The sequence below is a fragment of the Hyaena hyaena genome, unplaced genomic scaffold (assembly GCF_003009895.1).
Source record: "Hyaena hyaena isolate Hyena2069 unplaced genomic scaffold, ASM300989v1 scaffold_401, whole genome shotgun sequence".
Lineage (NCBI taxonomy): Eukaryota > Metazoa > Chordata > Mammalia > Carnivora > Hyaenidae > Hyaena > Hyaena hyaena.
The window spans coordinates 89,938-234,116 of NW_024081030.1; the positions used below are offsets into that span (position 1 = coordinate 89,938).

Sequence of the window (144,179 nt, forward strand, 5' to 3'; positions counted from 1 at the left end):
TCCATGAGAAAAGTGCCAACCAGGTGCAAGGCAGTGAATGGCCCCAGATGAGTCATATGAACCACTGGTCATAACCAACCATCTAAACGGAACTCCCCAGATGAACTTTTAACTTTAGAAGTACTTTAAAAGTATAGGTAAGTTACTACTACATTTTAATATGTTTGCAGGCTAAAGAATAGATTTTTCGAAGACCACTGAAAATTAGCATCCCCCTCACCCACCTTGCACCTCAAGGCACTAGTGGATTTAGCAGAAAGCACAGCACAGCTGGGGGGCAGCGAGGGCAGCCAAGCCTGAAACATGGAGCTGAAAAACAGCCCTGAAAGCTATTCCTCTACCGGCCTTCCCTGAGGGCAGATGCCTAAGGAGTCTCACAAGTAGTCACTCCTACATCCCTGACGTCAAAGTGGTCACCATGGCCTGCGTCAACGTGAGAAACGACTGAAAGGTTGACGGTAGACATGCCTGCAGGGGGGCTGATTCAGTGTCAGAGTGGGGAAGAGAGAGGCCATGGACTCTAAAGAAAATGCCACGTAAATGATGCATGCAAACTGACAAGAGTCTTGTTTCTATGTGATCCGATATTTGAAAATATGCAAATAGCCCTTTATGGATTTTGCTATGGATTTCTACTTGGACTCCATGGTTTCTTTTGAGGGTTTTATGTCTAAAACCATCTGCCTCCCTCTCTCTCTTTCTCACACACTCACCACACACACACACACACACACACACACACACCTCTAATTTCTGCTTTTATCAGTCATGTATAGCCCCAAATGCTATAGAGAAACTACATAGAAAAATCACAGGGAAGAAGACTGTAAGGCTGCAGACATAAATAGGATCTCTACAAAGGGACCATCAGAAATCTCTAACAAAAAGGAATCTTAAAACAATTATTTTCAAAGGCTGTCATTGCTTTAAAAATGAAATTGATAACATAGAATGTCTACTTTGATTTGTCTTTGATGCTTTATTCTGAAACTAGATGAAGGAGCAGTTGTTTTTGAGGTGTTACTGGTATTGATCAGAACTGCTGGGATTTCTATTTTGATTAAGTTATATTTCATTGTCTCATTCCTAGTCTCTTTCTCCCTGAAATAATCTTCATATCTATTACTGCAATTTTAACAAATGAATAACTAAACTCATGTATCTGTGCTTAATGATTATTTAATTAAGAATGAAAACCATTTTTTTCAAATGAAGAGAAAGTTCAGAATTTGCCGAAACATTGTACTTCTATTTTTAAAATCAAGGGGCGCCTGGGTGGCTCAGTTGGTTGGGCGTCCACCTTCAGCTCAGGTCACGATCTCGCGGTTTGTGAGTTTAAACCCCACATCAGGCTCTGAGCTGTCAACACAGAGCCTGAAGCCTGCTTCTGATTCTGTGTCTCCCTCTCTGCTCCTCCCCTGCTCACACTCTGTCTCTCAAAAATGAATAAACATTTAAAAGGGCTTATGTGTACATGGATGCAATAAAACTCATGTGCACCAAAGTGGAATGATGACTTTGGTGCCAGACAGTCTTTGCTCAAATCCTGTCTTCTGTTACCAGTTACGTGGCATTGGGCAAGATGTAAAGTCTCTCTGAACCTCAGTCCTTATTCATAAAAAGGGATTAATAATGACTACTTAACATGGTCATCTTAGAAATTTAGTGAAGTCATGTATGTTACGGTGCCTGGCACGGAGCAGGTGCTCCAAAAAAGGATAGTAGTTGTTATTTCGTGGATCGAAGTCCCAGCTCTTGCATTAATTTGCTCTGTAATTCTAAGCAAGTCTTTTTACTCCTAAGTGTAGGATGTAGAGATGGAACTGGATAGTCCCTACATCCTTTGCAGGATTAAACTCTGTTTCTAATACACTATGGGTTTGTAGATTAGGCACTATCAAGAGGGACCAGGCAATCTGAATAGATGCAAAGGTGAGATCTGGGACTTGAACCGCAGCCACATTTCTTAAACGTCTGTCGCTAGGCATTATTCTGAGCCTTTTCCAGGTCCTAACACATTTACTCTGACAATTCTATGACTAAGACGCTATCCTTCTCCCCTCTTACAGATGAAGAAACCGAGGCACAGAGCGGTTACATGCCTTGTCCCAAGTCACACAGTGAGGAAGTTGTAGAACCAGGATTCAAACTGAGACAGGCTGCTGAACTCCTATTTGTCTTAACCGTTGTGCTTTGCAGCTCTTCCAAGGGCATTGGCTTATTGACAACCAAAATCACAAGTAATCTCAGCACTTACTCATCTTTACTTTTCTTTCCTGGGCCTGGGGCAGACCCTCGTTGTATGTTTGCTGGAGGATTATGGTTCTATGAAAGCCTGGAACTGTATCTACCTTCTAGCAAGTGCCTCGTGCTATGTGCCTGCTTTATTCCTACTAATAAACGTTTGAAGTCAGACAGATGTGGTTTCAGTCCACACACCTGTATTAATTATTTGATTTTGGCAACATTACTTAACCTCCCCAAGCCTCATTTCCACATCTGTAATGGTAAATGGGAATGTTAATACCGATAACTAACACACAAATGTGAGAATTAGGAGAGTTAATACACGTCATTTACTAACTGCACGCAGGAAGCACTCACTAAATCGGATCAGCATCAGCTCTGACCTTGGGGCAGACTTCAGGTAGAGCCACTGAGCTATAAGGAAAGGCTACTTCCTGCCCCCCACCCCTAATTCTGAGTCTCAGAGTCAGATTCCCTGCCCCAGATGCCCAGAAACTGTCACAGATGCAGCCAAGCACGCAGTCTGGGGTGCAGGCTGCTGTAGAATCCAGGGGCTTGAGGGTCTCATCAGCTGAGAGTGCGTCCCACCCTTCTGCCTCCACCCTTTACAGCCTAGAAAGGAAGGTCAAGGAGCTGTCTGCTATCACTGGGCTCTAACTGTAAATTCCAGCCACAGTTTGATGCCACCCTTTCATTCTACTTGCGAACATTCTTCTTCAAAAGTTCTATCTTTCTGAATAACATGATTAAAAAAAAAAAAGCAGAACCTTCAAGTCTTTGGCCTGAGTTTTCCATTTTGTGTCCAGCTTCTTTTTCTTCCTCCTCCTCTTTTGTTTATTAATAGCTTCCCTTCTGTGTAACATCATGCATTTGCAGGTGTTAAAAAAGATATTGATGGAGCGCCTGGGTGGCTCAGTCGGTTAAGCGTTGGACTTCAGCTCAGGTCACGATCTCGTGGTCAGTGAGTTCTAGCCCCACAAAAGGCTTTGTGCTGACAACTCAGAGTCTGGAACCTGCTTTGGATTCTGTGTCTCCCTCTCTCTCTGCTCCTCTCCCAATCGTGCTCTGTCTCTGTCTCTCAAAAATGAATAACATTTTTAAAAAATTAAAAAGAAAAAAAGATATTGTTAGAGGTCTGGTAATTATTCCGAAGTTGAATATAGCCAGAGAAAAGACATGACTGAGTGGCAGATCCCCCAGGAGCAGAGCACTCTCGCCCAGGATCTCACGTGGAAGCTTCCAATGTGCCATTTGTGTCCCAGCGCCTTTGAATAGACTCTTGGTTCCCTCAGTCTTAGATCTTCTCTTCCTGTTCTTTATTTTTAAGACTTCATTTCTTTAGCTTAAGGTTCATAGCAAATGGAGGGGAAGGTACAGAGATGTCCCACATATACCCTGTCCCCACACATACGCAGCCTTCCCATTGTCAACTTCCCCCACCAGAGTGGCAAATTTGATAAGCCTACACTGACACACCATCATCACCCAAGGCCCACAGTTTCCACTGGGGTTCACTCACCTAAGAGTGAACCCCATGGTTCATTCCATGGGTTTGAACAAATGTATAATAACATGTATCCATCCACCGTATGGCATCATACAGAGTATCTTCACTGTCCCCCAAATCCTCTGTGCTCTGCCTATTCACCACCTCATCCCAACTCCTGACAACTAGTGATCTTTTTACACTCTCCATTTTTTTTTTGCCAGAATTTCATATAATTGGGATCATACAGGATATAACCTTTTCAGATTGGCCTCTTTCACTTAGTAATATGCATTTAAACTTCTTGGTCTTTTCATGGGTTTGTAGCTCATTTCTTTTTAGTGCGGAATAGCATCAATTGTCTGGATGTACTAGTTTATTTATCAACTCACCTACGGAAGGCCATGTTACTTTCAAGTTTTGGCAATTGTGGATAAAGCTGCTATGATCATCCATGTGCAAGTTTTTGTGTGGACATGTTTTTAACTCCTTTCAGTAAATACCAAGGGGCACGACTGCTGGATTGTATGGTGAGAATATGGTTTAGTTTTGTAAGAAACCACCACACTGTCTCATGAGGTGACTGGTACGGTTTGCATTCCTACTGGCAAATGAATGAAAGTTCCTGCGCTCTACGTCCTTGCCAGAATTGGTGTCAGTGAACCAGATATGGGCTGTTGTCATAGGTGTGTAGTAGTATCTCATTGCCTTAATGTGAATTTTCCTTAGGACATGATATAGACCATCTTTTCATTTGCTTATTTGTCATCTACACACCTTCCTGAAGAATCTATTCAGGTCTTTGGCCCATTTTCTAATAAAGCTATTTATTCTGTCATTGTCAAATTCTAAGAGTTCTTTGTATATTTTGGAGAACAGACCTTCACCAAATGTGTCTTTCATCATTTTCTTCCAGTCTTGGCTTGTCTTCCCATTCTCTGGGCATTGTCTCCAGAAGAAGTTTTGTGATTTCAATCAAGTCCAGCTCATCGATTCTTTCTTTGGATCGTGACTTTGATGTTGTAACTAAAAAGCCATCACCACACCCAAAGCCATCTCAATTTTCTCCCATATTATCTTCTAAGAGTTTTATAGTTTTATATTTTACATTTAGTTGTGTGATCTATTTTGAGTTAATTTTCGTGAAGGATATAATCTGTCTAGATTTTTTTTTTCTTTTTGCATGTGGGTGTCCAGCTTTTCTAGGACCGTTTGTTGAAAAGACTCTCTTTGTTCCACTTTATTGCTTTTGCTCCTTTGTCAAAGATCACTTGACTATATTTAGGGGGATGTATTTCTGGGCTCTGTATTCTGTTCGCATCATGGATTTGTCTATTCTTGGACCAATACCACACTGTCCTGATTGCTGCAGCTTTGCAGAAAGCTTTGAAGTCAGGTAGTGTTAGTCTTTGAACTTTGTTCTTCTTCAGTATTGTGTGTTTACCTTTTGTCACTTGTTGATATTTGCACTGATTGTGCGAAAGTCATGGTAGGTAAAATTGTATCTTAGTATGATCAAGGTAGCAGCACCAAGCTATTCTTATACTCATCATATTCATTACTGCCTCCACATAAGTACTTTTTTCATCTACCCATTTCACTTAGAAATTATCCTTGAGGAAGCAGTAAAAATGATGAACTGTTAAATACTGACGCTTTAGGAGATATCTTCTTTTCATGTTCTGAGTGCTGGAATGAGAATTGGCGCTGCTGCTGCGTGCTGACTAGGAAGGGTGTCAGTTTCAAGAAAAAAGCACTCATGTGATTGTATGAATTGCAAAGGGAACTCATTACTTCCCATAGAAGACTATTTTCGCTTGAGAGAATAATTGACAGGAAAACTATGGTTACTGAGACTGAAGTATTTGGCAGACATTGTCACAAAAACAAAGTGAGCTTGTCACCTCAAGGAAAACAACTGACAGTATTTGTTGCCAATGATAAAATTTGAGCTTTCAAGCTGATGACGACATCAGAAGCAATATTAATAAAATTCGTTATCATATGATGAAAGATGTCAACATTTTGGTAATTTGCATAACTCAGTGAGATAGATCAATATCTTATTCCTGGGGCACCTGAGTGGCTCAGTGAGTTTAGCGTCCAACTTCCACTCAGGTCATAATCTCTCAGTCCATGAGTTCAAGCCCTGAGTCACGGTCTGTGCTGACAGCAGCTCAGAGCCTGGGACCTGCCTCAAATTCTGTGTCTCCGTCTCTCTCTGCCCTTGCCCTGCTCATGCTCTGTCTCTCCGTCTCTCAAAACTAAATAAACATTAAAAACAAATTTTATCTTATTCCTTCTTATTCCTAAAAGTGGAAGCTGGGTATAAGCACTCAGAAGTCTTGGTTTGAATCTAGGGCCTGCCATTTACTTGCTACTACAGCTCCATGGTACTGTAAAAAATGAGTTTCCTCTGTTTTCTCATCTGTAAAAAGGATATAATACCGACCTCATAGAGTTGCATAAGGACTGAAGAAATCATATATAACAATAAATATTAATGTATACTGATAAGGATATATAGAATGATATTTTAAAAGTGCTTGGCACATGGTAAATATTGTACAAGTGTTTGCTATTATTATGATTATTACCACTATCTTCATCATCATTTTAAATTTTTTTTTAATGCTTATTTATTTTTGAGACAGAGAGAGACAGAGCATGAGCAGGGGAGTGAGGGAGACACAGGATCAGAAGCAGGCTCCAGGCTCTGAGCTGTCAGCACAGAGCCCGACATGGGGCTCGAACCCACGGACTGAGATCATGACCTGAGCCGAAGTCGGACACTGAACCGACTGAGCCACCCAGGCGCCCCTCTTCATCATCATTTTAGGTGGAAGGACCCTGACATCACTATTCTCTAGAGCATAAGATTTCAGGGCAAAGGCTCTGGTAATAAGTATTTCTGGGTTCAGATCCTGGCACCACTTACTTGTTAGTGATCTTGGACAAGTGATTTAATAATATAGTGACATCTCATGTGATTCTTATCAGAAATAAATGAGATCATGCATGTGAAATGCTTAGCTCAGGACATAATACATTAGGTTAACTCATTTGGAATAGTAATAGGAATTCAAAAAATATCTCTTAAATTGCATAAAATCATATCACAATGTGATGATATTAAAGCTTTCAGAAGGCTTTACAGGTTTTTGTGATACTTTCAAGAAATGAGATTGGTAAACCAGCTCTTTCAAAACAAACAAACAAACAAACACAGAAGCTCTGAGTTATAACATCACCTAACTTCTGTGGTACAAATACTCCCACCATTACCAATTTCAAGCTACCAAAATGAGAGACCACTGAATGCAGAACTGGGCAAAAATTCTCACGACTGTCGCCTGCAAGCTGGTAGGAGCCAGCTCCAGCACACCACTACTTTAAAGCATACTTTGAAAAGATATCAAGGTTTGAAAAGATAACACTTCCTGTGAGAATCCTATTCACCAGGAAGTTACACAAGAGCAGAAAAGCCTAAGGAAACTGAGTTTCTGGGGACTTTGGAAATCTCTTGACTTCTCACTAAATCCCTTAGAACTTGACCCATTCATGGCACTGATGGAAACAATACAACTCTCTATGGAGTTTTAATAGTTGCAAAGGATATTGTGACAAGGAATTAAAACTTAAAATTAAAAACTTAGTCTAAGATGTAATTTAATCTGAAAATACAGGTTTTGCATGATTTCATTTAGTACAGAATAAAACTTTCCTTCCAGTATATTCTGTCCAACTATGAAATTTATTTAAAATTGTTTAGAAAGGAGTAAGCCAACTTAAAAAATAAGAAAGCCAAAAGACTGCTGGGCAGTTAACATACTCTGGTTCCAAAGTGGAGGAAAAGTGAGGCAAGGTTACATAGTGAAAATAGAGAAAGCAAGATAAAGGGAAATCACCCATGACAATCTGTCATATTAGCCACTAAGCATTTCAACATCTGCAACTGAAAAGTCACAGAAGTCAAAAATAAAAACAAAAAAGACTCCTAGGACCACAGACTGCCTGATGTTATTAGAGTATTTAGCCCTCTGTCCATTTCATGTAAAAAATAAATTAAGTATAAATAAGGAGGTGAGGGAGCTGATGTGTACTCAGGTGTGCTGACAGGTATGTACTCAGAAAGGGCATGAGAAGAGGGCTGGACGGCTTTCCTCTCCCACCCTTCCTACACAAAGCTCTCCTCCATGTTGCTGCAGAGTAAGAAAGAGTCCACAAGCCGGGGCTGGACCAGTTGCTGGAAGTCGGAGTCTTGGAGGCCTTCGGGGCAGACCCCAGCCAGTCTACGCAGAGCAGCCTGGGGAGAAACAGAAGAAATGACAGAGGTCACACCAGGCTCTGCTCAGCTGCATGTATTTCCTTCAACAGCCCTGGGAAGTACATTTTGGGAAGTGGCTCATTTGTCAGTCAATTTGAGCTAATCATCACCTTGATCACTTGACACCTTAGTGATATAGTCCTTTTGGTCACCTGGTCACTACAGTAACCTTATCACTCGGTCATCTGATGTCATTGGTACCTTGGTCATTATGGTAGGTGTCATCTAAAAGCCTTCATGATCTTAATAATGAAGATTGGGGGCGCCTGGGTGGCTCAGTCGGTTGAGCGTCCGACTTCGGCTCAGGTCATGATCTCGCGGTTCGTGGGTTCGAGCCCCACGTCGGGCTCTGTGCTGACAGCTAGCTCAGAGCCTGGAGCCTGTTTCAGATTCTGTATCTCCCTCTCTCTCTGACCCTCCCCTGCTTGTGCTGTCTCTCTCTGTCTCTCTCAGAAATTAGTAAAACATTTTTTAAAAAATAATGAAGATTGAAGTTCATAGTGAAGTTCAAGATTTGTTCATGCTAGTGACTGTAACCACAAGAAGCACCAGTGGAATTATTATTTTATATTAATATAATTATTATATTATAATTATATTAATTATAATAATTATATTAATTATTATATATTATATTATATATTATATATTATAATTATATATTATATATTATATATTATAATATAATTATCCTTGCTTCCAGGTCCCTAGAGTAACCTGAGACTAGCGCGGGCTATTTATTTACCCATAAATTTAGCAAAGTTCTGACAACGCATCATGGGATGGGGAAGTGGGAAAAGAGAGAGGAAGGAAGGTCATAGAGCTGCAGGAGATGGAGAGTCTGACACCAAGGTGGAGATGAGCAGGAGAAGTGGGGGCAGAATGTACACCACTGCCCAGTCCCCCCTACACGGGGCATTTCACTCTTCCCTGAGTGCACTATCCTGTTTTATGTCTGTGTGCCCTTGCTCAGCTCTTCACCATGACACAAAGTCCTTCTACCCTCCTCCACTCTTTTCTAGCCAGCAGGTGCATTGATCCTGCGGGGCCTGGCCCACCATCATCTCTTCTGTGAAACCTTCCCAGATTCCTTAAAACAGAGGCAGCCCCTCCTTCCTCTGTGCACCCACAGCCCCTGGGCTGACCTCAACCGTCTCACCTTTGGCTGCACCTGGCGTGTAAGTGTTTGTCTCCCATACTAGACTCTGAGCTCCTCAAAGATAGAGACTCTTTTATTTTTCTCTGTATCTATAGCAGGTAGAACAAGGTTTGGCACAGGACTCAATAAATGTTTGTTAAAAGAAAACTCAAATGAAGTGCTTTAAAATACGAGTTCTATCACTAGAGCAACCTGAAACTGTAAAGGTAGCTTGTGCACCGAGCTAGACCTCTTTACCAGTCAGCCGAGGTAGTGTGTACTAAGAGCTCAATACGTATGAATACCTTCCTTCTTCTTATACCTGAACACAGCAAGGTGAGAGCATAAGGGTGCCTTTCCCCTGGGAAACAAAAAGAGGAGACTATCTGGATGGCAGAAGAAACTAAATGAATGAATGAATGAATGGATGGATGGATGAATCAATGAATCAATAAATAAATGGAATACCAACTGCATATCTACACATAGTATTTCATTTAATCCATCCAGGATACTACAAGGTAAGTGTCATGATCTTTAGTTTGAAAATAAGGAGACAAAGGCTCAGTGAGGGAAAGGGGCCTTCCCGAGATCACACAGCAATCCCCCTCCAGGACCCGCATACTCATACACACAGGCAGGATGCTGCAAGTCCAGGACACTGGCTTATTACATTGAGGACAAGGCAGGCAGAGAGCTTATTATATACATTTATTGCTGAGAAATCACCAAGCTGGTGAAAAGAGAAGAAGGCTTACATTGGCTGTTGGATAAACGGGTGCTGCCATGTCTAAGCTGGGTCAAGAAAAAGGGACATGTGTCTCTATGCAAGTAAGAAGGGTCTGGAACCTAGTGATAAGTAGACTAAAGGAGTCTGTCCCGAACTCGTGTGTCCCACCTCTCATTGATCAGGTTCCCCCTAAAGACTAAAGAGGTTGAAGGGTGCTTGGGTGGCTCAGTCAGTTAAGCATCTGATTCTTGATTTCAGCTCATGTCATGATCTCACAGTTCATGGGTTCGAGTCCTGCACTGGTTCCAGGCTAACAGCACAAAGCCTGCTTACGATTCTCTCTCTGCCCCTCCCTACTCCTATTCTCTCTGTCTCTCTCTGCCTCTCTCTCTCCTAAAATAAATAAATAAACTTAAAACAAAAATAAAGAGGCTGAACTCCATAGCATTTTCTGATTCCTCTTGGCTCCAACTGGAGAACAAACTCCATTAGTATAAAAAAGGAATAAAAATGGACACAGATCTTCAGGAGAGAAGGCTATGAGCCACTGATGTATGTAACCTCATCAGGGGTTAAAATAAAGCAAGAGAGAGGAAGGGACAAAGAAAGATGAAGAAATGGGGAGAAAACAGACTCACGAGGAGAGAGAATGAGGTAGAAGAAGAAAATAGAGAGGCAGAGAAAGAGAGACAACAGAGAAATGGAACAAAAAGGAAGAGTCAAAACAGAGAGACAGAGATGAACTGGTGAAAGAAAAGAGATCAAGCACGAGAGGGAAATGGAGAGAGAGAGAAATGGAGACAAAGAAAAAGAGGGAGCACCCGGGGGTGGGGGATGGGGATCAAAGGAGGGGCCACAAAGGGAGGTGGGGGCAGGAGTTGGAGAAGACTGAGGAGATAAAAGAAGGTGAGAAAGAGAAAGAAGGAAAGATGGGGAAAAAACCCCGAGAAAGGAGACAGCTTTTAGAGGAGAGAAAAGCAAAACATAAAATGAGAGAGGAGAGAAAAAAGGGAGAAGAGGGAGAGAGGGAGAGGAAAAGAGGAGATGAGCTAGAAATAGACCTGAGAAAACACCAAGGCAAATAGACACCCTCATCTTCCCAGGGTTCCCAGAAAGACTGCAGGACAGGAACCCAAACCAACCCCGAGCGCCCCCTACTTAGCGTCCTGGGGCTCAAGGACTTTCGCCCTTCTGAGGCCTTTCTCTGCACTTCTGCTTCCCTCAGAGGGTTAACAGCCAATCATCCCAGGATCTCATTCCCAGACAGTCTGAAAACACCCAAGCATTAAACAAGCCCAGCAGCCCACTGACAGCCGTCTCATTAAGGAAAAATCAATTCTGTTTGCAAGAGGCAATCTGCACTGCCACTTTCCCAGATGTGGGACACGATAATTGAAATGTCCTCCCTCCACCTGAAGAGAGATTTTGAAGCCAGGAAGAAGGCCTTGGGGAAGGCAGGAGAGGTAGTCTCTGACTCCATCTGCCAGGCCAGGCTTCTAGTGGCCCTCATCTCAGTAGCCAGGGGACCACACTCCAATGTGGAGCCCCTTCTGGGAGCCAAACCAAGAACAGCCACCAATTCTGGGGCCCAGGGGTGGGGTGAAAAAGCTACCAGTCCTTCAGGCAGGCAGGAAACAGTCAACAAACCCAATGTCCTATGGAGATACTAAGACCTGGGAAAGGGGCCCAGCCCTATGAAGGTTCCAGACTAGAGGGAAAGAAATACAAATACCTGCCATGAGCCGAGGTAGCAAGACCAGGGCCCTTAGACATGGGGTAGAAAACGTGGCAGGAAACGAGATGATCTGGCCAAGAAGTCAAGATCTTCAGCATTAGGCCTGTGTTTGAATTCCAAGAGCCTCCCCTTGGAACACCAGGTAACACAACCTATCTCCTACTGAAGAAAAACAACAAAATCCAGACCAGCAGGCCCAGGTGCATGCTGTCTTTGAGCCATAGACAACCCCCAGGACACTCTATAGAGGAGAGGGATTTGGGTCCGAGATTGCAGAGGCTGCTGGCAAAGCTGTAGCATGGGCATCTGCTGAGGACAAGCAAGGGCCATGGCACATGTCATGGTGGCTCACAGCACTCTGGCCTAGACAAGCTGATCAGGGCCTGTAGCCCCCAGGGGTACTGGAGCCAGACAGTAGGCCCTAGATGGTGGAGAATCACGGAAGGGCTGATCGTGTCAGTGTCATGATTGTAAAATTAGGATTAGCCCAGCAACCACATGGAGGGTGGGTTAGGGAGGGAGGGGCTCTCTTCAGCATCCAACGACCCATCCTCGGGGAGAAATGTAATCCCTTTTCCACTAGAAAGTCCTGCAAGTGATGGGTGATGGTAGCCAAGCCCTTCTGTGTGTTTTACTTCAAACGAATAACAAAAATAGAAAAGGAATTGTGACAAGCCCACATATATGAATGGAGCTTTATGGCTTCCCACCATTGCCTCAGGGCCTTGTAGTGCTGGGCACCTGTGGGCTGCCCGAGTGTGCAGATAATGGTAGTTGGGACCAATGACTGTGTTTGCCTGGCATTAACCGTCTCCACTTGACTCACTAAGTCAGACAGAATTAAGAAGGCCTGTGAACTTGGAGGAAAAAATTACATCATTATGCTTATTAACTTCTCCTTCAGTTATGAATGCAGCAACCCACCACGAAGTCTCAGCAATTCCTATGACTGGTGGACCAGTAAAAATCACACATCCTTTTATATCCCACTACACTTGTTGGAGGTACCTTCAGATATCATTTATGCTCATTGCTAGTCAAGGTTACAATACTCATTACACCTACTGCTCTTATTTAATGTGTTGATTAAAAGTACATATATTAATATACCATGTATATAAATACTCTAATAATTATTTTAATAGAATTAGTTTTCTTCTTAATTCTACATATTTTGGGATATGCATTTAAAACATTATTCTTAGGAGGGAAACAGAAGCTTTGCCAGATTGCCAAAGGCACAAAAATGTTAAGGGTGTTCTGCCTGTACCAGAATCAAAGCCGCATGAGAGCAGAGATGTTTGTCCTTATTTTGCCCCACAGCTGAATCTTCATGGCTTAGAAGCATGCATGGCACATAGAATCACTTGGTAAATATTTACTGAATAAGGTTTAGAAGCACTTAATGACCCACCTAATGTCACACAGCTCATTAATGGCAAAACCAAGACAGGTGTGTCTGACTGTAATGCCCTGCTGTCTCTATGACCATATGATGCCCATCAGGAGCTCCCAGAAAAGAGAAGAGCTTAGTCCAAAAAATGATGGGGAGAGGAGGGGGTTTTCTGTGAAACATCTTGAAGGGCCTTCAGATCCATTACTTTCCCCTTGCGAATGTTCTTTGAGGACCGACCAAGAATCTGGCACTCCCTTCTGAGAGTCCAACAGCCTGTTTATACAACGGCTCCCCTGCTCCTCCGTGCTCCCAACTGGAAGAGCTCTGCTTTGGGATTCAGCGGAGCCCCAGCAGGGAGGAATGCAGAGACAAAGCACGCATTCCCATCCGGTACGGTTCATTCTTTCATGGTGGACACAAGCAGCAAGGAGCCGTTGGGTGAGGACCTCCTGAGACGCCCTTGCTGGGTTCAGGATGAAGACCCTGGTGAATAGCTCTCTCTGTCCTGTTCTACCACCACCATCAGTTCTACTCCACAAAGGTCAGGGGAGCTAGAAAGCTGGGAGAGCAAAGGGGCTCTGTCCGAGAGCAACGAGGGCTTTCCTCAACGTCCCCTTTGGAACAGGCAGGAGACACCCATCCCCTAGTTCCCATTCAAGTGCACACCATGGCATTACCGACACCACCTAGCCTTCTGTCCACCAGCCACGCTGGTCTTCATCTGCTGTTAAGACTCCTCAGAAACTCAAAGGTTTACGGTTACTAAAAGCATAGGTGGGGGTTCCCCAAGTCCCCATCTTTCACATATATGACTTCATATAATTTTCTTCACAGCTTTATGAATGAAGTGAAACACTGTTAGCACCATTTTAAAGAGAAAAGTTGGCTGCAGAGACGTCTCATGGCTTACTCAGGCCAACCAAGGTATCGCCGCTTCTCCTGGCCCCTGGTCTGCAACCCCAAAGCCCAGGGAGGGAGTAGGGGAATACAAGGAACTCACCAGGCAGGCCACAAGCACGGCATCACTGCTGTTCCTCTCAGAGGGTGATCTGCAGAGCTCGATGAGCCGGGACATACCTGCGTGAGACACACAGGAATGTCATGCCCAGGATGCGGAAGGGCCTGGCCAGGCCGGACCCAGAGGTGCCTCCCTTCCCTCACATGGCCCTCTGCATGGGGCACTGTGGAGGCAGCCAGGACCCCACCAGCTCACCAACTGGCCAGGGAAAGGGAGCTGAATCTACCTGGAGGAGCTTGTGGTGGAGACCTTCTGTCCCCTTGGGTGTAAACAGACCCTGGTCAGGGCCAGCCATAGACCCTGAGCTTAGTAAAACCGCAACAGAATGTAACTTCCTATGTAAGTACTTCTGATTTTTCCAGAACTATATTTCGTGTTTACATCATTATTAGTGGGACTTCCCAATACCGTTTTTTCCCCAATTGCCTATTTCAGTAGGAAATTATAATGTGGCTTAAATTACAGAAAACTACAGATTGAGAAGGCTGATGGTTCCTAGTTCCTTACAGAGGAAAAGAAAATAAACATCTTTGCTTTTCAATGTAAATTGTATTTCAATGCAAATTGACAAACTCTGAAAAACAAAAACAAAACAAAAAGCTAACTTTTTTTTAACACCTTAAAAGGTGTTAATAAAAGGTGTACAGACACATTCTGTAGGTTCATCTTCTACAAAGTCTTTCTCGAGCCAGAACCCAGGGCCACCTCTTGCCATTTGCTTGGCATCAGCAGGACGGGTGACAGTACCATGGCTTATCTCATGCCTCTGCCTGGAGCACCCTTTCTCAACCATCACATTGGAATAATGCTTCAAACCACAGCTGAAGACTCACCTCTTGCTAAAACATTCTTCGACCCACCCAGGTAAATGTGAGCTACCTCCGCTGTGGGCCAAACGTGCCATGGACATGCTTTGAACTTTGCTTTATGGTATTCAAGTGCACCTTTTTCTTTCCATATCTGCCACCCTGCCAGGTCATAAACCCCTGTGGTCAGGACGATGTTATAGTCAATGGGATATACCTAGCGCTCGGAACAGAGTCTAACACAGAGTAAGTACTCTGAGAATATGAGTTGGGGAAATGTGACTAATTGAATGAATAATTCAATGAATGAATGAATTAACAGTGAATAAATCAAGTAATGAATGAGTTAATAAATGAACTAAAGGATGAATTAATGAGTGAACAGATGAATGAGCAGGTAAATAAACAAATGAGGAAGTGAGTAACTGAATGAGTGGATGAATGAGGAAAGGAACAAGAGAATGAAAGAATAGGGTCCTTAGCAGGAAGTCTGCATGCGAATCGCTTTTTTATCCAATGTTAGCCTCTCTAGGCCCCTCTCCTCTCTAGCTTCAGCCCCAGCTTACAAGCTAGATGAGGGGCTACACCCTGGGCCCCTGTCACAGCATTTTCTGGCACCCCGAGAGTGAGAGCACAGCTCACCTCAGCCCCACCTTTGCTCTGAGCCATCTGTCGCTGCCACCATGAAATCAGGGGTGCCGCCATCCCCAAGCCCGCCTCCCCACCCTTGCCACGGCCAGCACTTACAGCTCAGCCGCACGGCTTCCCGTGCCACAGCTGGGTCTCGGCTGAGACGGGCCAGGGTCACGGCAGCCTTCTGCTGGACTCGCTCACAAGCCGCCACCTCGGCAGGGGTTCCAGACCTTGGCTTCTCGGACAGCATGCCCATGATAAGCTGGACCCCTGGGTGGGAGATAATGAACAGTTGGTGCCTGCCCCAGCAAGGTGCTTTCCGCCCCCGGGCCCAGCGACATGGATGGCTGCAAAAGCTTAAGACTTAGGGGGTCACAACCACAGGAAGGAAGCTGGACAAGGCCATTTCTACTCCATCTGCCCTGAAGATATCTGATGCCATGTACTGAGTCACTATGCTTAGAACGAACACCGCGAGGTCCCTTTTGCTTTTTTAAATGCTATTTCTGAGCTTTTATTACACCTGTGATGCTGCACTAAATGTCCAATAAATGCATGATTCCCTAATAGTCTCCCAATAGACTCATGAACTAGGTACTAATGTAATTCACTCTGAGGCCCAGAGAGAAATGAAGTCTCTTTTCCAGGGTCCCAGAGTTAGTAGTTGGAGGGGCTGGTATCAGAAGCTCAGGTGACCTGATTATTCTTCCTCACTCCTTCACCTCTGGTGCAGCTGTATCTGAGATCGGTCCGGAGGTGATAAGTCCCCCGTGGGGGGTGACCCAAATATAGGCTGGATAAGCAATAGATCAAGCACTAGAGGAGGGTGGGGAGTTAGATTGAGAGACTTAGGCCTGGACTTGGTCAGCTGAGAAGCCTTACCACCCTCTCCTGAAACCAGATCTATCTTCTGATTGTCCCACGAACCCAAACCCGCATTCACTCCCATTTCCATGGCTTTGTCACCTAATTCTTCTGCATGGCATGTCCTTTTCCCTCGCATGCTCCATCTAACTAATTCCCATCCTGCAGGTTGTAGTAAAAGTCCATCTTCTACGGGAGGTGTTTCCTTACTGCCCCATGTCACAGCCCCTTCCCTGCACCCAGTGGCATATGCCAGCTTAGAACTCAAACCAGACATGGCCCACAGATGTATTTTGCTTTGTTTTATTGCTCCACAGAGTGTCTTAATTTTGTTTTTAATTTTGCTTTTAGGAAAATTGGGAGATTTCCATAAAAATCCAGATTGTCAGCTTCCAAAAACTTACCTCCTGACCTGACATTGGGTCCATATTTCTGCATGACAACAATTTGCTGAAGCTTATTATAAGCTTGCTACTTTACATGAGATTGGTCCAGTCCCTGCTGAGCCTACATCATCCATTTATATTACTTGTCTGGGTCCATAGGCATCTATTTGTAACCTCTGCCTTAGACTGTGGATCCAGGGGGTCTTTAAAGATCTAGCACTACCCTTCCTTCCCCTCCATTCACAGAAGAGCACCTGAGGTCTGGAGAGAGAAAGTAATTTCCCAAGTTCACACAGAAGTTGGTTCCAGTCGAGGACCTCAGCCACATGCCTCTCTTAATCTTACTTGAACCAGATGTAATTTCTAACTCTCCTGGATCTCAATGCATAGGGGCTATAAGTTACTTAGGTGTGGCCCTGAGACTATTTCAGTCCTAAGGAGGGGCCATTTCCCTACCTGGTGAGCTTTGTAAGTGACCCATTTCTCCTTCTTACAGGCTCAAGGGACCCAGAAGGCCTACCTTTCGCCCCTAATACCTCTGCCACCACACACTCTAACCTTAGTGCAAGGTGCTTCTCTTCCAAATTCTCTCCCAGACCACTGAATGGAACATAGTCTTCAGGCTCCCTATGCCCACAATGTTCCTAAGACAAGGTCGTGATCATGAATGTCCTGACGTTTGTATGTTATGGTCCGTGGGCACGTAAGAGGAGACACCAAAATGACAAATTTGGGAAGAGCCACAAGCTTAGGAAATTTTACTAACTCCTGGTTAAGGTTCCAACAAAGAAGCCATTTCCCCACCACCCACTTCACACCGGGAACCTGACAAAGAATCAAACAGTTTCTCATATAATTTCAGGTAAGCTCCAGGGGGTAAGGATGTGTACCCATTTCCTGCATGGAAACATCTAAAGTATCTAGAATAGTGCTTTGCTCAAATCATTGTTGAATAAATATCAAATGAATGGATATGAAGGTATTTACATGAAAATCTTACAAATGTATAAAACCCAAGTTTCCTTTAAATACATACTCTGTAAGTCTTAGCTAGAAAAAGACAGGATGCTATGACATTGGGGCTGCCTAGGAAAATCCAGACTGTGTTCCCTAAGTTCTGGCCAGGCTCAATGCCAGAACAGTTGCCTAAGAGTTGGGGGCTACAACTTCAGAGACCAGCCCTCAACACCATGTTCCCTCCCGAACATTCTCTCCAGCTCAGCCCCAGCCCCCGAGGGAGAGGCCAAAGAGGGATACTGCTGTCAGTGGACTGATAGGCAAGGGCTTGGGCTGCCCTGGCCTGCTTCCTGGTGTAGAGATGACAGCGGTCAGGGTGTCTGACTTGCCAATATGGCCTCCTTCATGCAGCCCCCCCCCCCACCAACACTCACACACAGTTCAGGGCAGAACAGAGACAAAATCACCAGGCTTCAGGGCAAGGCACGTGAGAGTCTCATGCACCCTGGTAAGAGGACTGCCTTTCAAAGTCCAGTCCTCACAACAGTGCTTGCTCAGTCCAACCCAGGGTCTCACTCAGCTCCAGGGGGCCCTGGCTGGGTCACCAGCACTGCTGATCCCTCCAGCTCTGCCCCACTTTGTACACTGTCTCCTCATCAAATGCTCTTCAGCTGAGCTCCGTTGAGACTGATCTGCATCGAAAGAGCAGATGCACTTAGCGCAGAGCCCATTCTGTGTCAGATACTCTTCTGACAAGCTTTAATATTAATCTTCATGTTATCCTATGAGGTAGGTACACTTCCATTTTGCAGAAGGAAATGCAGAGGTCATACAGCTAGTAAGTTACAGGGCCAGGATTCAAACCCGGTGTCTCCAGTTTTCACAGTCTCAACCACTACACCATCCTCCCTCTGCTGCATTATTTATTCATCGATTTCACATCTTTTCATGTTATCACTTTTGCCGAGTTGGGCTCTCCTCCCCGGACAAAGTCAGAGATGTCTTTATCTCTGTGTTCATTTGCTCAGCACAGTGCCAGGCATGTAGGTCTCTAACTGCTGTCTGAATGAGCCAGCCAGTAGCCCTTTGTAAACCATAAAACCCTCTATAGAGGCCACATCTTCCAATCCCAAACCCACAGGCCTCTGGAGACCCGCTGCTGCTGACCACTTGAACTTAAGGAGGCTCTGAGTGCAGAAGGAGCAGGCCATGAGTGATATGCCTCAGCCTCTCAGCCTCGGCTGGCTCAGTAAAGTTTTTTATTATTAGCTCAATCACATAAAATTAACACAAAATGATGTCTTTCAATTACTAATAGGGTGATGGGGGATGGGGAATGTGTGTGTTTGTTCAAACAGCGGGGCAACCTGGGAGAAGGCAGTTTAACAAGAGCAGAAACAGCTGGCCCCAGGCTCTCAGCTCACTCGTCCTCATTAGCGTCTCTGGTTTCCAACCGGTTGCTAATTGCTCCCTTATTTCCCAGTCACAGGAAGCCCTCACCACTCTTTGCTCCCAGCTGCAAGGCAGCAGACCCGCCCAGACTATGCAGGTCCGCTTCCTGGTCAACGAAACCTGGCCCACCTCACCTGGACTTTGTGACCCGCCTCTGCACCAGGTTGGGGGGGTGGGGGGAATAGGTGGGGTAGTGATGCTCTCAGATGAGGGGTCCGGGGGTCAGGCTTGCTCTGACCTGCTCTCCCATCCCCACCCTCCTCAGCCACTTCAGCTAAGTCAGGCCAAATCCAACGTGATAGGAATGACTTAAAAGTCGAAACTTGAACTTGAACTTAAGGAAGCTCTTTGCATCCCCTGGCAGGAATAGATTTTTAGTTTTTGGATCATAATGAAATAGCTGTCTTCTCTTCACCACCTAGTTTAATTAGCAACTGTGAACCCCTCACCTTGGGTCTACTTTACCCCCTTCCCTGATGCTGTATTTTCTGCATGCCACTATCATCATGCAATATTCTCTATCTTCTTGTTCACTGCCTGTCTCCCACTAGAATTAAAGTCCATCAAAAGCAAGCAAACATTACAGATTGGCTGTACACACACACACATGCTCATGTAATTGTGGAGACACACCTGCACACATGTACATACTTATACACACAGGCCTTCACATAACACAAAGGCACATGGTCCTGTATAGCCACATAACCCATGCAACGTGCACACTGCCAGAAAGACATACCATTCTCCTGAATGATGTCGGAGGCACACTGCTCCAGGACAGACATGTTTGCCAAGATGGTCACAATCTGGAAAAGAGAGTTGAGAATCTGAGAAAATGGGCATACCCTAGCCAAGCGGGGTTCTCTACAGACAGCTGAGCTACACAGTTTCCTTTAGCCTGTGATTATTCACCATCCACATGACCCATCCTTCCATGCTATTATCTTCCGTCCTCATGGGCTCCTGCCTCCCAGATGTATTTCCCCAGTGATTGGTTTCCCCCACTCATCCACCAGCATGTGGCCCTGAGATGCCCCCACCAAGGGCCCTAGGACCCCACTGGAGAAAACAGTGTCACCTGAGTAAAGATGGGGGCCCCATCACCTTTCTTCAGGGTACCTCTAGCCCCAGATCCTGAAATGCAGATAGAACTGCCAGACTCCTGGCCAGCCTCTCCCCTGAATTGAGTTTTTGGCTCATCTTAGTGTCTCGTTCTGATAGTGAACCCCACCTACTTTTAATCTGAAATCAATGTACATAAAGGTCAAGTTAGAGGGCATGAGTAAGATCAAAGGGCAGCATTACACCCTAAATGTCAGGTATTGTATGGAATCTGGTAAGAAAGTTCTTGCTCAGCTGGCTTTATAAATCTGTCTTCTATAAACCTTGCCTGTTGGTCATCCCTGGAGAGTTCTGACTGTAGTAAAGAGATGCTGTCACCAGGTGGAGAGAGTGAGCCTTGGTTACAACAGCATGGGCTGGGCCGCCGATAGCCCACCCCACCCTGATTCCTTGGCAGAGTCAATGTTGTAGAGAGAAGTCACTGCAAAAAACTGGATTAAGGAATGGACCCTCATGGGACTGCTTACAGATCTCAGACTGTAAGGTGCCAAAACACCACTGGAAGATGTGTTTCAATGATCTATTAACTCAGATACCACCCAAGACACTGCTCCTGATGTAAATGGCAAAATGAAATGCACCCACTTCCACAGAAGCAAAGAGCACTCTCGAGTGGTAATTAAAATAAATAATAAAATAAAATGGAAAACACTTCTCACTAGTGCAGTTCTCTCTCTCTGTTTCAAAAGGATTCTTCAAAGCTTGTGGCACATTGTAACTGAAGGCTGTGCCCCCATCTCTGAGACAGCAGCTGACAGTTTACTGAGGACAGTTCAGGCAGCTTAAATTCTGGAACTGGATAATGCGTAGTAATGTGACGTTTAACAAGAAAGAGTATTATCTAGATTTTAATTCATGCAATGTTGGCATATTATTCTACATAATCAATGCATATAATAAATCTCTTCTTTGAAACAGAAAGGGAAAAGTCTGCCATATTAATAGAAATTCTATCTACCCCCATCCCCACTTAAACACATGTTGAAAAGGGACATGTGTTCTTAGGTGCTGTGGCAGATCCCCGTGTGTCAGGCCCTGGTGGCTCTGACCTGCTCAGGGGCTTGGCCGGGGAGCCACGTCTGGGATGGGCTGCCAAGGAAGGGACTGGAGACTCTACCCCAGGAGCTTTAGCTCAAAGGCAACTCTGCCCCAGCAGATGTTTTATGAAGGGAGTGAGGGAGGGCTAATCCTGAGAAGCTCTTTTTCCTCCCCTTTTAAGATTGAGTGTGTGGACTACGGGGAGGGAGTTAGAAGGAAAATGTGGGTTGAAGATGTGTTTAAAAAAAATAGCAAGTTGGGGTGCTTTGGTGGCTCAGTCAGTTAAGCATCCGACTTCGGCTCAGGTCATGATCTCACGGTTTGTGGGTTTGAGCCCCACGTCGGGCTTTGTGCTGACAGCTCAGAGCCTGAAGCCGGCTTCGGATTCTGTGTCTCCCTCTCTCTCTGTCCCTCCCCACTCACACACTCTCTCTCTCAAAAATGAAAAAACAAATGGCAGGTTTCCCAAGAAGCATAACGTCTTATGAGGAAGGACACATAAGGCCAAGTCCGTGTCAGACTGCAGTTCACCTGGCTTCACCAGTAGCAGGGGACACAACCTCTGTCCCACCACACAAAGCCACTACATGCCAACCGTTACCAGCCAGGGAGATGAATAAAGATGCTTCCTGGACATACAGATCCAAAAGGGAAGGGAGGATGGGGCGCCTGGGTGGCTTAGTCGGTTAAGCGTCCGACTTTCGCTTAGGTCATGATCTCGCGGTTCGTGGGTTCGAGCCCCGCGTCGGGCTCTGTGCTGACTGCCAGCTCAGAGCCTGGAGCCTGTTTCAGTCTGTGACTCCCTCTCTCTCTGACCCTCCCCTGCTCACGCTGTCTCTCTCTCTGTCTCCTAGAAATAAATAAACATTAAAAAACAAAACAAAAACAAAAACAAAAGGGAAGGGAGGGAGGAAGGAAGGAAGGGCAAAAGGAAAAAGGAAAAGGAAATCTTTGCCTGCAGCATTAGGTTCATTGCATGGAAATCATTAACTGTGTCTCAGGCATAGGTAAGTTCTTTGTGTCAGACTAATTTAGATCCTGTTAATGAAAATTACTTCCTCTTTGCAGAGCCTGTACCCCATGTGGTTTTCTGAGGTTCAGATGAAGTATTCAATTAAGCACAATTTGAATAAATGCCAATTATTCCCTGCTTTGAGTTCCCCTTCTGAATCAGCCTTCTATGCGCCATGATGTTGAGGAAGGGGGGGATCAAGATCTCTCCTTGAAGTCAAGCCCAGGGATGGGATTTTAGGGACAACTGGTTTACCTTGCCAGATACATGATAACGATGCTGTCGGGGAAAAAGAATGCAAGAACCAGGGCAGTTTTCCCCTGGCCCAGGCTAATTCAATACTGTCTGATGATTTTCAATTAATTTCTACTCCTCCTGAGTGAAAGGACACTATTCCCTCTGCAGTTATTTGGTGAATACAGAGGCTATCGGCCTCAAGGGAGGCCCTAGGGGAGAGGCAGTGCAACACAGTGGATATGTTCACCTTTGTTCCAAATACTGGCTCTGTCATTTATCTTCCAAATGATCTTGGCTATCAGTTATTTAACCTTTCCTTGGCTGATGAAGGTATATTAGTTTCCTATTGTTGCTATAACAAATTACCAGACCTAGTGGCTTAAAATGACACAATTTTACCTGGCAATTCTGGAGCTCAGAAGCCCAAAATGGGTCTCATGGAGCTAAAACCAAGGTGCCTACAGGGCTGCATTCCTTCTCGAGGCTCTCGGGCAGAATCTACGTCCTTGCCTTTTCCAGCTTCTAGATGCTACTCCCATTATTTGGCTCTCGGTAAGCCACTCTGACCTCTGCTTCCTTAGTCATAGCTCATTTTCTGGCTCTGATCCTCCTGCCTCATTGTATAAGAACCCTTGTGGTTACATTAGGTTACCCACATCAGTAATCCAGGGTAATATTCCTACATCAAGATCCTTAACTTTAATCAAATCTGCAAAGTCCCTTAAGCCATGTAAGGTAGAATGTTCACAGGTTTCGGGGATTAAGATGTGGACAGCTTTGAAGGGGGGGGTGTCACTATTTGGCTTACAACAGGAGATGCATATATAAGATAATTCATAAGAATGTTAATTTTTTTAATATTTACTTTTGAGAGAGAGACAGAGACAGAGCACGAGCAGGAGAGGGACAGAGAGAGAGAGAGAGAGAGAGAGATACAGAATCTGAAGCAGAATCCAGGCCCTGAACTGTCAGTACAGAGCCCAATGCGGGGCTCAAACCCATGAACCATGAGATCATAACCTGAGCCAAAGTCGGATGTTCACCTGACTGAGCCACCCAGGCGCCCCTAGATAAGTCATAAGAATGTTGGGAGCATTAAGTGACTTAATGTTTCGTCAAGCACCCAGAACATATGTTACATAAAATGAGTATAACTTTCCTCTGGGAAACAGAGTATGAAAATATCCAGATCTGGAAAGATTATGTCGAGGAGTAGTAACCAACGCAATACCAACTACTGGCAAATGTGCTGTTAATGGGGGGATCATTCCTGAAGGGAGGCAGATCCCAGAGCAGAAGGAGCCCTTGCCAGCAGGAAGCCAGAAACAACCCCTGTGCTCATTACCATTCTGGCATTTTGAAATCATTTTTCCTTTGGCCTCCCAGAGACTGACCACCTTAGGAAAACTGAGATGAATAGCAAATTGGCCAGAATAGCTGGGGACCTCCCGTGTCATTGACTCAAGAAGAAATGCCCCATGTAATAAGAAGTTGGCAAAGCCTTTTTATGTCAGCACACACACAGGGAGAGAAAAAGGTTTACTCTGTGCTGGCCCAGGGCAGATGCTCCTCGAACCCTTGTCTGAAACTGATCCCAAGGCATGGGCCAGGCTTGTCCCACACCCTCAGCAATGTCTGCCTGTGATCACACTCTGACTCTAGCTCTGTCCCTTTTATTTTGTATATCATAAACTAGCATTTTCTCTCCTGTAAACCATAAGGACCATACATTATAAAAAATCAAGTGAGGGTTATCCTGCAAAGAAGCAGGTGCACTCATGTGATAAAACTTACAACACAGAAAATCTAAGATGCATTTAATGAAAACTTATGATTGCTTTTCTGCTGTGCGGTAATTAGGACAAAAAGGCCAACATTTCATATGACTGTAATTAGAATTACTCTTTAATTGCTGGGTGGAATATTCAGAGGTCTACCATCACTGTGTTAACTCTCTAAAAGCTATAGCAACAATGTCAAGAGCAGCCAAGACCAGCCAGCAAAATCCCTTTCAGCCTCTAGGGGGAGCCCGGTGCATCTCCCTGTCCTCACATCTTCCCTCCATATCGTTTTTTCTACCAAAGAGCAGAAAGAGTCAAGACAAGGACATTAGTTGAAGAACGAAGGGTTCTGAGAGGGGAAGGACGTGGTCTTTTTGCCCAGGGAGGCCACACAGTCCAAGGGAAGGTGCAGCCCTCTGCTTCTCTTCTCCCTACTAAGCCTCTTGCTCCACGTGACAGGTGTGGTCAGGGGCCTGGGTGAATGAGAGCTGGGCAAGCAGGGACCCACGAGGGTGCCTGCCTCATCCTGGGACAAGCACACTGCTCCCACTCTCGGGCACTCGGATCTTTGAGGCCTGGCCTGCCCTCCTCGCTCCCAAAGATGCAAGACAGGAGGGCTGGGATTTGCACTCAGGAGAGACAGCCACCAAAGGCCATAAAACTGCCTTAGCTATAGGTCTCAAGCTGCTGGTGAACTAGGTCAGGGGACTGTCCCTGGGGGTTGCATCGAGCTGGGGTGTGTGCCTCGCAGGATCAGAGAACACGTAAATCCCAAACCAGGTGCTCTGTGTTTAGTGTTCCCTAGGTTCTGTAGGAGGGGCTGCTGGGGCAGATCGGGACTGGGTGTTGGTTTCCTCCCAGCCTCTCCAGATAGGTATATATTCATTCATATATATCCAGATACAAATAAACATATCCTTTAAGTGGCTTACAGTCTGTATCAACATCCCCCCCCCACCCCCCATACGCACACCACATACACACACGCAACTTGCATATACCCACACACAGACTGGAACAACACATGCACTGACTCACACCACACTACACTTACCACTACCACATTACCTCCATTGTCGGCCCTGCCATCCTTCCCCAAAGCTGGCATTCCCTGCCTCAGACCCATCCCAGTTCCTGGTTCTATCACACACCCCCGCCACATTCATCACTGAGTATCTACTTTCATTCTAACTATTTTATGAGCATTATGCCATCTAGTCATCATACTGACATGGAGAGGGAGGAAATAGATGATCCCCATTACACAAATGAGGAAACTTGTGGTTCAGAGAGGTTAAGTGATTTGTCTAAGGTCACACAGCTAGGAAATGGCAGAGCCAGGACTTGAACTCAGGTCTCAATGAACCCAAAGCCTGTGTTGTTTCCAATACGTCATACGTGTCACATAGGTATACAAAAGGCTTTTACATACACAGGGCTTTTGCGATGTGAGTCAAAATTGTAATCCCTAGTGACTGGCATTTCTGATAATGGACTCCTGATGATTATATTTATGGTGAGTTTTTAGGCATACTACAAAATCTGGACATTCTAAAACACCCAGCAGACAATGTGTCTTCATGGGGAGTATTTACCAGGACCCTCCACCTCTATGAAAGCAATTCAGTTTTGAAGGCCATAAAAAGTCATGCTCCGTGAAAGTTTCTGTGGTGGCCTAGACAAGATGACTGAGTCTCTGTCACCCTAGGTCTCACTGCCTTAAGGGCAGGGCAGAGATGAGGCAGCCCCTTTCTCACACCCCAGGCCATGGCTGTAGCTGGATTCCCTGGGCAGCATGCGCCCTAAAAATTACTTCCTGGGAATGAAAACTCCGGCCACACAGCTGTCTGGTGAGGCAGGGAGTTCTAGATGCATAGTCACATCCAGCACCCCTAGATTAGCAGGCGGGGATGAAAGAGCACAGATCCAAGGTTGCCCTCACTGCTATCCACACCCTCAATGGTGGGTGCGAGACAGGTATGGCCATCAAGGCTCTTGTTAGACAAATTAAGGGAATTCAGCTTGCTGGGGTGACAGAGGGGTTCTCACTTAGATGTTCATGTGGAGGTGGACAAAATATAGATCCAAGACCCAGAGGCTCTGCACAGCACTGGCGTCATTGGCAGATGCATTACCGGAAGCCTCACAGGCATTTAATTTCCTAAGTGTTTCAGGGGGCGGTGAGCACTTCAGAGCCTAATTCATCTTCGTTGTCTTCATTACAGAGAGCTCTCTGATCGCTTTAATCCTCCCCCTGCCACTGGAAAGAGCCATTTGTTTCTTTAATGGGTGCGCTTTCACTCGCTAAGTGGTTGCTCTGAGTCACGACAGAAGGTGGGCAGAAGGTGAAGCTGTCCTGAGGATGGGGTGTGGGGGGAGATGGTTCGTGCCTAGCCCAGACTCAGGGGGAGGGGGGGAGGAGGGGGAGGTAGGACCAGGGAGAGGGAGGGAGGAATGGGGTGATGAGGTGGGGGTAGGGGGAATGGAGTATGGCAGGAAAACTCGGGACTCCAGATTCAGAAAGAATTGCCACCTGCATGGAGCTTGTCCATGGTCTCTCCCCACCCTGGGCCCCTCCTTCCTTCTGAGGAATCAGCGAGATTCTAGGAGGGGAGCCAGTCACTCCTCATAATAAAAAAGGGGTCTCTGCACATAGAGCTTCAGGATGCCTGAGCTGGAAGAGACCATGCCCATTTTAGAGGTAAGGAAACTCCCATCCGGAGGTTCCCCATTCAGGACTGTGTGCCACACATTCAAGGCCAATAATAATAATACTGACACTTGCTTCCATTTATTTGAGTTTCTAAGTACCAGGGACTCTACCAGGAGTTTGCATTCATTAGTTTAATTTAATTTAAATAAATTAATTAAATGATTAATAACTAATTAACAAATAATTTAAAATTAATTAGGAATTGAAATTAGTTTAATTTCATTCTTATTTCAACTTAGTGAAGTATATAGTATTCAACCCCATACACAGATGAGTAAAGTGAGGCTCAGTGTGAATTGCCCAAAGTTACATGATTATAATATAGCAAAGAAGCTTCTATTTTTTCCCATCGAAGGAATAAACTACATGAAATAACTGGAAAGGAATAAATGTCACTAGGGAAAAGTCAACACTCCATTGTGAGACATGGCCTGTAGGAAAAGGAGGCAATTCTAGAGAGCCATCAGGGAAGGCTTTCCAGAAGTTTCTGGGGTAGAAGTTGGACCAGGAATAGGAGAAACAGAGACTGCAGCTAAGAGGCAGGCAGGGATGATCTGGGTTGGCGACAGGAGCATCATCTAACTTAGAGCTCAGGCACCTCGTGGAATTTATAGAGGCCTAAAATCCACCTGATCCACCACCCCCGCCCCTTCGTAGGGAAAAGGGAGGCTGAGTCTGGTAGAGGAGGGACAGGATGGAATTCTATAATCTCAGAGCTCAAGGCTCTGAAAAACCCCTTCATTCAATGTTTTCAAACACAGGTAGCAATGAAACCCCTTTTCTCCAAACAAAACTGTATGTGGAGCCCAAATCTACAAAAACATCAAGACTGATAGGGGAGCTGAGGCTCTGAATCAAGGCTCAGCTCCCAGCCCTGCTTTTATGGAGGCAGAGAAGGGAAGAAACTCTCTGCAGGGTACAGTGACAGACAGGCAGCGGTAAGTCTGGGACAGAGAATTTTAGAGGAGGTCCAGGGACCTTCCCACGGTGTCTCTGACTTCTGGGACACACCACTGTGGGTGGGGACAGAGGAAGGCCCTGCAGCGGTCGGGATGGAGAAGCGACTCATGAAGATGCTCCAAGGGCAATGAGGTATGTTGAGAACATTGTCCTTTGCCTAGAATGTGACTAACAGGACTGACTGTGTGCGGCCAGGCACATTGTCTCCCTCTCCCCCATAATCTTCGCCCTGGCCTCCTAACCTCTGTCTTCATGGCTACAGGCCCTGTGCCTGATCCTCCCCGCCCCCCCCCCCCCCCCCCCCCCCCCCCCGAGCCTCTCACCTGATCCCGGGTGTAAGGTGTGTCCACTCTCTGCTTGTCGCTGCAAGCTTCCAGGAGGACACGGATGGCGTTCAGCTGCAGAAGCATCTCGCAGGCCATCGTGTCAAAGAAGGTGATGTTGGCAAGGGCCGCAGAAGCCAGCAGGAAGACTTCCCCAGATGACGCCTCTTGGCACAGTTCTGGATAGTGAAGAGGGAGAAAGCAGCCTCACTGCCAAGTGCCTTCATACCAGTTACCTCCTTTGATTCCTACAATTGCTCTGGGAGAAAGTCTGGGCAGGTGTTAAGAGACACCCATTTTACAGATGAGGAGAGTAATTCCTGAAGAAGGAAATTTATCTGTCTGTGTAAGTGGCAGAGCTGGGATTTGAATCCTGGTGTATGACCTGCATTTACTCTGTTTCCCAGCAAGTATTTACGGTGTGAACACTATGTGTCAGGCACTTCTGGTGTCTTGGGATGGTCTGGTGAACAACACGGAGCAGGTCTTTGCCCCTGCTAGGTTTACATCCTAGTAGTGGGTGAGAGAAAATAAGCTTTTAAAAGAAATTAATAAAATTATTACAAATTCTAACGCGAGGGAGAAAATAAACAAGTGCTAAGACCGAGAAGAACCAGAGGCCCAAGGGGGTGCATAAGGAAAGTCTTCCTAAAGGATGTGAGAGCTGAGACTGTAAGGGGAAAATGGGGCAATCAGGAGAATACCCGGGGAAGAACATATTCTAGGCCAAAGACAGCAGCATGTACAATGGCCCTGAGGCAGAAAAGAGCTGGTAGTCCAGCATTGTGTCTCCAGCAATGTACGTTAGACTGCTCCTGAATTTGCCTTAAGAAAGGAGCTGAAGTTAAAAACATAAGGACTCCACCTTTCCAGCTGCCATCAGCAGAGCTTCAGGGCTTCTTTGGATCCCAGAATAAGGGCCACATGGCTGTGGAAAAGTCTTACACCAAGCCCCTGAATGCCAGGCTCTGTCTTTCTGATCCTAGTGGCCATAACCCAGACTTGACCATAACTCATCCTCCTGATGAGTCTGATGGGTCTTTAAAGAGGAGAGACTCTTCCCCAGGCCCCATTACCCTCCACTGTTTCACACATTCCCCCCATGGGCTCTACCTGGCCCAGAAGAGACTCCTGCCTCAGGACGATGTGTGAAAGGGCACAGTGGCACTAGCCACACATCCTGGTGGATCTAACTTCTGACCCTCAGCTCCAACTTGACCATCAGTCAAGGTGCTTCCTGGGTCCAGGTCCTCTCCTACTGATAACACACCTATGAAAACACAGGAAGACAAACCACCCATCAGGAAAATACCCTCAGGGGAGAACGTTTGGGAGGAAGGGCTGAGCTACATTGAATCCTGATCCCTAATTCTGGCTTCCAAACAAAGAATCTGTACATCCAGGTTCTAAAATTGAAGCTGGCACCCCTTGGCCCTTTGAGTGAATGCAGTCCTGGCCCCTACCTAAAAAGGGAAGGAAAACAGTATGACTTGAGCCACCTGCAATGTGCCCCGCTCTGCCCCCCTACATTCTGAGCACCCTCACGGCAGAAAATTGCCGCCTCTGTTTGCAGATGTAGAAGCCAAGGCTCAAGGAAACTATGAGTAGCAGCAAGACTCCCATTTACTGAGATTACTCTGTGCAAGGCACTGCTGTATATTTCTGACTTCATGCAGTCATTCCGTCCTCCCAACCACCCAATTTTCTATCGCAATTTTATAGCTGAAGAGTTAAGGATTCCAATATTAAGCCATTTTCCCAAAGTCATGGAAATGAGATTATTGGTATTGTCATGGCCTAGAGTCAAGTCCAGGTCTGCCTGATCCCAGTACCCATTCCTTCTGTGTCCCAGGCTGCCTCTTGACCCTGGGCCTCTTTGACTTTTTCCCGGTGATGTCCCTGCAGAGTTGGGTTTCAGTCCTGCCAGAGGGGCAAGGTCTGTCCCTGGGCAGCACTGTGTCCCTCAGCCCAGGTGTGACCAACAAAGCAACTCAGAGTCTTGATCTAATCACCCAGGGCAGAGCCACAGAGTCACCCAGGAGTTAAGAATTCTACAATTGCTCTTTTCCAATGACTGCCACATCCTCTAAGTTTTGGGACCACTCGAGACAGCCAACCTCTTCCAGGCCACCTCCCTATACTCAAAGTTTGGAGTGAGATGACAGGACTCCCTGGCCCACTTTGCTGTAAAGATTTCTTCTAGATCCAAACACCCACACTAATTCTTATACAGTCACGGCTGCCACCAACGCAGCAATTATTAACACAACCATCTAAGTGCCTTTTAATTTGGGTGCACAATTATTTAAACTACAGTCTGAGTCACCTGGGATGCGTAAGACTGTAAATTGAGGATTCCAGTGACTCATTTATAAATGTTTCCAGGGAATAGCAAGAAATTGGAGGGCTATTTCTCACCAAAGAGCAGAGCCCTGGCATCCTGCCCAGAAGACATATCCTATCTGCTGACTCTCCGAGAAAACTCCACAATGCATCTTCATTGGGTGAAATAAATAGGCAGGATCCCCTTCTCCAGGGAGAAACCTAACTTGGGCAAAGAAGTAGGAATAGAGATATGGCAATAGTGATATTTAGTTTAGACTATGTAGGCTTTGGTGTTTTTATTTGTGGGTATTTTGGCAATCGTTTATACATTGGGAGATTTTCTATAAAACTTAGGATTTTTGTCTTATCTTTAAAAATTGGCCTTTCCTACATGGCAACAATTAATAGGAATGTATCAGTGACCTCTCCCCCTCTCCCCGTCCTCAGTGCCCATGCTTTTCAGTTCCATACACGATTCAAATTTTCTTATTTTCTTCTTTCATCTGGCCCACTTCAACTCATTTAGGATTCCCACTTGGGTCCAGAGGATGGCTGACTATGAGAAAAATGAATCCTAATACTGTTATGTTTCCTCAAGAAGTTTCCTCAACCTCCCTGGGCCTAGGTTTCTTCTACTATCAAGTAAGCTTTTACCTTTACTGACTCTTGAGTTCCCTTCCAGCCAAGACTTTCAATAATTGGCTTCTGTGTTTTCTCAACTTTGAATAAATGTGGATATTGGCAAATTTTTTTTTTTACCCCAGCCTGGCCCGTGGGTGCCACTGCTCCAGTGACTAGAATCAGCCATAAAGTCAGCTTGACTGAGGACCGTTAGGTTCAAAGTGCTCATAGATCTTAAAATTCTAGAGCTAGAAAGACTCAAGAGAAATGGCTCCAACCCCACATAGGAAAATTGTGAGGTGGTAGCATCTCACACAGGGCCTGCACAGGACTGTTGGACAATAGCTACTTGGTGTGTGGATGAATGGAAAGACCGAAAAAAATCCACACCTGAATATTCTGACACCAAACCAAGTCTGTGCTGCCCCTAAATTTGTGCTGTTCCAAATTTTCCCAGCCCTGGTGTGATGATTCCAAGAGTGAACCCTAAATTTTCTGACGAGACAAACTTTCATTCAATTTCAATACGACATGGCTCTGAAAGCCGTGGTAGAAATAAGGATAGAAGTAGAAACACACATCCTACGAAAGGAAGGGTGTGGTTTGCAAAACAAGTTTCCCGAGGATTTGACCCAGACAAATCCCACTTTATGCCATTTTGCAAAGGAAAGTTGGAGGAAGAGAGTATTCTAGTTCTCAGTCTATGATTCTCCAACCAGGAGGATGTGAGTCTGAATAGGAGAACCTATAAGAGTCAGAGCTCTCAAGGCCTCGTGATGTGGGATCAGGGTGGGGGGCTGCAGGTGGCGGGCTGGGGTGTGCCAGTGCCTTCAGAGAGGCTCTTTGCCTCGCCATTGCTGCCACATTTATTGGGTGCAACAGGTCTGAGACTTTAGGAACAAAGCCCATCAGAGTCTCTCTGGCCAAGGATCTGAACCCCCAAATTCAAGGCCCTACGCTTCTCCATGGGGCTTGTCCTGGTCTCCAATCTGAAAGGCCAGTTAATCCCAATGTGACCTCAACTCAGGGAGCTTTTCAGAAGGCTGTATGCATTTTAATAGGAACTTTGACAACAGAGCTCTTTAGATCCTGACGATGACACAGTAACAGTGGGATTTCAGCTAGCGTGACATCAATTCAGGAGCTACGTGGGGTGCAGAGAGTGTGGGCGTGGGGGGGCAGGAAGGCCTCATTGGCCTCTCTTGAAGACAACTGTGACAAGTCCCACTCACACAGCAGGCCCCTCCCGCCCAGGGTGACTCACTGACTAGAGCAGTCACGATTTCTTCCATGCTCTCCAGAAAGCTGCTGAGGTGCTGAGTAAAGGGCAAGTGTGGGGAGGTGACCTGGGCAACCACAGCCGCAGCCTCAGCCCGTGTGGCCTCTGAGTGGCTGTCATCGGTCAGGATGTCGGCCAGGCACAGAACGCCGTCCACCTGCAGAAGAAGAGAGGACACGTCCCCATGTCTCCTGGGAGAGAGCAGCACTGCTCATGACAATAAAGAGACAGACGCAAACCCCTTTCAGGGTCCAGCTCTGGACACCCAGAACAAGCCAGGACTGTGTGTGGAGCCAGGGGCAACCTGGTGGCAAGGCTCTCAGAATGACCCCAAGTCCAGCTTCTAAAGAACTATCCTTTGGCTCCAGCAGAGATCAGTGACCTCCCATGGGCTTCTTAGAGAGCAGGCATCAAGCCAAGTGCCCAGGGGCAAGGCCCTGACCATCTACCACAGCAAAATACAGTAGAAAGACCAGTCACCTAATACTCCCACATCCCCAAGCTCCAACCCCAGATCCCTCTTACTTGTACTGTGTGACTTGGCATTAGTTGCTTAACCTCTCTGAGATTCTGTGTCCTCCATTCACAAACAGGGTGCTAGGGAGGTGATGACACAGGCGATGCAGATCCAGGAAAGATGCTTGTTAAATGTTGCCTCCTTCCTCCCTTCCCTGGGTCAGTACTAGGTGAGATCAACATCCTTCTCCCATCCTGTCCTCCACCACCTTCCCCCCCTACGAAGAGGGCTGCTTCCATAGAGGTTTGCTCTCTCTGCCCAACCAGAGAGGAAAGAACCTGGGCATGGTGGGATGGGGATGCCAGAGAAAGACTTCAGCTTCCCAGCTCTGGCCCGATCAGACTTCATCTTGCCTCAGTGACATCTTCTGCTTAGCGCGTGCTCACCACGTGCCAGCCAGCCCGCCAAGTGCAACGCATGTACCACTTAGTCCTTGTAATAACTCTCTGAGGCCAGTATCGTTAGTATCTCCATTGCACAGAGGAAGAAACTGAGGCACAGAAAGGTTCCTTAACTTGCCCCAGATCAGAAACTTTAAAGGTAGTTGGTTTAGAATTTGAACCCAAATCGTCTAGCCTCAAAGCCCATGGTTTTTATCAGGACATCATACCGTCTCCTGAGTGGCAACGCAACTCAGACCCTCCACCTCCAGCCCGGGTCAGTAGATGAGGCCTTCTAGAGAAAGGCTGGAATCGGTGGGTGGGTAGTAACTTATCAGGGTTAGCTCGGCAGGGCTCCTGCAGTCCCGTAGAGGCCCCAGGACACCAGCCTGCCTGAGGATCCTGTCACCAAGCACCAAGATGTCCTTCCCCTGTTAGGAGTCGGGGGTAGGGATGAGACCAGGGAAGAGCCAGGGAGAGATGAAGGGAGGATGCGCCTGTGCTGATGCTCCCCATACCCGCCAGAGGCCCAGGGCTCCTGTCCCTAAATCCTCACTTCCTGCCACTCAGCTTAAGTGGGTCTCCAGAGGTCAGTGTTTCCTTTGACAAATTACCACCACGGAGTTCTGGGCCTCCCTTAAATGGCTCTCGGGAGCTGTAAGGTCCATTAGCTGTAAAAGCCCTTGGCAATCTGGGACTCAAATGAGACAAATGTGGGAGCAGGAGCTGGGGGAGCTGTCCGCAGTAAAACTCAACCTATGTACCTAATGACAAAGAACAAACAGCAGCCAGGTGGCTGCTGGCAGGCCTGGAATCATGCTGGGTGTCTGACTAACAGGCCTTCAGAGATGGGCCTCACTTGGGCCCAGGGAAGGGAAAGGGGCTGCCCTGGGCCTGAAAACAGGAAGCAGCCCTATTGCCAACCTAACAAACCACTTAAACCTGTCTGGCCTTTATCCCTTTCCCCTCCCAGCACTAATCAAGGTTATAGCTGCAGGTCTCAAGTATCTGGTCTCCTCAATCTGACCTTGGATACAAATGGAGTTGCATCCCCAAACCCAGTTGAGAATCTGGTCAAACCCAGACCTGACCCAAACCTAGTCCCCAGCACACATGGAGATGGGCCAATCTGAACACACTAGAGAGGCCAAGGAGTTAATGGTCTCCAAGGGCTTGTGCCATCAAGGCCTAGACACCGGACCTGCTTCCCAACCCAGGATGCTCCTCAGAAAACCCACTGAGTATGATCTTCCTGAGTACCTACTGGGTGCCAAGCAGAAGTGAGCTAGGGCAGGGTGTTTCCTGCAATGGGGCAGGTGACTCATCCGCAAATAACCATTTTACAATGTGATTTCCAATAAGGATACCCTACGGGGAGCCACACTGGCTTAATGTCCACACTCTAGCCGGGGGAGGTGGCCCTTGGAGCTCATGCCCAAATACATCTGGTAACACCATAGCATTTATCACACTGTTCCTCCAAGTGGGGTCTGTGGAACAGGTGCACTAAATCCACTAGGGGTTTCTTCAATGCACATTCCTGGGACCCCCTCGACCTATTCAATCGGACTCTAGGGAAACCTGGAATCTGCTTTTTAATAAAGTATAAGATGACTTTATGCACCAACAATTTGGAGCAGCTCCACTGTGATGTGATTCTCTCTCCCTTGTCTGTCTCCCCTGTTCCCCTGGACGCTCTGTAAGCCTGGGTACCACACACAGCTTGTTCGCTTTGGCTGCTCCAGGCCTCACACAGAGTAGGCTTTGTGGGTAAGAAATGCAAGTGAGTAAAACTTGACTCAAGACTTGAAGACACACTTTAGAGGAGTAAAGGAAGAGGAATGGCATTGCAGATGGAGGAGATGTTGTGGACAAAGACCACTACCAGAAAGAGCAGCTCCAGAGAAACCGTCAACTTGGGAATATGGATTCCACAGATTCCGAACCCAGGAAAGTAACCCTGACCTAGCCTGATTCCTCTTCTGTCCTTAGGTTCCCGAAGAAGAGTATCTGTGTCATCCTATCTATGTAACTGTCCACAGCTCTGTTTTCCTTCTAATTTATTTTATACACTTCAGATCTCTTTTGGTATCTTGTTAATTAGGAAATACGTCATCCCTTGAAAAGAGAAGACGTGTGTGTTGTGTGTATTACAAATTTATGAAGTATAAAAAATAATGAAATGAATAACTATACATGTATATGTCTAATATCCAGAAAGTCTAATATTAGGCATGAAATAACACCAGAAAGACCCTGTATGCAGTTATTGATCTCCTACCTCTGCTCTTCACTGTTGGATGGGCCACTACCCTGAATTTTGTGCTTATTACTCCCTGATTTATTGCATGTGTACATTTAGTTTTACAAGGTTTTGAAGTTGACACAAGTGGTATCAGACTGTGTATAACAATTTGGATTTTCCACAGTCAGCATTATGTTTGGGAAACTCCTTCCTGTTGGTCTATGTGGCTAAGGTCCATTTATTTCACTGCTGTGTGGTATTTCATTGTATAAATTGACTGTAATTCATTTATGTATTTTCCTGTCGATGGTAGTTTGAGCCATTTCCCAGTTTTTTCTATAATGTACAGTGCCTCTATAAATATTCTTCCAAGTGTCTTCTGGAGTATATGTACCAGATTCTCCAGGAATCTCAAATGAGGAGTGGAATTACTCATTCATAGGATCCGCACATCTTTAATTTTACTGATATTGCCAAATTGTTTAGCAGAACAGCTATAGCAGTTTATAGCCTTACCAGTAATGTATAAACTCAACTCCATATTCTTGTCAACATTTGGTACTGTCGGATTCTAAAATTTTGCAGTTTGGTGAGTATATAGAATTTTCATTTTAATATGCATGTCTTCGCTTTTTATAATAAAGCTAAGTCTTTTCATGTTTTCATTTTACTTTGATTAGGTTTGGTTTTGATTTTGGTTTTTGCCATTTGGATTTTCTCTATTAATTGCCTGTTCATGTGTTTTGCTCACTTTTCTATTTGGTGGATTATCACATGGGTCAATTTCCTGGGCTTTTGGCTAATGACCTGCCACTTAGCCTGTTGTCAACAAGATACCACTAGCCCAAGTTGATTTCCATGTGCATCATTATCTCAGCAGCCCCAACCCAACCAGCTCATCACAGTGGGAGGCCCTTAAAGGGACCACTCCACTGGGCTTCAGGCTTCCCAGCACCTGAACCATTTTCTATAGCATCCAAACATGAACAGGCTCTGGAATTACACCTCCCTGGGTCTGAATCCCATTTCTGCATCTTACTAGCTGCACACTTTTTATATTTACTTAGAGCCTTTCTTTATAAGTGGGGGTAAAAATACCACTCTCAGAGGATATTGGAAGTTAATGGAGAAATGCATGTACAATCCCACCCCATCCCCATCTGATGGTTGCAGCCATCTCTAGATCTGGGGCCCTGAGTCCTACTCACCTTTTTGTAGGCTCTCAGAGACTGAGACACCACTGGGTACCTCAGCCCTTTGGGTTGGGGCCCACAGGTTTCCCCACTTGTTTGGACACCTCAGCTCATGCAGCCCAGAACTAGGACTTTTAAAAGGGGAGTGACTCCTATTTCAATTCCTGACCAACACCAATAAGATGAATAACTATAATCCCTTATAAGAGAACAGAGAGAAACGTAGTATAATTCTGCATCTCTGATAGCTCATCAGACATTAACTGTGCACCTATCTTGTGATGGACTGAACTAGGCACTGGTACAAAAATGAGTCAGGAGGAAACAAGAGATGGAAAAATGAAGACAGACACATAGAGAAATTAAAGGAGATAGGGAGAGAGATCACATGCTTAAAAAGGATTTGGAGACTTGTCTGCTACAGAGCCCAGCCTCCCAGTCCCTCTCTGATTTGGCCTTTACAACATCTCTCCCTGCTGGGAACTCTCTCCATCTTGGTGCTCTCTCCTGCCTCTGACTCTGTGATACCCCATTTGGGGGGCTCATCTCCTCCCTAGTGAAATACCATGTATTTAGTCTCTCCTTCGTATCCACCTAAGATAGCTTACCCCAGTTTCCCTGTCAGCCCCCTTTGTACCATCACAGTCAATAGTACCCAAGACAAGTAGCCTCAGTGACTCACTATGATGACCCCTAAACCTGGCTTCCCAGTCCTGACCTTCTTTCCTGATACCCATATCTACATTTGCAATCTGCTACTGGATCTCTTAATGTTTAACTCCAAAACTAACTTGCCTAAATATTCCACAGGCCCCTCACACCCCATTCACCTAAAGCCTGAATGAACATCTTCCATGCCTTCCCTCCCCACTTCCTTCCCAGACCCAGATGAGAAGTCACCTCATCTGTGAACATGCACCTGCCTCCCCCAGACAGAGTGTCTCTGTCCTCCCAGCTGCCACACCACTCTGGTCCGACCACCACAAGAGCACTTACTGTGTCAGGTTGTCCTCGTAGGGTATTATGTCCACTCTACACTAAATTTGAGCTGCTTTGGGAAGCTCCTGTATTGAATCGTTCCTGGTCCCCAGCACCCAGCTGAGGCCCAACACATGGCAGTTAATATAGTAGGCTGAATTATGGGGGGACAGAGGTCTGGGGAGGGAAAGAGATCACCAAGGCCATGAAGAATGTTAATACTAGAGCCAGGACTCCCACCTTGGTCTCCCTATTCTTTGCCCTGGGCTCCTCTGGGCAGCCTTTGGGAACGGCAGTGAAGGATGGAGCTGGTGAGAGGGTCAGGTTGATGGGGGCTGCTTAGCTTAGCTCCTATGGTGGGCCCAGGAGTGTCCCAGCCTGAAGCCAGCTTCCTCAAACACTGGTCCCATTTCTGGAAAGTCTCCATTCTCAAACCACCCACTTCCCATCCCCGGATATAAACTTAATGATGCCAGGAGAACAATCTAATCAAAGCACTTTCACATCTCTCAAGAAACTGCTGGTGGAAGCACTTCTATGTAATTAGCTTTTTACATGGAATGGGATGGGCCTAGGCCCAAGGCCAAGCTTTCCTCGTGGGAAAGCATGCAAGTTGCAATGAGGATGCAAGTGGCCTGGTCATCACCTGGGCAACAGGGTGGATGCACCTGGGGTCTGGATACAGAGGGAGCTGGTGAAGGCCGAGATTCTCCCTGAGGTGAGGGTGAAGGAACATGAGATCAATGAAGCTGGGGGACCCAAAATACACAGTAAACATCACACCAGATTTATGAGCAATGTTCTCCTATTGATTACTGGAAAAGCATCATTATGGCTTTTATGCAAATATCTAAGGGACACTGGCTAGTACATAAAGACCCATCATACTGGTGCTGGGCTGCTATTTTCCAGTTCTTTTTTACATGTTTAGGTTTTAGGGAAAGGCAGAAGAGTTGGTCACTGGGTTGTAAGAGTTAAACAGAATCATGAAAATGCTGTGGTAACTCAGTCACAGGAGAGGGACCATGACCTAAAGACCCCCAAATTTCCTCCTTCAACCTTTCTATCAACTCAGATGCCTACAGTTTTATGGGAAAAAAAGAGAGAGAGAGAGAGAGACAAGTGGGTACCACAGAGCAGCTGGAATCCCATTCATGGGGCCAGGCAGGCCCAATCTATTTGCCCAGGATATAGTCAGAGAGAAAATTCAATCAAAGAGAAGGAAGCAAGTTTCCTACCTAAGGAAGCAAAGACAAGTGTGGGGCAAGGGAGGGTCAGGGGGAAGCATCAGGTGGAATAAATGAATCCATCGGTCAGAAGCAAGATTGAATACAGGATGTAAACCAGATCAGGACAAGATCCAACACAGAATTTGTGAATAAGGTAAGAGGTTAAAGGCTTGCTTTCTAACATGAGGTATTTGTTTTAAGCAGTGCTGGTAGAGCTGACAGCTCAAGAGAAAGCTACAGAAATTAAAACAGGCCTCCAGGAGGATAATATCCTCCTCCCCCCAAACTAGCATATCCCAGACACCACTCAACCTCCTTAGCTATTTCACACAAGAATCTTGGATTAAAAACTAAGTGTCAAAATGGATAAAACAAATCTGAATATGTAATAGGGAATGGGACAATGGATGAAAGGGGTTATATAACCAGTCTGGCAAGTGAGTGAGGTAGAGAGAGGTGGCTTATTGCGCTGGAGAAAAATCAGGGATTAAATCACTTTATTTTATTGACAAATAAAAAATAATTTTCCTGTCAAGTCGATGATTTTCTTTAGAGCAGACTGTCAATCAGATGCTCTGAAGGCATTTGGGGGTAGAAGGAGTAGAGTTTGCAAGAAGGTACCAAAAGGTAAGAACAAGTTCACTTCCCTTTGGGTGAGAGTGAGCAAGCCTGTGCTGATGTAAAAAAAAAAAAAAAAAGTCAAGTTTTCGGCAAAGCACTACTGGGCACAGCTGGGTTGGGAATAGTACCAAAAGTGCGTCTAGATCAGTGGTTCTTAGCCTCTCAGAGGATTAGGATCATCTGGGAAAGTTTTAAAATACTCATGCCTGTGCTTTACCACCAGAAAATCTGACTTAATTAACCTGGGGTAGAGTCTTGGTATCAATATTTTTAAAGACTCTTAAGTTCCAATGGGAATCCTTAGTTAAGCATCACTGTTCCAGAAGTAACTGTGATAGAGTAGAAGCTGCACAATCTTAGAAGAAAGTCTGGCTTCACAATTCAGTGGTACTCCTTGCTGACTTGGTGAAACGAGGTCACTCACCTTCTCTAAGCCTATTATCTAATCCTAAGTTGACAATGATATATCACAGTTAATAATAAAATCATGAAATATTGAAAGAATTCCCCCAAATCAGTAACAAGACAGATATCCATTATCCACACTCCTATTTCACATTTTACAATGGCTGTAGCCAATGCAATAAGACATGAAAAAGAAAAGGTAAAATGATCAAAAAAGAGGAAGCAGAACCTTCACGGATCACATGATTGTATACATGTGTACACAATCCAAATCTGTATAAAATCCAAAAGAATCCAGACACCAGTATATTCAAAATTGCATTTTCTATGTATCAGCAACAATTAGAAAATAATAATTTTTAAATAACTCTTAATTAGCATAAAAATATACCCAGAAATAACTCTAAAAAAATATGTGCAAGATGTTGACACTGAAAAGTCAATATATTGCTGAGAGAAATTAAAAGCAATCTGCATAAATAGACGTATGCTACATTTATTGACTGGAACACCCTATACTGTTCGGGATGTCAATTATCCCAACATTTATTTATAAATTTAAAGACATCCCAATCAAAACCTTAGCAGGTGTTTCTATGTAAATTAACAAGTGTATTCTTAAATGTACATAGAATGGCAAAGAGCTTAGGATTACCAAGATAATCTTAAAGAAAAACAAATTTGGAGAGTTTATACTACCAAATATCAAAATTTATTATAGACGACAGTGACTCAGACAGTGTCATATTGGCACAAGAATGGACAAAAAGACTAATGGAACAGAAAAGAACTCCAGAAACAGACTCATGCGTATGTCATCATTTTACCTACAACAAAGGCATCACTTTAATTAAGTGGTGAAAAGATGGTCTTTTTGATAAATGCTATTGGCTCAATTAGATATCATATGAAAAACACTGAACCTTGAATATCATTAAAATATTTGAAATAGATCATAGATCTAACTGTGGAATGTAAAATAATACAGCTCCTGGTAGAAAATATAGCCTATCTTCATGATTTGGGGGAAAACAAAGATATGTTAAATGAATGCAAGAAGCACCAACTACAAAAAGAATAGATCAGTAAACTAGACTTTAAGCTAAGCTAAGCATTTCTATTCATCAGAAGACACCATTAAGAAAATGAAAAAGCAACCCACAGGCTGAGAATAGATATTCTCAATACATATACTTGACAAAGGATTCATATGTACATTTTTCCAAGTTTATAATTCAATAACAAAAAGCCAAAGAAGTCATTTTTTTTTTAATGGGCAAATGTCTCAGACAGACATTTCACGGAAGAAGATAACCAAATGGTCACTTAGGATGTGGAAAAATGCTCAAAATCATTGCTCATCGGGAGACTGAAAATCAGAACCATCACGGAGATCACTCTATGCCTGAGCAGAGCACAATCAGGCATTTCACGTCCAGCTATCACAAGGTTGCAAACTACTCCAGACTTCTGAAGCAGCCCAGAGGAGAATGAAACGCTCCTTTGGAAACTGTGTCCCATCTTCCCTCCCTCCCTCATGCTTCCTAAGTCTCTTCCTCTTTCTCATCCCCTTTCTCTCTCCCTGTATCTCTCTGTCTCTGCCTGGGACTAGAGGCCCCATTGCTTGCTGGCAGGGACCGAGGACACTCGGTCAGGTTCTGCCTCTGTGGACTGAGAGCAGACCTGTTGTCAGTGCTTGGGCTGTTCCAGAAGGTGGGCCCTCCCTAGTCAAATCTGCCCCAAACCTCCACCTCTGTAGTCCCCTCAGCCTCCTCACTGTGTCCCCTCCCCAGCAACTTCCTTTCCCCTGCTCACCTCCAGACTAGCACCTGTCCCACTTCAGAAGCCAGAGGGTAAGCAGTGCTGGTGACGCAGTCCCCACCTCTGTGCCTGGCCCAGCGCTCTGAGGAACCCTGGCTTCTCTGTAGGACAGCTTCCCTTCTCTCCAACATTAGCATCACATTTACCTCCGACCTCTTATTTAATGGCTGCTCTCACCAGAGTGCTTGTGGTGCAGCCTACGAGATGCACTTTGACCAGCATTTTACCTTGCCGAGTTTGCTGCTCCTCAGCCCGCCACAGACATGCACATGACCACAGGCTTCCACAGGGGAGAGAGGTACCCAGCTCCCTTCTGACATCCCCTAGAGGAATGCCGCCCCCTCAACACAACCCCAAGGAGGAGGCACCAGAATTCCTAGCCCAGACAGCTCAGCACTTCTGACTTCTGTTCATCACATCTGTGTCCCAGAATTACTTCATATGTCCCACAGCACCATCAGAACACACGCCTCCCTCCACCAAATGAGAAGATCGAGGTTCCCAGGGATTAGAAAACTTCCTTGTGGGTCCCCGGCAAACCAGTGGCAAAGGAAGGGCTGGCCCCAGGTTGTTGCCACTAACCACCAACTTGGAGACAGGGTCTGCTTGGGGACCTAAGAACTCGGGCTCGGGGCCATAGGAGTGAGAGGAAGGGGATGGCAAGCTGGGACAAGTTATTAGGGACAGATGGTATAAAGGGGCCTCAGGGCATTCTGTCCTTACTGAAAAGACACTTACAATGTCTGCACTCCCTGCACCCACCCCATACCTGGGCATGAAGCTCCTCACAGAGGCCATGCCAGGCTGTAGCTGAGTGAAGTCACGTGACCTGCATTCTGGCCTCAGCCCTGCTGCCAGCAATGGAAATGTGGGGTGGCACATCACTGGGTTGTGACAGTAAGTGGGCCTCTACACTCTCTTCTGCAACGAGGAAGAATGCACCAGAACACTTTCAACAGAACTGATCCAGTCGTGCAGCAAGCACTGTTCACCTGGGTGTGCGAGCCACTTCCCTGATGGGCTAAGGGGCGGGTGATAGAGTGTCTGCTGGTTGGAAGCTTAGACAGAGCTCTGAGGCCAGGAACATGCTCCAGGAGCAGCACCGAGTACAGTGCAAGCACCAAGAGGGAGGAGAGGTAGGGAAGGCCATCCAGAGAAGGGCACTTGGGCAATTTCAGCAAGTGCGGGTGAGATGCCGTCCCAGGCCACCCCAGCCTAGGCAGGTGCTGCAAGGTGAGGAAGGCCTGAAGACGTTCAGTGAAGGACTCTGGCAGGAAAGGTGAAAAACTTGCATTCATAGCACATGGACTCATTTTGTCCTCACAGCCTGCAAGGCATGGATTATCACTCCACTTTACATACGGTGAGACCAGGGCTCAGAGGGGGTGCATGGTCAACACACACTAAATGCTGAAACCGGGTGTGGAAGCCAGGTTTGCTTACCAAGGGGACAATGTGCCAGAGGCAGTTTGCTCACAGGACACCTCTGTGCCAGGCTGAGGGGCTTGGGGTCCAGTAAGAACTAGGGGCACTTTGGAAGGGTTCTGGAAGTCAGAAACATGCTAGATTACAAGATGTATCCACATCGTCCTGCTAGAAGAAGCTAGGTTGGTAGGAAGAAGATCCTGTTGCCTTGAATTTGCAAATCTTCCTCCCCCATTCTCTTCTCTCCCCCCACCCCTCCACACACACACAAGATACACTGTCCCTGATCGGTGGTTCCCAGCCCTGAGCCCACCAGCCTTAGCTCCGGAAGAGAGCCTGGGGCAGTGTGACAGGGTGCAACTGCCGCTCTTATCCACCAGGGGCCGCTGCTGCATAGCACATGGGGACCTAGGAGTCCACATCAGAGAGGAGCCTACTCTGAGCAGCACTTAGTTCAGGCTGCCAGGGGTCTCCATGCCTTCTCCAAACTCAGGTTGTGCCTTGCGCACGGGGTGAGGCTCCCCAAGGCAGCAGGGCCTTCTTTCAGTCTGAACCATACTGGCCCGTAATTCCAGCCTGAACTCCTTAAGTGGGGTGGGGGGCTGCAGGGAGGTGGGGCAGTGTGCCTCATTTTGTTCTTGTCTCTCTACATCCTGGCCTCTTACAAGTCCCCTCACCCCTGCTCCCAAGGCAGAGGGACAAGCTTAGGGGACTCAGAGCTCAGGGAAGTAGATGAACCACACTCTCTCTAGACAGCCCCCTTGCAGGGATGAGGAAGGTGACCATGGCAGTCTCCCCTCCTGTCTGCCTGTCAGTCACAGCACAGACAGCAGACCTGGGACCCTGGGGTTCTCTGCACAGTCCCAACCCACTCCCAACTCAGTCGGAGGCCTGACCTGGGGGCTTGAGGGGTGGGGGAAGCTGATAAGCCTGGGTGGGTTGAGCCCCAGGTGGAGAGGCATCTGGGATCTCCATTCAGAAGCGTTCTCTTACCCCCCACCCCCAGCAGCTACTGGTAGGTAAAGAAGAGGCTGAAAATCAAATTAAGCAAAGATTTCTTTCCCCACTCTCTCCACCCAACCTCACTGACATATTAGAACTGACTCCATCAAAATAGGGTAGTGCCTTGCCCTGGGGTCCTCACACTATGCCCTTTTCAGCTAATTAGGGTGTGGAGGAGAGGCTGACAGGAACCCATAGCTGGGAGCAAAAGAATGGGATTCTCAGCCCAGGCTCTGCCTCTCCACCATCTCTATGCCTTCCAGCCTCAACTTTCCCCCTCTGTGCAATGGGCATGACCATCTCTCCCTGCCTTCCTTACATAGCCATTTTGAAATTCAAATGAGTAAAAGAAAAGAAAAACTGCCAACTTTTTTGGCAAATATTACCTATTTATGACCATCTGCAACCCTGCAGTGAACAAACAATGGAAAGAAAGTCCTATGAGTGTCCTGCAGCAGGCGTGGCAGAATTTTTCAGTCAGCCCCCTTGCACCCGCTCCCTCCTGCCGAGGGTCTCTGGGATTTCAGTAGCTGGATCCAGCATCCCGAGACCCAGCTCAGACCTTCTGATGTCATGGCACCTCAATCCCAAGAAGCTGCCCCAGGAAACAGTGGAGGGGGAGGGAGCTACATGGGGACAGATAGCAGTTTACCCATCCCTCGCTACTGATGATTTTCTTCTTGGACTTGATATTGCGCCCTTGTCCCCTCTCCACCGCTCATCTTTAATTTCTCTCCAACTTTAATTTCTCCATCGATTTTCATTAAACTCTCCCTTTGGCTCCAGCACAGGGTGAACTCCTTATTTGAAAAAATGAAACAAGGGGGGAGGGGTGGGAATAAAAAGAAACTCTTTTGAAAGCAAGATTATGTCTGGTCTCAAGGTTGGAGGAAGCAATTACCAGAACTGTCTTGGAGGTTATCTGAGGCTGTCTTAGCATTGAGCTTTGAGTGCCCGCTTCCACCCCTTATGGCCCTAGACCCAAAGGTCCCTACCCCTCAGATTCCCAGTCTCTCTCTAGTCCCCAGCCCCCTCCAACCCCATCCTGGCCACTGGCCCTGTCCAGCCCCAGTGCCTGCACCAACAGTGTCCTGACCATCCCTCCAGCCACTCAGAGCATCTGCCAGGACTCTCGTAAAATCCCCAGAACTCAGCCTCTTTGGGGGCAGGGTTTCCCCGGATCAAACTGAAATGGGAGAGACAAATGGGCAGGGAGGAGGGAAGGGAAGCAAACACAGGCGAGAGCTCGCTCCCTCGTGCAGGCAGCTCAGGGCGCCATGCCCTCATTGTTGCATCGCCCCATCATGGCAGCGCCCCCATGGTATAAAGAGGGAAGCAAGGTTCAGAGGGGAGTGACTGGCTCCCCAGCCTGCTGTCAGCCTCCCCAAGCCCTACGGTCCTCCCCCTTGGTAAGCCAGTCCACCTTCCCTGCTGAGTCCTCCAGGAAGGCTGCCTTGACCAGTCCAGGCAGGCTGGGTCATTTGGCCACCCAGTCTGAGGCGGGTCCATCTGCTCTTATTGGGGTGTGTATGGCCCTGAGGCCTTCACTCCCTCCTGGACCCTTGTTTTCTTTCTCCAGTCTTCTCCAAGGTGGGGTTCAGAGAACACTGTCTCTTCTTCTGGGCCCCACAAATCACTGAACATGGAGCTTCTGACTTAACAGCCCCACCACCAACTGGCCAGCTGTGGAGTCCCTCTGCCTTTGCCGAGACCACTTTCCCTTGGCCTCCCTGGGAGCTCCTCCTTAGCCCTCTGAGCCCAGCTCCATGGCCTCCTTATGGCTGCCCTCACCAGCATCTCACACAGAGGGGTGCCATGGGCCTGTGGCCTCTGACAGCCATGGGACAGCCCTTTCCACTGTCTGAATCCCTGAGCTTCTCCCCAGCCACCCTCAGTGGGAGACAGGGCACATAGCTGTTTGTCTCTCCTCACAAAGAGGAGATGGAACAGAGATGGGAACGAGGGCCCAGCACAGAGATGGGAAGGAGGGGTGATTATCTGCTAGGGACACAGCGGGGAGCAGGACAGACTTCCCGAAACATGATGGTTTAGGGGAAACACGATGCTGGGGATGCTGTGGCCGGGATGAACTAGACCTCTGATGCCTCAGATACCTCTGGAGAGGGCTTTGCTGTGTTTTGACATCTCGCCCCTCCAGCCCTGCCCAGGTCTGCGCCCTGCTCAGGCCAACACCCATGGCCTGGCACCCTGGAGGCCATCCCCCTGCCGTTCCCACCTCAGACGGGCCAACTCTTCTCAAGGCAGCACACCTTATAAAGAACACACTTCAAAACCAGCCAGACTTGCTTCTAAAGCTCTACATTTATGAGCAGAGGGGACACAGTTCCTGAATCTCAGGTTCCTCATCTGTAAAATGGAAAAGATGTGAGGGCTCGAGCTCCAGCCTCACGCAGCTTCTCTATGCTGCGCACGCAGCAGCGACTTTGACCACGTTAGCCCCTCCTCCTGCCACGTCAGCGCTCTCCTGTCCACCAGAGGGTAATCTTCCTCAGGCCACTGGTTTTCTAAACCCCAGCAATGAGCATCGCACCAGCCATAATCATAATAGCCATCTGTCAGTGCCTGTCTATCTTCCTCCGACAGTGCTAGGAAGTAGCTTTCATCATGCTCATTTAACTGAGGAGACCGTACCTCTGGGAAGGTGGTTAATTCCTCAGAGAAATGTAGCTCAAGCTCATAGGTGGAGAAGCCTGGGTTCCAAAACAGGAGAGCCTGACTATCAAAGGCTGTGCTTTCCCCACTGCGCTGGGCTGTTTCTTGGCAGATGTGCCCTGAGGGAGTGGATGAGTAGCATGACATGTGGGCGATGGACTGAGTGAATGAATGAGTGAGTGAATGGATGACCGGATGAGAGAAGGAATGAGGAAGCGGATGCCTCAGTGACTCCACAGAGTGAATGAATGAATCCACGATTGAACTAGGACCACACGAAATCCCCAAGCTGGGCAGAGCTTGGGCATCACGTGGCAGGGTGTCTGGTGCCCTGTCTAGACCCACACTTCTGACACGGGGTCTGTGCATGATTTACTGGACCTCTTCAGGGTTGGAGGGAAGTGGGGGGTGGGGGGAGCCGCATGACAAAGATGAATTTCACCAAATCCAGCACATGTCTCACTGCCAATTAATTAGGTGGGCCTCCATGAGGAGCTCAGGCCAATAAATCAGCAGAAGGCTGAGACTCTAACATTATCTGACTAGTGCGTGAATTGGGCCTCGTGAGGTGGCTGGCAAGAGCCCCGGGCACCCTGCTCCCAATCCTGTCTTTGCCTCACCTGTCACACTGGGGTTTCTGCGATCCAGCCTGTCTCTGGGCTTCTCCAGCCTCCACCCTACACACTCACAGTGGCTGACCTCACGGAGCCTCCGAGGCCAGCGCTCAGCAGCCCAAACCACACAGTGGGGCAGGTGCAGGCAGGACCTGGGGGAGGGGGCATGCCAGGGCCCCTGTGAGAGCCCCCGGCCCTTCCTGGGTCTAGAACTTCTCACAACTTTGGAAGCAGTATGATAGGAGGAAAAGAATATGGACACTGGCCTCAGAAAGTCAAATTCGAGTCCTGGGTCTGCATAATGGTTCACAGCGCAGGCTGGCTCTGGCTGGGCAGAACTGCGATTACAAGTACGAGGCTGCTAGACCATTGAGTAGCTGAGTGCTCCTGCGCGAGGTGCTTCGCTTCTCCAAGTCTGCCATCCTGCTATAAACGAGGATAATCACAGCACCAAAGGACGAACCATCACATGACACAATGAAAGGGGGTGCTGAGCAAAGTGCCCGCCCAGAGCAAGGATTTGATGCATGCTAGCTATTGTCACGATGTGCTCATTACCTGTTAGGACAGGGCTCAATAAACGTTTTCTGCCGAGGGCCAGATAGTCAATGCTTTTGTCTTTGTGGGCCGTGTGGTCTCTTGCAACTATTCAGTTCTGCTGCTGTGGCACAAAAGTAGACAGTCGACGGCTAAGCGAATGACCATGCCAGTTCCACTAAAATTTATGGGTCAAAAAATGTGAATTTGAATTTCACATAATTTTCATGTGACACAAAATGTTATTCTTCTGGGTTTTTTTTTTTTTAACTCTTTAAAAACAGAAGAAGAAACCATTCCGAGCTCACGGCTGTCTCAAAACAGGCCACAGGCCACGACTTGCCACCCCCCTGCACTAGAATGTCGGCTCCACAAGGACAGGGGGTGTTGCCTGTGCTGTTCACTGCTAAACTCCCAGCAGCACTTAAAACAGTACCTGGAAAAGAGCAGTAGGTAAATATTTGCTAAACGAATGAATTCTAAGCTGTGTAATTCTGTGCGAAAAGTCATTTCCGCTCTCCAGGCCTCAGTTTCCTCATCTGTGCAAAGAGGTAGCTTGCACACTCAGGCAAGCATCGAATGTAATTAGGAGGCCCGTGGAGCCTCAAGGGCGGTGTAGTTGCTGTTCAGACCACCAGGGGGCTCTTCTCAGGCTGACCTCCCTCCCTCTCTGCCTGGCACAGAGGTGTTCCAGGAATGTCTTGTGCATTGAAAGTAAGCTGTCCTGGAAGAGGGGAGTGCCCCAGTTAGGACCACTTTGTCCTGTGCCAGTTGGGGGTGGGGGTGCTTAGCACATTGGCCAGGAGCAGCGAGGTGACCCTGGGCTTAGCTGCAGGGCCTTTGAGGCACTGTGACAGTATATATTTAACCAGGGAGGAGGTGAGGTAGATTGGCCGTTAGACTCAGGGAGAGGGTCCAAATTCTGGCTCTAGAATGTATTTTGTGATTTTAGACAAGTCACCTAAAGTGCCTGAGACTCAGTTTCCTTGCCTTTAAGATGGAGACATAATGAGAGCTCACCTCACAGGGTTCTAGTGAGTTAAGAAGGGATGTGTGTTGGGGGCTAGATCATCAGAGGACAGGGCAGACCCTGCAAAGATGCATTCATGCCTTCTAGCTTTGGAGCAGCAGCACGAAGATGGAAGGAAAAATCTCCAGACTTCCCAGCTGCACAGGTTTTTATCTCTAAACAAAAAAGCCCTGCTGTTTTTCTTCCCTGGATTAAAAATTCCCTGCTGCTCTGCAAACTCTCTGAAGCCAAGAAATCCACGACTTTTGGAAGACTGGTGATTCCAATCCCTTCTATTTTCTCCTCCTGTTCTTCCCACTGACAAGCAGGAAAAGAAGATGAAAAACAAAACCAGTCTGGCCATGTTTCTACTATCCAAGGAAGAAGATTTGATGGGAGAAGAGATTATTCAGCATAGAAACCCAGAGATGCCCAGTGCATTTACTTCATGGGGTCTGTCTTTTGTCATGGCCCCCTCTCCCGTACAAAGGCTTCCATCCCTGTAGGAAGGGGACGCTCTGCCCAGAGGGCTGGCTCTAGCTCTTCCACCATCTTGCTCTGTGACCTCAGATAAATTACTCCCCCATTTTGATCCAGTCTTCTCATCTGTAAAATGAGCCAAGTCCCCATCCATCCTCCATCCTCAGTTAAAAGCATCTCTAAGGCCATGATCCTACGACACTGTCCCATAACCTGAGCAGATTTGGAAAGAGGCAGGTGGAAAGTGAGATGACCATCTGACTAGGAGTCCAAACCGAAGTGAAGAAGCTGGGGGTAGGATGGGGATTTTCTGGGAGCTGGGACAGAGGAAGGGGGACATTTTGCTTGCCCTGACCCCATACAGACCAGACCCAAGGTCCCCAGCCCAGAGGGGACCACAACTATCACCAGGATATTCCTGGCCTTTGTACCTCTCTTCCATAAAAATATCCAGTATCTTTCCTTGAAACTTGGTTGAGAAATCTCCAAACGTGAGCCCCAGCCCCCTACCCTCCTGGCTAAAGTCCCTGAGGGTCCATCTGCAGGCTCAGACCCTCTCAGGCCTGGGTGGTGGAAGAGCAACCTCAGCCCTACAACCTGGAGAGAGTGAGGCGGTGGAGGGGGGGGTGGTAGCTGGAATTAGTCACATCACCCTAGTTTGGTACCTGGGTCTACCAGATCACTACCTTCCCTCTGGCCCCACCCATCCCATGCCATGATGACCCAACATACACTTGGACTTAAGCTTCGGTTTCCCTGACCCAATCCCTCTGCTTGGCTGAGCCCCACCTGCTTGCCCAGGCCAATGCCCGTCCTTCTCCTGCCCAATCTCCCCCAGAGAGCGGGGTCCTCCTCCTTCCACTGGGGTCCTGTCATGAGTGCAGGACAACAGCCCTGAGCTTTGACACCACTCCGCACCCCACCTGCCTGCCTCCTGCCGTGTTCTACCCACTGGACTGTTGGCCTCTCCACACAGGAGTGCCCCTCTGGGCCCTGCCCTTCCTGGCCAAACTCCTTAATCCCTTTCCTCCTCATCAACTCCCATAGCCAAAATCCCAGCGGCCCCATTGGAGTGATGCCTGGGAAAGACAGGTTCTCAGGGGAAGGAGCCCAGGTGGCCACCAGGTCTGTCGGGCCCCACCCGCTACCCACGTGACTCCGGGACCTCGAGCCCCAGCCAGCCAGCCAGCTAGCTGTTCTCTTACCTTCTCCAGCTGGTGGACACCCTCTTCCACACAGCAGATGGAGGCGAGCGTGCGGAGCGCCTGGGGGTACAAGCACCGGAAACTATCCTGCCGGCAGACCTTGAAGAGGGCTACGACCCCTCCCTCCTGCCAAGAAAAAGAAAATGTCGCATGACCTCCCTGGGGTTGACTCAAGAATGATTGGCATCTCTCACTCAGCTGATATGCTTTCGGGTCTTTAGGACAGCAGAACAGGCCATCCCAAAACATCACTTTGCCGTAAAGATTATTTTGAGCTGAAGGCAATTGAGAAGAAGCAGGTATCAGAGGTCTCTGCCTTCCTCCTATTTGTCAGAAGGGGGACATAAATTTACAGAGATATCCCCCTTCCCCTGTCTACTAGGAAGGATAAAAGTGAATCACCAGAGATAACTTTAGACCCTTACAGCCTGGAGATGGCGTCACGGGAATCCTCCTAACAAATTTTACCTACCATCCTTCATCTATCATCAGTTTTCCATAGCTTTGCCTTCCTACAGTTTGCCACCCTTAGAGACTCAAAGTTCTTTTCAGGTTTCCTGTTCTTTGTTTCTTTAGTTCTCTAAAAATGTATTGTTCTCTTGCTAAGAGGCTATATAAGTTCAAGTTCTAACCAAGCCTCTGAGTCACTCATCTCTGAGTGTTCCCGTGTGTAATGGTGATGCATATGCTAATAAACTTGTGCTTGTTTTTCTCTTGTTAATCTGTCTTTTGTCAGCCCGATTTATAGGGCACCAGCCAGAGAACTTAAGAAGATGGTAGAAAAAAAGAATCCTTCCTCCCCTAAACTATACACACGTACACGTGCACGCGCGCACACATACACACACACGTGCGCGTACACACACATGCACGTGCACACACACACTTCCACGCTCAAATGCATACTGCAGTGAAATGCTACCTCCAAAAGCAATGTCACCCTTGATGGTCGAAACTGGAAGAAGGACTGTCCAAATACTTCCGGGGCTATGGTGCCAGGGGCTAGTGCAGATGTATTTGTGAGGGCCAGCCTCAACACCACTCAACACTGTTCCCATCTACCTGGCAACTCCCTCTCAGCAGCCTGCCACAGAACAAGGCTGGAGTCCTCGGAGATAGGTTCTAGAAGCAAGTCTGAGGCAGGTGGAGGGAACTGAAACCCAGATGCCCCGTGCTGGTTCTCGCTCTGCCAGCAAACACCATTACTTCTCAGATCCTTCCAACCACCACGGCAGGCACTCAAAAAAGGACTTTTATTTTTGTCAGTACTAGAATTTACTCTCATTTTGTGAGGGGGGAAAAAAAAAAGCAAGCCAGATGGGTGAACTCATTCACTCAAATCTACATCAACCATGTTTTTCCTTCTTTACTCTAGTTTGTAAAAGAAAAAAGAAAAAAAAAAGAAAACCTTCAGCAACGATCACCCTAGCTGAGTGTGAGTGCGTACTTGTTTTGTGACAGCTGGGCTTGGAGAAACACCTTTAACTCATGGAGACTTCACCGCAGTCTGGGAGGACTTCTGGGAAGAATCCAGGGGTGAGGTGAGGCACTCATCCTAACTGACCATGTTTATTCTGTAGAAATCACTGGAGCCACCATGGCTCTCAGGTCCCAAAGCAGACTCACCGGGGTGCCCAGCAGACCAGTGGCAACACCACCAGTGGAGGAGAAGCTGGACACCCCCCATCTGGCTTGGCCCCGTTTCCTCCCTCCCCCTTCCCTGAAGGCTGCAAGGGTGTCTGCAGATGGCAAGAATAAAGAATTTGTGAAGACTGATCTGAACTTGGTCCTGAGGGCACTCGCCTTTAACCTCACCACCCCAGCTCTAACTAAATCTTTGCACTCTATTCTCCAAACTGGAAAAGAAAAAAAAAAAAAAAAAAGTAAGAAGGTGAGTCCAGCAAACTTTCATTCCCTGTCTGATTTTTGAGAACTCTTTCAACAAAAATTGTCAAGCACCAGGCACTGTTTCATGTTCTGGGGACGCAGCTGTGACTGATGGCACAGATACTGAATGAACAACTAGAAGAAGCCACAGTAATGACCCCTAGGGCCCAGCACAGACTCGCTGCAACAAGTCCTCCCGAATCTTCCCTCCCCAGCAGCCCACAAAGATCGGCCCGGCAGCCCTCTTCATGCTAAGAGTTTTGCTACTTATCACTGCAGGGACCAAGATGAGTTCCCAATTTCTAACATTTGACAATCAGTTGAGAGCGTTCCTTAACTTCCATGTTCCTACTTCCTGTTGGGGTAGTTCCTTTGGTGGGAAAGAGGCATATTATATATAGCTGATAAATTCATCCATGCAGCCAAAAACTATTCATGGTGTCTTGTACGTCAGGTGCTGTGCTAAGCACTGAGCAACACAGCCTCGGTCCATATTGAAGCCACTCCCTGGCAGCCAAGGAGTCATGGGACAGCAGGTAATTTTTAAAGCAGGAAGAAATCTGGGTAGGGGTGTGGTGAAAAGAGGGGGTACAGGGGTACAGGAACACAGAACAGGAACTCCTAACATCACGTGAGAGGGGGCTGTGGAAGGGTCAAAGAGAAGCACTCTGGTAGTAAGTGCACATCACTACTCTAATGAAGATATACTCTAGTGCGGGACAAGACACTTACCCCCTCTGATTCCCTGCTCCACAGTCCTTTATCCCTGTCTTCCTACTTTCTCATGGTCTCTGAGACATCTGATGGGGGTTCCACATAAAGACCTCACTCAGAGAGTCACTGAAGTGAAATTGAATTACTCTTTAAGGTGCGAAGAAAAGAAACAGGAGTCCTGAGGTCTCCCCAGCCAGCCTTGCTGATTCTTATTGACCTCTCTCCAGATATAAATTATTTATACATGCATGTGTGCTTATATATGTAGGTGCGTTTAAAGATGTATGTTTATATTTTTGTGTGTGTATTTATATTTAATCATATATAGTATAAATATATTTTATGTATGATGACAGAGATGATAAGTGATGATAGATAGATACGATAGATAGATGGATAGGTAAGTAAGTATTTACATTAGGAACAGACAACAAAGAAATGGTACCAGAGAATGCCAGACTGAAAGCCAGGATCAATGTGGCAGCCTTCCTTTGGCCGGGGAGGCACCGAACTCAGCATAACTATATTTAAGCCTCGGTACCCATTTGCATTGGGTTCTCATTACATCGTTTGCCAAGCCTGTGAAAAATAGCTTTCTTTGCATTTTTAGCTGCTGGGAAAGCTAAAGGGAAGAAATGTTGAATCCACACTGCGGGGATTCTGGCTCAAATCCTGACTTAACTGCTGGTTAACTTTGGCTAAAAACAGGGTCACGGCAGCTACACAACCAAGCTGTTGGGTGAACAGCTGAGTTCATGTATGTGAAAGGGCCTAGCACCCAGGTTTGGACAGCCAGCTGAGGGTCAGTCTACGGAAAGCTTCCTGGTTAGAAGAATGTCTCAAACCTTCATAAAAGGAATCCCAAGGGTTGGAATACCTAGAAGGGAGAGGATGAAGGAGGCTCCAGAGGAAGGGAGATGGAATAGTTGTGTGGACCACGCTGAAGTCCCCTCAAGGACCCAAGAGCAGCACCCATCTTAGAGTAGAGCTGAGAGAACTGTACTGAGCTAGCAGAATTACACTGCTGGCTAGAGCTTGTTTAATTTTATAGAAAGCTATGGGCTCAAAGCCAAAGTGTATAATGGTATCTATTATTCAGACAGACTTGGGATAAGTTGTCAAAAAGCTGAGGAGGCCACTTGTGGGGTGTAGGCTAGTGGTGGGGGAAGGAATAGAGGAGCAGGGTAATTTTGACAAAGTGCAGGGGAGTTTGCTCTGCTCTGCACTCAGGAAGGGATGGGGCTTACCACTACCACCACAGGGAGGGCTGGGCTTCTTCCTTGGCCTGCAAAGAAACCCAAGAGGCTGAGAGCACAGACTTCAGACAGACAAAGGGCCCAAAGACAGACCACACTGAGCCCCGAGGAGGTGAGTGGGGCAGGCCACTTCGAGGCCCAGGTTTGTCCCAAATTTGTCACAGTGTTGGGCACCCTCCCTGAGCATCGACAGTGAGGATGCTACGTAGAGTGCACCAGGGACTCTCAGCTCCTGTGTCACTGTCAGGACTAGAACCCCAGACACAGTGACTCCACTGGAGGAACCAGTCTCCCCCTCTTCCAGGCTGGGAAGATGGGAGCCATCACTGAACCTTCTCTTTGCTTCAGCCTTCTGTCTATACTCTCCCAAGGACTGGAGACACAAGAATATTGAGATTAAGACTCTGGAGGCAGAAGATCTGGTTAAAATCTCCGCTCTGCACTTTAATGAGCATGACCTCAGACAAGTTATTTACCTTCTCTCTGATCTTCTGTTCCTTCATCTCAAAAATGGGAATTATAATTACAACACATCATAAGATCCCTGAGAGGATCAGAAGAGATAACGAATAAAAAGCTTAGCACAGGGCTTGGAGAGAAGAAAGGATGCGGCAAATAAAGAAGGTTGTGGAAGGGGGGAGGGAGAGAAGGGCAGGGGAAGGGAGAGGAGGAGGAGGAGGAGGAGGAGAAAGAGGAAGAGGGCTGCTAAGAGGTCATTCAGAATAGTAAGCGAAAGCACAGCCTTTGCTGCCAAGCAGGCAATTTGAAATTCCAGCTCCCTCACTTACTGGCTCTGTGACTTTTAAAGCTCCCTAGTGATTCTAACATGCATCAAGGTTGAGAATTTCTGAGTCAATCTTTGGCCCAAGAATCTGAAGGGCCAGGATGGAACCAGAAGTCACCACTGTGGGCTTTGGGATCATGAGCTTTGAAGTAAAGAAACTTGGGCTCTGCTTCTGACTCCACTCTTGATCAGTTGTCTGAACTTGAGTAAGTCCCTTAAGCCGTTTCTTCAATTATGGATGAGGACAACATGATACCTGCTTCCTAGGATGGTTTTGTGATTTAAAGCTATTAAATAATGTCCAAATGGCATTAAGCACCACGAACAGCAAGACAACAACACTGGAATGTTAACTATTACAGTTACATGCAATTTACTTCTTCCCTAAGCAGGGTTGACAAGCATTTAGCCTCCTCTTCCAGATTTCTTTAAGGGCTTAGGTGGGTGATTCTGAGAGTGGCCGTGCCTCCTAACTACCTGTAGGGCTCATTGAAATGTAGATTCCCAGGTCTTATCCCAGGACTTCAGTAAATTTAGGTGGGGCAAAAGTATCTGTGTTTTCCAAAATCCCATGAGGGACTGTGATGCAGAGGCAAGACAAGGGACCACTGAACCGGACCATCTTCCTGTGAGTGGCATCACACATCTCCTGAAAGACAGAACTGTGCATCCAATTAGATCACTAGTTCTGTCTCCATGGCAATGTCATTTCTCAAGTTAAAAAAAAAAATCGTAAAAATAAAATAGAAGACCCTGGTGAGAGCCTAGGGTTATCAATTGCCTGTATTTACGCTAAGTGTTTGTACACCAAGTGTAGGGCAAATTAACCATGAAGCTGGTGACTTAGAACTCCCATTGTAATTGACGAAAACCACTGTTACCCTCAATTTTGTCTTCTCCTCATGTAGCACTGCAGTGACCTCAGGTATTTGGGGGACTTATCAAGAACCTAGGTTGGGGGATAAGTTTTGTTTGAGTTTGGTGAGACATGTAAGGATGAGAAAGGAGGGTTGATATACCTAACAGACACCACATGAAGAGGATTATAGAGATGAGGCTCTGGGGGCACCGCATTTTTCTCAAGAGGGAACAGAAGTCAGAGGGCCTACCCACTATTGAAGATGGAGACAGCAAGGCCCTAACAGGGGAGGTGACTCTTCCCAAGATCACACAGCAAACAACCTCTAGGGCCAGGGCAGACGTCCCGAGCCAGCTCTTCCCACCAAACTAGCTCCCCCCAACTCTTCCCAAGCCTGTCACTTTGGCCGCTCACCATGAAGCTCACCTTGGCGATGATGCGGCACAAAGGAGCCCCCTCCTGGGTCAGGCTGAACAGGTTCCCGGTGGTGGATTCCGTGGTGTAGATATTGTCTGAGGCATTGATTTTTCTCACGAGCGCCTAAGAGAACAAAGTCTGATGGTTACTCACATCATCTATCCTCCACTGATCTTCCTTAATGGAACACCAGTGGATCCACGCTCCTAAAAGCCCCTAGAAGCTATAATCCTGCCATGTCCACAGTCCCACGATGGGGGTGAGGAGGTCCTAGCTTTGGGAGAGACAGGAGTCTGTATGAGGTCTGAACTACACTTCAGAAATATGGGATAATTTCAAACCCCTGGGGCATGGACAACAAATGTGTCCTATTCTGATAGACCAGAAAATCAGCTCTCAGCACTGATGGTCTCCGGGCTTCCAGTGAGGACAGAAACCATCAGTTAAATGCAACCATCAAGTTGAAAACCAAGGGGCTGCCACAGCTCTGGCCAAAGGATTGGTTTGTTTTGGGTGACTGATGGCCAACGGCAAACTCCAGCTGGGTAACGGGTTCAGGGATTGAGACGAGAGAAGTAGCCTCCAAAAAACAAAACCAAACTAAAAAGAGAGTAGTCCACTACTTCTACACCTCCCAAGCTACTGCTTGGGGGGACATTTGCATTGTGTGTATAGCCAGGCCAAAACGGCCACCCTGGGAGTCCTGTCAAAGAGCAGGTAACTCGGGGAGTGTCACCCTGCTCCAGGCTGAGGGAGCTAAGGCTCGTGGTAAGAAGACTAGAAATGACTGAACCTAGGACCCAGAGAGAGCCAGGAAGAAAAGCAAATGGAAAATTCATCAACAAATGAGACATAAAGATTAGTTTAGCTTATTTCTGGGAAAAAGCTTTTTCACGTATCTTGAAACTACTTCATAATCAGCCATTTGCTTTGAAGCATATGATTCATTGATTATAAATGATTCCTACCTGCTAATTAATTCTAGTTGCTGGAGTTTCTCCTGGGAAATGTGGAGATAGTGATTCAGAAGAGTTGCCCTGCGGGGGGGGGGGGGGGGGGGGGGGGGGGGGGGGGGGAGGGAAGGGCTTCATGCAACAAAGTAACACCTCCAGAGCTGGGGGATCTGAGCAGCCGCTCAGGCACTGTCAGATGCTATGTTATTTTAAAATATTAAAATGTATTTGTTTTTTAATTAAACCTAGTGTTATGGAACACACACACACACAAACACACACACACATAAAAGAAAATGAGATCTGAGTTCTAGTGCCAGGTTGCCTTTTTTTAACACATTATGTTGATGAGAAAGTATGCCTGAGGTGGAAAGCAGGGACTCTGGAGTCAAACTGCCTGGGTGCAAATCCTGACTCTGCCATTGTCTCCATGTGCCCCAGAGAAAGAAACTTAGCCCTTTTGGGCTTCAGTTTTCTCCTGTATAAAACCAGGTGGAAATAGCATGGTCTGTCTCTTAAGGTGGCTGTACCCATTTCATTTCTTTTTCTTAAATAGGCTATTGTCAAGTTGGTTTCCATACAACACCCAGTGCTCATCCCAACAAGTGCCCTGCTCCATGCCCATCACCCCCCTTCCCCTCTCCCCCACCTCCATCAGCCCTCAGTTTGTTCTCAGCATTCAAGAGTCTCTCATGGTTTGCCTCCCTCCCTCTCCCCAACTATTTTTCCCCTTCTCCTCCCATCATGGTCCTCCTTTAAGTTCCTCCTAATCCACCTATATGTGCACACATACAGTACCTGTCCTTCTCTGCCTGACTTATTTCACTCAGCATAACACCCTCAAGTTCCATCCATGTTGCTACAAATGATGCATAGGGGCACATATACCCCAATGTGCATAGCAGCACTCTCAACAATGGCCAAAACATGGAAAGAGCTTAAGTGTCCATCAAGAATGGATCAAGAAGATGTGGTTTATCTATACAATGGAATACCACATGGCAATGAGAAAGAATGAAATCTGTACCCATTTCTTAAGGTAGCCAATACATAGGGGTGCCTGGGTGACTCAGTTGGTTGAGTGTCCGACTTCAGCTCAGGTCATGATTTCATGGTTTGTGAGTTCGATCCCCAGGTCAGGCTCTGTGCTTACAGCTCAGAACCTGGAGCCTACTTTGGATTCTGTGTCTCCCTCTCTCTCTGCCCCTAGCCCACTGATGTTCTGTCTCTCTCTCTCTCTCTGTCTCTAAAAAATAAACATTAAAAAAAATTTTAATAGAAAAAGGTAGCCAATATATAAACAAAGAACTTCTAAAGATACTCAGCACATGGAAGCAAAATAAAATTGTCAGCAGTTATCATGGACAATTGAGAAAAAACACTCTATGCCTCAGTTTCTCCATCTGTAAAATGATTAAAATTAAGTGAGTTTAAGGTTCAAGGCAAATGACTCTCTTTTTCTCTTCTTTATTCAAACTTGTAGAATACTTCACACATATAATATGCTAATTCTCTACAGATAGCAGTCTAAGATTAAGTGCGTATTTAATCAAGCAACATGAAATGTAAAAATTATTCCCTAAGACTTGATAGATACCTCTTGTAAGACGTTCAACAAAAGGTAAAAGTAATAACCAAGATTTGTTACTGCAAATCTCTGTAATGAACGTCCTTCTTAGAATACTCCCCCATCATACTGTAAGCACTTACATAAGTGACATTAATGCTCACATGAAAATGCCGATTTCATATACCGGGGGCTTATACCTAAATCCTAATTACTCAGTGTTCCTGATTAGTGTTTGCACTTCAAGAAAATTAGCATGACTTTAAACAATTCAACCCAATGTCTTTTGCAATCATCTGCTAACACTAGACCATTTACGCCTGAGAATAATTTCTTGCTAATGTCTCTACGCACGTATACCGTAATTACGCCTCAGATTATCTCGGTGAATCATCTCTCTGACAATGAAAAGTTGTAATCATCCTTTTCATAAAGATAAATTTGGAAAAATTTGAGATCAAAGGCTCCACTGACATCGTCACAGTATGTCAGAGATGAAGGACCTTCAGCAAGTCATGTCCAACCCTCACTTCACTTGAGGAAACAGAGACACAAGAAATCTGACCAAGGTCAAGCATGTGATACGTGGTAGAGTTAGTTGGACCTTAACTCCTGTGAATCCGACGTCCTGTTTTCCAAGCTCAGTGAATCCATCTCCTTCAAAGCCAGAAGGACCTCACCGGAACCAGCAAAGATAGAAGTCTCGGGACAAGGAGAATATCTGGCCTCATTAGCTCTCTCACCAGGTTGGAAAGCGGTTCTCCATCCTGGATCCCATTAGCATCTGCAACCCTCTGTCCTGTGGGAGCCAGACCTCCTGCTGCAGGGGGCAGAGTTGACTGAGAGCTGTAGCTGCTGTCCCTCTGGATCGACCTCTGTGTCCTTCTGGAGACCATACCTCCCTGGGCCACTCCCAGCTGTGACAGAGCAGAGCAGGGGCACTACAGCGGCCTTGGCCATTAGAGGGACTCCTTTGGCCTGAAAGTTCTACATCTCTTCTTACTCAAGTCTTCCTTCCACTTTTTATTTCTGTGTTCGGACCTGCAACGTGGCTTTCCACGCTTGCCCCCACTTCCTCCCTTTCATCCTTCACAGGCATCTATCACATCCTATCTTGGTGTCAGCTTCAAACTAACAAGCTCTAAAATCAAGATTTTTTTTTTCAGGAAATCAAGGGGGAACTGAAGATGTGTCAAAAGTATGCTTCACCCTGTATCATAAGAAGAGTGGCAGAAAAGAGACAAAATAATAGAGCAAAGATTGATGAGCCTGAATGACAGAAATCGTTTTTTAAAGACAGACTAGGCAGAGAAGAAAAAAAAAACAAAAAACCTACCACCAACACACACACACACACACACACACACACACACACACACACACACAGAATCTTGGAGACCAGGAAGAAGGGATAAAGAAGGGTTAAAGAATGTACACAATCTATCTTCTCTAAATAAGGAACTCAAAAAGGAAAAAATATTTTTAATTGTTTCTCAGTTAGAGTGACTGCAGCCCCGTGAAATTGATCAGGAGAGGTGAATTCTCATACATCAGCCTGGAATAAGTTCCTCGGAGGGAGCCAGGAAAATACCGTGATGCCTCTATGTAAAGCTTCAGATAGAGAATCCATAGTTGGACATAGTTAGGGCAGCCCAGCCATGCAAAGGAATGACATAACTGTGGGCTGATATGACAGGGTGTGGCAGATTAAACATGGCCATAAATTCTTTGCCTCTCCTCCTGTAGAGATGTGAGCTCTAATTCCCCCCTGCCACCACCACCTTTTAAATCTGGGCTGGCCTGCATGACTTCCTTCACCAATAAAAGCCAGCACTTGGTGGAAGTAATGTTCTAGGATGTCCAAGGCTAGATCATAGGAAACCTTGAAGCTGCCACCCAGGCTTCTTGGAACATTCTTTTCAGAGTCCTGAGTTGCCAAGTTTTGTATCTCTGAGACTGACATGCTGGAGAAACCATGTGTAGGATCCCTGATCGATAATCTCAGCAGACACCAGCTTTCCAGCCATCTCCCCCAAGGCACAATACATGTGATGCAGTTTTCTAAGACTTTCCAAACCATCTGCCACCAACTAACACCAAGTGACCTCTGTTGATGCCATATGGAACAGAAGAATTACTCAGCCAGGCTCTGCCCACATTCTTGGCCCTTCAGATTATAAGATATAATAAAAATCATTGTTATTTAGGTTGTCATACACTCACAGAGTTCTGGAAAACAGGAAAGGACTACAGAGAACAGCGTGAAATATCTAAAAGATTACCAGATAAACTTCTAGGTAAAACGTTTGAAAATGCAAATATAGTATTGCCTATGTCCTAAGAGAATGTATTGGAGAAATGCATGGAGCAGTCCCCTGAGTAAAGGCACAGAAAGACGGGACATACTAAAGAGGAGATAGACAAAATAATAACTGAATACAGGCTTGGATTAGCTATTGTTCTGATAGGAAACTATCTCCTAGGTAGGAATATACATTGTGGGGAGGAAAATGTGGATAAGATCTCTTAGAATTGGAGGTGTGGGGGGCAAATACAGACCTTAATTGGTTTAATTTCTCTCAATAAGGGAAATCCCAAAATCTAGAAGCGTTTTCCTGAAAAACAAAAGAATGGGCAAGAAAGGAAAGAAAGTCAAAGTGGTAAAGTTGCTCAAACCCAGCAACTAGTGCTCATGCTATGAGTTACATAAGGAAAGATACCAGCACAGGAAGCAGGGTAAATGGTCAGAAATTCAGTTCAGTTTCCCTGAAAGGAGCGGGGGATAAGCAAAAGGAAAGAGAATACTGGAGGCGTAGGTCATTAGCGCAAAAAAAAAAAAAAAAGATGTAGAGAAAGAAATGCTACTCAAGACTAACATACTCAAAAGGTATGGAAAGACTGTGTCCTGAGAAGCGCATGTCAGAAGGACAGGTCCTCTCTAAGCATATAAGGGTCCAGACTTCAGAAGCATCCTTAGAAGACAGAGGTCTTATGACCTAAGCAATTCTCCAGCAGGAAGCAGGAACAACAGCCAACATGACATAGAACTAGAGTGCCTGTGTATTCTAGGGCAGTCTTTCTTTTCTTATTTAGCCCTAAAGGAATTTTGAAAAATATATGACCCCTCGCACATTTTCAATTTGGCAGGGAAATTTTTTCACCGTAAGTTTCAAGAACAAAGTTGGAAAGGGTGTTATTTCCAGCAGATTGTAGAGATGGACAAAAAATAAAAGCATTACATCATTCTTTTAGACATACTCAATGGACTTGAAATACCAATGCAACTTGATACCATCATCATCATCATCCACTTAAAAACGTATGAATCATCTCCTTCTTTAATATTGTGAACATTTCACATCTTTTCTTTTCATCCTTAAATGTATGTTCCCATTCTAATCCCCCCTCAGAATTTTATCTTCATATAATTCATTTGAGTTTCAAAGTGTTTTATTGATCACCCTTGTCATATTTATCACCGAAATTTGAAATGTCACTTTATTTCCTGTGACTATAAGGCTCTAAGTATTTAAAAATACTCTCTTCGGGGTTCAGTTACTGTTGTGATTATTGCCAGTACAGTTGGTCAAAAAAAAATAGATTACTAATTTTTATACATAATTATAAATAATAAAGATTAAAATTTTATTATAAAAATAGGTCTTAATGAGATAAATGAGGCTTTGTATCCTTTTTAGGCTTCCTCATTAACTCATATAGACATGATTGAATATTGACTTAATGTATATTTTTATTTAGTTTAGTTTAGTTAAGCATATCTATTTTGAGAGAGAGAGAGAGAAAGAGAGTGAGCAGGGAAGGGCAGAGAGAGAGAGAGAGAGAGAGAGAGAGAGAGAGAATTCCAAGGAGGTTCCTTGCTGTCAGCATGGAGCCCAGTGCTTTCAGAGCTCAAACTCATGAACCACGAGATCACGACCTGAGCCGAATTCAAGGGTCAGATGCTTAACTGACTAAGACACCCAGGTGCCCTAATGCCTATTTTTAGATGTAAACCTGAAAAATTTTGTTTCCATAAATCCATAGAGACAAATGGGAGGAGTTTTTATAGCCAAGTTGCTTGACCCTTTGAGCACACTGTGAATTATGCAATCACATGGTGATCCATCATCAAACACTATTTTTAATGATCTCCCAGCTGCTAACTTCTCTCAACTGGTAGAAGAGAAGAATCAGAAACCACTTGACTTGCAAAAACAGTGTTACCCAATCATTAGACTTGCTCATTCACTATCTCAATTTCTGGGAAGAATTCCAAAAGTCCTTTACCAAGACTTATCAAATAATTATTAATTATAGCCATTGCTCTTTCACTTGGAATACCTTGGGTTATCCAAATGATGCAGAAGGGATTAGGAAAATCAAAATATTATTAATTTCTTTGCCAATACAATCTTTAGTAAAATATTTGTGTGTTTCAAATATGTTTTATCAAAACCTTGAGTCTACAGCTTTTGCTTATTGAATTTATGGAAAACGCCCACCATCTAACCTAATTGGCAAAGATAGTTCTTTCAGTCAAACCAATCAGCCACAGCAACTTTTCTCAATATAGAACTGATTTCACTTTTAATTACAAAGTGGTTTTTTTTTTAATTTTTTTTAACCTTTATTTATTTTTGAGAGACAGAGAGATAGAATGTGAGCAGGGGAGGGGCAGAGAGAGAGAGGGAGACACAGAAACTAAAACAGGCTCCAGGCTCTGAGCTGTCAGCACAGAGCCCTACGCGGGACTCGAACCCATGAACCATGAGATCATGACTTGAGCTGAAGTTGGACGTTTAACCGACTGAGCCACTCAGGCACCCCAAAAGTGTTTTGATATGTTTCTAGAAATGCTAAAAGACACTGACAAATAATTACAGAACTCATTCTCCAAGGGAAAATGCTGAAAACTGCCAATATTAAAAAAATATAGAGCTAAAACAAAATTTGATTTATTTGTACATGTTTACTAAACTTTTAATAATGCACAGTAACAGGCAGATAACACTGCAAATTAATTATAAATCTAGGAATGTGAAAAAAGGCATTGTACTCTTTCAGTACAATGAAAACAAATTTTCAGAAATTTGGTGTTCATTGTAAGGAATAATTCAAATTTGAGAATAAAAATATCAGAAATCATTTGATTATTTTTAGTAGCTCTCATGATCAGACTTCCTTACATATTTAAATAAGGAAAAAGGTATTTACTGCTTAAATCTAATTAGTCCAGCAGCTAGCAATTAATTTTATCTTTTGCTAACAAGAAGTAGAAATTAGTATAAATATTTCATAAAATATGTTGACAAAATAGGTTTTTACTGCTTTCTTAAATAATGTACTCCAAATCTGGGGAAAAAAATCATGTAAAACTTGTGTCTGTGGATTTTATTCAATAAATCCTGCAAAATTTGGTCATTCTCAAAACTATTCCAGTTACATTTAAAAGAATCATTATCATTAACCTTTAGAATCTCTGGGTCTTCAAAGATATTTTTCTTTGCTATGAATGACATAACCTAGGGTTGACTATGAGATATAGTTGAAGGGAATTGCTTGCATTTAACTACGTGCCCCCCCAAAAGCCATTTTGAGTGTTTGAAAAGTTCTCTCTTTACTTTGTTGAGGAAAACGTCCCTCAAGAGCCATGCACAATTTGGGAGTAAATTGAGATGGAAGAAATATGATAAACTGAAATCTTTCAACACCAGCCCTCCAACACACACACACATGCACACACACTACCATTCTATTATATATCTTCACATGGGCAAACACAATTTCTGGGGTGTGTAGGTGGTCCAGCTGGTTAAGCATGCGACTCTTGGTTTTGGCCCAGGTCATGATTTTGCAGCTCATGGGACTGAGCCCTGCATCAACCTGTGCGCTGACAGTGTGGAGCCTGCTTAGGATTCTCTCTCTTTCCCGCTCTCTCTGGCCCTCCCTTGCTCTCTCTCTCTCTCTCTCTCTCTCTCTCTTCTCAAAATAAATACATGAACTTTAAAATAACACACACACACACAATTTCTAATGCTTTTCTCAATAGAAATATGTAAAAATAATAGCACAGAAATAATTCATGGAGGTCTATGGGTCTGTGGTTCAGGAATGAAGATTTCTTCTTTGATCTCCCCAATTCTACCACCACTCCAAAGTTTTACATAGGACAATGCACTATAAGATTTGGGATGGGTGGGAGTATGGCCTTCTTTTGGAAAGTAATAGAAGGGATGTTAAAAACTGTGTATTATTGAGAGAATCATTTTTAGGAAAGATAAAAATTGGAGAGCAGAGCTAGAAATTCATTTCATTAAAAGTATATGTGCTTGTGTTTCTCCTAGAAAATCTTTGGGAGCCTAGAGAATGCAATGTCTTTGAAGTGGTTTGAAGACCTCTAGCCAAAGTCACTTCAAGCAGCCCAAATCAATGTAGCCTGGGGTGGCAGAAACAGTGTTTGGGGAAAGCTAGAAATTAAGAAATGTTGAAAATGCTGGATGGGAACGTGTGCAAACCAAGCAAGTCGTTGGAAAGGGATTATAAATGCCTGACTAGAAGAAGCAGCAAACGTATCAAATGCCCTCCTATGAAAAAGGAGACATTTTTCTCCTACATATGGTAAACATTGTGCCACAGTTAACCTCTGGTGGATGCTCTCTCCCAGGGAATGTGTGACCACAAAGCCCTGTGGACAATGGACACCTGAAATAAATGGACATCCTACCAAGGATGCCATCAAGATGGTGTCTGTTCTCCACCCTCTTCTGTTCAACTGCAGGTGAGTTAAGGCCTTCAGCAACCCTAAGACAGGGTCAAAGCATGAAATGTTGCCTGCAATTCTTGCCTAACAGATTGAGGATTGGCCAGTTTTAACTTTCTGTGAGTGCAGGGGTAATGTTGTGATACTCTTGTGTATCCAAGGTACTAACCATACTTTCAAGTATGGTTGGGAAAGACCAGTTCAAACTGAGAAGCCTAGAAGGAACCCCTCCCATAGCTGAAGAGACAGCCTGGCTGTAGCTTCCAAGGTAACATGACCCCATTCACACCGGGATGAGACCCTTCTCACTAAGAGGAGCAGAAGAAGAAAACTAGAGAGAATTCTATTAACCTAAGTATTTGGGACTTGGAATTTTTCCTACAGGTAAAAGGACTTGGGTTTTTTCCCCCCTTTAACTTTATTTTCTCCCGGAGAACTTAATAATGAAACAGACTATTTCTCTAAATTTTGTTCATCTTTATATTTCTCATCTGGAAAGTATGGATTATCTTTATGTCACCATTTAGGTGCATTGAAGCCTCTGATGAGCTATATTGGACAATATAAATGAAAAAAATTGGAGAGTGGGAAAGAGAACAGGAAAGTAACTTTTGAGCTTTAGTTATAAAACCTCCTTAGAGATAATTTATTAAATGTAACATCATGAGTCATTTCCAAGCCTTCTGGGAGCAGAGTCTAAATGTCCAACTGTGATTCCAGAAGGATCTGCAAAGAGGTAGGGGTTGTTATTTGGAGGAATGGCTTCATGAAGGTGGGAAGGAACTTCCCCACTGGGAGCTGATCTCCTCCCCCAAGGGGCTCAGCCACACTCTTGCCTGACCACAGCCCCCAACAGAGAAGGTCAATAACACAATAGGGCAAGAACTGACAGTACTTGGTCCCCACTCCTACTGTCCTCTGTGTAGGGATTTCCGTAACATGCCTCTCATGGCTTCACTCCCTACCTCCTGTGTCATCCTCTTGAGAGGATATGGATGAGTTCCTGAGTTTGGAAGAAGGAACTAAGTATGCTCAGCTTAGCACCTGTCTCTCTTCTCTCAGGGAGTGCCCTTCAGGTCTGAGCTCTGTCACAAGATAGGTGCTTGTCCCTCAGGTGAGGCCTGAGGCTGACCACCTGGGCCTAGAACAGGGAGTGGAAGTTTAGCTGTGAGATAAAGTTTTAACTAGTTTGCTTAGCCACAGAGCCAAAGCTACATTCCCTAATCAGTTTTATTAGAATAAAAGTGCTATTTTAAACTAAAATCAAAAGTAATTGATGGAATGAAAAGATAAATGAATATAACATCTACCCACATGAAGCTGAGTCAAGGACTCAAAGGTACAGGTGAGAGTCAATTTATTCAATACAGAGTCCCTTAAAAGTCATTTTAAAGTAAATCAATTTTTATAAGTTAAGTTTTCTCTTACCTCCCACATAGCTAATCCTTTATTCCCAGATAGATTAATCATCAATGTTCATTAATTTCCTATTGGTGGCTCCTGACATTTAAGCCTTCAATTTTTCCATACCCGCCAAGTAGTTAAATTATCTTAATAAACAATTCACTAGGTGACTGGGGGCGGGCTCTTTTAGCAAAGCATGCTGTGAGCTTCTCTTGAGGGAGAGCAAGTCTTTCATGAAAAACAGGTGACTTAGTCAGAAGAATGTCACTGATTACTCATGGGCTGTCTCATTTAATCTTCACAACAAGTCACTTAGAAGTAGAGAAATGAAGTAACTTGCCGAAGTTACTTGGCATATCCAGTAAGTAGCACTGTCAGGATCTCAATCTTGGCATGCCTCCAAACCCCACACTCAGTCCACTACCCCACAACACCTACATTCACAGAGATCCGTATGACCAAGACTGGAAGAAGTCTTGCAAGTCACTCGTCTACTGCTGATGTCCTCCAGGGCATGACTTGTCTGTCTCGGGGATGGGGAGTTCCTAAGGTAGCCCCTTCCATTGCAGGGCAGAGCTATTATTCCCCAGCTCCATTTTACGTAGAATGTCCTATAGGTTTGGCCTGCTGGCCTGAGGCCCTTTTTCCTTTCAGGTCCCCAAAACACAGAACTGTGGAGGTAGCAGAGTGTCCAGCCTCAGATTTAAAATCCTTTTCTCCTCCAACTATTTCCCACACACCTTGATCTTCAGCCTTTCCCCCTTCCCTTTAGGAGTCTCCTCTGAGCACCATCATTACCAGTGATACAAGTGGGGTCTGGAAATGGACATAACATTCCAGGCTGGAGTAGACCAGTGCAGAGTCATGTGCTAGGTTATCACTGCACTCATTGTAAGCACTGTTCTACCAGGTATTATTTTTGTGTGTGGTGGGGGTGGGGGCTGGAAAGAGCACCGCGCCTCTGCTCCAGAGCTTCCATAGTACAAACAATGTTTTTACCAAATTGCATTTCCTGAAATGCCAGCATCCCAGAATAAGTGAACAGGTGCTTTAAGAATAAAAAGGATCTGTTGTGACCACAGAAGTTTGGAATATACTGTTTAATAGTCATTCTTTAACAAATCCTTATTGAGTGCCTACTGTATGAGAGGTACTATTCTAGCCACTAGATGCATATCCATGAATTAAACAAAGCTAAATCCCTGTCTATGGAAGCTACAGATCAGAAAAGAAATACTATGAATGTGTGAGGACCTTTTAGAAGATTTTCTCAATGTAAGGACATAGGCTTAATTCCCTTTATGTCAAGATACCCCCAATATACAATCCTGCTGTAATTATTAACATCCTCGGGAACCGTACTGGGTCACAAATATAGGAAACACACCCTTACACCACTGAATTCAAATCACCTTGCCTTCAGCCAATGTATCTCCTTATGTCACTACTGTCCTGTATGGAAGCATTCTAATGTAAAAAGAAGCTAATGATCAGCCAAAAAATATTGTAAGCACAGCAAACCCACTCCATAGGAGGGCACAGTGGACACCATGGAGCATACTAGGAGGAAAAGGGGCTTATCAGGAAGCTAATAAATATGCACAGGAATGCAGGACAGATGAGGGGAGGGAAGCCAGTGAGGGACCAAATTCTCAGAGAGGAGCAGCTGATGGGACTCAGCTCTCAGGCGAAGCATCAGTAACCCAGGTAGTCAGACCTGGGGATGTACAGGCTTTAGCCAAGGAAGCAAAAGGACCAGATTAGGAATTCCACTGCAAACAAGATGAGGATGAGGGAAAAACCAGAATGGACCAGCACCCCCAGGGAATCAGCTACATAGTGCACAAGGCCCAGGCTCCTGCCAGCCCAGGGAGCTTCCCCCAGAATTCTGACACGAGACTACAAAAAAGACACCCTCGCCCTTTGCCTTCTGGTAGAATGACTACTTCCAAACCCAGCTGGCTACCTTTCACAATCAAACATAACTCTTCGATGTTAGCCCTTTCCATTGAATCTGGTACTTCCAGGCAAAATGGCACAAAAGTAGCAAAAAAAAAAAAAAAAAAAAAATCATTGTAGGCACCTGTAGCCCTGCTCGAAAATTCCTCCAGGCTCCCCACTACTACCTCCTATATCCTTGCTCATCACTCCCTTGATGTTTTCACCCACTTTGGCCCCACGTTCCCATGTTCCACAGGGTCCCTCTGGAACTTGAGAACTCAGTTTGGAATGCCGGCCCAGCTTGTGCCGCCACCCACCCCTACACTTGACAGTCAGCATTTGTACATCAAGTTCAAGCACCAGCCCCCAGCCCCAGCTTTCCCCTCATCCCAGGCTCCTTGGACAGAGTGGCCTCTGCAGACTCTCTGGGTTGGGAGGGTGAGAATGCCTGGGGCCAGCTTCTCTGACTGGCAGGTGAGCCAGGTCGGAAGAACCTGTACCCTGTGCAAAATGAGCCAGACACAGAGGAAAGACAAAAGGGAAGCCTCTGGGCTCCGCAGAGAGGCTGAGTTTAGAGAGAAGCTGATGTGGGAAGGGACTTGGTATTTGTGGAAGGCGTTTATTTGGTGGTGGGAAAAGAATGGCAAATATGTAACACAATATTTCTGGAACTATAAATAACATGTAAATACCTTTCATAATGAAAACCGTATGCAATCTGCTTTCCTGGGAGGCTTTTACAATAGGAAAAGGCGAGAGAGGGAAATAACATATATTTAACTCACGCTATGTGCTAAGCTCTTACCATATGTCATTTGCTTAATCCTCTCCTTTCACTTCTGGGGGAGGTTTTCACTTTATACATGAAGGAAATGAGGCCTTTTAGAGGTTCAGGAACTTGACCAAGGGCTTGTTGTGAACCACAGTTTGAAAGCAGATCTGTCTGATTCCAAAGCCCTTGTTCGTTCTAGAATCAGGCAGGAGGCTGACTAAAGGCAGGGGCTGGACTATCTGACCTTTCCAGATTCTTTTCTATTGCCAGGACTTCCAGAATTGGCTCATTCCTTACAGGTGCCCCAAGTCTTTCAGGACAGGATGGATCCATTGCATGTACTGCGGGCAATAACCACACGAGGAAGATTTAAGGTGGTAGGAACAATACTCTAAGTTGGGAAATGTCAGCTTCTGCCATGGCCTTGCTGTGTGACCTTAGGTAAGTCTCTTCCCTCTCTGGGTGCCAGTTTTCACATCTGGAGAATGCAGACTGGGGCTAACTTGGGAAGCCTCAAGCTCTGACAGTCCTGTCTGCTAGGTGCTGGAGTTCCCTTTGGCGATCTGAGGAGGGTATCTCCCAAGACAGGCACTTCAGAAAGGACCCAGTGCCTCAGCCCGCCCCCGCTCCCACCTCAGGAGGCTACACAAGTGCCCCTCCCTGCAGCCCAGCCTGTACTGACCTGTACCTCCCGGGTCAGGGCCAGCTCCAGCAGCTGGCCAAAGTGCTGGCCCAGTGTGCTCAAGGTCTCACTCACACAGGCCTTCATCGACTTCAGGACATGCTCATTCTCAACCTGGAGGCACCTGGGGAAAAGAAACCATGGAGTGGGCCACCGGAAGGGGCAGGTACTCAGCCCAGAGCCATGGCGGAAGCATGGCCTGCTGGTAGTGCGAGTAACCTAGGAAGAAGTCATCTGCTCCAGGGGAGCCAGAGATGGAATATTCCATAGCTGCCTTGTCCTCTGGCCTCGTTGTGTTCAGAGAAGTGCCAGCCGAAAATGGGAGCTAACAGTCCATGTCCCTAGGAAGAAAGGCCATCAGAAAGTGATCAAATCCATACCTTTGGGCTTCTCCCTGAGAGAAGTGAGTCCAGCACTCACTTTCAAAGTGTATAGCAATACCCGTGACCTTCAAACAAATGGCCATCTAGGGGCACCTTGGTGGCTCAGTTGGTTGAGCATCCTACTCTTGGTTTCAGCTCAGGTCATGATCCCAGGGTCATGGGATGGAGCCTGTGTCCAGCTCCGAGTTGAGCATTGTGCCTGCTTGGGATTCTCTCTTTCTCTCCTGCCCTTTGCTCCTCTTCCCTTCTTGTGCTTTCTCTCTCTCTAAAATTAAAAAAACAAACAGGGGCGCCTGGGTGGCTCAGTCGGTTAAGCGTCCGACTTCGGCTCAGGTCATGATCTCACAGCTTGTGGGTTTGAGCCCCGCATTGGGCTCTGTGCTGATATCTCAGAGCCTGGAGCCTTCTTCAGATTCTGTGTCTCCCTCTCTCTCTGCCCCTCTCCCACTCGCACTCTGTCTCTCTGTCTCTCGAAAATAAACAAACATTTAAAAAAATTTTTTAAATAAGGATAAAAATTAAATTAAATTAAAAAACAAACAAAACAAACAAACAAAAAAAAAAAAACCAAAGAAAAGGAATGGCTGTCTACAATGACTGTCTACAGAAAGGAACCTTAAATTTTTTCTCTCCAGGCAGGAAGAACATAGAGTAGATCAGGTTTAAATTTACCCCTATGGCCTGAGAATGTTCCACTGGAAGGGCAAGGACCCCCTGAGGGCCTCAGGGATGCCAAGCCCTGTTTCTCTTGCAGGGCACGGGGGTTGGAAAAAGTAAGGAAGAATGTAAACAGAAACCTGGGTGTGTATACATGTGAGGCTAAGTGCCTATATGTTCTGAGTATAGGCCCATATATGTTTATGTGTGTGAGATATAGAGAAGAGAGTATGAGTGTATTTCTGTGAACTCATGAGTGTGTGTTTATATACCTGTGTATTGGCAGGTACGTGTCTGTGAAATCCTTGTCTGTGTGTATGTGAGTATAGGGTGTGAAAGTCTGCTTTCACCTTGCCTTGACTTTGGGGACGGAGTGGGGGGCTTCCCAAAGCTATGGGAAACCCTTTTCTTTCTTTTCTTCTTCTTCTTCTTCTTCTTCTTCTTCTTCTTCTTCTTCTTCTTCTTCTTCTTCTTCTTCTTCCTTCTTCCTTCTTCCTTCTTCCTTCTTCCTTCTTCTTTCTTCCTTCTTCCTTCTTCCTTCTTCTTCTTCTTTTTTTTTAACCAGCCCTCAATAATCCTCTTACTACCTATGCCTGGGCCTATCTCCTCTTTTACATTCCCCTTGGACCTGAAAAGGGGCAGAAAATCCCAAGGGAGTCTTTCAAGGTTGCTGATGAAAATTAGCGAAAGGAAATTTGCAGACCACCACCAGCCCTTACTGCTTTCACTCTCCCTCTGGAAGAAGATGCCAGCCCCTTCCCCTGCTTGAAGGCAGGCTATCCAGTCTTACCCAGCATCCAGATTTACCTCTCTGTGACTGCTGAGAGCTCTGAGCATTTCTCCATTAGCAGCTTCTCAATCTGTAGGAAAAATAGATCAAATTTACTCAATTCAACAAGCATTGGGTCAGGATCAACTACTACATGGGACCTTCTGGGGCATAAAGATGGTGAATCAAATCATCTGATTTTGGAAATAGGCACATAAACTATAACAGTGCTGTATGGATGGCAAAAGACACCGTCATCAACTACTCTGAGAGCTCAAAAAAGAAAAACAAGCACTTAGTTATGCTGGGGGAATCTAAGAAGCTTCAGAGGGAAAGGGGCATTTGAGCTGGGCTTCAAAGGATAAATAGAAGTTTACGATCTGTGAGGTGGGGACAAGGAAAAGGGTAAAGCACTAAGATGGGAAGTGAATGCCAGAGGGGGATTTTCAGTGGTTCACTATAGGCTTGGAAAAGAAGATTCCAAATCAGAGGCTTTGGAATCAGAAAGACCTGGACTGAATTCTGGTTACGTCATTTACTGCATAACTTTGGGCAAATTACTTAGGATTTCTTGAGTTTGTTTCCTTTATAAAGTGAGGACAGTAATACTACTAATATTTTTCATCAACTGTTTTAATGCATTAGTCCTCACAACAGACCTATGAAAAAAGCACTATTATTATACTCATGAGGGTGACGGAACTGGGACACAGAGAAGGTATGTAACTTGCCAAGGTCACCCAGTGGAGCTGATATTTGAACCCAGACAGTCTGACATTCTGGTGGGTATACTGAACCACTGCATGGCTTCTCACAGTGGTTATGTCTGCTTCTCATGTCGCACAGGTTAAATGAGATGTGTGTGAAAACACCTAGCTCGATGCCTAGTACATGGTAGGTACTCAGGAAAGGTCCTCACTCTCTTCCCTGATTTTTGGAAGAGGAAGGAGGTCCTGGAGCAGAAAAAGTTCAAATGTCACACATTTCACATCCACTCCTCTAAAAGGTATCTCCCTTCTCAGCGCCTGCACATGCCCCCCCGCCCCCACCAGCCCCCAGGGCGACTGACCTGGCCCATCTCCTGTGAGGAGCTCCTGCTGATGGCACTGTACTCACTGACCATGGAGCGGGCATGGCAAGTCAGACGCACACTCATGCTGTGGACACGTGCCCAGCGGTCCTGGGCCAGCTTCTGTGCGATCCTGCGCAGCTCAGTGCTGATGACCCAGCCCCTCTTGAGAAGTAGCTGCAGCGGGTCTCCAGGGCCGGGGCCGCCTGCCAGGATGAGGTCACTCTGTGCATCTTCCTCCAGGCTGATGGGCTTTGCCTGCAGGACGCACATGCACTCACACTCGGTCATGAGCTTCAGGTCCTCCATCCAGCGCTGGACCGAGTCCGCTGGCATCAGGTGCAGCCTGCAGCCGGGGAACAGGGCCATGATGGCTATCAACACTCCACGGTTTCCAGAGTTTCCATTTCCGGCCATCTGATGTTTACTAAACACCTACTATATGCTCATCACTGTTTCTTTTGTTCACTTACTTTAACCCTCTTGTTTTCCATTATCTCCAATTTGCAGATAATAAGACTGAGGCACAGGAGTTTTGGAAGCAGATGACCAGACAAACAACAGGCAATGAAGTCTGGCACAGTAGCAAGTGATATTTACAATAAGAAGAAAACGGAGAGACAAATGGACGGCTCAGTCAGTTAAGCATCTGACTCTTGATTTCAACTCCGATCATTATCTCTTGATCTGTGAGTTCGAGACCCACATCAGGCTCTGAGGAGACTGCTTGGGATTCTCTTTCTCCCTCTCCTCTCTCTGCCCTTCCCCTGCTCTCTCTCTCTCTTTGTCTCTCTCTTTCAAAATAAATAAACCCAAAAAAGAAGAAGAAAATGGAAATGGCCTAAATATCAACTACTGGTTATGTTGTTATGTAAGCTATGGTACAGCTACATGGCCGTCTACACAGCGTGTACTTATTTAAAATAATGCTTTCAAAGAGTGCTCCAAAACTAACATGATTAGAAAGGGGATAGAGAAGCTGGGCAAATATACGATCATTGTGCTCCAGAGATAGAGAACTAAAGCAACCTGACTGAAGAACTTGTAAGAGGCAAGAAAGAACTAGTCACTCACTCACTGATGCATTCACTCTGTAAACACTACAGCGGACAGCTATTATTTCTGTCCCTCTAGCATCCCTCCTCCTCCTTCTGTCAATAACAAAGGCAAGTTACACTGCTGCCTCTTGATGAGACAGCCTGGGCTTCAGCTGTTCCTTCCTCCCAAACACAGGGGTTGCGAGGCCGCTGAGTCACAGCACCTGGCACCAGCACGTGGCACAGAGGAAGCGTGGGTGCCAGGCCGGGAAGCGCTCTGGACCCCTCAGGTGGGACACACTCACACCCCCTTCCTTCAGGCCTAGAATCAAAAGGACCAAGAAGAGCTAGGAAGGGAGAAAAAGAGAATCAGTGCCACCAAATGCCTCGGGCCTGGGCCCTTCCCGGGAGGCCTGATTCGATCCCAAACTCACATTTTTGTCACCTCCTCCACCCCCATCTCACATGGAGGTACCCTCCACTCTTGTTAAGATCTTTAAGAATTAGAAAGAAAGTGGGATTTCAGAAGCTGTGTTAATTAAAATCCTAGTTGATTTATCGCTTGGCTGGTAAGAGGAATGGAATGACAAAACTATTGATTTCTCTAGTCTCTGCATTATTTGTGCCTATGAGGGTCTGTGTTATGGATATGAACTCATTTGGGTGTCTGTCTATATTATCTGTATGCCAGTGTCTGGGTGTCTGGCTTGGAGCTTGTATATCTCTACCTGCGCAAATAGTCAGCTGATTGTGTTTACAAGCCTTGCATCAGATAAACTCGATGACTAAGAACAGCAGGGATGGGGCTTGAGCGTGGGCTGCATTTAATGACTCAATTCCAAAGAAGAAAAGTACAGAAAAGGGACTGAGGAAAAGTACCTTTGCAGTGGAGAACTCTGACGCATCACCACCCTACTCAAGTGATCAAAACGCACCTGCTGACCAGCGTGTTGACAGCATGTGCTTCCGACATGACGTGATGAGAAAGGCTCCTTCTCCCCAAATGCATAACCTTAGTCTCGTCATGGGAAAGGTGTCAGGGACCGACTGAGGAACATTTTACAAAGTACCTGACCAGTACTCCTCAAAACTGTCAGCGTCATCACCAACAAGGAAACACTGAGAAACTGTCATAGAGTAGAGGAGACAAAGGAGATGTGATGACAAACTCTAACAGGGCATCCTGGATGGGATCCTGAAACAGAAAAGCACCTTCGTGGAAAACTAGTGAAAGCCATATAAAGTCTGGGGTTTAGTTAACAGTCACAGACCAACAATGGTTCTTCCGTTGTGATAAACGTACCAGTGTTCGCAGAAGGTGTTAACAATCAGGGGGACTGGGTGCGGGATGTACAGGAACAGTCTGAACTATCTGCAACTTTCTGTAAATCTAAAACTATTTAAACATTTTTATATTTCTTTTTTTAAATAAAAAAATGATGCTTGGGGAGAAATGTGGACTCCAGCTGACAGGCCTAAAGGTTCCTTATTTCATTCCCCGCAGGAAGAAGTGCATTACTATTGCTTCTTCCCCAACCAGAAGCACAGGCTGAGACTGGCTGTCTCTCTGGCTTTGTGTCATGAGCCTCATGGGAAGGGGACCTAGAGAAGCCAAGCTCCATTGGAGTGGACAGGGAGGTGGAACCTGGTCAAGGAGCCAGGAATGAAAAGCTCCCTCAAAGAAGCTGGAAGTGGAAGGAAATAGGGTCCCCAATTGGGCTAGGGGATGAAAGCTGTACTCAGGAGAAAGGAACATGGCAAGCCTAGTGGGCTGTCTTCCATTTGGTCCTATGATCTGCTCTAGAGCCCACCAGTGGGTGCATCTCAGGCAGGCCTCCAGGACCCGCATCCTCTGTGCTTAGCTACCTCAGGGACACTCGCTCTGGCGGAGTCAGGCCCTCAGATGTCCCCTGGTGATCTGGCTCCCTCCTTAGCTGCCTGAATAGGCTTTGAACCAGAGCTTCCTCAGGACGGAACAGACTACTATGTAAGAGCCTTGAGCATAAGAAAAGCTTCCACAGACCAACAAGGCTTGCACATTAACATGTGGAGGGCATAAAGAGCTGGCCCTGTCGCTCATAATCTGTGGGCTGAAGGCAAGTTGCTGCTGCTTGTTTTTCCTTTTTCTGAAATTTTTATTGAAATAACATTACATAAAGGTGAACAAATTATAATATCAGGATGCAGTTTGATGAATTTTCATAAGGTCAACACACTCATGTGTCCAGGAAGCAGATGAGAAAAATTACCAACATCTCTGTAGTCTCCCTTGCGCCCCCTGCTGGTCACCCTCAAGCAGGAAAACTGGTATCCTGACTTTTTTTTTTTTTAATTTTTAACAAAGTACATTAATCTTTTCAGTACATTTCTTAACGTCTCTGACCCTCAATTTCTTTATCTGTAAAAGTATAATAATAAAATCTTCCACACAAGGTAGATGAAGGAATTAAATTAAACGGTGAGCGTGAAGGACTTAGGATCTCACATAAAGAAATGTTCAAAAATGTTAGTTCTCTTTGCTGCCCTTCCCCCCACATAACACTTGAGCAACTACAGTAATTACTGTAATAGTGGCTAGAATATATTGAGTACATTCCACATGCTGAACACTGTGCTAAGTGCTTTACATGGATTGTTTAATTTACTCCTCAAGACAAGTGTCTGAGCAAGTATTATTATTTCCCCCATTTCCAGATGAGGAAACTGAGATGCAAAGAAGTAAAATCACCCAGGTGGAAAGTATGTAACATTGAGACAGAAACCTTATCTCTATCACTCCAGAGTCTGTGTTAAACTTAACCTCTTTGCTTTACTGCTTCCCACTCTGGATATGCATGAAAACAAAAACAAAAACAAACACACACCAAAAATAAAGGAAGAAGAAGAAGTCGACATAGAGCAGCAGAGAGCAAGATGAGACAGCCTTCACACTGGGAGACAAGAAGGACAATTTTCCCAAGCAAGGACTTCTGGGACTACTTATGAGCAACAGGAAGATAAAAGGGAGCTGTCAGCCGCTAACTCTGCCTAAAGCTCCGGGGTAGAGGGTGGACCGGGACCCTGGGCCCCAGAGATGCAATTGCTGCTTTCAGGCCAAACCTACTCCTGCCTGTCCCACCGTGGGATCCTCCTTCCAGGGTGACAGCCACAGAGATGAGGACAAACAGGGGTGCCTTTGGGGAAAGCAGAATCTGCTTTTCTTTAAGAATGAGCTTAAAATAACTTCTATTTCTAGAGATTGTTTAAACAGATACCTCCCCTTTCTCCCCCAAGGAGCAAACAAACATACTGGGAAGAATAAACTGAGAAGATTAGTCAACCCATGGATCCCTGCCTCCTCTTAACCTCGTCCAGTGACTGGGCCTCGGGCCCCATCAAGCAGGCCCCTTAGGTCCAGGGCCAACTCCAATAGGGCTGGGAGGACATCAAAAGGGTTTTAACCCCCTAGCAGGTCGAGGGGAGAGTGGGCTGGCTGCTCAAGGCAAGTATATGCCTCCCACCCAGCCTGACTTTACCCAGTATGCTTTGTACCCAAGCTATCCAAATTATAACCGAATCGTTGGGGTTGTAATAGAATTGTGTTTGGAAAAAAAAAATTTTTTTTTAATTTTAAAAAATATATAGAATTGTATGAAAAACAGTTCAGAAGGCAGAGGAAAAGGGAAAGTAAATAAAAACCACCAGTAATAATAATTAGTATTTATTGGATCCTTAGAGTACCCCCAAGGGTTGTGCAATTATCATGCATTGTTTTATTCTCACAATAACTTAAGTGTACTTTTTCCTTGTCTCCACTTTACAGATGAAAACACAGAGGCACTGGGGCGCCTGGGTGGCTTAGTCGGTTAAGCATCTGACTTTCGCTTAGGTCATGATCTCACGGTTTGTGAGTTCGGGCCCCGCGTCGGGCTCTGTGCTGACTGCCAGCTCAGAGCCTGGAGCCTGTTTCAGTCTGTGACTCCCTCTCTCTCTGACCCTCCCCTGCTCACGCTGTCTCTCTCTCTCCTAGAAATAAATAAAAATATTTAAAAAAAAAAAAGAAAAGAAAACACAGAGGCACAGAAGACTTACATGACTTAAGAGAGCCGGAGCTCCCTGCAGGCAACCTGAATCTAAAGAGTATCTACCTACTGGCTACACTCTACAGTTTCTCCCCCGGTCTCTCTCTCCCACCAACTTTGAGATGTCCTCAAAGGCAGGCATTGACTTAGCTCAGCATCACCAGCACTCAGCACAAGGCCTGACACATAGTATGGATCAATAAATATTTAACTGATCAAGTAAACTAGAAACTGCCTAGGAAACATGGAGTGTAAGCCTTGGCACACCAGCTGGAAACATTTCCTGAACTTACTGGGGTGTTATAAGAGGAGCATGAGTGCTCTGTGCTCTGGCCTGGAATGTAGAAATGCCTGAACTCACCCAGTCCTCTGTTCTGGACTACATTTCAGGAGATATGGGTTCTATCTTTGGCTGGGATGTCAGACAAAGCATAGGTGAGTTCCCCGCAATGAGGTACAGTTTAAGAGTTGGGGAAGTACGTTCCACAAAAGACACCATGATAAAAATTTTTCTTTTAATTTTTTTAAGTTTATTTCTTTATTTTGAGATAGAGAGAGTGCACGAGCACAAGCAGGGGAGGGACAGAGAGAAGGAGACAACATCCCAGGCAGGCTCTGTGCCATCAGTGCAGTGCCCGATGCGAGTCTCAAACTCACGAACCATGAGATCACGACCTGAGCTGAAAGCAAAAGTCGGTTGCTTAACAGACTAAGCCACCCAAAAACAAAAGTTTTTGTTTTAAATAGAAATACTTGAGGGGCGCCTGGGTGGTTCTGTTGGTTAAGTGTCTGACTTTTGATTTTTGCTCAGGTCATGATCTCATGGTCTGTGAGATCAAGCCACGTACTCTCAAGGATGGAGCCTTTTGGGGATTCTCTCTTTCCCTCTCTCTCTGTCCTCCCCCAGCTCACTCTCTCTTTCTCTCTCTCTCTCTCTCTCTCTCTCTCTCTCAAAATAAAGAAATAAACTTGAAAAGAAAAAAAGAAATAAGAGAAAAGGAAATACTTGAAGCAGGTGTCAATAAAATCAGAGAAACCTTCCGTACGAGCCATTTTACAAACATTCCAATATTCTACTGAGCAGTGCTCTGGTTGCATAAAGCATGGGCCCTTAATGACCACTGTCCCAAGTCTCAGAACTTCTAGGCAAATGGTAAGGTGTGACTATCTACACTCAAGCCCTGGGGGAGTGGCTGAAGGGAGCTCCTCGCTCCTACAGGAAGTGCCTGTCCCCATATAACACCAGTAACAAACAAAATAGCCTCACCCCAATTCAATAAGGCTTAAAACACTAAGTATTAACTGCTCCACCTGATTCATTGAAATGCTACTGATGTTGACCATGTGCCAGGCTTTGTGCTGGCGATCCCTGCCCTTAAGACACTCACACCATCTAAGAGGAGAGACAGACATAAATAAATATAACCCAAGCACATTCTCATCCCAACACCATCTCAAGCATTTCCAGGCATCCCCACTGTTCATCTCCTACACAGGTGGCCCTTGAACAAGCCAAATTTGGACTACACGGGTCCACTTAAGTGTGGATTTTTTTTTTATAATACAGTACTGTAATGTATTTGCTCTTCCTTATAATTTTCTTAATAACATTTTATTTTCTCTACTTTATTGTAAGAATATAGTATATGATAAATATAACCTACAAATTATGTGTTGATCAACTTTATGTTATCAGTAAGTCTTCCAGTCAATTAAGCTATTAACAGTTAAGTTTTGGAGGGGTCCAAAGTTACATGCAGATTTTCAACTGTGGTGGTGGGGGGAGGGTGTCGGTGCCCCACACCCCCGCATTGTTCAAAAGTCAACTATAGATTCTCCCCAATATCTACCATCTTTTCTTCCCTTAGCACCCTTACACTGAGTATTACCCTAACTGTCAGGTCTTGCCAGGCCCACCCAGCATGGCTACCTTTCCTTCTGGACACCATCATGCTGTCTGACTCCACTAGACATCTCAGGCTGCTCCAGCCACCATTTAGTCTCTTACTGCTGCATCTTCTGGATACCATTGTGCCACCATCAGCACCAGGCATGCCACTGGGTCTTCTAAGCATCATGTAGCTTCTGTTTGGTAGCACTGTTCCCATGAGAGTGTGAACTCTGGAGCTGGATTGCCTGGATTAAATCCCAGAGCATCCCAGAGCGGGTCACTAGTTACCTGCATAGCTTTGGGCAAGTTACATAACCTCTCTGTGCTTCAGTTTCCTCAATGGTGGAAAGGAGATGATAATAGCACCTTGCCCTGAGGCTTTCTGTGATTATTAAGTGAAATGGATATATATGTGCAAATATATGTATGTATATTTGCTAAGAATAATGTCTGACAGGAGGTATCATATGTGTTAGTTCTTATTAGAGCAGTTTCAATGAAAGCAGCTATATAATCAGAACTTAATTAGTTAAAAATAGAGAAATAAGGAAAATTCTGGGAAGATGGCAGTAGTGACAGCAGTTTTTAAGTTTTTTTAACGTTTATTTTTGAGAGACACAGCATGAGTGGGGGAGCGGCAGAGAGAGAGGAAGATACAAAATCTGAAGCAGGCTTGGGGCTCGAACCTACGCACCATGAGATCATGACCTGAGCCAAAGTCAGACACTTAACCGAATGAGGCACCCAGGCGCCCCATGACAGCAGTTTTTAAATCTAAATCTCCACATGAAAAGTTGACAGAACAACAAAGATAACAAAACCAAAACCCTTTGGATCAAAACTAGATGATAAAATATCCCCACAAAGCTCAAAAGACAAGCAGGCAGGGACCAAACACTAACAGCTGCAAGACCTGCTCAGGGTCATCCGTACAAGAGGAGCAAGGAGGACCCAGGAAGATAGTGTTTGATGCATATGAGGGCCAAGAGTCGCCAGGATATTTATTGGAAAGCACAGCATGACAGAAGAGTGGCTGAAACCGGAAAGGGATCTCCCTCTCCAATAGCAAGTGAGTAAAAGGCACCTAATAGGAACTCTCAAAACTAACCCAACAGGAATCTCTTCTACAACAACGTGCCATATTAAGAAGAAACTTCTGGAGGCAAAATCAAAATTGAGCAGGACAGGGGCCTCAGAGACAAAGGCAAGAGATGTTCACTCAGATCCGTGTAGGAGGTGGAAGCAGAGCTAGGAACTCTGGGAAAGCAGAGCACCCTACTTTGAACCTTACACAGAAACAGAAGAAAATGGAGCTCTATGAATTTAGAACAGTTTTCCTGAACCCCGCCTCCCTCAAAAAGTTCTTGCAAACTCATTTCACATAAAAATGAGCAACACAAAAATTATTCAGGTCTCATCCCATGCATGGTCATTTTAGAAAGAGACGAAATAACAAAATTATCCCTACAATTAGAAAATGCCAGGAAAATGTACTCACAAAACAGAAGGAAACTAAAATGTGTATACGATTTGAAAATGAGCTTAACATTTTAAAAAATGATATAAGATGTGAAAGAGAAGCATGAAACCTCAGCTATCTTAACTAAGAAAATAATTAGAAATAAAAAGAAAATGCCATTTTAGAAACAAAGACGATACAAGATGAAAACATGAGATAATGCCTTATGAAAATCAAACGCACAAAAGGAAAGAATGTTTTAAATTAAAAGAAAAGACAGAAATTAAAAGGATTTGTGAGAATGTGGCAAATATTAAAGAGAGGCAGATAAGATCCAATACACATATAATAAGAGTTCCTTTGGAAGGAACCCAAAACACAGCATCAAAATACATGTGAGAAGCTATAAACTAGGAAAACATTCCTGCGGAAAAAAATATTCTTTGAACTACATATTGAAAGGGCATACTCCAGCTTTGCGCAGTGGCAGTAGCATAGCCAATGAGGTTTATCCGAGGCGCGATTATTGCTAATTGAAAGGGCATACTCCATACATGGAAAGAAACATATAACACATATTCTACTAAGATTACTGGACTTTTAAGAAGAAAGAAAGGAAATGCTTTGTGCATCTCGAAATAAGTGCATGTTACTTGTAAGGGACAGGTTATGTTATCATCAGAATTTTGGGTGTGAAAGTGATGCTTTATACCAGAAATTAAGTAGAGGGACATATTTTAAAAATGCAGAAAAAAAAATGTGAGCCTTTACATTCCGCAAAAGTATGAGGTGAGAAGGAAGCAATGCTAACAGTGATGCTGGAGGACAATCGTTCCCAATCGCCCTTGAACTTGAAGGCTAGATCCTGATTCACACAGATGATGAATGAGCATGGACAAAGTAGAGCCCCAGAGTCTTCACTTCGGCCACAAAATGGAGAGGCCAAACAAGTCCAGAAGACAGTTGCATTTGAGGCATGTTGAGTTTAGTGAGCCCATTTCTTCTTTGGTGTCCAGTCCCTTTCTCCAGACTGTCCTTCTGTAGCCCTTCATTCCAGAAACATCCAGGCACTCCCAGCATCTGTGCAGGATATGTGGCCCAGACACTCACACAAATCCCAACATGAGTGATCACTCAATAGATAATTTCCTTAGTCTCCACTGTGTGCAGGAACTGTTCTAGCTGCTTGGGACACACGCGTGAGCAACACAAACAGATATATCTGCCTCTCCCCCTAGAGCAGGGGGGAACAAATACAATAATAATAAATACAAGTGAGAACGTATATGGTATGTTAAAAGCAGATAATTTCTATCGGAGTTAGAGTAAGTACGGATGAGGGGTGCCTGAGTGGCTCAGTCGGTTGAGTGTCTGACTTCAGCTCAGGGCATGATCTCATGGTTTGTGGGTTCAAGCCCCACATCGGGCTCTGTGCTGACAGCTCAGAGCCTGGAGCCTGCTTCAGATTCTGTGTCTCCTTCTCTCTTTGTCCCTCCCCCCCTCACGCTCTGTCTCTCTGTCACTCTCTCTCTCCCTCTCTCTCTCAAAAATAAACATTTTTTTAAAAAATTTTTTAAAGAGTAAGTATGGATAAGATAGTTCGTGTGGGAGTCAGGGAAGTTAGTGCCATTTTAAACAAGTGGTCAGGCTCACTGAGAAAGTAAGATGTGAGCAAAAGCCTCAAGGTGGTGAGAGAACCAGGCTCACTGAAGTATGGGTACTGAGCAATCCAGGCAAAGGGCTCAGGCAGTGCAAATTCCCTCCTTGGGAGCATGCCTGGTTTGTCTGAGAAACAGCAGGGAGATGAATGTGGTTAGAGCAAGAGTAAGATTAGGAAGATGTGAGCCTTGGAAGCTACCGGGAGCACCCAGGCTTCTTTCACTCCTTCCTGAACACTGAAGGAATCTTGTCACCACATGTCAGCTGGGTCCACCAAGCCCCTATGCCTCTCTCCAACCCAACCCGGAAGGCTCTCTCACTAAGGGCTTTGTAAAAACAACACATAAATTCATTTAACCTACCCTCTGCTATGCAGTGAATTGTAAACTGTTTACTAAACAGTTAATTTAAGTGTAATTATTTATGCAACAAACTATAAATAATTTACAGTGTGGTTAGGGTATTAACTTCCAACCCCTCCTCACTAAGGCCCTGGTGAAGCCCCAGCCACTTGGGACTCAGGGAAATGTTGCTTCTCTGATCTTGTTCAAATCTCCCAATGGTTTCACTGTCCTGCTTCTGATCCGGACTGAATCCCACACTGAGCTGCTTTTGCTATCTGGGCATCGGCACCCTGCAACGCTCCATCTGCAACTGCTCCAAGTTCACGTTGAAGGAATCGGCAGGCTCACAGAAGTCCTATTCCCAACTTGCAGCTGACCCACCTGGGCAACGTGAGAACGAGGAAGGAGGCTTTCTCTCCCTACAGTGGACTCTGTGAAATGCCTCTTGCATCCACCTATTATGCTGGGGCTGGTCTCTTCCCCTGTACGATCTTTTGTGCTCTCTGCCATGTTCTGCGTGGACCCTCTGTTCCAAGCTGTAGCACTGGGAAGAGTTTTCAGACTGTTTTCCAGAAATCCCCACTTTCACTGTCCATCCTTACCCACTTTGATATATGTCCTCCACAGCATTTTCTGTTCATTAAACTGTCCAGTATAACATGGTAAGAGAGTTGGTCCTACATTTCAGATACTTCCAGGAGTATGGGTTAGGGGAAATGGGGTCCACCAATGTACCCCGACGCTAATAACTAGGAGTAATTTGTGAAGGGGGCATGGATGATGTCACTATAGGCACTTTGCTCCATCCATTTCTCCAGGTTGTGGCCTTCCATCAATCTATTGGAGGGTTTGAAGGCAGGGAAGAGATCTGACCACTCTAAATAAATCAACTAAAAAAAAAAAATCTAGCATAGTTCCAAATGTGCTGTAAAGAAAACTTTGTTGAGTACCTTGTGTGAGCCGAGTACATATCAAGTGCTTGCACATACAATCTGTGTCTTGTATTCTCAGCAATAGTATTTAATACCCCACTTCACAGAGGAGGGGAAACTGAGGCTCAGATTAATTCCTACAGCTTGTCAATGGCAGAGCCTCAACTTTCCTCCAGGCCTCCTAACTCCAAAGCCCGTGCCGTCACCACTTCCCAGTCCGTCCGGTACCCCAGTGGGGTGCGTTGTTGTTTCTGTTTCAGAAAGCCAAGGAACATGAATTTGGCTCCAGGTAACTGTTTCCAATTCAATAAGCCAATATGTTCATTTGACAGCTGCCCACTCCTGATGAGTCAGAGCCCATCTTGCTAACTCTGTTGAATGCAGGCATTTTAGATGTCCCCCAGGGGATGGGGGGGGGGGGGGCTGCTAATTAACATTCCCTGGCCTTTCATTAACTAAAGAATGACTCATTTCTCAACAACCTCTTAAAAGGACACACGTGTGTATAGGCATTGCCAGTGTACCCAGGGGAGCCAGTTATGACGGTACTAACAGCAAGAACACCTCGTGAGACGCCGTCACCCAGGGCCTCATAGCTGTGTACCCTTGCACATGACATTTGCCTGCTTGGAGCCACAGTTCCCTGGCCTGCTTTCCCCTCATTCCCAACCACTGTCCCAGCCACAATGAGTTAGTTCTTTCACTCCCTCTGCTGTGACCTCCAGCAGCCCAGCCTTTGCATACGCTGGCCCCTCACTCCCCATCTCCTCTTCACCTTGGTGATGCCTCCACAACCTTAAAATCTGCCTAAATGTCTCTGCTGAAGTAGGTTTCTCTGACTCCTTAGTTGAGCTTATGTCCCACATGTCTGTTGCACCCTGTCTTTCCCCCATTGTGACTCAGGTCTCAACTGTTTCAGTGCTGAATTAATACTAATAATTAACCATCCACCAGACTACAAGGGCAGGGCTTCTGTCTGTCATGTGCTCCCTACATGTCACCCCGAGCAGTGGACCGGATACGCTGAGGATGGGATGCTCGGCATATGTGTGTGTCACTGAACTAAGCAGGAAATGGGAGGAACATTATCCAGTACCACTGTGCTGCCTCACTGGCTTGTTGTGAGGGTCAAGATGAAACCTGTAATCATTACCACCAAGCTTTACTGAGGCTGGGCTTCGTGCCATCTCTTATGTGGATGGCTTCAGGTGGATTATCTTATTTATTTCCCGTAATGCACCGAGGAGGGGATTCTTACTGTCTTATTTTTACAGTTGAAGAAACCCATTCTTGGAGAGGGAAAGTGAACCCTGCAACATCACCCCGCTTGTAAGTGGCGGAGCTTGGCTCTGACCCAGCCCATCACACGCCAGACCCCACATGCTTAAGTGCTACTTTAGACTCTAGCAGAGGCCATGCCCTGTCCAAATGGCACATTTAGCACTGTCGGGTAATAATTATACATGCATTCTCACACAGAGGAGCTCAGCTTTAGTCTGCCCTCAGCCTTCGCAGCTATAACACAGGACCTGATGTGTAGACTGAAAAGGGTTGAGCTTTGTCTTTCCCTTTATGTTCTCTTCCTCTAAGAAGAGTCTTTTCATCCGCCAAAGTGGGGATCGTTTAGGAGAATTCACAGATGGAATGTGTCAATTGCCATCCTGGTACCTCTGATAGTGCTTGGAAATGCCGGTGACAGTAGAAAATCACTACTAGAGGGTTTCCAAGAGCCAGTCTACACTATGGGCAAGCATCCATAGACTCAACAACCTCCAGACCCCACCACTAGGACTCCTCTCCTCCACCACACCCTTGCTCCAACCTCCAAGAGCTCCAACCTCGGGCTCTGACCAACGTTCTCTATTCCCAGTTGTGGGCAGACTGAGAGGACCAAAGATCCTTCACTCAGGCTGCACTGGCAGGGCTGCTCTCCTAACGCACCCCTAGAGGCAGAGGCCAGAAGCTGCCAGTCCTACTGAGTCCTACACCCAGCGCGTGGTGGGGCCAAGCCTGGGGCCCTGATATCCCAGCATTTTCTGTGTACCTGCTCACCAGCCTGTCTTAGGAGCTGAGGACAAAGCCAACCAGGAGAAAATTCCAGCACTCACGGAGCTCAGCTAGGACCCTGAGCAGGCAAGAAAGTACCAGGAATCCATGCTAGTAGTCATTTCAATGGGAACCAATGTACAACGAGGCAGGCAGTGTTGTAAGCCCTCTGCAGGTATTATCTTTTTTAATCCTCCCCACGAACCAGAGAGAGAAAACTATTATCGTCCCCTTTCAGAGACGGGCAGACTTCTGTCAGGAGAGGTCACATGGTGGTAAGTGGGGAAGCCATTACCCAGACCCAGTCGCTAGAGTTTAGAGTCTCTGCTCTTAACAACTAAACACCGCAGTGCCATCACGAAGCCATCAAGAAGCTGTGAGCAGGACAGCCGAGGACCGCAGGAGACAGAGGGCCTGACTTGGCCTGGGAATATGTACACAAAGGAAGTGACATTTGCCCTGGTTCTTAGAGAAGAGGAGCTGGCCAGGATGACAAGGGCAAAGAGACCTCCACGCAAGTGTGGAAAAGCCTAGAGGCATAAAAATAGAGACAGGACAAGGAGTTTCACTGGATTCAAGCATGGGGCCGGGCGGGGGACTCTCTGAGGGAGTGGCCAGGAAGGGCCTAAAGGGAGACGCAGGCCAGGAGATCCAAGACCCTGATTTGATTAGGAATTGGGGTTTAATCCTAAAGATAATATGCAGCCACTGAAAACACTGTAGAGCAGGGCAGTGACATAACTGTGCAGAGAGTCAGTAGAAAATTGGATAGGAGCAAGGTCAACTACGAGACAGAAGGCTGACCTACCAGGAGACGGTGGGTATAAAACAGCGAGAAGATGGAAGCCTGAACTTGGCAGTGACACAGGAGAGAAAGAAGTGGGTGGTTTGGGAGGGAGAAGAGAGGATGTGAGGGTGAAGGAGGGAAGGTAACGCGGGCTCCTGGGTGTCAGGCCTGGGTGACCCGTGCTGCCCTGGCTGAGACAGAAAACCCACTGAGCGAAGAGCTAGTTCTCATTTTGTTTGGTTTTAGGGGAGGATGACAAGTGGGGCACACAAGGCCACAGCTGATGTTGGGGGTAGGCCCTACAGAGAGGTCCATCAAAGAGGCCCCAAGCTTTCCTAGGGAGGAGACTAGGCCCGGTGAACCCAGCCAGGCCCCGCCACAAGCCGGTCCACTCCCAGCCTCGGCCACTGTGCCGCCACATAATGAGCTCCTCTTCTCAATTTTAGAGTCTAGGGACTGCAGCTCATTAAGGTTTGGCCTGTGTTAGAGCCGAGCATCCCATAATTGCATAGCTTGCCTGACTCTCTGTCATTAGCTCTCTGGTTCCCTGGGCTCCACCTCCCCTACTGGATTTGCTGCTTGACCCCAACACAGAACATCTGGCTAAACAAGGCAGTTCTCGCTGCGTGGTGGGGACAGCCTGCTGTCCCTGAACCTTGGAGCTCCAGGGGTCAACCGTCCTCGGCCGTGAACCTCGAGCTGCCATTCCCCTGTGCATGAAATCTTTCCTTTACAAGTGCAGATGGCTGATCTGATTACTCACACAGAGGAAGGGAATTGAAAATTAAGGTCAAAGCAGATGGACTGGCAATGAGTCACATTCCCTTCATGGTGGAAAACCGCTGCCGTCAGGACGTGTTAGGGGCTCTGGCCAAGGAGCCTGAGGGGCTGGGGGCCAGGACTGGGGTTGGGTTTTCTCGGTCTCCATGGTGAACTGGATTCTGAGCCTGAGGCTGTCAAGATTGCCCCCATGTGTGGGGAGCGGAGAGGGCATCCCAGACAGTGAATGGGGCTCCTGGGTGCCGCCCAGTTCTCATCGGAGTCTCTGAGAGAAACAGATACCTACTCCCTGAGTAATCCTCTTACTCTCCGATGGCAGCTTTCCTGGACATCTGGAAGAAGGTGACCAAGACCTAAAATCTGGGTTTTCTGCAGTCTGGCAGATTCCAGACACAAAGCCAGATGTAACCACAATCATCTCTACATACCAGGGTACTGGTAGGATGATTTTTTTTTAAGCTGGAATTATCCAGGGTGGAAGTGGAACAGGGGAAGGGAACAGCATAGTCTTGTATCAAGAAATTGCCAGTATGAAAACAATGGGACCCTTAAAGTATCTCTGAAGTCAGAGGGATTTAACTACCCACACAGAAAGCGGGGAGGCTTATCAACAATAGAGCACCCTCAATGTACCAACCACTCTCTCCTTCAGCCCTTAGTAGCACTCCGATGGCTGGAGATTACCATCCCCGATTTATGGATGTAGAAACAGGCTTAGAAGCATTACATAACTTGTCTAAGACCTCACTGCTAATAATGATAATAAAGCTAACACTGATCAAGTGTTTATTACATTCTGGGCACTGTGCTAAGGGCCTGCTTCCATCTTGATTGTTTACTTAACCTTCAAAATAATCCCATGAGGTCCACATAACTGAGATTTGGGAGGTTAAGTGACTTGTCCAAGGTTACGCCGTGGATAAGTAGAAATAGGAATCTAGACAATCTGAGACCAGAGTCTTGCTCTTAACAAGTATGCTATGCTCTTTGATGTCTTCAAACCCTCAAATGCACAGCCAGGACCATCTCTGCTATGATAGACAGCCCTTATGTGACATATCGATGCCTTTTTAAAGCTTATAATCATTTAAAGACTATAGCATGTCTGGTCATTTTTCAAACCTTTGTCACGTTTCTTTCTGGGAGAGAATTGAGTGTGTGTTGTTTACATTCAGAACGGAACCCCTGGCCCAGTGTGGCCCCATCATCACATCTCTGACAGGATTGCACCAGAAATACTTCCAGAGCAGGGAAGCCAGGGAGACATGCACACGGGGTGGGGAGTGACCCTCTCAAGACTTTCAGCTGCAGAGAGGTCCCCTCCCATCCCTCCTTGCCCTGCCTCTGCTTTTGTCTCAGATTTCCCCCTTCATTCATAGAAGCCCATCACTGGGGAAAGGTAACCGTGACTCACCCTTCAGATGCCAAAGTGAACAATTTTTTCCAGCTCATCAGACCCACACCATGGCCCCCAGATGCTGGTACCAGTTTCTCATCCCCAGCTAATCCTACTGGCCTGGCATCTGCTGTTCCCCAAAACCCCGGGGGTAGGGGGTGTGGGTGGGTTGATAGTTTATGGAGATCTATGCCTCCACTCTGGTTGGCTCATTTTTAATCTCTTTCCAGTTAGAATGGAACTCTATTTCTTCAAAATCTGGAATTTGGATTTCCCTGCCCTACTCTATTCTACCTGCTATGTGGAGAGTTCTGTGCTAAAGAACACTTTTCTATGCCAAGAACACTTGGTAATGACCTCCAAACTTTAGTGACCCCAATGTGCCAGGCACTAGGCTGGGTGCTGGTGTTACAGGGGTTGATGAGAGGAGAATGCCCAAGAGGGCAGGACCTTCTCTTGCACAGTGACACATTCCCTGCCCCCGGTACAATGCCTGGCACATCAAAGGCACCATAAGGATTTACTGAATGAGTAAATGAATGGCCATAAAGAAGCAATTATGGTTCATCGGGCTACACATGGCATTTTGAGGTCAGCAGAAAGAATTGTGGGACCAGAGAGAAGGAAGGCTTAGTCCAAGCTATGATATCTGACAAAGCTCCCCTTCGAGTGTCCCAGGAGGGGAAGCAGAGTTGGAAGATAATAGGGTTTCTGACAGAAGAGACAGCATGCACAAAGGAGTGGAGGCATGGAGCCACATGCTGGGAAAATGGCAAGTTCTAAGTGTAATCCGGAGGAGTGGAGGTGGAATCAAAAACAAGGAGTTCAAATTATTCAAATACTGGAGTTCTGGGATTCATGGATTTATCTGTATTACATCCCATCAAAGCAGGGCCCCCTCTTCCCCCTATAGAACATTTCTCCTGGATATACCAAGAACTTCCATAAAACCCTAATGGGGTACACCCTCAGATGCCAGAAGGGGTTCCCAAGCTAGGATGCCTTGCAGTGTTCATCCTGGCTTCAAGGCAAACACTAGACCTTTATGTGCATTTCACAGGAAGGAATGAGAAGACCTTGTTTTGGTCAGTGGAATTGCTTTCCCAGCCCTAGGCTCTGAAGTGTGACATTTTTGTCCAGAAGTGTGACATTTTTGTCCAGAAAAGGGAACAGACTCTCCAAAACTCATTCACAAACTCCTAGAAGATTAGAGCTGGAAAGGCCCCTAGGGAAACTTTTGCCTACCTCCTTATCCTCAGATGAAGAAACTAAAGCTCAGAGAGGGAGAAAGATTGTCCAAGGACACACAGCAGTTTAGTATAGAGCCAGGACTGGGAGGGAGAGAAGGAAGGAAGGAAGGAAGGAAGGAAGGAAGGAAGGAAGGAAGGAAGGGAGAAAGGAAGGAAGGAAGGGAGGAAGGAAATGAGGGAGGAAGGGAGGGAGGGAAGGAAGAAGGAAGGAAGGAAGGGGAAAAAGGGAAGGAGGGCAGCCTCTGGTTTCTAGTCTATGTTCCTCACTGTACTGGGTTCTCTTGCAAAAGATTTAATGATGAACTTACGGACTTTTTTTCCAGTAAACATAAAACCAAAGACTAAATATATTTCTGAATTACTTTTCTTTAGAAGAAAAAAATTGTCTTTCCAGCTCCCTGACTCCATCAAACAATTAAATCTTTGGCTTGCACTCAGAAAGAAGATTCAAATTAATCAAGCTAAAACTAGCTTACTCTTCTCCTCCAAGCAGCAACTTTCTACCAAAAAGAATGAAAAGAGTTTGCTGGAGACCAGAGTGTCTTGAGGAGAGAAACAAAATCCAAGCTATTTAATTCATTTCTCACAGTCACCTGAGGCTCCTCAGCCATTTACCATTCGTTCATCAAACATTTATTAAACATTTATTCATTCAACAACCACTTATTGAGCTCCTACTGTGTATATTCTAATCACAGGAGCACAAATATGAATCAGAAATTATTCTGGCCCTTGGGACATTTATCATTGAGAAAGGTAATGACATTTGCTTAAATCATCACCCCACAACCCAGCACCTGGCCCAAAGTAAACTCTTAGTCCAAAATAAATCTCATTTGAATGAGTGAATGAATGAAGCTGGTCTACCACTGATCACTGTCATGAGAATTCCACTGGGGCTAGGACACAGCGATTCTAGAAAGAGCGTAAGGAACAGCTCAGAAAAGGCAGGACTCCACAAATAGGTGGGTAGGGGCCTGAAGAGTTTTTTGACAGCTCCATTCCCTTCTCTGGGCCTCAGTTTCCCCATCTTATGGGGATGACACAGATGAGCTCTAGGAAGGAGTAACATTCGATGCTTCTATGATCCCAGTTCCCGATACTGAATGGGAATTTAAACCCAATCTTACACCCTAAAAATAACTATTGAATCACTGTCCCTCTGCCTTCTCAAGGTCACGCCTGTGTTTCTGTGGATTTCTCTTGGGAGATGAGAGAAGTGAGGGAATTTGAGTCTAACTGTGATCGGCTTTCCTTTCTGTTTAAACAACAGAAAAATATCCAATTATCCCATTGACAATTACAGTCTGCACATTTCACCGCAGGCACAGAAAACAGGCCAGCAGCAGAAAACAAGCCACAGACCAGGGGTGCACACATGTAACCCATTATCTGCTTGGAGACAGGCTGGCCTGTGGTGGCCTCCAGTGGCTCAGAAGCTGGACGCTCCTTGCCAGCAGGCCAGGGGCTAATGCCTGCCATTAGCTGCAGCCACACCCATACTGGCTCATCTCAGACTCTGGGCTGAACGGAAACCAGGTGAGAAAGTGGTTCACCAACAGTGAGAGGAGGTCCCAGACAAAAGACCCGAGTTGTATACTTGCCACACACCCAGGCCTGACCAGGTCAAGGGATGAATCAGTGAGCTCCATGAGGGAAGGGAACATCCCCAGTTCGGTCACCAACATGTCCTGAAGCACGCAAGCATCGTACAAGGAACTTGATCTGCACTCAGTACCATATGTGTAGAAAACTTTTGTTGAAAGCCAATGAGTAAACAACTACCTGAATGAATGAGTGAATGGTTTGTTTGTGTGACGCCTCCAAGAACACTGTGGAACAGACTGGATAGATAATTGGCCAGCACTTAGGCTCGAGCACCAACTGGGAACATCTATCCAAGCTCTGTTCCTTAAAGCTCTGACCTTGGGCAAGTAACTTAACCTCCTCAAGCCTTAGTTTCCTCATGGGGCAGGTGTATGTGCTGCTCAGATTCCCCTTTAAGGAAGGACTTGCTCCAGCTGCTGAGATTGTCATTAGCTAGCAGCCTCCAGTCGCCAGGCCCTCAGACTGTCTCAGAGCCACCTTACCTAAGGTCATGCCCTGGGCCACGAATGCCCACATATCAAGTGGGATGTAAGGCCCTGGCCACACTGGCCGATGAACAAAACTGTGATTTCAAGGCTCCCTGTGAGGGTAGCTGAAGTCACTCAACTCACCTTCTTCCTCCACCTAGTCCTGATTCTGTCTTCTCCCTTCCCTGGGTGCTGGTCCCAAAGGCACTCCCAAGTAACCACTCTCAACTCCGTCCCAAAGGCTGCTTCCCAGAGAACCTACCTGCGGCCCATCACTTGCAAAATAGAGATAACAATCAGCACACGTGTGTGCGGTCTGACGGGCTCATTCAGCGGGAGCCAAGGTCACACGGCTGGTAGGAAGTGGAGCTGGGACTTGACCCCAAGTCTGAACCCAAGGCCTATATGTTTTCAGCCACTTCGACCCACATTGAAGTTTCCAAGAGGAGGGCTTTGTTCTCTGACTTGTTTATTTTGTTATTTTTAAACATGAAAGCTTTCTAGGAGATGCAGTGGAAGTTGGGGTTGAGAACCCTGACATTCCCTCTCCTACCACCCACGCCGACTCGGCATGGGATTCCATGCCGCTGATGCCACCCTATGCCAGGAGCCCACACTTTTTTCTGATGCTATTTACTCATAAGGGTCTCAAATAACAAAGGCCTAACCCATACGGTTCACCCAAGCTGCTGGGTGATCGCACGCATCTTGTAGCTATTTGTTTATTTTGCACATTGAAATGAACACTGAATGGCACTTCAGAGTGAAATTCAGCTTCAATGAAACACAGCAGAAAGAAGTCAATTATCCAGCATTAATTATTTATCTGGGGACAATAACCACGGTGTTATTCCCCACTAAAGAGGCCTCTATAGCATGGAACAAAAGGAAAGACGAGGTGGCTGCTATTATCTGTCCACAATGCAGCATCAGATTGGATAAATTAACCCTTCTGACATCCCGTAAGGACACATAAGCCTTTTTCATGAACGTGGCCCGTGCACATGCCCCTAGAACACACACAATTAATAACCTAGTAGGGCCCAGGGACTGTGTTCCCCTAATATTCCCGCAGTACCAGGCAATGAGCACATTAAAGGAAATACCACCTTGTCTGTGCAGCCCACCCTGCCCTATCAGAACTTTGGGGCTGAAGACATTCTAAGCAAACCCCTTCTCGGGTGGTAGCTTAGTGGCCAGCCAGACCTGGGGTCATGCTAGTCCAGGGCTTTCCTCCCAAAGTATGGGTGTACAATAAATAACAAGTTAGAAACCCTAGCCTGCATCCAAAAAGAAGAGTAATCTAATTTCTACATCATTTTCACGTAATTTAATTTCCTTTTATCCTTAAAACTTCTGAGGAGATTGGAAGTGTGACAGAGAGACAGTGGTTCCCAGGGGCTGAAAGGGGGCCAGGGTCTGATCTACCTTTGCCCCACATTCTCTACTCCAGGGATCTTGTCTTCATCTGAAGAGGTTACCATGGATCTAGCAGTTCCTGTGTGCAGGCAGGATGCACTGTACATATTATCTTAAATTTCAGTACAATCCAATGATGTCAGTATATATATCTGCATTTCATAGATGAAGAAAGCTGAAGCCTGAGGTTATAACTAATATGCAGCAGAATTAAGATAAGTGGAGGCAGTCCTGACTCCTAATCACGATCCTAAGCTGCCCTGTGACAGCAGCTCCCCCAGCCCCAGCACAGGTTCTGGTCTGACGGTCCCAGGACCCAGGAGGCTCTGAGGAATCGTCCCAAAGCCCTATTGTGTTAGATGAGGTCATCAAAAGGACGTGGCCATCGGTTCACCCGTGCCCTGGACCCCGGCCATCCAGGGCTCCTCACCCCCTCCCCTGTCCTTGGAATGTGCATTCCACTTGCCCTCCCCACTCCCAGGGGCTGTCCTTGGCAAACAACCTTGAGATAGTGATGTGGTGCTGAGACTCTGGAGCATATACTACACCTAAGGCCTCCCTATAAAGTTTTAAGATTTGGCAGCAGGTATGGAATCTACACGTCTTGCTGCTGCTCCAAACAAGCCTCATATATAATAAGTTCCCTTGCCTATGTAACCTGCTGCCTGCCAATCTGGGCAGCCCACCTCCTTCTTTGGACTCTCTCTGCCCTTTGCTTACAGGGCCTCGTTTCAGATCACACCTGGGAAGCTCCCCAGGTTGCTCACCAGCCAACACACTGCCAGAGCTGTTGCTGCCCACCTGGTTCATAGGTACTGACCCACTGCCCAGTGTGGACAGCAGCCAGGCAAGACTATGAACACTTCATCTAGAACAGCTCCACTTTCTCCTGGTTTAAAATATGAAGCTGCTAGGAGTGTCTGTTGATTTCTTATTTTCTCAGTGAGATCATTTGGCAAGAGGGGTCAGGGAAGGGATTTCTAGAAGACTTCCCTGAGATCACCTTCATGAAGAGCCACATGCACCTCTGACATGCAGTAGGCACTCAATAAACAATAGCGCCCCCTATGCAGCTTTCCCTGAGTGAGACACTGCACATAGCAACTGATTCAATTCACACATTAACCCTATGAAATAGGTACTATTTTCATCCCATTTCATACGTGAGGGAACTGGGGGTCTGATGGGGTTCAAGAACTTGCACAAAGCCACACAGCTAGTAAGGGGAAGAACCTGGCTTTGAAAACAAGCAGTCATGAGTTCAAAGCTGACGACACCTGGTTACCTCATAAAAGGCCATCAGCCACTCCAACACATGCATCCCAATGGGTTTGCATCTCATGATCCCTGAGCTCTGCCTAAGACACACTGTGTGGGAAGATATTTGGGCCCCCATGGGATCCCTAATTCTCAGTGTTAGGCTGAACAGAAAAGTCCTAACTGCATCTCTAACAGCGTGTTCCATTATAAATAGCATGCAAGAACTGCATGTCACACCTCATAAGATGGCCTCACAGGGGTTAGCCTAGGACCAGTAGACTTTTAGCAAATACTCATTTTTTTTTCTGCTTTTAAAAGCAACATACAGTAAGAAAAATACTCAAAACCCAAATAACATGGAAATGAACAATGTGTGGGGTGCCTGGGTGGCTCACTCAGTTATGCATTCAACTCTTCATTTTGGCTCAGGTCATGACCTCACGGTGTGTGGGATCGAGTCCTGCATCAGGTTCTACACTCAGCTCAGAGCTTGCTTGGGATTCTGTCTGTCTCTCTCTCTCTCTCTCTCTCTCTCTCTCTCTCCACCCCCCCTCCTCTGTTCTCTCTCTCTCTCTCAAAATAAAATAAATAAACTTAGAAAGAAAGGAATGGTAAGTTGAAATCCCCTCTAATTCAGGTGGAGGTGAAGGACAGAATAAAGGTAAGATGTCAGTGATACATGTAATATGTAAAACAAAACAATGACCTAACAGTCTTGTAAGGGCTACTTGGATTCTGTTGCCTCAAAACAACCCCATCAAAATGTCTCAGAAAAAAAATTTAAAAAGCAAGGCAGAAACCCTTGAGCACTCAGTTGCACACTTCCTCTGTAGATCAAACCTGCATTACTGACCAAACAGACCAGTTTGCCCGGGGCTGCGGTATTTTCAAAGTCACAAAAGTTTCAGGGCCCAAATCAGGATAGTCCTGGGCATCTGGGACAGTGGGTCACCATAGATTCCCCTTTGGTTCTGGCTCTGGGCCCCAGGACCAGCCAGGTCTCCACAGCTCCTAGATGTGTGAGGTTACCTCTGGTGCCTCCATCTCTCCTTCTTCTCACTTCATCATCTGGCCTTCACCCTCTACTCAGTGTATTCCTCCATCTTCCTCCCTACCTCTTTCCCCTCCCCCCAACCCAGCTCAGGGCAACAAATATTTCCAGAGGATCAGTTATGTGCTAAGTTCTCTCCTGGTGCCCTTGAAGAAAGAGAAGACCTAAGGAAAAGATGTCCCTTTCAAGAGGCTCAGAGAGAGACTTCCATAACCCCAAGGGTCCCCAATGGCTCCAGCCTCCTGTCCCAGGTGGGATCAGGAACCCCCTCAGGGGTCCCCTATCTTAGCAGCATACTCCAATCAACTATTTGTTTCATTGTCTGCCTGCATCTTACGGGGACCGTCCCTTGGGGAACTGGACACGCCTGATTCCTTCATGTCTCAGGGCCCAGTTACATCAATATTTGCTGAGTGAACATGGCATCCCCAATACTTTGTCTTAAGCTCCCTCCCCAGGACAGTACATGGAGAGGTGGGGACACCTGCAGCCTCAAGATCCTGGAGCCGGGCCTCAGCCAGAGGCCAGATGGAGCAGGCCTGGCCATCAGAGATGCCTACGGGACTTACCGCTGACCCGGCAGAGGAATGGAGTCCAGGTGGCGGCCTCCAGGCAATGCCATCATGTTGATCCCAATCTGCAGCAAGGCTTGCCCACAGTGGTCGTGACCCTGGAGAAAGAGGGCAGGACAGGGTCAACAGTTGCCCTGAGACAGTAGGCACAATCACTTTCGCTCCAAGATCCAGGCCACCAGGAGCCAAGGCAGCTCTGGAGGGAAGTCTCCCTAACCCTCCTCCCTTTTTGAACCAGTTTACACTCCAATGTCCTCACACAAGTAGTGCAGGACTTAGTCTAATGTCCCAAGCTCACCGTGAATTCCTATAATCTTTTATCTCGCACTATCAAACATTTGCCTGACCCATCTTGCTTTGTACCAAACATTGGGACACACAGACCAGCAAATATTGCGTGAGACGTACTCATACTTTAAAAGTATCTATGGTTTATCTGAAACTCACATTTAACTGGGCAGCCTGTGTTATTTGCTAAATCTGGAAAGTCTACATGCTAATTCTCTATAACCATCACAGCGCTGGGTCATTCACGTTGATTATGCATGGGAAATGTGACTCTGTAATGGGCATGGTGGTTGCTTCCCAAAATCCATTCCACTTCAGATGATATAATTTCACCCAAACTGCTAGTAACTGGTTCAGGAATAGGCATGGGACTCAATTTGAACCAATGAGCCATGATAGGATTGCTTCTAGAAAAAGTTTTCTTTCTCCTAACTGCAAACCACAGGAGACAGTATCTCTCCCACTGGACCTGAACAAGGAAATACGTCACTTCATTGCTGCTGGAGACCATCTTGCAACCAAGAGAGGGCCTAGCTGGGAGAATAAAGCTGGTACACAGAGAATAATAAATCTGGGTCCTTGATCACTGAGCCACTGAATCAAAGAACCCTGGAGTCTGGTCGACCCCTAGGCCTTCCTATTACATAAGATGATAAAGTCCTTGTTGTTTAAAGTGAGGATTTTGTTAGTGGACAGCCAAAAGGAGTCTAACTGGTAAAGATAAACCAGGCTCCAGGGGCCTAAGTCCCAGCACTGATGACCCACCAGGGTTGTCTGTGCCTCACAGGTTGCACCAAGACGATGGTGTCCTCCCTCCATCAAATCAGTTGCCCACCTGTTTGACTCCCCTTGTTGCCTTGGCCCTTCCTTGTTCTCCCCTCTCCACCACCTCCTTCTCCAAGCTGGTGAGGAAGGCCTCCCTGAGGAAAATGGAGATTCTGTCGCTGATGCCTGGGCAAAGCAACAGAAGAGGGGATTGGCCATATCCAGCACGCCCTGTGCTTGAGGACGGCAGATTTCAAGACTTTGAGAGAAAACACAAGTATGAGCTTGTGGGAAGATGACAGCTGACAAGGGCGAGATAAGTCCAGAAAAACTGAACTTCTACTCCATGATTACAAATGGCCCTTATAAGAAAAGAGTGGAGGAGGACTTTAATTTAATAGTGATCGTGCTGGACATAAAGTACCCTTTATGATGCCTGGAATAAAGAATACGACAGCTGATCTGAAAAGTATGAGACAGGAGCTCAGAATAAACTAGGGCATTATGTAATTCCAGAGACTCACTGCCACTGCCTGTCTCTCAGTCCATGGGTCCCACCACCCTATGAACCCCTCAAGGGCAGGGACTCTTTGTGCTCCTAGCACTGAGCTAAGAGACAAGTGTGCAACAAGCACTCTATGGGTCTATTGAAAAGATGAGTGGAACACATTTTTAAAACCTTTCCGCTGAGCCCTAATTCTTTATCTGTAACTGAGAATAATACTATCTATTGTACAGGGCTATTATAGCAATGACAAGACATAAAGAATATGGAAGTGTCAAGCCAGGGTGAGAGCTCGATAAATAGTAGCCTTTGTTACTCTTCAGCCTGGAGAGTCCACTGTGTACTCAGCCCTGTGGTCAGCTAGGTTGAGGGAGATGCAGAAAGTAAGACAAAGCATATAAAGCTTTGATAGGGCCCATCAACATCAGGAGTATCACCATTATTTCTCACATTATTATCATTATTGAAAAAGTATATTTTTGAAACCCAGTGAGTCAGCAGGCACAAAAGGATGGCACAAAAGAAAAAAAACAACAAAAAGAAGTAACTGTTCTCTTTCCAATTTGTTTGAACCCAAAAGGGAAATACCAACTTCTCCGAGTGAATGCTATGATGTCATCAGATAGCAGTGAGCAAGCAGATCTTATTTTATCTCCATCTCTGTCACAAAGAAGAAAGGGGTACAGAATAAGAACAATGAAGAGGGAATTCAAACTTATGGCAGGTGAGGACACGGAGATGGTAAGGAAGCTCCAAGGCCCTTTTGAAAAAGTATGAAGCAGTTAGGGTTCTTTGAGGAGATGAAGCATGCCCTGGGTATTGGAGGGCCTTTGGATCTGAGCAAGTCATATCTGATGGGCCTAGACAAAGAGAGAGCTGTCATGAGCAGAAGCCTGGATGCAAGAGAATGATCTGAATTCTAAGAGGTGGATTCTAGAAACATAGCTTGGTGACCACGAAATTCTAGAACAGATGCCTAATGGCTGATCTGTGAGCCCTTTGGACAGAAGCCAGCTAGAGCACAGTAGAACAAGTCATACCCAAACCATCTGCTTCCATTTCATTAGGGACCACTGGGCTCCTAGCAGAGGGGAATGCAACAATAAACCTGATATATCTTGATTTCCCTTAAATGCCCTGATGAAATGTTCTTGTTCATCTGTTTCGCCCATAGCCTCCCAGAGTTGTGCCGGTGGAGCCTTCCAGCAAACAAAACCTTGGTTCTTGTGATTGCATGTTTTCCCAGAGGCTGGGGAAGCCTCCTGGGGACATCTGAGAAGCATCTGTATCATGGCCCTATTCACTATATTATTTATGCCTGCCTCTTTCCCCCAATAGGACAAGACTCCTTGATGCCTGAAACCACATCTTGCTTAATGTGGGACTGATCCCAAGACCCTACATAATGAACTGCATGGTTGAAGCCAGGATTGTAAATCAGATTAGCTCATATTCAATGGGGATGAGGAACAGGTAAGAGAGAATATCTGGAAAGTGGGATACGAAGGACCAAGAGTTTAATCCAGCTGATGTTTATAAAGTGTCTCCACCAATAATAATAGCTAATATTTATTGAGTGTGTACCATGAGCCAAGCACTGTTCTAAATACCTCATATGGTATTAACTCATTGAATACTATCATCCTCCTCCTGTTACTGAGGAGACTCTGAAATTCAGTGGAGGTATGTGCATTGTTCAAGATCACACCGCTGGTAGGTGACAGAGGACTAGGATCCAGGTTTGAGGATTTAGAGGGGAGGTGCCAGGGGAGGTGGAGATGATGACAGCAACAAACAAGTGGCACGTGTCCAGCATTTGCTAACAGGAGGCCTGACTACATTCCATGGCGGCAACCACACCCAGCCCCAAGCCTTCACAGCCAGCCAGTCCTCTTCCCTGTCCCCAGTGCCTCCCTCTGCTCCCATCCCCAGAAGGACTGTAAGTTCTCCACCTTCATCTAGTGCCGGCTCTCAGTAATGCAGCCAAAGGGCAGAAGAACAGTCCCTGGAGAAATGAAGCAGATTGCAAAGACTGCAGTCAAATGGTGGAGAGAAGACCGGCACGGACACTGTGGATGTCCCTTCTGTTCCTCATTTCTTGGTTCCTTTTGTGAGAGTCCTGTGGACAATTGTGGGCCCCAAAAGGATCAGAGGATGAGGAAACCACAGTCAGCTAAAGCCTAAAGTGTCACTAGCTTTACAGAGAGACCTGTTTCCAGCATGCAGCCCTTGGGAAAGCCCCTAAAGGCTGCTGCCCTGGCAGCCACCTCCCCTACTGCCCTACACTGGACGCATCCTATTGAGCAGATTCCGAGGACACACCTCCAAAGCTACACAGCGTGTCAGGAAATGGACTCTAAGTAACCCCTTTGCCGCCCCATGGTCTGTCCTCAATGTTGTTGCAAGAGGAACTTGAATTTTGGGGTCTGACAGATCTGGATTCAAATCCTGACTCTGTACCAGATTGGTACCTGACCTTGAGAAAATCGTGAACCCCCATGAATGTGGTTCCCTCCGTTATACCTGCCTCCTAGGAGCTTCATAAGAATTAAATGAGATCACTTGCAAAAGCACCTAATAGATTAAAACAAAACAAAACAAAACAAATAAAATAAAATAAAATAAAATAAAAATCATGTGCTTGATACATGGTAGCTTCAAAAGGAAGTGTCCCTCCTCATGGAAGGAGTTATTGAGAAATGTATCTCGGGGCAAAGATGCTGTCTTGCCCATGAGAGGGGTAGAAAGGACACATGGCAGAAGTGAGAAGAAAGAGGAAACTCCATCACCTCGTGCCCAAACCCCTAACACCATCCACTGCCCTTCCTAACTCATCGGAAATCGCACTCTGGAGCATGCAGCCTTTGTTCTGTGGGGTTCATGGCTGTGCCTCCCCATCCAAGGAGAGACTAGTTTACAAGAAGGACTTGAAGCCTTAGGTATCTCAGATTTAATTCCATGCCAGATGAGAAAACTGCTCATTTGGACAGCTCAATTCTGCTCCTACATCCCATTAGAGGCAGGCCTTGCTCACCTCCATTTGGCTAACAAGCCAACTTGGGCTCAGAAGGAAATGGAGGCGATTTACAGTAAATTATTCAATTAGAACCGGGACTGGGGTGGCTTCTGCCATTGTCTAATGGGCCAATCCCAGTACAGCTGGAGGCGGGGCTGGGATTATTTAATCTGCAGAATCCATTAGGGCTGTAGGGGCAGGACAGTAAATATTATGGAAAGCAGTAGCTCCACTGCAGCACTAGGGACAGGGAGGAGGCAGCTGGGGGGGGGGGGGGGGGGGGGGGGGGGGGGGGGGGGGGGAGGGTGGCTGGGAAAGGAATAGAATGTGGGAAGTCAAGTCCCTCATTATGTGATCCCCTGCTCCCTCATTATTTCTCCTCCCTAGAATTTATCACAATGGTAACTAAACAATTAACTGAAATTAGTAGCTTAGTGTTTTCTCCCTTGAGGATCCCAGGGGCAGGGACTAGATATCTGTCCTGCCCACTGCTTTATCCCCCACCCCACTCACACTCACGGTACCTGATGCACAATGATCAGATCCATTAACACTTATTGACTGACTGGATGGGTTCTTACTGAAAGCACCCTGGCTTCGAGAGACAGGTGCCTACCGTGCCACAGTGTGATAAGTAGTCATTGAGAGGGTGGTGGGAGGGCCTTTCCTACCATGCAGGCTGCAGGGAGAGGGCTCTGCATCCTAACACCCACTGCGACAAAGCCACCTGTCCCCTCCTGAGTTTCTGTGGCCCTCACTGTCTGAACACACCCGGCTGGGCATGCTCCCTCCCCACCCCCAACTCTGTGCCTGGCAGGTTCTCCCAGACAGACAGACAGGGACAATAGACCATTGTATCATAACTGCAAAAACTGCAGAAGCGAGTGGGTGCTAAGGGAGATCCAGAGGGCTTCCCAGCAGTACCAAGGGAGAACAGGTGGGGAGAAGGGGTCAAGGCATGACCTCAAAGCTGACACTTGCAAGGGGAGTGTGAAAACACAGGAGAGAGGAAGGTGTGGAAGGAAGAGTGAGCAGACAGAGGGAAGAACACAGGAAGATTAAGGAACTGCAAGTGCTTCCGAAAGGCCGAAGAGAGCACTCCAGGCTGGTGGCAGAGTTTAGAGGAAATTATCCCAGTAGTGTGGGAATGCAGAAAAAGGAGTGGCCACATTCAGCTTGGAAAGTAGGCCACACTTCTTAGAGGAGACGACATCTGAAGTGGGTCCTAAATGCAGGGTGGGATTTTGCCAGGTGAAGATGGGACAAGGACATTCAGTGCCAAAAGAGCAATGTGCATGGTGCCAAAAAGACCAGAGAGTGAAGCAAGTATTCAGGGACCCAGATCTATCCCAGGCAGCTGGAGGGAAGGTGCCTCTGTGGTTCTGCATATGAAAGGAACTAATTCTCTGGATTCTTTCCTGTGGGTGATAGGGAACCACAGAAGGTTTAAGAGGGGAGTGACATGATCAGAGTGGAACTGCAGCTCCCATGGTGACCAGTAAGTGGATGGACTCCAGGGAGTGAAGCCAGTAGCAGTGGTCCATTTAAGAGACAAGTGCAACTCCCATGAGGATGACCAAAGCTCTGGGGTTGGAGCCATGGACTTGGGGGGGGTAAAAAGGAGGGCAAATGCAATGAGCTTTGGGAGGTAACGATGGGCTTCCCTCCTTGCCCCCACTCAAGGCACTGTTGATCTGTGGGAGGATGGCAGCAGTGATGGAGATATTTCAGTATTGATAGCTGGGGTGGCCAGCATGCTGCAGCAATCAGATGCTTGAAGAACCCTCATTCCCAGGGGAGACACAAGAAACTAAGCAAGCTGTCACCTAGCCCGGCTGAGTAGACTGAGCCTCATGAAATATAGAGAGCCCCGGCTCCCTGGAGGAAGCTTGGGTGGCCCTTTACAGCTGCCAGGCAGCGGAACCCAGCAAGTGGGCAGGACAGACCTCAGGGCTCACAGGAGCTGGGCTTGCCCCTCAGGCCCTGAAGACCCTGGCCAGGCAGCCGAGAAGGACTGTGCATCAGACCTCAGCCCTGCTCCTCAATTCCAGAGCCAGAACAGTTTCAACCAAGCACAGACAAGGCCCCAAGCCTCCCCCTGATTAATTGGATACATCTATCTTCTAGGCTTTACCTAAAAGGTTACAAGAATCCCACCTGCACAAATAGGTCAGGGGTAGGACTAGAGCCCTCCAGCCATGATGTAGGCAGCCTTCCTGGAGGAGCTCACATCATGATGTTAGAGTATTAGAATTAGTAGGAGGCTTTAGAGATTAGTCCCTTATAATAATAACTATACTGTTAATTAGAATAAGTAGGAGGGGAAGAGGGAGAAATACTTAATGGGTGCTATTTGTCAGACACTGTTGTAAATAGTTTACATTTCATCCTCAGAATAATCTTATGCACAGCTCTTGTTATCCTCATTTTTCAGGTGAGGGAACTGAATCACAGAGAGCTTAACATGGGCAGATGGAGAGACATGTTCAGAGAGAGGAAGAGATCTACCTATGGTCACACAGCCAGCTGAGCTATATCTGGGACCTGCATCCGGGTTTCCTCACTCCCCCAGACTTCCCCATAAGAAATCCAAACAAGGCTTTGTCTGCTTAGAGCCCAGAGAGACCCACCCAGGCTCAGTGTGATTTTCCCTAGGAGATCAATGGATCCGGCAGTTCCCCGTCTGTAAAACCAGGATAATTACTCATGCTCTTTCTCCTTTGCTGTGGCTACCAAGCATGGGGAAATGAACAGTGGATAGGGAAACTGCAGGGAGTCCTGGTCTAGTTCAGCTCAGCCTTGGAATAAGGCAGGCAGGTTGACGCAGAGATGTCCATGAGTCCTCAGAGGCATAAGTGAAAGGAGCCAGAGTTAAGCTCTCCCTGCTGAGCTCCGGGTGCCCCAGTCCCTGATCAATATGATCTCCCATCCTCTAAATGGCTCCAACGTGTCAAAGTCAACTGCCAGGCAGCCTCTCTTAAATGAGCAATTGTAATAGTCCCAGGGAGAAGCCCAAATTCCTGGAGCCAGGAAAGCCATGGCTGCCCCCATCTTGTATCTCAGGATGGCCCCTTCCTGCCTCTGGGGCTATGATACCCCAGCTGCCCATAAGAGGAGAACCTAGCCCTGAACCATGCAAGGAAACTGCAGTTCCTGCCATGTGGGAGCTGGCCCTGAACTGCTGATTACCCAGTAGTCAGAAGTGAGAAACTGACACCCCAGATGTCCAAGACCTTAGGCAGAGTGTAGCCCATGAGAGAAGCTAGGCTGGGTTTGGGGCCACCCCCCACCATCCAGAACCTCTTAAGAATGCACATTCGGAGTCAGTTACTAGCTGTGTGGCCTTGGGCATGAAGTGTCCTTATCTGTGAAGTGGGGTGTATAATAAGGATAATGGAAGTAATGGTTCCCTCCTCATGGCACTGCTATGTGGATCAGTGAGATCACAGATGTGAAGTACCCGGCACATCAGGGTGCTCACTAGAAGACTGGTTCTGTCTCTCTTCCTGTGAGGACAAGGACCCAGTTTGGAGGGGAGGGGGCGGGGGGGGGGGGGGTAGCTAGATGGAGGCCATTCTGCAGTCTCCTAAACTATATCCAGCTAGTCGACTGCTTTTTACTCTTTAACTTTTTAATTATCCCTTCTTACTTTCTGCTTTTTCCTGATGTGAATGTTAGCCAACTGCTCAAATGCTCCTTAGCTCTCATTTGCAAAAGCGAGAGCCCTCTCTCACTGGGCCCAGATCCCAGGGTGCTAAAATTAACAATCAGTATACTTTAATCTAATGACTTACTGGTCGTGACTGCCACGAACAGACATAACTCTCAGATAAAAGCCATTAGAGAAAATTGAATAGCTCCAGCGTGGTGAAAATTTGGATACGTCCTGTTTCATAAATCATGCTCAGGGGTTACACTGGGCGAGCTATTTCCCTCTCTGAGTCATGATGAGGCCCCAGGTTGAAGGGGTCTATATACCCTTGGGAAAGAAGACATAGGAGGGAGAAGCATACAATCTGGGGCATCGAATGAGTCAAACATGAAAACCAGCCTATTTACAGAATGCTATATTATCAAGGCTCATTTCTGCCTGGTACGTGGCATGTCACAGTGGTATCTAAACAGTGCACTGCATGGTGTCTAGTACAGAGTAGGAGTTCAACAAATACTAGTCATTACCCAACAGGGGATTCCATGCTTCTCCAAAAACATCTTGCTCTTCCATAATGCTGTGCATTGCTCATGGCGTCCCAACACGTCCAGATAAACTCTCCTCAATTCTCTTTTTCTATCTCCAGATCATACCAATGTTTTAGGATGCAGCTCTAATCCCACCTCATCTGGGAGCCCTTCTCCAACCACTCTGACCTATGTAATGTCTCCTTCCAAAAAGTGACCTGGGAATCAATAAAACAGTTTTAAGTTATAACGGTAGGTATGCTTTCTCCCTGGCCCTCTCTCTTCTCCTGTCTGCCTGTTGAGTGATGCCAGAGTAACTGGAAAGCTACACCAATACAGTGAGGCCAAAAGATGGAAGAAGATGAGTCCTGAACACAGTTTGGAGTAGAGCCATCCAACTCATGTCAGTCTGAGGGATAAGCAAGAAATAAACATTATGTGCTAAGCCACTAATATTGGGGTTGGGAGGTGTTTATTATAGCAAACAATCTGTATTAACCTAACTATGAAAACTAAAGTAAATGAAGTGTGCTAGACACAGAAGTCTCTCAGTAAACATAAGTTCTTTTTCCTCTCTTCCCCAGTCTTAGAGGAGATGGTGGAATACTGTGTTTGTCTACAGAGATGTAGCCTCTGGACACTGACTCCAGTTCAGGCACAATATAGCTAGAGTCCATAAGTTGATGAGGCGAGAGTAGGGCAGAAGAAATGCCTACAAACAGTTAAAGTCCTATCAATTCTGACACTAAGATTCTGTTTGCTGCCTTGTCTGCTCATATGTATCCATTCACAATAATAGCTACATGTTACTATACTCAGGTGGTTCTTTTTTTTTTTTTAATTTTTTAAATGCTTTTATTTAGGGGCGCCTGGGTGGCTTAGTCGGTTAAGTGTCCGACTTTCTCTTAGGTCATGATCTCGCGGTTTGTGGGTTCGAGCCCCGCGTCAGGCTCTGTGCTGACAGCCAGCTCAGAGCCTGGAGCCTGTTTCAGTCTGTGACTCCCTCTCTCTCTGACCCTCCCCTGCTCACACTGTCTCTCTCTCTCTCTCTCTCCTAGAAATAAATAAAAACATTAAAAAAAATTTTTTTTAAAATGCTTTTATTTATTTTTGAGAGAGAGACAGAGAGACAGAGAGAGAGAAAGAAGGAGACACAGAATTGGAAGGAAGCTCCAGGCTCTGAGCTGTCAGCACAAAGCCCGACATGGGGCTTGAACCCACGAGCTGTGGGATCATGACCTGAGCTTAACTGACTGAGTCACCCAGGCGCCCCTCAGGTGGTTCTAAGGGTGGTTTTTTTTTTTGTTTTTTTTTTTTTGTTTTTCTTCATATTTTAACATCTGAAATTGGGATGCATGTTTTCAGTCACTGGCATCTTAGCACTGGGTTCCCGCTTAACTGAAAGCATATTTTCTTTTTCTTTTTTCTTTTTTTTCTTTTTTTTTCTTTTTTTTTAATTTATAGGAGAGAGAGAGACAGCATGAGCAGGGGAGGGTCAGAGAGAGAGGGAGTCACAGACTCTGAAACAGGCTCCAGGCTCCGAGCTGGCAGTCAGCACAGAGCCCGACGCGGGGCTCGAACCCACGAACCGAGAGATCGTGACCTGAGCGAAAGTCGGACGCTTAACCGACTAAGCCACCCGCACGCCCCCCTTTTTAATGAAGTGACATCTTACAATCTATGGCATCTTAAATTCAATGAAAGATAATATTGGGCACTTAATTATGTGCCAAGCACTCTTCTAAGTGCTTCACATAAATAAATTTATTTATTTCTCAAAAAAAAAAAAAAAGAGGCGCCTGGGTGGCTTAGTCGGTTAAGCGTCCGACTTTCGCTTAGGTCATGATCTCACGGTTCGTGGGTTCGAGCCCCGCGTCGGGCTCTGTGCTGACTGCCAGCTCAGAGTCTGGAGCCTGTTTCAGTCTGTGACTCCCTCTCTCTCTGACCCTCCCCTGCTCATGCTGTCTCTCTCTCTCTCCTAGAAATAAATAAAACATCAAAAAAAATTAAAAAAAAAAAAAAACCAAACTAATCAGTACTGCTATTATCTCCATTTTAAAGGTATGGAAATGAAGACCCAGAGAGATTCAAAACTTTGCCAAGGTACACCGCTAATAAGCTGAGTGAAGGTCAAGACAACATGCTCTTTAGGGAACTCCATACTATGCCACTATTTTTTAGCCCCTGGTTTTTAGGTAAGAACTGTGTCCCCTTCCTATAGAGAAAGATCACACAGGAATTTGCTGGCAAAAAGGTAAGAAATCTGGAGAGGCCAGGAGGAAAGCAAAAACAGGAACCAGAGAAAATAAGCAAGACCAGAAGGGAGTTTTTGCCCTAAGAACATCTGCTACTGGATTCCTTAAGCTTCTGTTTCACATGTGTATGGGGTAGGAAAAACTAGGAACAAAGCCTAGGGACTAGGGAAAGGATCAAATAGGGTCCAAAAGACCAGAAGCTCAATGTTAAGGGTAAATGAGAAATAATCTTCTATACAGAAGATGCAAGACAAGTTGTGTCCCAATTTTGCCACTGAGTAAAGGAAAGTAAAATCTCTCCTAAGAATTAACGACCACAATAAACCCTCATATAGGTTTGTGACCTGAGTTTACACTATCCGTGGGGAGTGAAGGGACTCAATTAGAGAGTTTAGCTTCAAGAAATAAAAGAGAGCTGTGGAAATATTTTCAAGGAAAAAGGCTGTAAAATATGACCAAGCAGATTTGAGAAAGAACCAGATTTGAGACGAAACGTCTATAAATTAAAAAATATTATAATTAAAATGAAAAACTCATTGGACAGCTTAATCACAACTCAAGGATGAATTAGTGTAAAAGACAGAACGAAATGATCCAAAACACAATCCAGAAAGACAAAGGGAGAGAAAACGTGAGAGAAGTAAAGTTAAGGAATGAAGAGTAGTCGATCAAGGATTTAATCAGATTTCCAATGGGAGAGAAGAAAAAGAATAGGGGAAAAAGTGATATTCAAAGAGATAGTGGCTGAAATTTTTCTCAGAAATTTTGAGAGACAAAACTACTTTCAAATCCAGGAATGCCAATGAATTTCAAGCAGGAAAAATACAAAACATATGCACACCATAGAAAATTCATAAGATTAAGAACACCAAAGACAAAGAAGATCTTGAAAGCTTCCAAAGAGGGAAAAGGAAAGAAAGAGAGAGACCCAGAGATAGAGAAAAATTAGATCAGCAGGTGACCACTAAAGAGCAATGATGAAAGCCAGCTGACAATGAGCAAATATCTGATTACTGAGAATAATGATCCTAAAATTCTCTTTCAAGACTAAAGGTGAAATAAAGACATTTTCAAGCAGGTTAAAATCCCACAAAGGAAATTCTTTTTTTTTTAATGCTTATTTATTAATTTTGAGAAAAAGAGAGAGAGAGGGAATGAGCAGGGGAGGGGCAGAGAGAGAGGGAGAGAGAGAATCAATCCCAAGCAGCCTCTGCACTGTTAGTGCAGAGCCTGATGTGAGCTCAAACTCATGAACCATGAGATCATAACTTGAGCCTAAATCAAGCGTGGAATACTTAACTGACTGAGACACCCAGGGACCCCCACAAAGGATTTTCTGAAGTATTGACTTCGAGTAGGAAAAATGTAATGCCAGGTGGAAGATTTGAGATACAAGAAAGAATGATGAGCAAACTTATTTGTAACTATTTGAGGAAATCCAAACAAACTTTGACTGTAAGAAACAATTATACCTCATTTATGGGGTAAAGGAAAACAAGATAAATCTAAAATATTGCATGCAAATTCAAAAGGGGATGACTAAAGTTAAGTCAAAGTGTTCTGAGTTTCTTTTATTTGAGAAGGAGAAAATAGAGATGTAAATTAACTTTAGCCTTATTAGGTTATGATTAATGCTGTAATATCTAGAGTTACCTTATTAGGTTATAATAAATTCTATAATATCTACGTATAACTATAAGAATATATATAAAGATAAAAATAAATATTACCATTCAAATAAGTTAAGAGGGGAAAAAATAAATGAGCAATAAAAAAAGCAATCAAAAAGAAGAAAAAAAGAAGTTTGGGTGGCAAGCATTATAAATAATAGTAATCACAGTAAGGGGGGGTGAATTAAATTAGCCAATTGTAACCAAAGATTATAAAGTGTACATTACACACACACACAGAAAGAGAAAGAAGTATAGGAAAAAGAGAGAAAGTGTGCTATGTTCTGGTTATAATATCCCTAAAACAAAAAGACCCAAAACAGCTTAAGTTAAAAACTCCAAAAGAGGGGCACTTGGGTAGCTCAGTCGGTTAAGCATCCATCTTCGGCTCAGGTCATGATCTCATGGTTCGTGGGTTCAAGCCCCACATCAGGCTCTGTGCTGACAGCTCAGAGCCTGGAGCCTGCTTCGAATTCTGTCTCCCTCTCTCTCTGCCCCTTGCCTTCTTGTGCTCTGTCTCTCTCTCTCTCAAAAATAAATAAACATTAATTTTTTTAAAAAAACTCCAAAAGATATACCACAGAAATATTTACCCAAAGAATTCTGGTGCTAATGTATTCATACAATACAAAACAAACTTCAAGACAATAACCATTATAGAAATGAAGAGATTTGTTACATAAAAATAAAGATTGGCCCATCAAGTAGATATAACAGTGGGGATATACATAATAACAACAATAATCTTAAAATACACAAAGTAAAAACTGAAAAATGTCAAGGAAAAATGACGAATCCAGAATCACAGGTGGAGATTACAACACAATTTTGTCATTAATAGATAGCTCAAGCAGAAAAATTATCAGTAACGATATAGGATCTTTGAAATACACAGATTAGATTTAGTATTTATAAACAGAACACTGATTCAGCTTATCAGGAATATATAATTCTTTTCAAGGATTCATGAATCATTCTTTTTTTTTTTTTAATGACTAGTGACTACTAGATCATAGCAAACCTCCACATATTTCAAATGAATGGTATCCTATGGATTGCAATCTCTACCCCAATACATATACTCCCCTATACTTGGATATTTTAAACATACAAATTAGAGGTCAAAAAAGAAACTATAACCGAAATTAGAAAACAAATCCAAATAATTATAAAAATGCATATGTAAAAAGACAGTATGGTACTGGCACAAAAACAGACACATAGACCAATGGAATAGAATACAGAATTCAGAATTGGACCCAAAAATGTACAGCCAACTAATCTTTGACAAAGCAGGAAAGAATATCCAATGGAAAAAAGACAGCCTCTTTAACAGATGGTGCTGGGAGAACTGGACAGCAGCATGCAGAAGAATGAAACTAGATCATTTTCTGACACCATACACAAAAATAAATTCAAAATGGATAAAGGACCTGAATGTGAGACAGGAAACCATCAAAACGCTAGAGGAGAAAGCAGGAAACAACCTCCTTGACCTCAACCACAACAATTTCTTACTTGACACATCCCCAAAGGCAAGAGAATCAAGAACAAAAATGAACTATCGGGACCTCATCAAGATTAAAAGCTTCTGCACAGCAAAGGAAACAATCCATAAAACTAATAGGCAACTGACGGAATGGGAAAAGATAGTTGCAAATGACATATCAGATAAAGGGCTAGTATGCAAAATCTCTAAGGAACTCACCAAACTCCACACCCCAAGAAGAAACAATCCAGTGAAGAATTGGGCAGAAGATATGAACAGACATTTCTCCAAAGAGGACATCCAGATGGCCAACAGATACATGAAATGATGCTCAGCATCCCTCCTCATCAGCGAAATACAAATCAAAACCATACGGAGATACCACCTCATGCCGGTCAGAGTGGCTAGAATGAGCAAATCAGAGGACTCTACATGCTGGCGAGGATGTAGAGAAACGGGCCCCCTCCTACACTGTTGGTAGGAATGTAAACTGGTACAGCCTCTCTGGAAAACAGTGTGGAGATACCTCAAAAAATTAACAAGAGAACTCCCCTATGACCCAGTAATAGCACTGCTAGGAATTTACCCAAGGGATACAGGAGTGCTAATGCATAGGGACACATGTACCCCAATGTTCATAGCAGCACTCTCAACAATAGCTAAAACATGGAAAGAGCCTAAGGGTCCATCAACTGACGAACGGATCAAGAAGATGTGGTTTATATATACAATGGAATACTACATGGCAATGAGAAAGAATGAAATCTGGCCATGTGTAGCAACATGGATGGACCTTGAGGGTGTTATGCTGAGCGAAATAAGTCAGGCAGAGAAGGACAGATACCATATGTTTGCACGTATAGGAGGATTAGGAGGAACTTAATGGAGGACCAAGGAGGAGAAGAAGGGGAAAAAATAGTTGGGGAGAGGGAGGGAGGCAAAGCATGAGAGACTCTTGAATGCTGAGAACAAACTGAGGGCTGGTGGGGGTGGGGAGAGAGAGGAAGGGGGGTGATGGGCATGGAGGAGGGCACTTCTGGGGATGAGCACTGGGTGTTATATGGAAACCAACTTGACAATAAACTATTAAAAAAATAATTAGTATACAGGTATGTAAAATTAAAGGCAAAAATTGAAGCATTAAATTAGAAAACAAGAAAAAATAAAAGTTAGACTTTTAACTTCTAACAATATGAAATTTTAGAGAAAAGAGAATAATTCCAAAGAAATTAGCAGAAGAAAAATAGTTAAGATAGGAGCAAACATTAAGCAAAATATAGCAAAGACACAAAGCAAAATGTACACACAAATAAAAGGATAAACAGAGTTAAGGCTAGTTTCTGAAAATACGAATTAGATTAGATAAACCTTTGGAAAGATCAATAGTGGGGTGAGATCAGAAAAAAAATAAAAGAAACATAAACAATCAATATTAGCAATAAAAGGGAGTTTATTACTACAAACACAGCAGAGATGAAAGAATATTATGGATAATACTATATGGATAAGAATATTCTGCAATATCTTTGAAATCATAAACAAGCTAAATAAATCAGTTACTTGTTCTAGATGAATTTCTAGAAAAATACAATTAGCCAAAAACAGCTCAGGAAGAAAAAGATCTATAACTACCAAATAAGTTAATCAGTAGTTTAAAATCTTTCCATAAGGAAAACACCAGGCACAGAGAAATTCATAGATGAATTTCTATCTTTAAAAAAAAAAATAGACAGGGGCGCCTGGGTGGCTTAGTCGGTTAAGCGTCCGACTTTCGCTTAGGTCATGATCTCGCGGTTCGTGGGTTCGAGCCCCGCGTCGGGCTCTGTGCTGACTGCCAGCTCGGAGCCTGGAGCCTGTTTCAGTCTGTGACTCCCTCTCTCTCTGACCCTCCCCTGCTCACGCTGTCTCTCTCTCTCTCCTAGAAATAAATAAAACATAAAAAAAAAAAAAAAAGACAAACTCACCCAAACTCTTTCAGAGAACAAGAAAAAATAAAGCACACTTCAATTCATTTTATGAGGCTAAGATAATAATAACATAAACTAAGATACCGAAACTAAGAAAATCACAAGAATGGAAATTCATAGGCCAATTCATTGTAAGAACACAGATGAAAATATATTAAACAGAATATAAGTGAAAAGTCCAGCTGTATTATGAGAAGGGTAATATACTATGGCCAAGTTGGGTTTAGCCCAAAAATACATGGCTGTTTTAACATTAGAGAATAGATTAAGGAAACCCACTGCATGAATAGGATAAAAAGAAAAATCTTATGATCATCTCAATAGATGAATAAAACCAACTTGGTAAAATTCTACAGCCATTTATAATAAATTCTTTTAGTAAAGAAATAGACCCTCCCTAAATTGATTAAAGGGCATCTGTCCAGAAAAAAAATATACCAGGAACGATATACTTTTAATAACAACATATTGAAAGCATTGCCTATGAGACTAAAAACAAAATAAAAAGGCCCACCTCCCACTAACTTCTATTCATTATTGTACTACGGATTTTAGCTAGTATAGAAAGAAAGAATTTATGAGAATGGGAAGAACCAAAACCGTCAACATTTGCAGTAGGTATGATTTTCCACAGGGCTGCTACATGAGCCGGTGCACACAGCCAAGGGAGTGAGTGGGGGGTGCATCTGACCTCTGCTGTGCCCACCCAGTCACACACCTTACACAGGACTGGGTCCACCAGACACAGACCTATAGTCCACTTGGTAAGCCAAGTCGCCAGGGTTTTATGTCTCCCCAGACATGATGCCTTTCCCTAGTTCTTTCTAAAATGCAGCATGAACTAGCAAGTCACTCTCATTGCCAATATAGGAAATTCAAAGGTATCTATTCATAAACTATTTTAATTCATATGGCTTAGAAAGGTGGATAGAAATGAATATACAAAAATCAAGTATAGTCCTAGACACTGGCACAAACATAAAGTGAAATTTAGAAGAAGCATTAACAAAAGCAACAAAAATATTTAAGGTATATAAAAATGAATTTTAAAATGTACAAGTTCTTCAATGAAAAAAATAAAATATTACTAAAAGATATTAAATAAGGCCAAAATAATTGAATAGGTATTTCATATATGTATAGATAGATAGGAAAATGTAAATTTACCATAAACTGACATATAGATACAACGTAATCCCAATCAAATTCCCACAGGATTTTTTCCTAGAACTTCATGAGTTAAATCTGAGCTGTATAACCACGATTATCCCTGAAAAAGAAAAATAAATTAGGGCACTTTTCCTGCCAGATAACAAGACTTATTTTCAAGTAGTATACACAATGTAATATTGACCCTGGATAAACTTAGAGAATTGAGTAGCAAGCCCCCAAAATAGACCAAAGCAAATGGAGAAATATGATTAATGACAGTGGAGGGGGGAAAGAGGGAGTCAGCATCAGAGCACACAGCACATCCTAAATCATAAGCAGAAAGTGAATGAGGGTGTGTGTTTCGGGAGCTGGGGGGTGGGGAGGATTGCTCCTGCCTGCTCTATGAGGGGTGAGCACCTTCTTGCCCACACACTCCTTTCCCTGAAGCTCCCGCCTGTCCCAGAGCAAAAATCGAGTTGGTTTGAACCAGACAGAAACAACTGAAAGGGTTACTCGAAGCCCCCTTCTGCAGAACGAAAAGAAGAGCTCATGTCCAGGAAAAGCCGATGAAAAAACTTCTGAAATGAGAAAGGTTAATTAAGATGACCTGGTATATGAACGTTTTAATGTGCTGTTGAATTCAGTTAGAATGATCAAGTGGGATTTATCCATGGGATGCAAGGAAGGTTCAACATACACAAATCAATAAATATTTTACACCACATTAATAGAATGGAGGATTAAAAATTATATGATCCCCTCAATAGATGCAGAAAAGGCATCTGACAAAATTCAGCATCTTTTCATGAAAAAAGAAAAAGTGTTCAACACATTGAGTACCCAAAAAAAATCATACCCCAACATAATAAAGACCAGATGTAACAAACTCACAGTTAACATCATATTCAATGATGAAAGTTTAAAATCTCTTCCTCTAAGGTCAAAAACAATACAATGGTGCCCACTTTCAACACTGAAAGTGTTTCATTCACTGAAAGTCCTAGCCAGAGCAATTACTGAAGAAAAGGAAATAAAAGGAATCCAAATCAGAAAGGAAGAAGTAGAGGCACCTGAGTGGCTCAGTTGGTTAAGCATCTGATTTTGGCTCAGGTCATGATCTTGCGGTTTGTGGGTTCAAGCCCTGTGTTGTGCTCTGTGCTGACAGCCAGCTCAGAGCCTGGAGCCTGTTTCAGATTCTGTGTCTCCCTCTTTCTCTGACCCTCTCCTGGTCATGTTGTCTCTCTTTCTCAGAAATAAATACAACATTAAAAAAAATTTTTAAAAGAAGTAAAACTGGCTTTGTTTGCAGATGTCATGATGTTACATATTTTTTAAAAACCCTAAAGTATCCACCAAAAAAACCCTGTTAGAACTAATAAATGAATTCAGTATAGTTTCTGGATTCAAAATCGACATACAAAAACAGTTACATGTCGATACACTAATAACAAACTACCTAAAAAAAGAAATAAAGAAAAAAATCTCATTTATCATAGCATCAAAAAGAATAAAATACTTAGGGAACAAATTTAACTGGGGAGGTGAAAAATATATATACTGACAACTATAAGACATTGATGAAAGGGGTACCTAGGTGGCTCAGTTAGTTGAGCGTCCAACTCTTGGTTTAGCTCAGGTCATGATCCCAGGGTTGTGGGATCGAGCCCCACATCAGGCTCCATGCTGATCATGGAATCTCCTTAAGATTCTCTCTCTCTCTCTCTCTCTCTCTCTCTCTCAAACTCCCTAACTCCCTTGCTCCTTTTCTTCTTCCTCCTGCTTTCTCTTCCCACCAGGTCTTGTCCACTTCCCCTAATGGCATCCCCAATCCTACATAAAGGTATGACACCTCAGCACCACAGGGAAAATATGGTGCAGGTCCAGAAACTATTTGCCCATCACCACTTTTTTTTTAGTAGTTTATTGTCAAGTTGGTTTCCATATAACACCCAGTGCTCATCCCCACAAGTGCCCTCCTCCATGCCCATCACCCCCCTTCCCTGCCCCCCCACCCCCATCAGCCCTTGGTTTGTTCTTGGCATTCAAGTGTCTCTCATGGTTGAGACTCTTGCCCATGACCACTTTAAAAAAAAAAAAAAAAGAAAAACTGATTTGAAGGCATCTCCAAGTTTGAATAAGCAAAACTTCCAGGAGTTCCAGCGTCCCTGGTTTTGCCCTGGAGACTCTTCACTACTAAGTACCAAGATGATAAAAACCCGGAAACGGATTGGAACCTTATTCGAAGTCACAATAGAAAGGTTTGGAGTGACAGCACCACCCGCTCAAAACCGTTAAGATTGCTTTGTATGGGACTCCCCTGGATCCAGTCACTGAGTTTGAGTTTGGAGGGGAGCTGCACAACACAGGAGGAAAACTCTGCTGCACTTCTTGCAATGTGGTTATAAAACATGTTCGCAAGTCTGCCATTAGCGACCACCGTAAGTCAAACACTCAAACCAAGAGGAAGGCAGAATTTGAAGAGATGACTGTGAGAAAGAAGCAGAGGCCCCTAACTGCATCCCTTCAGTGCAAAAGTACCATGCAAACAGAGAAAGTTAGTGTTCCCTGGGACTCTGTGAAAATGTGCCTAGAAGCCAACACCCCACTTGAGAAGGCTGATCACCTAGCAGTCTGTGCTTTCCTGTCTTGCCATGTGAAGAATGGAGGCTCCAGGAGGGAGGCAAATAGACTCTTAAATACAAAGAACAAACTGAGGGTTGATGGGATGGGGGGAGAGGGGAAAATGGGTGATGGGCATTGAGGAGGGCACTTGTTGGGATGAGCACTGGGTGTTATATGTAAGCAAAGAAACATGGGAATCTGCCCCCAAAACCAAGAGCACACTGTATACTCCGTATGTTAGCCAATTTGACAATAAATTATATTTAAAAAAAAAAGAAGAAGAATGGAAGCTCCAAACCTAAGTCAGACCAGCTGAGGAGAGCATATCTGCCTGATGGATAGAAGAATGAGAAACAACTCCTTAATTCACAAGGTTGTTGACAAGGTTACCGCCATTGTGATCAAGATAAATGTGGAGAATTAAAGTTAACAACAGCAAAAGAAAACACAAGCAACAGAAGTAAAAATAAACAAGTGGGACTACATCAAACTAAAAACCTTCTGCCCTGCAAAAGAAACTGTCAACTAAATGGAAAGGTAACCTGTAGAATGGTAAAATAATATTGGCACACTATATATTTGATAAGGTGTTAATTTTCAAAATATACAAGGAGCTCATGCAACTCAATTGCAAAAATTTAATTTAAAATCTATTTTTAAATGTTCAAAAGGCTTCAAAAGGCATTTTTTTCAAAGAAGACATAAAAGGACCAACATGTACATACAAGGTGCCTATCATCACTCATCATCAGGGAAATGTAAATCAACCACAATGAGATCACCTCACACCTGTCAGAATGGCCAGCATCAAAAAGACAAGAGAGAACAAGCATTGGTGAGGTCATGGAGAAAAGGGAGCTCTCACACTCTGTCAGTAGGAATGTAAATTGGTAAATGTAAATTTTTTCCACTGTGGAAAAAAGTATGAAAGTTTCTCAAAATATTAAAACTAAAACTATAGGAGTACCCGAGTGGCTTAGTCAGTTAAGCGTCTGACTCCAGCTCAGGTCATGATTTCACAGTTTGTGGGTTCAAGTCCTGCATCAGGCTCTGTTCTGACAGCTCAGAGCCTGGAGCCTGCTTCAGATTCTGTGTCTCCCTCTCTCTGCCCCTCCTCTGCTCATGCTCTGTCTGTCTGTCTCTCTCAAGAATAAATAAACATTAAAAAACAGACAAAAAACTATTACATGATCCGTGATCCAGCAATCTCACTTCTAGGTATATATCTGAAGGAAATGAAATCAGTATCTCAAAGAGCTATCTGCACCGCCCACATTCCTTACACCATTATTCACAATAGCTGAGACATGGAAATAACATATTTTCTTTATATATGTATACATATATATACATATATATGCAATGGGATATTATTCTACCATAAAAAAGGAACTCCTGCCTTTTGCAACAACGTGGATGAATCCAGAGAGCATTATGCTAAGTAAAATAAGTCAGGCAGAGAAAGACAAATACTCTATGACCTCACTTATATATAGAATCTAAAAATGCTAAATTCTTAGAAACAGAGAGTAGCATGGCAGTTCCCTGGGGCTAGGGGCTGGGGGAAATGAAGAGATACCTGTCAAAAGTTGCAAATATCAGACGGATAAGTTCCAGGGATCTAGCATACAACATAGAAGGTGCCTGTAACTAACAATACTATATTGTTGGGGCGCCTAGGTGGCTCAGTCAGTTAAGCATCCAGCTCTTGATTTGGGCTCAGATCAGGCTCTCACTTGATCGTGAGATCAAGCCCCACACTGATCAGCACAGAGCCTGCTTGGTTCCCTCTCTCTCCCTCTCTCTCTCTGCCCCTCCCCTGCTCTCATGCTTTTTCTCAAAATAAATAAACATTAAAACAAAATACTATATTGTATATTTGAAAGTTGCGGAGAGCTGATCTTCAACATTCTCACCACATTTACAAAAAAGGTAACTGTGAGGTGGTGGATGTGTTAACTCACCTTATTGGGGTAATCATTTCACAATAAATACATTTACCAAATCATTACACGGTATACCTTAAACTTATACAATATGACATGTCAATTATATCTCAGTAAAGCTGGGGGGATAGGAGAAAACAAGAAGACCCAAGTTTGGCTAGATACCCACCAGCCTGCTAACATAGTCTTTGACAGACAGGAGATCAGGATCCAGTATGAGAGCCACGAAGGACCTGCTTTCTGCCCTGGCCAACCTATGCACGTCCAGGTGTGGGGGCCAGCACAGCCCCTTAGCACTGTGCCTAGGGCTGCCCAGCTGGGAATGCTTTCACCTTACACAGCACGGTATGTGGGGCTGATACTCTTATCCTGATATACTGCCACATGATAAAAACCACAGCCCCCATCCCATACAGCCCGTAGGACCCCTTGCCAAATCCAAAAGGTGCCACAGAAAAAACAGACCAGTGGCCAAGAAACCCACAGTCTCCTCTCAGCTTTGCCAGTAACTAAATTTGTGAACTTTGTCAAATTACTAACCTGTCTGGGCCTCTTTTCTGCTATACTGGAGATAATAATATATCTCTGATAACCTGGCATAGTTGTTGTAAAGACTGAAAAAAAATAATGGAGTTGACACTGCTTTGGGTCTCTCCATGAAATCATCAAAGTAAGAGAGATTTTGCCAGGCAATACTATCTATGGAAATAAGAGTCTCTTAAAGACCCAAAGGAATGAATTATAACAGTGGAATTTTAGGCAAAGTGAGAAATGAGCCCTGGACCAAGATAGAAATCTCAAAGTTGGGGCCAAACTAAAATTTCTGTTAACATAATGTAAGCAAGAAACCTGGAATATAATCGGAGGACAGGTCCTTGGGAATTGTCTTTTCCAATCCTGCAGCTTATGCAAAGGGAAACCAAGGCCCGGGGGTGGTAAGTAACTTGCCCAAATCACAGAGTAAATTTGTGGCTGAACCCAGACTAGAACCTGAGTTCTTTCTTCCCTCCCTCTCATGATACTGGTCCGTGAAGCTGTGCTGGTCCATTCTGGTCCATGATGCTACCTTGGAGACACAGTGTAACGACCTGACCCCTGACGAAAACCACTGCCTTCCCCAGGGTCCTCACTGAGGGATGCTGAACTTGGGGGCACTTATTTTCCTGGGTCTCCAAGTTCAGTTTGCTCACAAGTATAACTCATCACTCTCTTCCGTGTGGAAATCCCTCTGCCAATTTCACAGCACAAGACAAACAGAATGTGTTGACCAAGAGCTTAAGAACCAAATACTGACACAGACCACAGGGCCCGGGCTGGCAGGAGCTGTGGCCCAAACCCACGTGACGCTTCAGAAAACCGTCTCCAGTTCAGCCCTCCCCACCAGGATCATGAATGTGGGGAGGAAGGTGTGTTAAAGGACAATCCCATCTGTAAGTCTGCCATTAAGTCACAGACTTCTTCATGCAGTGGGGAGGGAACAGGATGTGCTCTTAAAGAAGTGGCCTTCAGCTCATTGGGACAACAGATGAGCAAATAAGTGGGTCTAGTGAGGTCCCTGGGGGGCCTACCCTCAGGCCACACCAAGCACTGGACTTTAGCCCCAAATATGTATTCCAGGTGTCTAGGTGGGAGCTGAAAGATCCTACAAGATGCTCTCTATCTCCAGCTGGACAGGGACTTTGTCCTTTGCACTGGCCTTAGGCACAGGACACTCGGCCCATCACACATCTGTGTCCCCACCCTCTTAGCAGTCATTTCATGGCAGCTGCCCCTTTTACTCACTCACACCCATGGGCCCCAGTGAGCCTTTGCCAAGAGCTCTGAGTATGAGTGAGGTAGAAATGGTCACAGTCCAGGCCAGATGAGTATAGGAGGGATCAAGAGCCAGGCTCTACCCCCATCTGCAGGCAGCTCTTCCTGAACCCACATGTGGCCCACTCTGAGACCACTCTCACACCTTCTTTGTGGGTCAAGAGGGGAGACAGTGTGGTCATGGGGTTGAGCCAAGCATCTGCTCTGCATCAGGCCCCAGCTAAATGATGGAGAATGATAGAGAAGTAAATGAATAAAACAATTTTCTTTTTCTTAGAATTTCCTTTTCCACTGAAAGAGATCTATAAATGTATAATTCAATCTAGCAATTCTTCCAACAGGAGTTCAAATAAGATGCTTGAACTTTCTCTTGCCACATGTGTTCTACATGGTCTTGAAGGTATTATGCCCCTTCTGGGCTTCCAATCTGTAAGAGTAGAGGGGTGGATTACATGAGCTTCTACTCAGAACCTAATGTTCCTATAATCCAATGATCCCTTCCCCAGAAGCCTCTGCAAGAGTCATTCATGGGCAGAGGCCAGACCCAAACTCTTCCCCAGATTGCTCTGCCCAGAATTCAGGCTGTTCTTTGTTCTTTGCTCAAAGGTGACTTCCAGATGCAGGAGACATCTGGAGTTTGTCCCAGTAACAGCCACTCACATCACCTGCTGCTAGTGTTGGTCATTAGAGCCTCCACATCATTGCATCCCTGCCCACCATGCATCTGGGGGCCACCTCAACAGTCTTCCCAACCTCAGGGACCCTGTGGGTCATAAGGCTAAGAAGACTTGCACAAGGTAGTTGTTTTCTTGCTGAGTCCCAGCCTCCAGCCCACCTGTGTCACTCTGATGTTAGTTCCAGTATCTTAACACATAGCTCCCATAATACCTCCTTCAAAGCCTGTTACGTCTCCCCAGTATTTCTTAACTCAAGTCTGAACTCCTTAGCCTGGTTCTCATCACTCTCCAGACCCTGTCTCCAACCCACCCCACCACTTTTGGCATTACCACCCTATACTTCCCAGTACGTCCTTTATGTTCAAGCTTCAAGCACACTCCCTGCTATTCTTCAGAACTGATTTGCTGTTGGAGCACCTGGGTGGCTCAGTCAGTTAAGGGTCCGAGTTCAGCTCAGGTCATAATCTCAAGGTTTGTGAGTTCAAGCCCCACGCAGGGCTCTGTGCTAATGGCTTAGACCTGGAGCCTGCTTCAGGATCCTTCTCTCTCTGTCCCTCCCCTACTTGCACTGTCTTTCTATCTTTCAAAGATAAATAATAAACAGAAAAAAAAAAAAAGCTGATTTGCTGACTCACACAACAAGATTCAGGATAAATGTGGCCTCCTCCTGGAAGTGAACTTGGACCCCCCAGATCACAGGATACCCAGAATACTGAAATGTTGACACTATTCTTTCTGGCCTTGCCTGCCAGGGCCAACTTGAGTTTCTAACTGACTGGTGATCTTCCATGGATGCATCTAGCCTCCCTGGCTAGGGCTCAAGTCCCAGAAGAATATGCCCATATCAACCAGCATCTAGCATAATGCTCTATGTGTGGCAGGTAAAGACTTTAAAGACAAGTAAAGACTTGTAAAGACTTCACTTGTAGTGACAATAGCTGGACAGATCATGGAGGGACAAAGGAGTGGATGAAGTGATGAAAAGCCTCAGACATAGGCCATGTTACATTGGTACAATAAAAAGTGAAATGGATGGGGAAATAAATGAGTAAGTGGACCTTGGTCCTGGCCACCAGCATCTGTCACCTGAATTACTATCTCCCTGCCTACTTTCAACAATCTTTGATCACAGGAGCTAGAGCATGACATTTCTGGGCTCCAAACCTTCAAATGTCCACCCATATCACCCAGATTCAAAGCCAAAGTTCTCCAAATAACCCACAAGGGCCTTCATAGTCTGGCCCAAATTATTGCACTGACCTCAACTCCTCTGACTTTCATTTCACTCCAGGTACCTTGACCTTCGTGCTCTTCCTCAAGCATATGTCAGAGCTTTTGCCTTTATTCTTCCATTTGACTACTCTTCCCCCAAATATTCATATAGCTTGACCTTCCACTTCCTCCTGACCTCTGGTTAAATACCTACTTTTCAGAATCTCTTGACCCTATATAGCTGTATAAATCCTTTCCCACACTTGGGACTCCCTTGCCCTTCTTGTATTGCTCCATGGCGCTCAGCATCATTTGCATACTGAATGTCAACCTGCTCACTTCACACACCAGAAAGCAAATTCCACAAGGGCATGTGTTTTGCTCACTGCTGTATTCCCAGTGCCTAGAACAATGCATGACACACAATGGGTACTAGGTGGATAATTGTTGACTGGATGAGTTGGGGGTTGAGTGAATGAGTTTATAACTGAGATCCTTGGTACCTTCGGGCATTTTTCTAAGATGCTCTTATCTGATGTGGTTGCCATTGTCCTGTCTGCTCAGTTCCAACCCTGTCTGATGTCACAACAGATGGACAACACATATTCTTGGTTTTTTGTTTTTTTTGGCTTTTTTTTGTTCTTGCTTTTGTAAATGACAAACCTAAGGGAACTGAAGGAGCATCTTCTGGAGGGGATGGGGCCAGGATTAGTCTACTGTCTGGTTCCTAATGCCACATTTTAAAATCCTCTTCTCCTTACTCCCCCTAGCCTCTCTGCAAATTCCACTGGCTTAACACTGCAATTCTAGTAGAAAATGAAGAAGAAAAAAGCATCACCATTTCCTTGATTTAGCTCATAGGGAGCTTTGTTTCTCTTTCCCTTTATTTTTTTTTTTTTTTTATTTTTTTTTATTTATTTCTAGGAGAGAGAGAGAGACAGAGACAGCGTGAGCAGGGGAGGGTCAGAGAGAGGGAGTCACAGACTGAAACAGGCTCCAGGCTCTGAGCTGGCAGTCAGCACAGAGCCCGACGCGGGGCTCGAACCCACCAACCGCGAGATCATGACCTAAGCGAAAGTCGGACGCTCAACCGACTAAGCCACCCAGGCGCCCCTCTCTTTCCCTTTAGATCTGAGCCCCCAAGCACCTCTGCAGAGGCCAGCTACCACCTTCCATCTCACTGAGCAAGGAGCCTAATTCCTAAACTCTCATCACACAGAAAGAGGGGACAGGACACCAGAAGAGCAGATAGTGAGATAAGAGAAGCAGTCACTGTGGCAGCTTCTGGTCTCTCTTTCTTCCCAATAACACCCTGTCATCACACAAGACCCTCAAACAGCACAGTGACATCTCTCCACCCTGATGGTCTCTTCACCTGAACTTCTGGGCTGTGAGGACCATCTGAGAGAAGGATGAAGAAGAGGGGATGCAGATGACTCACCAGCCTTGAGTCCTGCTATAAATCCAATATGAATTCTTGTTTGTGGCTGGACAAGTAGATGTTAGAAGGAGGGGTGGGGGACGTAAGTGACTGAATGAAGACAAAATAAATCATGAATGAGTGAGTGAGAAATACAAGGGTGAGTGAGCCACTGTGACTGAAAAGGCTGTCTGTCCTAGTGCTAATGGCCTTGTTGCAAAGATGTCTTGCTGGGCTTAGTAAGACTCGCTGTCTGAATTCTCTCGTAGACCTAAGCTGAGTGCAGTCTTAGGGGTGGGGAGGAGAATGTTAGCTCCTGAGCCATGTGATATATCGTGCAAATAACTCTCAAACTCCAAGGATCCTTCATAAGTTTGTAAAGATCTTTCATAAAAGTTTTGCAGACATGGAGCCATGTCAGAACCACCTGGAGGCCCCTCAGATCTCCTGTATCCTCTACAAACCAGAGATGGAGAAACCACAGCTCAATGATGCCTTCTAACTTAGTGCCCTCCTTCAGGGAGCTCCTTGGAACCATTTAGGAATTAGATGTCATTGATCAACAGTCCCCCAAATGTTGCTGAATAACAGTCTAGTTTGTTTGCCCAGAAGATGGTAAGATCTTGGGGGGCAGGGGAGACTGATAGGCACCCACCTCAAATGCCATATGTCCTAAAATGAATTATTCTCTTCCTCCCCAAATCTACTTCTTGCTTAGAACTTTTATTCTACCGAATGACACCACCATTATCTGGTTGCTCAGCTGATAAAACTTCATTCACTCATTCATTCATTCATTCATTCATCCAACAAATATTTGTGGCATGTGTCAGTAACATAAGAACTGCTAAGATAAAGCAATGAGCAAAACCAGAGGGTCCCAACCCTCACAGAGCTCATCATCAAATCGGAAAAAGAGGCGTTAATTACCATGTAATAATTGTAAATAATGTAAAGTTGCAACCATGATAAACTTTGAAGGATATAAGTGATGTTTTAAACCCTTATAAAATGGATTTGACTTAGCTATGGAGGTCATGGAAGTGATGACTGAGCCAAGAATTGAGAGATAAGCAAAGATGGAGTATATGAAGAGGTGAAGGAAGACTGTTCTAAGTAGGGGAACAGGCAAATGCAAAGACCAATGGCAGGAGGGAGTCTAACAAGCCCAAGGAACCAAGACAGGGCCAGAATGGCAGACGAGAGGAGGTGGTGCTAGGTAGGAGGATGTAGGAGAGGGTAGTACGGTTGGACAAACAAGACCTTGTAGGATTTACTGAAGATCAATAGGAAGCAATTGAAGTATTTTTAGGGAGGGAAATGACATGAATGGGTTGTGCTTTGAAAGGCACTCTGGCTGCTGTGTGGAGAACACATTGGAGAAAGTGTGGATACAGCTAGGCCAGTTGGGAGGCCCCTGTGGTACTCCAGAAGGATGAAAATGGTGCCTTCAACCAGAGTGATCCTAGTGGAGACAGATGGAAGTGATGAATTTGAGAGATATTTACAAGAGAACAGCATGTTCTATCTTGGTGATAGATTGGACATGGGCTCTGGGACATAGGTGCTGAGGATGATGGCTGGCACTCTCTGATGTGTATGGCTGCATAGATGAAGCAGCAGTTCAAGATCTGACGTACCTGAAGGACCACACAGGAATAGGACAGTGCAGGGGAAGAACCCAGTAATTCTGTTTTGGACATGTGGAGTATGGGAGTCCTTTGACTTTTTTGTCTCCCTCTCTTTCTAAAAAAAAATTTTTAATAACCTTTAATTTTTTAATGTTTATTTATTTTTGAAAGAGAGAGACAGAGTGTGAGTGGGGGAGGGGCAGAGAGAGAGGGAGACACAGAATCCAAAGCAGGCTTCAGGCTCTGAGCTATCAGCACAGAGCCTGATGTGGGGCTCCAACTCACAGACTGTGAGATCATGTACTGAGGCGAAGTCAGCCGCGCAACTGACTGAGCCACCCAGGTGCCATCTCCCTTACTTTCTACATTCGACCAGTCACCTGATTCTACCTCCTCTCCATCCTATTTGAATTAAGGTCCTTGTAATTATTTCCTGGATTATTAAAACAATCTCTAGGCTCTGATTAAATATCACCTCCCCAAAGAGGCCCTCTCTGACTACTCAATCTAAAGTACCCTTATCCTATTACTCTCTATTTCAGTCCCTTGTTTTTTTTTCTTTCTAAAAACATATAATTTGTTGTGCTTTTTTTTTTTTTATAGAAATAAGTAGGACATATATGTTCTAGCTTCGTTTGCTCAGAGGGTATAGAACCAATGATACACCAAAAGCAGGGCACACATGTTGCCCAGAACTTGGTTTCTAAATATACCCTTCTCCACTCAAAGGGTCCAGGGCTTCTTGGAGAAATGGCTGATTCCAGGGCCAGAGCAAGAAAATATAAAATGGGCCTAGAACATCTTGCGACAGGAGTTAGTAAGCAAGTGCACAGAGAATCATGGAGACCAGGCACAAAGAAACAGGAAGCAGTTTGCAGACCCTCCCACTGATCAAATCTGGGGCAATTTGAATACCAAAATAAAATACATTAATTTGTTAGAACCCACTGAATAAATTAAAAAATCCTTGAGTTCATAGTCATGAAAGAAGGAAGGGAGAGAGAGAGAAATGGGGAAAGGAAAGGTCTGGCCAATGGTAGAATGTCAACTAATAAACAGAGAAGAAAGTACACATTCAAAAGTGTCATTGATGATAAAATTAGCGGGTAAAAGTATGCCAAGGAACAGGATATTTACATAATCTCAAAGTATGTCTCCACAAATTACTTACTAATTACAAAGGGGAAAATAGTGATTTCACACTGGAGAAACTGGCAAACATCACTGTAAGCAAGCGATGAAGGCTTCCATCACCAGCCCTGGGACAGTCCCCACATCCTGGGCTTGCGAATATGATAGCCTCCCTTCAGTAGTGTTCCTGCCCAAAATATATACCCAAAATGCGGTCAGATAAGCTCAAATGGAGGGCTATTCAGCATAATAACTGGCCTGCACTATTCAAAAACATAAAAGTCAGGAAAGACAAAGCAGAGGAATTGCTCTGGATTTAAAGAGACCAAAGATAGGTGACAACCAAATGCAGTTTGTGGACTGCATCCTGAATGGGGCAAGAAAAATAAAGCCTACTGTGGTAGGAAGCTATCATTTTTTTTAAGGAAATATACACGGAAGTATTCTGGGGTGAAGAGGTATCATGTCTCTAACTTCCTCTTAAATTGATCAGAAATATGAATATTTTATATGTATTCATAGATATACATATACCATAAAACAAGTATAATAATAAACAAGAAGATAAATTGCAGACAACTAAAATATACACAAATAATAAAAATAATTTTTATATTATTGGACAGAGACAGAATGAAAGCAATAAAGTAAATGAAGCATCCTATAAGTGGCCAAATGGATTTGGATAAAGAGGGATTTTTTTCACCAGCCTTGCAAGCTTTCCTTAATTTGATATGATATCAAAATTAAAAATGACATAAAAATTGGTTGTTTTTTTTTACATTTGTTGAATGAATGAGTGAGCCCATACCCTACCATGACCCTCCCCTGCTCACTGCTTAAAGCGCCTAGTCGCTGCCCACCACTGGCATGATAAAATCCAAACACCCCAACACGGCTTTCTGGGCTGACATCATTCAGTAGCCCTTTGTGAGGTCTCCCACCTCATTTCTCATCATTATCAATGACCCATATGACAAACTCCAGTCACACTAACTGCTTAGAGTCCCCCCAGCTTACCACTCTAGACCATGCTTCCGTGCCTAGCATGTGCTGGGCTCTCAGCCTAGAATGCCCTCCTCTTATCCTTCTAAAAACTTCCTGTTATCTTTTGAGATCCAGACCAAGAGTTTTTCACCTCCGGGAAGGCCTCTCTGATTGCCCCAGTAAGAGATAACACTTCCTCTTCTGGTGCACCAATACCTCCCAGTACCTACTGTAATCCTGTCCCAGGGACAGGCCTGTCACTCATTGTTCACAAGTCACAAGGTCTGATTGCAGCTGGGAGACCAGGACACACTTGCTCACACATTTCCAGTGCCTTGCACAGATTCTGGCACACCACGGGGTCTCCATTAATATTTGAGGCATGCATAAATGAATAATAGTAAATGACCTTTCTGCATCTTCCGAAAGAACCAACCCCCTGCCTTCCTTAGCCTCAAAAACTACAGACAGTGAGGAGAATTAGTTCCCTTATTTTACACACAAGGAAAGTGAGGCCCGGAGAAAGTAAGATAACCCAGTGTACCCAGAGGCTGAGCTGGAGCTCAGATCTGTTGCCAATCAGTCCAGTGTTCTTTCCCAGAAGGTGAGTGGGATAAGAAGGAGGACGTGCCATTCATGCTTCCCCTATTCTACGTCAGCTACTACACTTCAATAAACTTTCTAGTTCTAGAAACACCATAGCATTAGGAGGAACCCCACTTTACAGACTAGGAAACTGAGGCTCTGAGTCAGATCTGTCTGACTGCAAAGCCCATGCTCTTTCTTCTGCACATTGCCGGTACGTGCAGCCCTCGTCTGACCCTCTATCAGAGGCAGGGAGGCAGTCTGAGTCCATCATTTGTCCTTTAAACCAGCACCACACACAGGCCCACGATGCAGCCCACACGCCCAGACCACAGGCTGCACTTCGCATGGTTTCCAAACCCAGGATATTTGCGTTGTAAGACAAAACCTCCATTTCCCCAGCAGGAAGTGAACACTACGCAGTTACCCAGCCAAACTGTGGATGCCTACAGACACTGCATCATGCCGAATAGGGTCTGGTCTGCCCAGAGACAGCCTCAGAGGACCCTGGACTCCCCCAGAGCTTGGCACTGAGGGGACCGTGGAGCTAGGGGAGGGAGACTGAGACAGCTGGATCAGAGTGTGGGTGGAGGCTCCATTCCCAGAACAGAGATGGGTCCAGGGGAGAAGTGAGGCCACAGAAGCCCAGTGCTGCCCACCCCAAGGGAGTGGGGGTAATCCCTGCCAGATGCAAGAGACCTCCCCACACCACCCCTGCCTCCCACAAAGCGGCGGTCTCCACCTGAGGCTAGAAAGGCCAATGATGCTGATGATGTCCAAGTCCTGGGGCCAGAGAAGTCAGAGCCTTAGCCCTTTCCCCAGGTGGCCCAAAGGGGTGGGTTTTCCTGTTTTCGAAGCTTTTGAACAGGAGGGGTCATGGGCAGACATTCACTCGCAACTCTGACATCAGACAGACCTGGAACGGAGTCGTGGCCAGCTCTTACTTAACCTCACTGTGCTTCAGGGTCTCACAGGGTTGCTCCAGAGGTTCCATGAAACAAAAGATGCAAAGAACCCAACGTGGGACTTGCCTTTGGCAGGTACTGAATAAATGGGAGCAACCGTGAGTGACTCCTGCAACCGCCAGGCCCGATGCACTCTCGCTGGATTTTAAAGCTGTTCTCACTTAGTTGAGCTTAAAGTCTGGGAAACACCCCCAATCCTCAGCAGAGGCGCAATCATTTCTTAGCCTTACCTTTCTGAGACGACATTGACCCGGGAAGGAGCTGGCCCCTTACCTGCACCAGCCCACCGGCAGGAACCAGGTATTTCCGGGGCCTCAGGCCAATGACGCCTCCCTCCTACTTTGTAACCAAACACTTAAAGGAGGATTAATCTTAAAAGTGGTTAACTGCCACCAGATGGGGGGAGGGGGGCGGGGCTGGAGGGGAGGTGCGAGTTAACGCTTCCTGAGAAGCAGAATCCCAAAACAATGCCTGAGAGGCCACCATTAGAGTCATTTCCAACCGTTCTCTAGTGCTGAAGACTGCCTCCCACTTCTGCACTTGCCAAACATTAGGAGCATTGGGCAGGATAAAATTATCAGTCTTGGAGTCAATTAGTTAGAAGTCTCACCAACTTTCAGTGCAGCTAGAGCCCTGCCCTGCATGCGCAGGGCCCTGGTGGCCCACATCTCTTACAGATAAGGAGTGACAAAGAACTCCCTAACCACTGGGCAGACTTAAGAGCCCCTCATTGGGAAGGAAAAAAAAGTGAGCATCTGTCTATGGCCTCACAGGCCCAGGAAAGGGGTCAGAAAAGTCCCCTTGTATGTCCCTCCCCATTCCAGAGACCAGACTCCTCATCCTGAGCTCTGGTTCCGGAAGAGCTATCCTGATCAGAGACCATGTGGTCCATGCTGGGGGAGGCAGAGCTCAAGTCCAAGAGACACAGACCTCCCAGCAGAGCCCTGGGCCTAGGCAGGGTCACATGAAGAAGGGGTGGCCATGGGGCCAGGGCCAGGCTTAAGGCAGGGGTCAAACTCCTTTGGGCATCTAGACACTCAGGCTTTTGAGATAGGGAGGACCTGGCAGCTGAGGCAGCCAGAGCAAGGGGCATTTATCAATGGCCCAATTCATTCTCAACAATCCCCATTGTCTGAGCCAGCACAGAGATGGACATTATCTCCCAGAGCTGCTAGAAAGAAAAGCCCCAAGACATGGTCATGAATCCAAGTCCAAAGACACAGAAGCCAAAAACCGAGACATGGCTTGAAAACCAAGTGAAATATTTGAAATTGGAGACATTCTCCCCCAAAATCTATGCAACATGCTTCTCATCCTCACAGGCAAATAAAATACTTAATGCTGGTGTTTCATTTTTTTTGTCCTGATTATCACAAAGGATGCAGAAGTTTACATTTAAAGAAATGTATACTATAAAGTTGTTAAAGCAGAAATTAAAAGTAAGGCCAGGATTCCAGTTAACACAATGACTAGGCTGGAGCAGTATGATGGACTAAGAGCTTCCTAGCAGCCAGAGTAAGAAGAGAAACACACAGGTTATGTCAGGAGCTCAGGAGTCACACAGACCAGTAGAAATCTCTTGAGCACTATAAGCTTCAATTCTCTTATCAGGAAAAAAAAATGGGACTATTAACCTAAGAAAGCTGTTGTGAAAAGCAAATGAGATAAAACATATACTAAAGATTCAATAAATGTTTTTATTACCATGATTACACATATCATTATTACCATTATGCTGTTGTCTGATTTCTCTTCCTTGAACTGAAACTATGTTAACTTATGGGGGTTACCCTGATTCTCTGTGATTCCTCACTGTTGCTCTAAGTTCTGATGGAAAGATATATGCATCTAAGAGGTGGTGAGTAGGGGGCAGGGGGAGGAAACAGGCCAGGACTGAGTTGCCATGAGTCCTCCAGTTTTCCAGTGTTTTCCTGAGTCCTAAGGTGGCTGGGGCTGTTACAAAGGTGAAGGCTGGGGAAGGTATGCAGACCTCCTCCCCACCACCCCCTTCACTCTGCAAGAAGGCTAACGGGCTATCCACAGCTTGCCCTTATTTAACCATCCCCAAGAGTCAGGCAGGGGAGGGTAGATCCCCGTACCCTGTTAAGGAAATGGCTGAAAAATCATCTCTCCCCTGCATATTAGGAGAATTTAGCGTGAGAGTTTAGGCACTCCTTGAACCAAACCATAAACACTAAGTAAGAAGAGAAAGTCAATGTCATCTTTCTAACCTCCCAGCTGAAGGAACACCTGAGTCTGGGCACCCTACTGATGCCTGTCAAGGAGAATGACCAGGCTGGGAGAGGTCTATAAGCCATAATAACGATAATAACAACAACACCACCCTGATATTTTGGGTCACCTACTCCTCCAAGCACTGTTTAGTGTGTCCCCTGGGGTCCCCAGGAAAAGGAGATAAGGGAGGACAGGATTCTGTCAAGGAAAGAGATAACCACTGGGGGAAGGGAGAAGAATAAGTCAAAGCTCATAGCTCTTCCAGCCTAGCCTGAGATGGGAGACTCAAAATAGGATTGATTAAAACCAAAGGAGAAGGAATCAGCTCAGCTCATTGTTCCTGCCCTGGCCCCAGACCACAAAGGCTCCTGAGGCTTTTCTACAGCAGGGCGGATCCGGAGAGCAACTAGAGCCTGGAGCAAATTACAGGTACTGTGCCCTGCCTCAGGCTGGCCCTTTCATTTGTTACGAGAGGGTACAGAGGGTACGAGCTGCTTCTAAGTCTAGGCCTTTAAGCCCCAGGCTCCACAGGTAGAATTGGTTCGAGATCAAATGAGAAACCCACAAAGGCACTGTCTTACCATCTGCTCTGAACCCACAGCCAAAGCCTCTGACTTAAGATATTCCTGACCGTGGCCCATTTCTTGGACTGAGTGTCCAAGGTGCCATATGAAAGCCAGAGCAGACCCAAAAAGGGTGCCCGGAAGCTGAGAGTGCCTCAAGGCAGGGAGGCATGTGTGTAAATATGCACATTCTGCACATGTAGGTGTCTGTTGCACACATGACACTGCCCGCAGGTGTGCACGGTGAAAGTACGTGAGTGTTTGCATGGATGTCCTGAGTGGAAGTGCATGCAAGACTGGCATGCAGTGGCACGTGTGGGCAGAAATGTGTGTACACACGTGCAGTTGTGAGTGTGTGGGTGTGGGTGCCCTGTGTTTGTGAGTGGGCATGACTGTGCGGTCTGCGTACCCCCTCTCATTGCCCTCCTGACTCTTCTGGCATTACAGTGGGTTCCCCAAGCCGTCTCCTCACCCCGGCCAGCCAGCTGGGATTCCTCAGAGCCCCATCTACTCCAGTGTTGGGCAAAGGCTCCGAGCTCCTGCCCTGCTTACGGTCATGAGAAACCAAAGCTGCCAAATGACCCACAGAGTAGACACCCCAGCTGGGGACAAGTCAAGTCACCTTAGAAAATCTGAGTTCAAATAATACTCCTTTAAAAAAAAAAAAAATAGCAGGCTGCATGCCCAGCAGGGAACCCAATGCTGGGCTTGAACTCAGGACTTGAGCTGAGATCAAGATTCGGACACTCAGGTGACTGAGCCCCCCAGGCAGCCCCAGATAAATCTCTTTGTCCCCATTCTGTCCTCATGGCCTCACACACACATCCATCCATCCACGCATCTACTCTCTCAGCCCACCTGGAGCCTTCCTACCCCGCACACGAATGTACAGGAAAACAGACAGGGTCTATACAAGGAGGCATACAGACACACACGCCACCTGTGGCCACACTCCGGGCCCACCGACATGTAAGTTCCCACACAAACTTCCATGCTTTCTCACCCATACTCATACCCGGGGACACATGCTAGAAAGTTCCACATGCTCACACATTGGCCCAGACACATCCCCTCCCACCGGTACTCCTACACCTACTGTCCGAATAGTCACAAGCATGCTCTGTCCCCGACTAGGGCTGACAGACCCGGCAGGGCCCCCGACGGAGCCCGCCCCGCGGGTCTACTTACTCCGAGGGAGCGAGGGAGCGGGCTAGCCTGGTGCGTGCGGCGGCGCCCGGCGGTGGCAGCGCGCAGCTGGGGCTCCAGAGGCCGGGCCAGCCGAGGGGCCGCCCGCTGCCCCGCGCCCCCGCCCCGCGCGGCCCCAGCCCGCCCACTCCCTGGGGCGGCCGCAGGACCTTCCACGACAGCGCGCCCCCTGCCAAGCCTCTGTCCCGCGTCAGCCACCGCCGCCGGGCCGCGAAGCTATTTTGGTGCCCCCTGGCAGTGGACACGTCGCGCCCTGGTCTGCGGGGAGCGCTGGAATGGGGACGCGGTCAGGCCTGATTAGAGACCTGGCTCACCCCCGGACCCCCCGGGAGTCAGGGCTGGGAAGCGCCCCTGGAAGAGCCGGCCAGACGGGGGTGCCCACGTGTGCCCCGCATGCCAACATCTGCAGAGGGGAAGGGAAGGAGCGGCGAGCGCTTCCTTTGGAGCTGAAACAAGGAGGGGTTTGGGTGCGGCTCGCAAGCTCTGCGGAGGGAGCCGCCAAACTCTGAGCAGTCCCCAAATGCCTGGAATGAGCTCGGTTTATTCGCCACAGGTGCTTCCCTTAGGAACCGGAGTCACCTGTCACCCGTATAAGATCTCTGACCTCCAGGTCATCCAGCTGCCAAAAATGACAGAGGGTGTTTGTAGAGACTCCTTCCAGCTTGGGGCACTTCCCCTCTGGACTTCTCTGTGTCAGATGGCTCAGTCTAGAAAAGAAGGCTGATTCCTACCCAAAAGCTCAGGAATGTTGCATTCCTGAACTGGAAGGAAGCTACAAGGTCATTCCATCCAACTCCCTCCACCCTGCCATGAATCTAAGGGGGCCAGAAGGGCCACTTTACCCAATCTGGGGGATCACCAAGGTAAGTCAGCCCTAGCCTCCCTTGGGCGCTGTTCCTAAGCTTGCACCCTCTATTTGGCAGGAAGTCCTGCTTGGCATCTAACCTAAATCCCTCATGTGCAAAACTATGTCAATATGCCTGCACTCCATGTTTAGGGAGAAGGAGTCCAGCTCCAACTCCATGACACAAGGACTGCTCCAAGGTCCCATCTCAGCCTTCTCTCCCTTGATGCTAGTACCATTGTGCCCTTTTTCAGGCCCTAACAATGACCGCTGCACCCTGACCCTGGACACATTGCAGCTCCTGACATTCACCCAACGGCCTCAGCTCTCTGGGGATCCCAGACTCTGAGTGTCCAAGCCACTCCAAGGAGCCAGCATTGCCTGCAGCCTGCATCTTTCCAGGAGAGCCTCACTCCACTCCCTAGTCCCTCAAGAAGGGCTTCAGCTCCTATCTCAACCAAGCCTGACTCGGGGCCTGGGGACAGAACTCAGGCCACAGCCACCCACATGGCTGGGCATTAATACTGGAGCCACAGCCTTCCTCAAACAGGCAAAGTTTGTAGAACCTTTTCTCTGGTTCGTTTCTGGTAAACTGGCTTGTAAAATAAAGATAGCCTGGACTTTCTCCTCAAAGAGACCTGACTGTGCATCCTGCCTCTACTACTCTCTAGCTGTGTGTCCTTGGACAAGTCACTTAACCTCTCTGAGACTCAGCTTTCCCATATTTACAATGGGAATCATAGTAATTCTACCTAGCTCATAGGTTGTTTGAAAATATGAAAGGAGATCAGGAATGTAAAAGTGCCTGGAAAGCGGAGGTGATTTTGAGCATACTAGTAATGGGATGAGGCTTAGATCAGAAACAGGATAGGTACTGGCAAAACCCTCAGAAATCTATTATCCCCAGGACCAAATTCTGTGCCTGGGTTTCAAAGCAAGAGAGGAACAGACTTGGTTTGCTAAAGGTTCCCTTAGGGCACCTGTATGAATGTCCCCCACCCTTCATTTCCCAACACACACACACACACACACACACACACACACACACACACACACACACACTTTCCCAGATACATACGGCACAGCCCAGCCTCCTGGCCTCCTGCCGGGCCCATAGGCCCCAGCCGCCTATACCCTCGCTGGCCGCCTCTCCATTCCCAGGAGGCCTCCTCATGGCCCCAGTCTTGGCTGCAGCAGCTCCAAATCTCCTTACAGAGGCCACCGCGGGCAACCCCTCTCTCCTTGCCCATCCTTCTGGGCCATGGCTCCAGCAAGGCCTGCGACTAGAAGGCAAAGGTGGCAGAGGCCTTGTCTAAGACAGTTCAGAATTGAGACTGCCCAAGGGAACTCAGAGCTGGAACATCATCCCCCTTGACCCCCTCCCCTCCGTCTGCCTGGCTTCCCAGTGCTGTCCTGTTTAATTCTTAATGGAAATTCCATCCCTAGCGCCGGCCTGGCTGGCTCAGGGAGTCCAGGCTTGGGCCAACAGCAAACTCCACCCAGAGACAGGAGGCCCGGGCCTGCCTGGCCACATAAACACAGATACACCATGTGTACATACGTATGTACACACGTGAGCAGAGAGACTTGCCTAGAGACATTCACAGATACAGAGATTCTCACACAGACGTAGCCGTACACAGAAAGATAATCAGCATTACAGTCACTACAACGCATGACACCGTACTTTGCAGATATCAACTTCCCTAATCCTCCCAAAGACACTGGGTTCCAGTATTATCCCCAATGTACACATGAGGAAAATGAGGCACAGGGAGGCTAAGTAACTTGCATAAGACATCTAATAACAATTGCCTAACACATGAGTACTAAAAATTGTGTAAGAGGCTTAGGTGTGCATTTTCATTTTGCCACTACAGTCACTTTTAGTGGAAGGTACTATTATCCCCATTATACAGACAAGGAAAATGAACGTAAAATGGTTTAAATCACCCACCTGTGGCCTCACAGCTTGGGAGATGCAGGAAGACTTTACACAGATATGCATGGAAACTCTCACAGATGAACATGGAGACACACAGGTAAAGATCTACATGCACGTGCACGCACACACACACACGCACACACACACACACACACACTCAGAGACACAACCAAAGGAAGCCTCAGGAATTGTCCAGACCTGCCTTAGGCAAAGGTCTTCTGTAGCCTGACTCCATGTTTTTCCTTTCCAGCTCCACCAACTTCACAAATCACTTTAGGAAGAGCAAGTTCAGACCTACATGAAGGGAAGATTTCAGGTTTACAGTTCAGCCAGTCAGGTCAAGAGTGAGCCCCACCTTAGCCCCAAATCTGGTGTGCCCAGCAAGGTCAATAGAAGAAGGCTCAGATGCACTTTTCCGAAGGGATCTGTAGGGACCTCAGAGACTCTGTTAAGGAGCTGGCTCAGGAGGGCTCCCAGCCTCCAGGACCAGATGAGGGTAGACAAGACCCATAGGATGGGGTACAGCACAGCACGAGAGCCTTAGGTAGAACAGGGCTTGTGTTGCCCGAGGGAGCTAGAGCCATATTACACATGTGACAAGACTTTGGGGGGAGGGGAAATGGAGGAAAAGACAGGGCAGGGCCATGATATAGGCAAAGTCCAGAGCCCAGGGAGTTGAGAGAACAGGCCTGCAGAATGAGAGAGGAGATTAGCATCCAAGAATTTGTCCACTGCTTGAAGCTTCTACGCTAAGCTGGACATCTCCAAGCAGGGCCTGTGCTGGCTCTGGGCCTCCTCCCAAGCAGCCCCACCAGAAAGCATCCAGGAAGGCCACATCTCTACTGTCTCGTGTGGTTTCCCATCCCCATCCCAGAATCCCTGTTTGTGCTGTCACAAGCCTGTCCACTCTGTGGTCTGTGGACAGCTCAGCAGGGCAGACCCAAGAGGCATCTGGATTGGAAAAGGTTTTTAGGAGAGGAGTGCTGAACCCTCACAAATGAATCTGGAATCACATTGTCAGGCACAGGCCCTAAGAAATAGAGTCTGAGAATTTGCATTTCTACAAAGTTCCCCCGCAGATGCCTCCAGCCTGGGTGTCCTACTATAAGAACTCCTGCTTCATACAGCAAGTCAGAGGGCATTCCAGCTCAAAAGTAAACGTGTGACCTGACTTCAGAGTGCAAATGGTTTCTTCTGCAAGGTTCCCAAAGAAAGAATTCACATCCTGGTGGTTGTTTGTCCTTTCCCTTCCCCAACCTCTATCTCCTCAGCTTCTGTTCAGGCCCCACTGTCACTCAGTCTCCTGTGGGTTCTGAAATGGCCCTGTGCCTCGAGACTTCTCAAGTAAGACATGGCATCCTCCACTCTGTGATCTAGCTGCTCACAGAAAGTTATCAAGATGAAGGACCTGCCCAAAAATAGCTGACGGCCAGGCAGGCTCTCAGTTCTGGGGCTAGAGATACAGATCACAAGGTCATGATGACAGCAGCAGGAAGGCCAGCAAACCCAGAGAGATGAGAGATGCGCAAGGGTCCCAGGACCCACAGCTGCCGCCTCCTGTCCCGCAACCCCCGTCTCCATCCTGTGTACATCACAATACAGCCCTATCTCCAGGAGCGATGGCGCAAGAGGACACCCTGGGAGAACGGGGAGAAGTGAATCCCATCCCAGAGTACCAGACAGGCTGGTGCAGACACACCATTGCCTCACTCAGTCTACCCATCTCCCCAGGGCTTCTTCTGCAATGCTCTCACAAGGAAAATTTTCCCCGATTCCCAGAGCCAGTGTGAAAATTTGTGCTATAATTAGAATGAGGCAACGTAAGAGCCAGAAAAGTCCTCAGAGATCTCTGGGTGCAGGGCTTCTGAAATTTTATTATCCACCAGAATGGCCTGAGGGTGAAATGCAGATTCCCAGGGCTCCTATAGAGGCTCAGATTCTGTAGGCAAGGGGTGAGCTGGCACCCAGGTGCACCTCTCTTCCCAGCTCCCTGTTCAGTGACTTCACTCTGCTAGCTTGAAGCTGGCCGTGGCGGGAATAGTTACACCACAGAAATTGGGCAAACATTACAAAATCAGGGTGTTTTGTTATACTTTGCCTTGTCTTGGCAAGTCTGTTGTGGACAATAAATTAGCATGCCACGGAGCAGGGGGGGTATCTGTTCTCAAGGATCCCAAGGAATTATGAGGCAGGCCCATTTTGAGAAGAAACACTAATCCAGTAATGAAGTTCTAACCCAAACCCATCATTTTACAGATAGAGAAACTGAGGCCCAGTGAAGGGAAGAATCATGGTCACCGTCACTATGGTAGACCCCTTGTGGGATCACAGATTCTCAGTTCATGGCCGTGGGGGCTTGGGGCAGCCTGGCCCGTTGCCTTGACCCTCTCCTGTGGCCCTTCCATCATGTGTGATGTAGCTTATGGGTTAAATGAAGGAAATCAGGAAGGACCTGCCCCTTGTGGGCCAATCACATCACCTCTTATCAGCATCTGGAATTTTAATAGGCTGAACTAGAGGTTATTAGTTGCCAGATCACTGGCCTGGAGTGCCCTGGACAGAAGGCACATGAATTCCAGGTGCTGAGGGCCCCAGGGCTGCCCCACCCTTCCCAAGCCTGAACTGTTCAGCTCTTCAATGAATGCAGAAAGATTTCCAAGCATCCTCCCCACAAGTTCCCTGCCTTACTGAAGTAAGCTATTTACCATTACTCGCAACCAAAACCAGCTTCAGAAATACAGCTACAGAGCAAGTTAATAGAAATAAGAACTCAGGATTCTCTAGCCTTTGTCTTGCCCCTACATCCAGCCCTCAGACAGGATGCAAAAGAATGAGTGAGCATGGACATTTGCAATTCCCCAGGGCAGCGGTTTTCCAAATATGATCCCAACCAACAGCTTTGGTGACTCTGGGATTGTATAGGAAATGTAAATTCTCAGGTCTCCCTTCAGAATTGCTGAATCAGAAACTCTGTGGCTGGGGTCCAATGAGCTACAGCTTCACAACTGTCCAGGTGATTCTGATGCCCTCTAAGCTTCAAAGACTGTGATTCTAGTAGGAGGGGCTGTAGTTTCTGCCTCCCTGGCCATGAATCTAAAGCTATTTGAGGAGGAAAGGTCTTCGGGGTACCAGACCAGCACCAGCTGTATCACACTCCTTCCAGACCAGCTTCCTTAACCCCATGCTCCTGGCAAACCTCGGTGTCAGAGCAGTGTCCATGCATCCTGACCTGAAACACAAGCTTTTTCCAAAGTCTAAGGGGCCAACACCTTTCCAAAAACAGAAGGACAAACTCATCAGAGATACAGCAGAGGAAAGTTCTGTCACTGTCCTGGTATCTAATTGAGAGAATGACACAGTGGACGTTGTCTGGCCCTTTGGATTCTCAGGAGCTTGCTCTGTTCAGGGACAGCTTCATGTATCCTTGTAGAAGGAGGCTTGCTGAACACTTGGCTATGGAAGCCACTTCAGCCTCTCCTGTGTGAATCCACTACTTCTTCCACTTTTGTGCTCCCAGGTTCAGGGAGAAGATGAGATCTGAGGGTAATTTAAAAAGTGAGGCCTTGGGAAGAGGTACACAATAATAATAAAAAGAACTACGACTATGTGAACAAGCATTATTGACTCCTTCCTGTATATCATGGTTTACTCTATTTGTGTCTCACCACAATCTAATGATACAGTTATTACTCTTCCCACTTTAGAGGTGAGTAAACAGGCTGAGAAGATTAAGTAGCTCTCTCAAGATCACACAGCTAGTGAGTGGAAGATCAAAGATTCGAACCCAGGTCTGACTGACTCTAGGCCCTACAAATTTCACAAGGTACAACACAAGAACACAGATGCAGAGGTTCACCTGGGACAGAAGGATGTACACCTGCTGCTAAGACAGATGGCTGGGTGCTGGCTCAGATAGGACTGGGAAAGAAAGGGGGAAGGGTCCTTTTTTTAAAGTAGGAGGCCAGGTGAATTATGGCAAACAATGTGGCCAAACTAGGGACAGGGACTTGAGGCATCAAAGAAGGAACAGCTCAGCTTCCCTGGGATGCAGGGGAAGAAGCAAATTAGGAATGACAATTGTAGCCAGGCTAGAGTTGAAAAACATACATTTGAAATGAAGCCAGTGAGAGCAATTACACAAGCCAGGACTCAATGACTCTAGATCTCAGTTCGGAAGAGCTGAGGACTAACAGGTGTCCCAAATGGGGATTGCAAGGAGCTTGCCATCTATCAGGAGAAGGGGAAATGGCTGGGACCCTGCCTTACTATGGTCAGGGGATGCCTAACTGAGGCACTGTGTGGCCCTGCTCTGAAGAACTTTGCTCCCAGCCCTGGAAGAACATGACCTAGATTCACAGATAGAATAGGGTCTGTCAACAGAGCACTGGGAGCCATTGAGGAAGCCACGGATCCTGTTAAGGAGAGAACCTTCCCTACCCAGAAAGTGGAAGGCTCTGGAACTGGTTGTGAGTTGGAATTAGGCAAGTCGTTAAATGGCACCACCTCTACCCAGCAGATCAAAAACAAATACATCAAATGGGAAACAAAATAAAAGTCAATCTTTTTATTCCTCTTGCCTCCTCATCCCCTGCTCCCAACATCCCGATGGTCCATCCATCCTGTCTGACCTTTATATTGAATCCCCAGTCATCTAAACTCCATTTACCACAAAGCAGCAGAGCCATCCTTTAACAATGTAAATGAGATCACGTTCTCCTCCAACCTAAAAGTCTACAGCAGCTTCTTATTATTGCATTGAGAATAAAAGTTCTAGACCCTTTACTCTGTCTCATAAACCTCTACATGGGTCTTCTCTCCATTAGGGTCTCATGTTCTGTCATCTTCCTGAGAGACGTCTTCTCTGACCACCCAAACTAAAAGAACCTTCCCTTGTCATTTCCCTGTTAATACCACTTATTATTCTTTGGAATTTCCTTGTTTATTTGTTTGATTATTGCCTATCTCTCTCACTCTCCACTCTCTAAGAACAGAGACCCTATCTTTTAGTGCAGTGCCTGGCACATAATAGAAATTCTAGAAACTTCTATGGAATGGTTCAAGCATGGTAAAGCCCCATGTAGCAGAGCAGAGAAGTGGCAGAGATCATCTGGGAAACAGATGCTAAAAAGATAAAAGGAGCCAGACAGAACACCCAGCCCATGAAAGCAAGAGAACTTGGGTTTCCAAAAAATTCCCTTGAGAAGGGCATTTGCACCCCTGGTTTGTGAGACCTAACAGCTTTCCAGTCCTGGAATTTCCAGGAGACAACCCTGTATGCTAACAACATTGTTCTTATTTCTCTTAAGCTCACTTGAGTATTTGTTTCTTTTGCTTACAAGTTAAAAGTCCAAATTTATACATCCTCGCATGTCTACTTGGTAAACACAACACAAAGAGAAAATCCAGCAGTTAGTGGGAAGAGCACAGCACATGAGATAAGGATCCTTGGCTTATCTTTTACCTCTGTGACCCTAAGCAAGTGTCTTTCTTTCACTGGGTTGCAGTGTCTATAGCATCTGAGATCTGGTCTAAGAGTCCTCCCAGGTGTATCTGACAAAGACTCTGAGACCTGGAATTAAGGAAAAAGGTCATCTTTCAGGCAGAATGTATATTCTGTTCATTTTCACAGCCCAGGCAGGTCCCAGCAAGAAAAGAAATCCACCCAAATGGTATTTGGAAGACAATTTAATGAAGGGCTATTTATGTCAAGGTTAAAAGTAAAACAACTGTTTTGAGGCACCCAAGGACTGACAACTGGGGAGGCTGTTATCACCTCAAAGTCTGGAGAAACAGGGAGGAAATGGCTTGCTGCTGTTCCAGTGGAACCATGAAAGAAACTGTGCAGCCATGGAGGAGATAATCTCAAAACCATGCCAACGAGCAAGGAAGAAATTCCCTAACCTCACTCTTCTCCTTTTTCTGATCTCCAATGCCTCCATTGACAGACTCCAACCAGAGAGGCCTGGTGGTATGATGTGAAGCTCAGCTCCTCAGGATGCAGGGCAGGGGAGGGTGCACAGTGCAAATTGAAAATAACCAGAACCCAGAAAATAACCAAGACCTACAAATGCTCTCAATCCCCACATCTTCCCTCTCATTAAAATTTCTCTATAGAAGCACTGAACTGTCCAGGAAGCCACTAAATTGCCATAATGGTCTTGACAGGTCCAAATTTACAGCTTTTGGCTAAAAGCTTGCCAAAGACCAAGGCAAGAACTTTAGCTATGCTATCAAACATAAGCAACAGCTGCCACAAGAGCTTCCAGAAAAATTTCACCAGTAAATGAAAACTCTGACAATTTGAATAATTGAAAAGTCTTAATGCCAACCTCCAGATACATTATGGAGAATGAATGGATAACTAGCCAGAAAGAAACCTTCTAATAGAAAACATATCCAGCCTAGGACTTTGTAAGGGAGAAAACCCTGCAATTAATACCCACCTATGGTTTAAAAGGTCTGGCCTCAGACACACCCATCCTACTTGGTTATAATAAATCTCCCCTAAGACACTATATAAAATATAGTAGAAAAATTAATAACCAAAGTACAAAAATCTTGATAATGCAGAATGTTGGGTTTCAACCTGGGACTGAAGAATGTCTCTAAAGTGAGTGCAGAAAGTTCCCATTCCTCTAAACTCTGATCTTCATCCCATCTCAGCAGGAAGTAACTAGCATGGTCATCATCCCAATCCCCCAAGAATTAGGAATGCTCAAAAGACAGTGGGGATTGAAACCAGTAACCAGAGAGTTAATGGGGCTAATTGAAGCTACAGACTAATAAGCTCAGCTGCAACTTTTACCCAGATGTTTTTCACTTGCCTTTAAATTTCCCTGACTCTCCTTGGGGGAGGCAAATTTGAGACTTGCCCTCACATCTCGTCACTTAGCTGCCTCTCAAATAAACCCTTCCCTTGCTGCATCCTTGATGTCTCAGTGATTATCTTTACATGCATCAGGCAGACAAACTTGGGTTTGGTTATACACCCAAGTCGTTCTATTTCTACAAGAAAATATTTTAAATATGCAACTCTACCCCCGTTACATATTTCAAATGATAAAATTTCTTAAGATTAAAAGTAAAATGGAAAGTATATGTCTGTTATGTTATTTTAAAAATAAATTAATTTTAAAAATAAAGAGCCTGACCTTAGACACACCCATTCTACCTAAAGAGGAATTCTCCAGAACCCATCCATGCCCAAGTCCCATTAGAAATGCTGAAAAGAGTGGGGAAGACAGGTTTAGTCCAGAAAACTAAGACCCTTCTAAGAGTAAGAACATTCCCAAAGAA

The 144,179-nt window shown here is 45.8% G+C and overlaps 1 protein-coding gene, 1 non-coding gene and 1 pseudogene across 3 annotated transcripts; 2 read left to right on the forward strand and 1 right to left on the reverse strand.

Annotated features, from left to right (window-relative positions):
• Window positions 1-7,521: 7,521 nt before the first annotated feature.
• On the reverse strand, window positions 7,522-98,976 carry INSC (INSC spindle orientation adaptor protein). 2 transcript variants are annotated; one of them, XM_039251830.1, is made up of 13 exons: window positions 98,940-98,976; window positions 97,814-97,914; window positions 73,798-74,143; window positions 72,767-72,819; window positions 70,920-71,043; window positions 56,850-56,963; window positions 50,924-51,049; window positions 32,575-32,746; window positions 28,365-28,543; window positions 19,918-19,984; window positions 15,631-15,786; window positions 14,060-14,136; window positions 7,522-8,039 (listed from the first exon to the last, which is right to left on the reverse strand). In XM_039251830.1, the coding sequence occupies exons 2-13, from the start codon at window positions 97,867-97,869 to the stop codon at window positions 7,911-7,913; spliced, it is 1,599 nt and encodes a 532-aa protein (XP_039107761.1). In that variant the 5' UTR covers window positions 97,870-97,914; window positions 98,940-98,976; the 3' UTR covers window positions 7,522-7,910. The 2 variants fall into 2 exon arrangements, with proteins under 2 accessions (XP_039107761.1, XP_039107760.1); XM_039251829.1 differs by lacking the exons at window positions 97,814-97,914; window positions 98,940-98,976 and adding an exon at window positions 90,208-90,327.
• LOC120244998 lies at window positions 82,718-82,856 on the forward strand. Its single transcript, XR_005531680.1, has one exon. It is a non-coding gene; the product is annotated as a U4 spliceosomal RNA (small nuclear RNA).
• Window positions 98,977-117,307: 18,331 nt separating the features above from the next.
• On the forward strand, window positions 117,308-118,105 carry LOC120244993 (annotated as a pseudogene).
• Window positions 118,106-144,179: the final 26,074 nt, after the last annotated feature.

Bases quoted from the DNA above. Each gene is read 5' to 3' on its own strand.
- INSC (XM_039251830.1), bottom strand. From the start codon at position 97,869: ATGATGGCATTGCCTGGAGGCCGCCACCTGGACTCCATTCCTCTGCCG. The intron at 32,747-50,923 runs GTAAGAGAACAG...CTTCTTCTGCAG, and splicing joins GTGTCCACCAGCTGGAGAAG to GTGGACGGCGTTCTGTGCCT. The intron at 15,787-19,917 runs GTATGTCTTTCT...TCTCCCACCCAG, and splicing joins CGACATCATTCAGGAGAATG to GGGTCCAGCTTATCATGGGC.